Here is a 136,810-nt window from a genome sequence, read left to right on the forward strand (position 1 = left end):
GGGGTCTCAGAAAGCCCACCTCTGTCCTAGAAAAAAGTGAAATCCATCCAGGGTCTGTTCCCAGGGCTGAGGCAGTGTGCAGAGCAGGCTTAAGCTTAGATTCTTGTTTATGGTTTTCATGCTGATGCCCTCAAACTTCAGAAAAAGCAAGAAGAGGTGTGGGCTGTGTACTGAGTCAGCTTCAAAATCAGGATTGGAGGGTGGCAGAGTGAGGCTCCAGTTAAGAGGCTGGACTAGACAGGGGCCTTAGACTTAAGCTGTGAAACAAGGAAGTCTCCACCTTTTGTGCTCCTGAGGCTCCAGGCCACCTGCTTCTACACAAATCCTTACCACTCAATTCTGTGGCTGGGGCAAACTGCATTCCCACCGTGTCTTGTAAAGCAGAACCTGTTTACAGGTGCAATGCCTTGCACGTCACGATCAGACGAGCTGGTTTTCTTCGTGAACGGGAGGAAGGTAAGTGATGGGTGCTCCTACCATGGTGTGCAGAGGCAGCAGGAAACCACGAGCTGGAGGGCAGCTCTTGTGGCCCATTTGGGCTGAGCCCCTGCAGTCAGGGGCAAGAAGCCAGGGACTAGAAAGCCATCCTAATGTGACCTGTTTCCCACTCAGCCAGAGCTCAGCTCCTGGAAATGTGGGGAGGACTCAGTAAAGCCTTGGTGTCGGATGAATCTGGCTTCGCCACTTACTATATAACGTTGTGCACGCCACTTCCCCTCCCTGAGTCTTGGCGTCCTCATCTTTGAAATCCACTTCTAGGACTATCGTAAAGATGAAAAGAAAGCTGTCCCTTTCCTTGTTTAGGAACCCCCCTTGGAAAGCGCCTGGTGCCAGGCCTGATTCATGGACACACTTTATCTGGTGACACGTCTTGATCCTCAGAATTAGGAGGACAAGAAATGGGACCTTTTTTTTGTTTGTTTATCAGCTTAATTTTTCTGTTGAGTCCTCATCGTACAGAATTGGCTAAAATGTCCTCACAGTTGATTGGAGTCCTCTGCTTTCCCTGGGTTGTAGCTAAGCTCCATTTTGGTGCCTGTATAACAAGGGCAGGGACTCTCCATTGCCAGTTGTCCCAGCATCCTCCCTCCAGTCCTCACCATCCACCCACGCAGGCCCCTAGTTAACCCTAGTGCCCTCTGCAGGTCCTTCCCTTCCTGAGTCCCTGTCTGTCTCTCAAATGAACCATTCTGCAGCCCCCAAGGCATAGGGATTTTCTGGGGTCTTGTCACTTCTCCCCCAAGGACCCTCAGCCCCAGGACTTGGTCATTGTCTACCCCCAACCCCAGAGCTTAGTTCAAGAAAGGAGCCTTAAAGTTCTTATTGATGTCCTTCTGACCCACACTGCTGTATGCAGACTCCGTAACCAGCAACCGCCATATGTTCTTCCAAAACCATCATTTGAGGGTCTGAGTCCCTACTTGCCTGACCCACTGGCCTAGGTTTTGGAGACTCAAAAGCCAGAGGAGGCTCCTTCCTCTACTTTCCACCCCACATCACCTCTGTGCCATGAGCCCAGAGTGAAGTAGCTGTAGTCAGAGCAGGGAATAAGTCAGGGGTTAGAAGAAATGCAAGGATGGTGTGGTAGGGGTGGGAGTCAGTCACGCAACAGAAATATCCGGCAGGGCGCAGTGGCTCACGCCTGTAATCCCAGCATTTTGGGAGGCTGAGGCGGACAGATCACCTGAGATCAGGAGTTCAAGACCAGTCTGGCCAACACGGTGAAACTCCGTCTCTACTAAAAATACAAAAATCAGCCAGGCGCAGTGGCAGGCACCTGTGATCCCAGCTACTCGGGAGGCTGAGACAGGAGAATGGCTTGAACCCAGGAGACGGAGGCTGCAGTGAGCCGAGATCACGCCATCGCACTCCAGCCTGAGAGACAAGAGCGAGACTTCATCTCAAAAAAAATAAACTAAAAAAATAACTCATCCAACCACACTCTCAATCCATGTGCTTAAAGGATTAGCAGTGGGGGTAGGGGCAGGCAGAGAATGGCCTCTTCTTCCATTGATTCGGATCCCCTGGAGATCCAGAAAGCAGCTGAATTTTAACATCCCAACTTGGATGCATCTTCCTTTTTTTTTTTTTTATTCTTTGAGATCTATAAAAGTTTATGTCTTCCTTCTGGGGAGAAAGGAAGACCCTAACATGGATAGTTCACTGTATCTTCCTTTCCTCCAATGCAACAGAATGACTAGATGTGTTCGCAGGACACCCCTAAAACCCCTTTTCTTTTTTTTTTTTTTTTTGAGACAGAATCTTGCTCTGTCTCCCAGGCAGTGGTGCAATCTCGGCTCACTGCAACCTCCACCTCCTGGGTTCAAGCGATTTTCATGCCTCAGTCTCCCAAGTAGCTGGGATTATAGATATGCACCACCATGCCCGGCCCCCTTTTTTTTTTTTTTTTTTTTTTAGTAAGACAAGATTTTGCCATGTTGGTTAGGCTGGTCTTGAACTCCTGGCCTCAAGTAATCCACCTGCCTCAGCCTCCCAAAGTGCTGGGATTACAGGCGTGAGCCACCACACCAGGCCAAACCTCCACTTTTCAAGGAGTTGGGGATGTTAGTATCCACCAGGGCCACCTGGGTCCTGAGCTGGGACATCAAGTCTCACCACTGGCCCCACTGCTATTGAGGGAGTGACAGGCTCCAGGGCCTCCCCAGGACAGCAGCAATTCTCCGTCTCCTCTTCCTTCCTGCCACTCTTCAGACTCCTGCTGCGGCAAATGCATTCCCAACCAGAGGGATCTCAGAGGGGCCAGAATCTCTGCCTACCCAGCTTGCCTCCCTACAGGACCCTTCATTGCGTACATGCACACACACATGCACACAAACACATAATGCGCACACACGTACACACAGGCACACACATGAATAAACGCACACACATGCACATACACACACACACATGCACGCAATCCAAGTCCCTCCCAGATTTGAAATATTTCAAGACCGAATTGGAAGATTCCACAAAAACAGATAGTGGAGCAAATATGAATAACACCCTCCCAGAGGCATCTTTACACAGCAGTGTTCCCGGCTCACTCATATATCACAGCATTGTTGCCACACTTGCCCTGTGAGTCTTCTGTCCTGTTAACATGTGTGAACGTCATGTGCCCTCAGAGCACCAAAAAAACAGGTGCAGACGAAATCAGGCCTATTATACCCTAATCCCTAAATCAAACAGGTTTTGAAGATGTTCCACGGGGTGACGGATACAAGTCCCATAATCATCTCTCTTCTGTTCCCAACATAGGTGATGGAGAGGAATGTGGACCCAGAAGGGACTCTGCTGACCTTCCTACGAAAGAACTGGACCCTTTTGTCAAAGTCCTGGCTGTGTCTGTGTTTGCCTTAACACTTAAGCCAGCTGAGAATTATGAGGATGAATCAAATCTCTCCATTCAAATAGTCAGCCCCCTTGGCTCTTCCTCTCTATTTGCTTTTGGCCGTGGTTTTAAGGCTATTAGGTTAATCGGGCTGTTTTGGAGAGGATGAAGTTTCCCCGGAGTTTCCTGTATCGATAGTACAGTGAAATAGAAGCTAAGCTCTTTATTTCAGCACTAACAATTCCCTTACAGGCTTTCCGGAGCCCCACCAGGCTTGTTATGTAATAGAGGCTTGTGTTGCATTTGCCCTGCCCTTTTTCGAAACCAAATTCTCCAGATTCAGTGAGAACCTGTATCACAGGGAAAGATTTCCTTTCCCTACATGTGTTTTCTTACCCTAGCTTTTCCCTGCCATTTCGTATTCTGGAATACAGATCCTCTTAATAGCAAACATATTTTAATTGGCAAATTAAAATATGGATCTCTCAGTTCTCTGAGAACAAAAAATAAACAAATGACAGAAATTACTAATTGATGAAATCGGCTTCTGGACAAGTTTTGTTTAAAAGCCCAAGGTTTTTAATTGGTTGTTGATGTTTAGAAACTGGAAAATTTCATATTTTTTAAAATCAAGATTTTTCAGCTTCTCTTGGAAAATGCGGAGATAGCCATCCCTGCATGGCAACATGCTTCTCCCTCTTTGTGAGGAAACAGGCAGGCAGAGGTTAATGAGCCAAGTGTCAAACTAAGACCTGAAGGAGGTGAACGGCTTCTCAGACCTGCACTCACCCCGCCAAAAGACCTTCCTCTGAAGTGACCCCCTAGGGAGCAGCTATACTGAAAGCAAATGTTCTCCTTGGCATCTTTTCCTTGACTGCGCCCCTTCCAGTACGCCTCACAGGAACCAAGCACGCCTGCGGAAGAGGAGGTTGCGGCGCCTGCACCGTGATGGTGTCCAAGCATGACCCCGTGTCCAGGAAGATAAGGTATCCCAGCCCAGAAGCCAGGACAGCACTTTGTTTCTTGCTCATGTTCTTAGCTTACAACTTTAAGAAAGGTTCTTAGATTCTTGCTGTGTACGGATCTTAGACTGCTCTGAATAATCCAATAAAAGTAGTGAGCCGTCTACTCAAATAACACATAAACTAACTACATTTTACACACCATTTCAGGGAGATCCCCCAAGGCCCATCTATGCACCCCAGGTTAAGAAACCCCAATGTAGGTCAGCCATTGATTTTACAGATGAAGAAACTGAGACTCAAAGAGATGAAGTGACTTGTTCAAAGTCATACAACTAGTAATCTATAGAACAAGGACTGGAACTCCACACTTTCTGGCTCTGAAGCTAATGCTTTTTCTTTCCCTTTTTTTTGAGGTGGAGTCTCACTCTGTCGTCCAGGCTGAAGTGCAGTGTTGCTATCTTGGCCCACTCTAACCCCTGCCTCCCAGGGTCAAGTGATCCTCCCACCTCAGCCTCCCAGTAGCTGGGACCACAGGTGCCCGCCACCACGTCCAGCTAATTTTTTGGTATTTTTTGGTAGACATAGGATTTCACCATATTGCCCAGGCTGGTCTCGAACTCCTGATCTCAAGCAATCTGCCTGCTCAGCTTCCCAAAGCATTGGGATTATAGGCATGAGCCACCACCAGCAGCAGCTAATGCCCTTTCTACAGTTGGGCTGGACCAGCCCTACAAAGCAAGGACCTGGGCCAAGATTTCATCTCTTAAGGACCAGATTCTAGAAGTTGGGGTTCTCCCAAGTCCATTGGCCCAACAAATCAAGAGATGGCTTCAGAACACAGGTTATCCTACACCGTTGAATGACCTTATCCAGAGAATTTTAAATTAGGAAACAAAAAATTCCCAAATGTGTCCATATGGATAAAACCTTTTGCTTGTTATGAAGTCAATGCCCCAGTGAATACTATTGAAGTCCAGCCACACTTCTAGTGACACAAGTTCATTCCCTTACTCCCGGGTGGGTCTGTTCTGGGCCTGGAAAGTATTTCTGAAGTTCAGAATGCCCAGATTCACCTTAAGGATCCCTATTCGTACAGACAGCAGAGTCAGCAGAGAGGACTGTAAATTCTTCCTCTCCAGTTCCCCATCCCCTCAGCTCCATGGTGGGCTTTGGAGGTTTTCCACTGTTCTTCCTGGTGCCAGGCTTCCCCATGAGGGAGGCAGGACTGTGTTACTCCCCTTGACTCTCCTTGTGTTTCTTATACAAAGACACTTCTCTGTCACTGCATGCCTGATGCCCATCTGCTCTCTGTATGGAGCTGCTGTCACCACCGTGGAAGGTGTGGGAAGCATCAAAACCAGGCTTCACCCTGTACAGGTAAGAACACATCCTAATTTTCTCACTTCTTAACTTTATCTTTTTGCCAAATGCTGTGTTGGCTGTACTGTCTGAGGCTTCTAGGTTGTGATCAGATAAGCAGAAGCTTTGGATGCCTATTGACCAGGGTAATAACATTTGTTAAGTGATTTAAAAGAAAACTGAAAACTCCATCCACATTTGATTAATCATCTTTTTTTTTTTCACTTTTTCTGCTTGAATGAGAAGCGGAATTATTGAAGTATTGATTAATGGTCTGGAATAGGTACTATACAAAGAATATTACACATAGAATAAAATGTCTCTGAGGCTAACAGAATAAAATTTAGGATTATTCCCTGTGGTGCAGAGACCTTAGGAGTAAAATCAGAATTGGGGTAAGAGGAATCCAAAACTTCACCAGAATATGGCAACAATTGTTTCTCTGAATCTTAACCTGAAGCTGGAACAAAGAGGTTGGATTTAAGAGCAATGTGACATGTGTTGACAGAGAGTACAACAATTCCTCTGACATTGTTACAGAAGCTTGGGAGTCACAGGACCAGATTAACCAACACTGAGTCTTTCTAGACAGGGGGAGCCCAGAGGGCCTCTGGGTTTAACTACATGATCTCCTTGGAGAATGAACTCCAAAGAGATGGGCAAAGACAAATGATCCAGCAGAATGTACCAGAGTCTAGTAGGAGGGCAGAGAGGATGCTCACAGCAAGGCTGATAAACCCAAATCCTAGGATTATGTCACATTCTGCAATCTAGAGCAGGGCTTCCAGATTTAGATACAAACTTTAATGCACCTAAGACTCACCCAGGAGCTTGTTAAAGATGCAAATTCTGAGTAAAGAGATTTGAAGCAGGAGCCTCAGGTTCCTCATTTCCTGTAAGAGCCCAGGTGGAGTCAATACTGCTAGTCCACGGACGACACTTTAAATGGCAGTGACCCAGGACATGGACCAAAATCTCAGACCTTTGAAAGGAGAGCTCCCTTTGTGCCAACACAGAAGAATTTAAGGAAGAAAGCAAAGTGAGTTCAACAGTCTCCAAGTCAATCAGAAAGAGGTAGCCTCATAGAAATAAGTTGTGCAAGATGCAGAGGTAGTCAAGAAAACTATTTTTGAAACTCCCACACACTCAGTTTATACTTATTGATTTCCAGAGGATTCTTTGCGCTCTGATAGTGGAGGATGCGTGCTACTAATTCCCAATTAGAAGGATTTGAGCCCTTGACCTTGGAAAGTGATTATCATAGGACATTGCTTCTGAGCCACTTCCTCCAGGAGCAGCCCAGGGAAAGGAACACGGGCAGAGTCTGATCAAAGGGAAGGGTACCTTTGCCCAGGGAGTGGGTTCTACCATTGCCAGGGAACTGCAGGCTGTGCAGCATGGAAAGAGTTGCTGGCAGCGAGAAGGCACGGCTGAAACCATTCACGTGTCTTTCCAGGAGCGGATCGCCAAGAGCCACGGCACCCAGTGTGGATTCTGCACCCCTGGGATGGTGATGTCCATGTACACACTGCTCAGGAACCACCCGCAGCCCTCGGAGGAGCAGCTCATGGAAGCCTTGGGGGGTAAGTCTAAACAGAGAAAACCCACCCCACCCCCACCGCCCCAACCAGGGGCCAAGAGGGAAGTGTGTTTCTGGATAGATCCAGAAACTGCTCCACACTACCCCCAGTGTCATCCTAACCCCTCTCAGGCCTCTGCTTCAGTTGGTTCTAAAGTAGCTACAGCACCCAGGTGCAGAGAATGCCAAGCTTCTCCCTGCTTATCAGAGCGTGTGCTTGGAACGGCCTGCACAGAACTAGCACAGTGTGCACACTCCACACCACCCACTTAACACCCCATTTTCTATCCAGTGACTTATTTGGCTTCCTTTGTTAAGGGCCTGTATTAGTTTCTCAGGGCTGCCCTAACTCAGTACCACAAACTGCTGGGCTTAAAATAGCAGAAATGGGCCGGGCGCAGTGACTCACGCCAGTAATTCCAGCACTTTGGGAGGCCGAGGAGGGCAGATCACCTGAGATCAGGAGTTCAAGACCAGCCTGGCCAACATGGTGAAACCCCGTCAGTCTGGCCAACACAGGGAAACAAAAATACGCCGGGCATGGTGATACTTGCGTGTAATCCCAGTTACTCAGGAAGCTGAGGCAGGAGGATCGCTCGAACCTGGAAACCTAGAACCTCTCTTTCACTCCCACTCCCTAGGCCTTCATCTTTGGAAACCTGAGGCTCTCAAATGTTATTACATGAAACAGCAATAGAAAGGAAAGTTCATGCAGTAGAATTACCTGCAGACGTCTGGAATGCAGATTCCTGGGCCCACCCCTAAATGGTTGATTCAGGAGAATTGGAGCAGGGTTAGGAATCTGCATTTTTTTAAATGCCCCCAGGAAATTCTGATGTAATTATCTAAAAGCAACCGAGGAGCATCACTGACAAACCATCCAAGTCATGATGGTATATCAGGGCCTTAGAAACTGCCTAGGTTTTCTGTTTGAGGATCCCCGCTATCTTACCTAGTATCTGAAATACAGTTGTCAATAGCTCTACATCGAATTAATAAATGAATAGATGAAGCAAGTGAGCTCGCCAACTAGGCTATCATCTTTAAGACAAAGAATAAAACTGGAACTGAGGTAGTGGGCAGGATAATATTCCAAGTAGAGGAATAAAACATTAAACCACTTGGCAGATGTTAAAATACCCTTTTTAAAAATGTTGGGAACCGTGCTCAGTGCTGCATGCCTGTAGCCCAAGCTACTCAGAAGGCTGAGGTGGGAGGAGACCAGGAGTTTGAATACAGCCTGGACAACATTGTGAGACCCCTTAAAAAAAAAAAAAAAAAAAGCTAGATCTATTTAACTTTCAAAAGAAGCCAGTAAATACAAAGCCTACTAACAACCATGCTTCTTCTCTGATTGATTAGGTAATCTATGCCGCTGCACTGGGTATCGGCCAATACTTGAGAGTGGAAGGACTTTCTGCATGGTGAGTAGGTGACTGTGGGGACGCCTTATGCAGCAAGAATGACAATGACAGCTGATCAAGGCCAGAGACAGAGGAATTAAAAATGTTTAGACCATCTCAACAGACCGTCAGGGAGACTTAGTGAGTTAGCTCCAACCAACTCAAAAAGTTTTCGCTTTTTGTTGAGGACTGGGGGAACGTTGCGACACCTTTGATGTTGTCCAGTCAAAACCACAGAGGGAAGCCAGGTCATCCAACCAGCTGTCCAGACATTTTCTGTAACTAGTTCAGCAAAGCATCTGGACAGGCAAGTCAGAGGGCATCGGCAAACCCAAGGGGACAAAGGATGCAAGGGGGTGGAGTTTGCTTTGGTGAGGCAAGGTCAGTCCCAGAATCCAACCAGTTGACAAGTTGTGAGCAGACAAGAAGCTGAATATGTAGAGTGGAACCCAAAATTCACTCCAAGTACAAGAGCACAGGGAGTTTCCTCTACAAAATGGGGATTCTTCACTGGGATCTCGAGAAAATCACATAAGTCTTGCTTGGCACTTAGTAAGAGTTCCACAAATAGTTACTGCTATCATTGAGGACGTCACTGACATGTGAATAGCGTTTGACAGAGAGACCAGACAGGCACATCTGGCGGTTCTGTGCTGAGGGCAGGATGAATGTGGGAAGTACAGCCCTTAGGCCCAAAAAAGGAGGACCCCATACTTTACAGGGCCCCTCTCTGGTCCTCCTCCAGCAATTTTCGGGAGTTCATGGCACCAAGATGACTTGCCCACCTGAAACCTCACCCCTGTTCTAGATCATTCTCCATGGATGGCCTTGACCCCACTGTTAGACCACACATAAGCCTCTTATCTGAGTCTGTCTAGTCAGCCTGGCAACAGCAGTGTCTGCACGCCCAGGTCAGAGGGTGGCCAAGGAGCAGCTGTCTATAGAGGAAGTGGACTGAGCTTGACTGTTCATGCTGCAGTCTCAGGCCCCTCACAGCACGGAACAGAGCCAGGGTAGAGGAGAAGGCCTGCAGGCACCAGGCTGGGGGCCTTTGTTTGCACTCTTTGCTGAGGCTCCACAAATCGTAGAGGTGGGCCCAGAAGTAGACCAGGAGGTGTGTCCCATGTCCTAGAACCAGGCAGGTCACCTGTGCATGCATTTCCCAGATGTCTACTGCTACGTGAGGGAGCCAAAGGTAACACGCTGAGAAGTCAATGAAATAGCTTGCAAGCCCAGCAAATGGCTGGTACAGAGTGAAAAAGCACTTGTGAAATACAAATGAAAAAAGTTAAAGGAAGCATCTTTGCCTGTGGATACAGATGTAATTATCCACTTTCCAAGCACACGGACTCTGGGGATAAAGGCAAAAATGTGGTCAGCCACCCCACCTGGTAGCCAGCATGTCTCACAGGACTTTAGTGGGTAAAGCAACCCAGTCTCAGAGCGAATACACAAGGCTAATATCAAATGGGCCAAGAGATGACTGGCTTTTTCCATTATTGGTTCACGGTGCACCGTGGAAGCTCTCAGAGCTTTGAGTAAGAGAGGTGCTGCTTGCTTGGCCCAGCTGTTTTTGCTTCTTGGATAAAATTGAAGAGATGGCAGCTCAAGACTTTTAAGTAGAGACAAAGACCTGAAGTGTCTGGAAGAAAGTATCATACTAGGAACTTAGGAGAACTTACTCAAGGAAGAAGATACAAGAGGTTAGTTTGGAAGAAATGGGAAGCAAAAGAGCGGGCAAATGGAAACCTGCTTTAAAACTAATTGTCAACTCATCCCCAGACAGCACCATCCACATCCCAAATGTCTGGGAGATCTGGTTTCTAAAATGGTTTTCTTTTTTCCTCTTATAAATTATGATTGCCCTACAAAGCATCTATCAATTAATTTTCCACTAGGAATTAACCTAAAAATTCATATATGTATACAAAGCTGTATGTGTAATGAACAAAAATGTTCATATTACTATGTACTATACAAATGCACTAATACAATCCCAAATGTGAAAACATTATCAGTGGAATAGGGTAATGACAGTTTATTTCTTTTACATTTCTCTATATTCTATATTATTTTATATTATATATTTTGTATATTACCTATCAAATTATGTATCTTATATACTTTATATGTATTATTCTTTTTTTTTTTTTTTTTGAGGTGGAGTCTCGCTCTGTCGCCCAGGCTGGAGTGCAGTGGTGGATCTCAGCTCACTGCAAGCTCCGTCCCCCAGGTTCACACCATTCTTCTGCCTCAGCCTCCCCAGTAGCTGGGACTACAGGCGCCCGCCACCACGCCTGGCTAATTTCTTGTATTTTTAGTAGAGACGGGGTTTCACCGTGTTAGCCAGGATGGTCTCCATCTCCTGACCTCGTGACCTGCCCGCCTCGGCCTCCCAAAGTGCTGGGATTACAGGCGTGAGCCACCGTACCCGGCCCTTTATATGTATTATTCTTAAAAATAAGCAAAAAAGAAAGACCTTGTGTTTATCGGTGTTCCAACAGAAACCACCCACAGTGGTTTAAAAAGTCTGAAGTCTCATTTAAATTGCCAATCTTTCAGGATACATTCCCATTTACCTACTCGAAAGTTTTTAATCTAAGGCATTTCACCTTCTTAGGAGTCAAATAGCTGTCAACAGAAAGGAACAGGAAAAAGCTGCTTGGATTGGGGAGAAAATGACTCTTCCCCACTTGGCAAGAAAAATGAGGTGAGTCCTTTTGTTTGTTTTGTCCGCTCACTGTGAGTCTTGCTTAATGCCGACCCAGTGTTAAAACTGTGCTTGCTTGTTCTAATGGTCATTCTCTGCTTACAACTGTCCGAAGCGCATGTGCAAATAAAGCTCTTTTTCTCTGGGAGTTGCGGAAAGTGATGATCAAAGCCCACACTCCGATTTTCCCCTTCGTAGTCAGAAAGGCTGGGACAACAGGAAGACAAAAACACTCAGATCAGAAACAAAGCACTTGCCCCGACTCTGGATGGGCCACATTCTCAGGTGGAAGTGAATTCTGTACTTGCCCCTGCAGAGCTGTCTTCTGTCATGTCTCCTGCTTTGTAGACAGAGGGCGCTGCAGCCCCAGAAGGCTGAGGAGCCGTCCACAGTCACACACAAGTCAGTGGCCCCCCAGCCAAGAAGTCCAGCCTTAAAGATTCCAGTCTCTGGCTTTGCTGTCTGAGAGATGCTCGTTTCCAGGAAAAAACGGCACTGCCAAATTCTTAAAGATATTACTTAGAGAACTTGAAATACAGGATAAAATACAGAATCAGCTCCCAGTAAGCAAGGAAATCTGAGAGCATAGAGCTGACCATAGACAAACCCGTGTGTTTCTATCCTTCACACATATCTTTTTCCCATTCTTGGCTCCCACTGTCACCTTCATTGGGTCTGAAGAAAGTGTGCTGTGACACAGCGGAGTGCTGCCCAAGGGAGGGGGCTTCACCCCTCAGAGCCGCTTCACGGAGGATCAGTGCTTTGCTGGGGTCAATACATCCTAAAGTCAATTCTCAGTTTTGTGGTCTCGGGAATTTTATTTGGGCAATGACTGGGCTCTAGGGACTACCTGACACCTGACTCACTTTAATCAAACTCAAAAGACCATGACATTTAAACTGGAATGAACCCCATATTCATTTACGAAGAGAAACACAATTATAAAGTAGATCTTGCCATCACTGAGTCACAGATCCTTTCCCTGTAGGAAAACACACTAGGAAGCCAAATTACAATGAGAAGGCTGCTTGGTGAGCATGGACACAAAGCAATTGCATAGCCTTAATGGGCAGCGTCAGAGAAGACCCTTCTCTTCCACCAGACTGGACCTGCGTGAGGCCAGGTGTCTGCCCGAGCGGCTCCCCCTTCTCTTTAAGCGATGTTAAGATCTTCCACTTGGGTAGCCGTTAAGTCTTGGCCTGGGATCTGTTTAAGAAAACTTTTCATTTCTCAACGTTCATTTATTATTTTTTTATATTTTAATTCCCCGGCACAAACTTATTTCTAGGTGTTAGATATATACCACATTATTGCCCTCAGGCACTGTCTATACTTCTAATGCCAACTAATGCAAAAACAGATCATTCAGATGTGGCCCTGAAATGCCTAACCTATGGCCCTACTAAGAACCTTATCAAGGAACAATTACAAGTGTTTTTATTTTTTTCTGGAGCCTGGGAAAACCTCAGAGAGATAGAAAAAGAGGGGAAGTGTTGGACAAATGTCAGGTCATTTTACCTATTATCACAATTACCCTTCAAAATATGGGTTATTTTCATTTAATCCTTAGAAAGGTTAAGGATCTTTCCATTGGAAAGGTTAGAGTGCTGACCTCCAAGTGAGTGAACCCTGATCTGTCTACCTTTCATGCCTGCATATTCTCTTCTCCAGCACACCCACATCCACCTCTGTGCTCCGCAGTTCTCTCTCTGTTTTCCTTACCTCTTCAAGAATGTTCTTCTGGCAAGAAGTGTTTTCCAAAGCTAAAACAGATCTGATCCAGACAGGATTACAGTTTGGGTAACTTTTCACTGTGCTTTGGTTTCCTACAGGGTAAAATGGAGATAATTTACTTTCTTTTTACAATTATTGTGAAGATTAAATAAATTACATGTAAAAGCATTTGGAATGCAAGCACTTAATAAATGTTAACTATTGTTATTAAAGTCAAACTCTGTGTGTGTGTGTGTGCGCTTATGCATGGACATGTGGGGCACAATGGAGAGGATTTCCCTAATTTATTTAACCTCTCATAGTTTTTCATAGACTGTCTTGGTGTTTTCCAGAATACTCTTTGTAGTATTTCATAGAATACTCTTTTCTTTAGTGTTTCATTAGTGGCAAATCAGTATTTCTCTTAAAATAAGATTTCTATTTTAAATTATTTGATTTGAACTATTTCCCTGTCCAGGGAGACTAGGAGAGTTATCACTACGTTCATGTTGCCTAATTCCTATAAAGAATTACAAGGCTATTTCCAATGGAGCTGGGCTGACAGAGCCATCTGTTTCTTCCTTTTATAAAGATTTGCACGAAGTTATTTGCAAAAGAGGAGTTTCAATCCTTGGACCCAACCCAGGAGCTCATATTTCCCCCAGAACTCTTGGTAAGACAAGCTGGATATTTTATGTACTCATTTAAATATCATTGGTTATAAACTCAGTTTTATAAAACCTCCATTTTCCTTCCCATGAAATTGTCAAATTGTGAAAATGTTCGATAAGATGAAGATGCCTGCTTCCCTCCCCGCCACTCCCTGCCTGACCCCTGGCACATTCCCTGAAGCCTCCGCTGCGGCTGTTTTGTAAATGATTTCTTCATTACTCTCATCATGGAATGTGTCACTAGTGGCTGTCCAGGAGACACAGCACTGCTAAGCTTCTCCTTGGTCTTCTGGCCCATTCCAGCATACTGACCCCAAGGAACACTTCCAGGAGAGACCCCTACCTTTCAGCCTTCCTCCCATCAGCATGTTTCTTTGCAGAAATGCAGCAGTCCTATTCTATCAAACACCGATTTCTGAAGGGGTTCTAATGTGTTTGTTTATTCATTCAACCAGTACTTATCCATCCAGCAACATGCCAGACACTGTTCTAGGTACTGAATATAGAACAGGGAACAAAACTAACAAAACACCTGCCCTCAAGGAGCTTGTAATCTGGTGAGAGAGGCAGACAATAAGCAAAATAGTAGATAAAAGATATAGTGTGGCCGGGTACAGTGGCTCATACCTGTAATCCCAGCATTTTGGGAGGCCAAGGCAGGCAGATGGTTTAAGCCCAAGAGTTAGAGACCAGCCAGACATGGCGAAACCCAGTCTCTACAAAAAATTAGCCAGCTGTGGTGGCACTCACCTGTCGTCCCAGCTACTTGGGAGGCTGAGGTGGGAAGATTGCTTGCGCCTGGGAGGTCAAGGCTGCTGCAGTGAGCCGAGATTGTGCCACTGATCTCCATCCTGGGCAACAGAGTGAGGCCCTGTCCTCCCAAAAAATAATAAATAATTTTTGAAAGGATATAGTCTGTTAGAGATTGAGAAGTATTAAGGAGAAAAAAAAATAAAGCAGAGAAAGATAGGATGCATGGAGTTGCAATTTTAGATATCCTGCCCAAAGAAAACTCTGAGAAGATAACATCTGAAGAAAGTCTGGAAGGAAGTGAGGGGGCCAGCCCTCCCAGCTGAAGAGGGAGACGAGCAATCCAGGCGGTTGGAACAGCAAATGCAAAGGCCCCAAGGGCAGGAGAACACCAGGCCTGATCAGAGGCAGAGCGTGGTCCAGCCTGGCTGGGGCAGAGTGAGCGAGGGGAAGGCCAGGGAGCTGTCAGGGGCAGACCGTGCTGGACTTCATGCTGCTCGGCTTTTACTCTGTGTGGGGTGAGAAACTAACAGACTGGATAGAGGAGGGGCGTGCTCCAGTTGAAGTGGTAACAGGATCATTCTGGCTGCTGTTTTGAGGATGGCCTGCAGAGGGGAAGGGAAGGAGCATGAACCTTGTCAGGGGACTAACACCATCCTGAGAGATGGTGGTGGCTGCGCCAGTCTGCTCCGGTGGAAGGAGTGAGAAGCGAGTAGATTCAGGATGTGTTTTGGAAGAAAAGCCAGTAAGATTTGCTGGTGGATAAGCTGCGAGGGTGGAAGGGAGAGACGCTTGTCAAGGCTGACGCCAGGGTTTTGGACAGCTGGGAGCGTGGAATGGCCATTTACAGAGATGGGGAAGACCGCTGGAGGAACAGGGGTTTTTTCCTTCTGGGGGTTTCTCTTTGGGGGCTTGGAAGGGGATTGGATATGAGGAGCTCAGTTTTTGACATATTAATTTTTTATCTTTATAACTCTAAGCCAGTCCAAGAGACATATTAAATTTGAGATGTCTATTACACATCTAAGAGGTAACGTCAAGTACTCATTCAGATATGAACTTGGATTTCAGAGGAAAAAGCCAGGCTGAAGATATTAATTTAGGAGCACTAGTGTAATTACGATTTTTAAAGCCATAAGACTACATTATGCTAAATTAATCCACACTGAATGCTCAATAACAAGTGCCAGCTTATATTGTTACTTGTCCCCAAAAAGCCGTCCAATTATGAAAATTCAGGCATTAGCCAATGGGTATAGTGAGTATATTTTTGGGCAAATGCACCCCAGAACCCCTGACATCTCTGTAGAGGAACACATCTCCACCTGAGGCCTTGGATAAGCCAGGAGGACAGGCGTGCACATGGGCACACATACTTGTCATTTGCCATTAGAGGATGGCAGAGAATCCAGAAAAACGAACACTGACCTTCTATGGAGAGAGAGTTACCTGGATCTCTCCTGGGACCCTCAAGGATCTCCTGGAGCTGAAAGTGAAACACCCCGAGGCCCCTCTCGTTCTGGGCAACACCTCGCTGGGTAAGTGATTACCCAGTTTTCGTTCCATCCTTAATGCTGGGCTGAACTTTCTGTCCCTTACTCTGTTCTCAGTCTACAGAAACTACTTTTTAGGGATGAAAACTTCATCCTTTATAATAAAGCCAGTGCTCTCCAAAGTTGGATGTGCATATACCCTGGACCCCAGAGGTGTGGGAGGAAAGTTTTAGAGGGTTTTTTGTGGGGGGTTTTTATTTGTTTGTTTTTTGTTTTTTTTTTTTTCTTTTGAGATGGAGTTTCGCTCTTGTCACCCAGGCTGGAGTGCAATAGCGCAACCTTGGCTCACTGCAACCTCCGCCTCCCGAGTTCAAGCAAATCTCCTGCCTCAGCCTCCCAAGTAGCTGGGACTACAGGTGCCTGCCACCACACCCAGCTAATTTTTGTGTTTTTAGTAGAGACGGGGTTTCACCATGTTGGCCAGGATGGTCTCGATCTCTTGACCTCATGATCTGCCCACTTTGGCCTCCCAAAGTGCTGGGATTACAAGTGTGAGCCACCGCACCAGCCTTTTTTGCATTTTTAGTAGAGACGGGGTTTCATCATGTTGGCCAGGCTGGTCGCAAACTTCTGACCTCAGGTGATCCACCAGCCTCAGCCTCCCAAAGTGCTGGGATTGCAAGCGTGAGCCACCACGCCTGGCCTAGAGGGTTTTTTATCATTTACTTTGTCTTATTCTTTTTTGTTTTTGTTAAATATTGAATGAATATAGTAGAATTTTATAAAATATTTATAGGGATATTAACAATACAGTGCACACTCAGTTACCACCCACATCTACTTTAAGAACACAAACTTTACCAAGAACTTTGAAGACCCCTGTGGGCCCTCTCAAGCCACATCCCCTTTCCTTCCCTTCCTCCTTGAAGGCACTCATTAGCCTGAATATTGTGTTGGTCATTCTCTTCCTTATTTTTATAGCTTTACCACATATATTTGAATCCTTAAACAATATGTTGTTTAGCTTTGCATATTTTTGAACTTCACATAAATGGACTGGAGGGAGAGTCCTGACCTCTGGTCGGAAGTCAGGTTACAAGGTCTCCCACTCCCAATAATAAGAAGAATCCCAGGGTATTATTCTTCTGCAATTTGCTTTTTGTTCAACATACTTGACCTGAGATGCATCCATATTGTTGCACGTAGCTGTGCTGTATTCCATCATATGAACATGGAACAATTTGACATCCATTATATTGCTGGAGAACAGCTTATTTTGGCATTACAAATATTCTATATGTCTCCTGGTAACTATGTGCAGGAGTGTTTTTAAAAGCATCTTGGCCAGGTGCGGTGGTTCACGCCTATAATCCCAGCACTTTGGGAGACCAAGACGGGTAGATCACCTGAGGTCAGGAGTTCGAGACCAGCCTGACCAACATGGAGAAACCTCGTCTCTACTAAAAATACAAAATTATCCGGGTGCAGTGGCTCATACCTGTAATCCCAGATACTTGGGAGGCTGAGGCAGGAGAATCGCTTGAGCCTGGGAGGCAGAGGTTGCAGTGAGCTGAGATCACACCATTACACTCCAGCCTGGGTGACAGAGCAAGACTCCGTCTCAGGAAAAAAAAAAAAAAAAAAAAAAAAGGCATCTTATCCTATTTCCTATTTTTATATGGACATAGTGAGTGCATAAACAGATACATACATGCATAAATTTACTTGGCAGGAGTATATAACCACTGCTTTCACATCTGTACACATTTCCTGTCAATCTCTAATGTATCTGAATCTCTTATAAGAAAATTTCAAGGCCTGGAGCAGTGGCTCATGCCTGTAATCCCAACACTTTGGGAGGCCGAGGTGGGCAGATCACCTGAGGTCAGGAGTTTGAGACCAGCCTGGCCAACATGGCAAAACCCCGTCTCCACTTAAAAAAAAAGAAAATGTTAATGCACACAAAAAAAAAGCATTTTCTCTTCCCTAATTGTCTCTAAAATAACTGTCCCTTTCCTAACTGTCTCTACGCTTCAGGACCTGCAATGAAATCTCAAGGACATTTTCATCCAGTTCTCCTCTCTCCTGCAAGGATCTCTGAGCTGAGTATGGTGACAAAAACAAGTGATGGTGAGTTCCTGGTGTTTTTAGTAGGATGTCAATGAGGCGATCCCTGTACTAAACTAACACTTGCCAAATAACTCAGAACCTCCTCATCTGTTTGTCTTCTCCTGCATATTTAAAAAATGAAGAATAACTGGAATGAATTTAAATACATCCCCACCATGAAACTTTACTGTCAAAATCTTTCTGGGGAATAGGAGTATCCAAATAATATCATTTAGGACCTTGCAGTTACCTGCCTATAAAATGCCATGATGCCCCAGACAATAAATTTGCAAAGAGACTTTGATGGGACGATAGCAAGAGAGGGCAGATGCTGTCCATCAGTTGGATGATGGACACTCCCAATTCAGCACTCTTTTGTTTTGTTTTGTTTCTTGTTTTTTGTTTTTGAGACAGAGTCTCACTCTGTTGCCCAGGCTGGGGTGCAGTGGCGCCATCTCGACTCACTGCAACCTCCACCTCCCGGGTTCACGCGACTCTTCTGTCTCAGCCTCCTGAGTAGCTGGGATGACAGGCGCCTGCCACCACGCCCAGCTAATTTTTGTATTTTTAGTAGACACGGGGTTTCACCATGTTGGCCAGGCTGATCTTGGACTCCTGATCTCAGGAGATCCTCCTACCTCAACCTCCCAAAGTGCTGGGATTACAGGCGTGAGCCACCATGCCTGGCCAACACTCTTTTTGCTACTGCCATTACACCCCTCAGGTCCACCAAACAGCCTGTCCAATTAGCTATGTGAGTTGACTGCTCAGTTTGGTCTCTGCAGCCAAAGCAGAGCTAAAACAAACAATGCACCTTCCTTTAGGGCTCTTAAAATTAAAACATGAGTACCCTCTAGTGGCTTGCAGGAAAGTTTCCATGATTCTCGAACTTTTCCTAAGTCCCAGATGAGTGAAGGACACTGGCCAGGGTGGGATGCACTGGAGTCAGATGTGTTCCCCACCAGCACACCCAGGAAATACATTGTTGCACAGCTGTAATTTTAACTTAAACATTTGTTTAAAGTTTGCATTCTCAACCATATCACTTACATGTTTGGCTCAGTATACATTTGATTTCTCAAAATCGTTAGTATCCAGAAAGTCATTGCATGTTTATCCCATAGACCCATGAACCCTGAAAAGCACGGAGTTCCACTGAAATGCCCTTTCTGAGAATCAAAGTTAAAGCTCTTTTCACTTGCATTGGAAGAAAGGTAGATTTTGTGACCAGAGATGGAATAAAATATGAATAGAACCACAGTAAGTAGAATGTTCTCAGTATAGCCTGGCAGAAGGTGTGTTGTGCCTAGCACGAGGTGAAGTGGTGATGTGTGCAATGGAAGTGGAATTATTTGGCTTCAAACTGTGTTTGAACTCTTATGAGAATTCAGGCAACAGAGCAGACAGGGACACTTCAGTCCCCACTGGGGTTGAGCTGCCCTTTTCCATCTATGTCAAATAAGAGGTGGTGATGCTGGTCGATGTGATGCTTCTGACCTTAATAATAATTATGTCTTTTTGTTTCTGGTTTCTCCCCTACTAATGAGGCTCTGGATCTTCTCCTGAGGGAGAAGGAATTGTATGACCAAGAAAAAAAAAGCTTGGTTTTCCTAGCACTCCTGCAAAGATAAGGCAGGCCAGGATGTTCCAGAAGTTAAAGAACAGGCTCCAGTGAAACCTGTGATAAGGAAGCAACAGACCATCACTGATGGGTATGGGATGAAATTAGATCCCCTGTTACAGAGTGCACTTTAGGAGACGCTAAAACAAGAACAGGGTGAGAACTCCAGGCTGAGACATTCCAGCGGGGAGGGATAGTTTAGATTTGTTTAGCATAAGGATAACAAGGAGCAGCTCATGGTTCCTTCATCAACTAAATTAGCTGAGATGACTGAGGCAGCGGGGTGTTGCATGAGTATGCTGGCAAGGTGGGGGAGGTGTCATGCCAAGTACATTCTTAATATTGATAAAATACAGCTATGTAGGAGGGTGAAATATTCTCAAAGATTAGTCAACAAGAGATAAATCACAGCCCAACCTGATAAAAACAGACTAACTGCAGTTAGAACCAGCCCAGCTAGTAATGTCAAATCACTCTACATTAGCGTTTCATTCTGCAAACCCCAGCGTGTGAAGGATTAATTTTTAAAGGCTGCCTAACTCATCTCCTGGGGGTTTGGGTGACTACTTCTCTTTTGAAGACTGATTTGAACCCTTTCATCCTTACTGAAGAAAAACCCTGAAGCTCATGCTAATATCCTGCCAATCCTCACAACTTATGGCTCCAAAGGTTTTTGAAATTTTGAATTATTTCCTTGCCAGTTAGCAAATAACATTACTTCAATCCTGCTAGATGTTCTCCCACTACTTCCCTGGACCCTTCCAGGGAAGTAATAAAGATGAGGGAGCCCCCAGCTTCCTCATGCCCAGTAATGCTCAACATAAATGGCTGGAGCAGCTCCTTGCATGGGCCAATTGACCAGTGCCCCTCACAAAACTGGTTGTTGAAGATTTTGAGTATCGGGTGCAAAACCTGAAATCAAAGCATTATAGATTTTAGACAATGACCTGAGGAATTGAATGACCTTTGCCTTATTTTAATGCCATCCGATTTATCTCCCTTAATCACAAAGCAACTTTACATAGCTTCACCACAATCAGTCAGGAGGAGATCATTGAAGATTCTAGTAAGGTTTGCCACCTGTGAGTTTTTGCTGTCATTCCTTCTCTCTAGCCTCTATTTCCTTGTGTCTATCAAAAGAAGAGTGTGGACCAGCCCAGGGGATCTCACTCTGGCTGTGTAAAAACACCTTGAAGCCTTTTAAAAAGCTGCAGGGATCCAGGCTGGGTGCAGAGGCTCACGCCTGTAATCTCAGCACTTTGGGAGGCCAAGGCAGGAAGATCACTTGAGGTAAGGAGTTCGAGACCAGCCTGGCCAACATGGTGAAACACCGTCTCTGTTAAAAATACAAAAACAGACCAGGCAAGGTGGCTCACACCTGTAATCCCAGCACTTTGGGAGCCAAGGCGGGGGGCTCACCCGAGGTCGGGAGTTCGAGACCAGCCTGACCAATATGGAGAAACCCTGTCTCTACTAAAAATACAAAATTAGCCGGACATGGTGGTACATGCCTGTAATCCCAGCTACTCAGGAGGCTGAGGCAGGAAAATCGCTTGAACCTGGGAGGTAGAGGTTGTGGTCAGCCAAGATCACGCCATTGCACTCCAGCCTGGGCAACAAGAGCAAAACTCTGTCTCAAAAAAAAAAAAAAAATACAAAATTAGCCGGGGCCGTGGCAGGTGCCTGTAATCCCAGCTACTTGGGAGGCTGAGGTATGAGAATCACTTGAACCTGGGAGGTGAAGGTTGCAGTGAGCCAAGATTGCACCACTGCACTCCAGCCTGGGCAATAGAGTGAGACTCTGTCTCAAACAAAAAAAAACAAAAGCAGAGATTCTAATTGAATTAATCTGGGAGTGGGGCATCTGTGCTGTTTTTGAGTTCCCAGCGATTCTCTGTGAGCCAATGTGGACACTCACAGCACTGGCCAAACACTGAGGTCCTGGTGCCATGATTATAATTCGGCTGCTCCTCTTATGTCACTAGTAAAAACGAGTTGCTTTCCAGGACTGACAATAGGCGCTGGCTGCAGCCTGGCCCAGATGCAGGACATCTTGGCTGAGAGGATAGCTGAGCTCCCAGAGGAGAAAACACAGACGTACCGAGCCCTCCTGAAGCACCTGAGGAGTCTGGCAGGCCAGCAGATCCGGAATATGGCAGTATGTTCCCCGGTTTCAATCACTGGGCACACCGCACCTATTTCTGAACCTCACTGAAATGTTGGGATATGCATTGGCAGAATCAGTATGCAAAAAGGTCTCAGCAGATTGAAGCAACAGGCGCAGTAAATGTTTAAAATTAATAAACATATTTAATAAATATATTTAAGAAAAAGCTATAGGCCGGGAGCAGTGGCTCACGCCTCTAATCCCAGCACTTTGGGAGACCAAGGCAGGTAGATCTCTTGAAGTCAGGAGTTTGAGACCAGCCTGGCCAACATGGTGAAACCTGTCTCTACTAAAAATACAAAAAATAGCTGGGCATGGTGGTGCATGAATGTAATTCCAGCTACTCAAGATGCTGAGGTGGGAAGATTGCTTGAACCCAGGAGGTAGAGGTTGCAGTGAGCGGAGATCATGGCACTGCACTCCAATCTGAGCAAAGAGCAAGACTTTATCTAAAAAAAAAAAAAAAAAAAAGAAGAACTATAAGTCAAGCTCAAAAGAGTGGCTAAGCATCCACTAATCACAGGTGAGAAAAGGATGTTATGGTTTTGCTAGTTTCATGATAAGCTTGTCCATGAATTTAGTTTCGTCTTAGGCTGCATTAACAAAAGTAGAGTATCTAAAACAAGGAGGGTAGCCTTCTCTACTCTGGACTGTTCAAACCACAGCTGGAGAAAGATGGTCAGATCTGGGAGGCATACTTGAAGATCTGGTTGATTTTGACCTCAAAAGAAAGGAAAAGAGACACAGTTAGGTTTTCGAAACACATATGCTCCTTCCCCTGCATACCCTCAATTGTATAGCAGAAATCTTTGGGATATGGAAAATCAGGGAGGGCATGATTCCTTTAAAACAGCTCTCAAGTGATTCCAAAATGTTCTCTCCCAAGTCAGGAACTCTGACGAGGTACACTGGTGAGGAGAAGGTGGCGGGAGAATGAGGGGTTGGAAACCACCCTAAAAAGAGGACTAGGAGTGGGAGAACAGGCAAAGGGAACATGAGAGCTGCCTTGGACTATGTCTAGACTCCTGAGGTCCGATGTGTTATTAATGTGAGCAGAGAGTAGAATAATAACCAACAGATGAGGGTCCAGGGAGCCAGATTTCAGCTCAGGAGAAACAAACAAAAAAAAAATGTAAAATGGAGCTGCTCATAAAGGAATGGGGATTTCCTGTCCTCACCTGTGTTCCAGCCCAGACCACTGCAACCGGGAGGTCACCATAGATTCCTTCTCTATGCTGGGAGGAGAATCTTGAATTCAATGGCCAGTCATTTCCCTCCCAAGTTCTGAAATGCTACAGGCTCCATCAGATCTGAGTGAGGGCTCCCAAAAAAGAGTGAAAGGGCAATTCTCTGTCCAACTGTGTGGATGCCTCAGAACACTGACACAGCCCATGTGAAGTCTGGCCATTTCAGAAGCCCACGAGAGATGAGGCTGTGCACCAAGGCAAGATGGCACCTCTGTGGCCAACACCGTGGCCATCTTCACTGTGGCCAGGGCTGAGTGGGGTGGCTCAGAATAGGCCACTGAGCCTCCCTGCTTGAATCTGAATCCCAGGCCTGCTCCTTCCTAGCTGGGCACATTGGTCAAGTTTCATAATTTCTCTGTGCTTCAGTGTCTTCATCTGTAAAATAGGGATAGCGACACCCACCTCACTGGGTTGTGTGTCAGGGGTTAGACAGCGCGTGGAACACACCGGTGTTAGGTAAGTGCTAGGCACCCTTGAGTCCTCTTCCCATCCAAAGAAGCCAGTGGGAGGGGCCCTCCCTGACAAGCTGAACCCACGCCCTCTGCAAAAGAGAGAAAGACTGAACTGACTGAGATTCCTCTTGACCCTTTCATGGCCACTAAGAAGACCATTGGCAGGTGCCTTCCGGGTAGAGAAGCTGAGAGATAGAATGACTGAGCTGTAACTCTCTCCTTAGTCCTTAGGGGGTCATGTGATAAGCCGGCATTGCTGTTCGGACCTGAATCCAGTTCTTGCTGTGAGCAACGCTACTCTCAATCTGATTTCAGCAGGTAAGCTGCCTCCGAACGCTCTGAACAGCACCCGGAGATCTTTTGTCTTTTTTATTTATTCTTTTATGGAATTGCTTTAAGTCAGAGCCCAAGTCTCTGGTTCTCAATTCACCATGGGGTGCCCAGCTCATGAGGGAAGGTGCACTGATCCAAAGGCAGCTGGTGTTTCCTTCTGACACCACACACGCACAACCTGGGACCACACACTCCGGTAGCTCACATGTTCACCCATGTATCTTGCTTGACCAGCAAACACCAGAGGTGACGTGCAGAGGCTAAGCTGAGGGTGAGGTTGCAGTGTGCACCCTTCCTATGGGCCAAGGGACTGCTCCCTGCTACCCCGTCGTCATCATGGGCTCCCTCAGCCCACACACAGTCCGAGGCCCCCACACAGTGCCCTCAACGTTGTCTCCCCGGCCCGCAGTTGCTGTGTAAGAAGCTACAAGGCTGGTGAGGACACACAGTGGACATCCACACAGGTCATGGTGGGCCCCTGGGAAGGGGTAGGCAGTGATGGATTTTAATTACTAGCTGAGAGGAATGTTCCCTTGGGGTGGCTGCCCACTAAACCTCCCTTTCATCTCCCCAAGCGCCCAGCACACTCACACTGCCCCCAACTGCCCCCACCAGATACTAATACCCAGTTGACTGGGTGCAACTACATGCCAGGCTGTGCTGGGGCGCTGGTCGTTCCCATTGGCTGAAGGTCTGCTTTCCCAGCTCAGCTAGAGTCATCTCCACCCGGAGCTCAGCCGCAGCTCCAGCGAAGGCGGTAGATCAGCTCACTGGCCCAGCAGCAGGGAGGGACCAGGCAGAGATCAACCGTGGGAGCCTCCTTCGGGGCACCCTGCCTCCTAACAAGCATACCTCCATTCCAACCAGCACAGTGCTCACTGTGCCAGGGATCAAACGCATGTCACAGTCCCCAGGCCATGGTTTGACCTCCTCACTGCACTCCTGTGGGCCAGAGGGCACAGCTGTGGTCGCCAAGAGGGGGTAACTGGGCTAGAAGGAGGTTTCAGAATTTTTCACTTCGTTTTTAAAGGTGTACGTGTCTGTCTCAAGAGCTGACAACAGAGGAAAAACAAAAGGCAAAGTCAGTGGCTTGAACTGAATTGAATAGTTAAAAGTGAAAACAAACTGTGTGTTGGCTTCAAGTTGTTGGCTTAACAAGGGTTCGTAAGTGACCATAAGCTCTGAACAGGTTCTGTGTAGTTAACCACAGGCCCAGTGAGCCTTTCAGGCAGAAGAGACCCCAGTTCACGTAGCACATATGCTGATGAGAGAATAGTAATGTCACGACAGTGCCACTGCCTGGGACCCCATGATGGGACCCTGTGACTTTGCCATGGACTCAGACCTCAGCCTTGCTCTCTGTAGAGGAAGCCGGCCTTTCCTTCTCCACTGCTGACATTTAAAAGAATAGAAAAATCTTGCTCTCCTTGTTGTGACTGTGCAGAAATATCATTCTCTTCCACAGAAGGTACGCGGCAGATTCCTCTAAATGAACATTTTCTTGCTGGGTTGGCAAGTGCAGACCTTAAGCCGGAGGAAATTTTGGAATCTGTGCATATCCCGCACTCTCAAAAGGTCAGAATTCCGCTGGTTGCTTTTGAGGGTGGTTTTTCCTTTTTCATAACTGAGTCCAGTCATCTTTAGAAATCTAAAAACAGATGGAAAGAAAATAACTCTGCCCTGCAAACCTGTTTCCTGTCCAACTGCGGATTGGGCCAGCACCAAGGCCCTCCGACAGCCAAGAGCAGGCAGCTCCGGGTGTGGATGTGGGGCTGTTGCTGTAGCTGCAGGGTGGAGCCTGCTGAGGGCCTGTGGTCATACCACCACGCCCCTCATGGCCACGAGTTCAAGCTCTCGGGCTGTGGAATGGAGCGTCTCTAACTGACCCACAGCGAGATGGGGGCTAGGGCTCGCTGTCCCACACCCCACTCTAGCCAATAGTTCATGGGCGCAGGAGGGCCTCTAGATGTTTGCTAACTCAGAATCCCTGCGGCTAATGTGGCCACCCAGCCAGTTACAGAGTTGACCTTCTGTCCTCACTGCCTGCTCCCTGTGCCTCTGCCAAAGCTGTACCTGAAACCAAGAGGATAGTCTTCCCAGAGAGAGACAATGCAACACACACCCACACACACCCTAGCTCAGCCCCCGAAGTCCCGGAGAGGAGCAGCCAAGACTCTGGGGCACCAGGATGATGAGGATGGCCCACTCCCCATCTGGGGCCTTCTGCTACAGTAGCAGTAGTGTTCTTCTACAGGAGTATTGGTCGTTACCATTGGCTGAAGGTCTCTGCTTTCCCAGCTCAGCCAGGGCCATCTCCACCTGGAGCACAGCCCGGCTCCAGCCAGGGCAATAGACCAGCTCGCCAGCCCAGCAGCAGGGAGGGACCAGGCAGAGATCAATAGTGGGGGGCTCCTTTGGGGCACCCCTGCCTCCAACAACCATGCCTACATTCCAACCAGCACAGCTCTGACTGTGCCAGGTGTCTTGTTAGATTGTGTCTGTGTGATTAATTAGTAGCTCCAAAAGCTGGGGGGCAGCCTGGTTATGGAGGGAGTCATAAGTTATGCTTTCAGCCATGTGTGATCTGCATTAGTTTTTCCTTTGGAATGGAAACTTCAAAACGTGTTCCCATTTAAATTCATGAAAAGGCAGCAGACGGAAAAATAAGTCCACTCAAACATGTGCACCCTTGGTGGCAGCACAGATGGAAATGCACAAAGGGGCACAGGCCATCTTTGTGGATCCCACCTCAGCTCACCAAAGGTCATGGCGCCAAGGGGTCAGCTGGGGCAGCCATCACCTCTTGACTCTTCCTCCTGACACAAGATTCCCTAGCCACTGTTGGAAAGCTTTGCTCGGCTCCCTTTTGTGCTTTACCAAGTGGAAAAGTGAACATTTCTACAAGCCAAGCAATGTGGTGGGTCTCCTTTGTACTTTTAGCAAATCACCTTCAAAAGCCCCTGCATTTGGAGGGCTCCTCCACCCTCATGGGGAAAAGGCATCTGAAAACTGGAGGGAATGGCCCCTCGCAATGCCAGCACATGGATGGGTGTCCAGGAGTAAGTTCCCACAGCATCCCATGCAAAGGCATCCTGGCCTCTGAGGGAGAGTGCGTGGTGATCCCTGTTCCTTGAGGGTGTCCAAGGCCTTGAGAATGGGACTTGGGGAGGATGCTATTCTCACTTTGAACGAGAAGGCAGCCAAGGTGTCCTCGAATTGTGCCAACTGTCTTTGGTGTCTTGTTAGATTGTGTCTAAGTGATTAATTAGTGGCAACAAGATGCATAAACCACGTTCTTAGTTTTGACATATCAGATAACCCCAAATGGTTTTTGTCTCCACAGCGGGAATTTGTGTCCGCCTTCCGACAGGCTCAGTGCCAGCAGAACGCCGTGCCCCACGTGAATGCCGGCATGCGAGTCCTTCTCAAAGAAGGCACAGACAGCATTGAGGACCTGAGCATCGCCTATGGAGGGGTGGGGGCTGCCACCATCAGTGCACACAGATCCTGCCAGCAGCTCCTCGGGAGGTAAGCCAAGAGCCCGCACCCTGAGGGGGAAGCTTGCTGTTAAATAAAACAAGTGGAGATCTGTCTCTGGCAAGCATCAGTAAAGCCCTGGGAAGATTGAAACTCTTACATGAAAATCACTGCTTGTTCTGTCATTTTACTGAATGAATTAAACCTTATTTGACTTTGATTAATTGGATGCCACTCTTTGGATGAGGTATATAACAAAAATGACCTGGCCTGAATTCAGCCAGCAGGTGATTTTTTCCCATCTGCGCTCATTCTCTTATACAGATCAACAGCCTAGCCGTCCTGGTGCCATGGATCATGCCTATAATCCCAGCAATGTGGGAGGGCAAGGCAGGAGGATTGCTTGAGCTTAGGAGTTCAAAACTAGCCAGGGCAACAAAACGAGACCCCATCTCTACTATATATATGTATTTTTTTTTTAATTAGCTGGGCATGGTGGCATGCACCTGTAGTCCCAACTCCTCAGAAGGCTGAGACAAGAGGATCACTTGAGCCCTGGAGGTTGAGGCTGCAGTGAGTAGCAATCATGCCACTACACTCCAACCTAGGTGACAGAGCAAGACTGTGTTTCAAAAAAAAAAAAAAAAAGTCTAGCAAACCCACACTGGGCAGCGTCCAAGCAGCACCTAAGGCTCCCACCATTACATGCATTCTATTTCTTCCTCAGTGAAGTCAGTCTCCAAGACTAAGTCCTGTTCAGTTCACAATGGAATTGGCCCTAGTGGTCTGTTTTGTTGTTGTTTTTGAGATGAAGTCTCACTCTGGCACCCAGGCTAGAGGGCAGTCGTGCAATCTCAGCTTCACTGCAACCTCCACCTCCTGGATTCAAGTGATTTTCATGCTCAGCCTCCTGAGTAGCTGGAATTACAGGTGTGCGCCACCACACGCAGCTAATTTTTGTGTTTTTAGTAGAGATGGGGTTTCACCATGTTGCCCAGTCTGGTCCCAAACTACTGGGCTCAAACAATCCAGCCGCCTCGGCCTCCCAAAGTGCTGGGATTCCAGGCATGAGCCTTCATGCCCAGCCTGCTCTGCTTATTTAATACTTGGTTCTAGCATGTCTGGCTCTGGAACGTTCTCATGTTCAAGTTGCAATGGAAGAGGTCCCATTTTCACCCTGCCATGACCCTTGGGCCACTCGATGCAGCCTCCCCAGGCCTTGGTTTCCCTAAGCAGCTTGATTAGGTGATTTCTGAGTTTCCAGAGGTAACTCTGGGGTCTCTAAAAGGTCACTATCCCACATCACGCCATGCTAGAAACTGCCCTCTAACCAATTCCTTCCTGCCTCCGACCCTCCCAGGCGCTGGAATGAGTTGATGCTGGATGAGGCTTGCAGGCTGCTTCTGGATGAAGTCTCGCTCCCAGGCTCAGCCCCAGGTGGCCGGGTGGAATTCAAGAGGACCCTAGTCATCAGCTTCCTCTTCAAATTCTACCTAGAGGTTCTGCAGGAACTGAAGAAGCTGGTGAAGCTGTTCTCTGTGGCTGTGGGTGCTCTGGTGTATTCGCTGGCTGGGGCTGCTGAAACAAAGTAGCACAGCCTGTCTGGCCTGAGCAATAGAAACATGTTCCCTCACAGTTCTGGAGGCTGGAAGTCCTCAACCAAGGCGTCAGCAGGCCTGGCTCCCTCTGAGGGCTGTGCAGGGGACTCTGCCCCTGCCTCTCCTCTAGCTCCTCCTGGTTTGCTGGCAATCTTGGGCACTCCTTGGCTTCTAGAAGCATTACCCTGATCTCTGTCTTCACTTGAAGTTCTCCTGTGGGTACCTCTGTGTCCAAATTTCCCCTTCTCACAAGGACATCAGTCATATGGGATTAGGGCCCATCTTAAGTACCTCATTTTAACTTGATTACCTTTCCAGTAAAGGCCTTGCCTTATTTGGATAAGGCCACATTCTGAAGAACTGGGACTGGAGTGCTGGGAATTCAACACAGATATTTAGAACAGACACAGTTTGACCCATAGCATCTGGCTCTTATGTGTTCCTTGCACCCATAAGCTCACAGTTTTCCCATCACTTTGGCAAACTGTCTTGTGCACAGCCTGTGCCGTTACCTGTCACCTGCGCTGAGTCAGGCCTTGTCAGCTCCCAGCCAGCCCTCCTCCTGGGATCCAGCCCTGAGGGTCTACATGAGGCTCATGATACCAGACTGTCTGCAGTCTGCAAATGTTGACTGTGTGCCCTGAACACTGAAACACTGTGATGTCCCTGCTGCCAGTGTGCAGCTTTTTTCTTTTAAAATCAACTTCATTGACGTGTAATTTACACATCATAAAATGCACCTATTTAAATTCAGCGCATGTTGACAAATGTTTATATCTGTGTAGCGACCACTTCAAATTTTCCAATATCCCAAAAAGTATCCTATGTCCCCTTGTGTCACCATCTTGCCCCTGACCCAGGCAACCACTAATCACTTTGCTGGCACTACAGATTCATTTTGCCTCTTCTATAATTTTATTATCAACCTAAAACATCAAATAAAATTTTATTTTTCAAAACAACCAAAACTGCCCAGGCATGGTGGCTCACACCTGTAATCCCAGCACTTTCAGAGGCCAATGCAGGCTTGGGCACAGTAGTTAGAGACCAGTCTGGGCAACCTGGGGAAACCCCATCTTTACAAGAAATGGAAAAATTAGCTGGCCATGGTGGCACATATCTGTAGACTCACCTACTTGGAGGCTGAGTTGGAAGGATCTCTTGAGCCTGGGAGGTCAAGCCTGCAGTGAGCCGTGTTTGTACCACGGCACTCTAGCCTGGGCAACAGAGCAAGAGCCTGTACAAAAAAAAAAAAAAAAAAAAGACCAAAACCTGATGCGTATGCTAATGTTTAAATAGCTTTCCAGATTTTTCTGATTGTAAACTTTTGGAATAGGCTAGGCAAAGCAAAACGTATTATCTCTCTCTCTTTCTTTCTCTCTCTCCTTCTCTCTCTCTCCACCCCTCCCCTGACCATGATTACAACTCTCATCCTACCTTGTACTCCCTGTTCCCCAACCACAGCTCACCCCAATAGCCCACTGTTGTAAGGTATCTGATTTTAACGGACTCAGATGAAGACCCTCATCAATCACACTTACCAGGATAATCCTTGCTGCCATTTAATTTCTGAATCAAGACACCTGACAAATTTCAGTGACACCCAGAGCAGCATCCCCACCTCTACCGCTCTCCCGGGAGAGTTGAGTTCCTGAATCCGGCTTTGAGTCCTTTTGTGTGCAATGGATGCCTGCTTATTCTGGGATGGCTTATCTAGCCATTTTCCTTGCTTCTCCTCCTGCCTCTGCCCCCGCTCTCTGGCAGGCCTCTCCCTCCTCAGGGTGGCTTGAGGATCAGATTCCAAGCAGTCATTCAGGGTCCTCATTATCTGGAGGGAAGAGGGGACAAGAAACATTCATAAAACATGAAGCCGGGGCAGGTAGTATGGATCGTGGTTATGCATGCTATGCTGGATACATTAACCAAGTCAGTTTCACGTAAACCAAAGCCCAGTCTAACCGTAGCTAACCAGCTTATCTTTATTGTTTTGAACCATCGTTCAGGACAGCCGTCATCATTCTGAAGTTTCAGACCAATTCCTAAGTGCTCTCGAAGATTTCCCAGTCACAATACCCCAGGGAGTCCAAACGTACCAGGTCAGTGAGTTTGATTTAACTGAAACCTGCAAACTAGAGCCGTGCTGAGCGAGCAAGCTTTTCAGAGCTCTGGTTTCAGGTCTGACGTTCTAGTCATTGCCAGCGCAATGGCTATTTGCTTAGTCTGCGTCAAGGAGACGCTGGAATCCTGAGGTCAGGCCCAAGCTGCTGCTAGATGAACTCAAGGCTGAACCATCCAGCTAATCTACAGTCTAATCATTATAGTCTCTTCTAAGTGATATTCTTTGGGCATTTGTTTGATATTTTCTCAGAAGAGCAGCCGAGCCAGAAGGTTCAGCCCCTAGCTCTGATTGCAAATGTTTAATCTCCAGTCAACAAACAAGAGCCCTGCAAGTAACTGAACTCACCCTTCCGGCAGGACAGTTTAGACATTATGGATTCTTGCTATAGCACAACCCCTCTCCCACCCCACCTCCACACACATGCGCACACACACACACACACACACACACACACACACACAGAGCTTCCCTGAGAGGAGCTCCAGAATAAACACTATCTACACCTCCCTACAGCCTAGTGATGTTTTTATGCCACCCCAAAGGGCAGCCAGGACACCTTATTCTGGATCTGGGGGGACTCCGTTACCATCCCCCAAACCCTGTGCCAGAGGCCCCAGTTAAGTCCATACTTGGGCTTCTGACTTGGATTGTAGCGTCCCACCTTGGCAACTGTATCACTTTAGGCCCCATCATCATGAAGACAGTAATGCTGGACAGATTGATCACTGGAAGGGTGAGGAGGGAGGACAGCGAGATCCCTGAGAGCACCACCAGGGAAAAGAAGATGCCAGAAGGAGAAGCTGGGGTGCCCCTTCACCTACTTTGCCATTTATTGCCACATAACTGAAATGACAATTCACTGCTCTAGTGGCATCATTGATGTGTCACATTCATCATCTGGCCCACTCCAGTGTTTGTCACCCCAAGGTCACCATCCAATTTCTCAATCCTAGCTCAGGAGTGTTGGTGATAGGCCTGGCCACTTCTGACAAGTAAAGGCTTCTGAGGCAACTCTTGTCTTCCTCTGTAGAATGTGGATCCTCACCAGCCTCTCCAAGACCCAGTTGGACGCCCCATCATGCACCTGTCAGCTCTTAAACATGCCACTGGGGAAGCCATGTTTTGTGATGACATTCCCATGGTAGATAAAGAACTTTTCATGGCTTTGGTGACCAGTAGCAGGGCTCATGCAAAAATCATGTAAGTAAACGAAGAGCTTTCAAGAGTCTTTTAAAAGCACACCTGGGATCCCCTCAGAGGAATGTGCCCATGCTCCTGCCATGTCCTGAACCTAAAAAACCTAAAATGGAAAGAATAAAGAAAAGGTTGCCAGCTCCAGGAGGAAGGGAGAGCATCTAGAAATGAGCACCCTAGAGAGAGAATAAAAATCACTGGCCGGGCTCAGTGGCTCACGCCTGTAATCCCAACACTTTGAGAGGCCAAGGCAGGTAGATCACCCGAGGTCAGGAGTTCAAGACTAGCCTGGCCAACATGGTAAAACCCTGTCTCTACTAAAAACTCAAAAATTAGTTGGGCATGGTAGCACGTACCTGCAATCCCAGCTACTTAAGAGGCTGAGACAGAAGAATCACTTGAGCTCGGGAGGCAGAGGTTGCAGTGAGCCAAGATCAAACTACTGTGTTCCAGCCTGCGTGACAAAGTGAGACTCTGTCTCAAAAAAAAAAAAAAAAAAAAAAAATCACAGTTACAAGCCCTTTGTTTCCCTCCTAATCTCACAAAACCTCAGCTCCCTGCTACAGCCTCAGACATGATTCAAAGGCATAAACCTGATAGAGAGCTGGTATTGAGGTGGTAGTGAAACACCCACTTCATGCCCAAGAATGAATGGCCCCTGTCCCAACCTTCAAGAACGCCCCTTGCCATAGCCACACTATCCCTTCTCCACCTCCAGTCTCCCAGTAGCTAAAGTGTTATCTCCTGGCCCAGTGGGAGTCTCTTGGACCCTACTCCTTGGCAGGTCTGTTCTGATTGGTCAGGAACTAAGCTGGATTTGTTGTCATATATTCCGATTTTCAACCATGCTCTATCCCTCCCTCACATTTGGGGCCCTCAAAGCTTGCTGATTTCTACTTCCTCTTTTTTTAATTTAGAGAGAGTCTGGCTCTGTCATCCAGGTTGGAGGGCAGAGGCACCATCCTAGTTCACAGCAGCCTTGAACTCCTGGGCTCAAGCCACCCTCCCACCTCAGCCTCCTGAGTAGTTGGGACTACTGGCATGTGCCACCGCCACACCTGGCTAATTTTTAAACAATTTTTTGTTGAGACAGAGTCTTGCTGTGTTGCCCAGGCTGGTCTCAAATTCCTGGCATCAAGCAATCTCTCCCTTCTTGGTCACCCAAAGTGCTAGGATTACAGGCATCTGCCACCCTGCCCAGAGTAATGTCTACTTCTTAAATATCTCTTTGTTTAGATCAATTGATGTGTCCAAGGCCCTTGAACTACCGGAAGTGGTTGATGTGATAACAGCTGAAGATATTCCAGGCACCAATGGCGCTGAAGGTGACAAACTGCTGGCTGTAGAGGAGGTACGTCCAGGACATGCTCTCCTAGATGATTCTGTGTAGACAGTCACCAAGGTACCCCCCCTGCCAGCTGTCCAGTTCCCAGCTCTTCCTGCCTTCGGGAGGTGGAAGCCTTCTGGCACCTCTCTAGCCTGCCTTTATTCAGCCCTACTAGTCTGGAAATAACATAGTAAAAGGAAATGTATTACAGAAAAGCAACAAGTCCTAGCTCTGCCACTGTGTGCTCTTGAGTCCATATGAATTTTTAGGGACACAAGTCAGTCCACAACAGGAGCCACATTATACAAAAACTTTGTTTACCTTTAAACTCTAAAATATCATGAAGGCAACACGTGCCAACCAAGCTGGACAGAAGACATGGTAGATTCAAGTTACGGCCAACCTCACATCCACTCTGAGACTCACATTCACTGAGTTACATGGCCAATGGAACTGTCTATATTATTTAAATTATTTTTTCTTTAAAAATATTTTTTAGCCAAGTGTGGTGGCTCACACCTGTAATCCCAGCACTTTGGGAGGCTGAGGAGGATAGATCACTTGAGTCCAGGATTTCGAGACCAGCCTGGCCAACATGATGAAACCCCATCTCTACTAAAAACACAACAATTAGCCGGGAGTGGTGGCACACACCTGTAATCCCAGCTACTCAGGAGGATGAGGCAAGAGAATAGAGAGGCAGAGGCTGCAGTGAGCCAAGATGGCACCACTGCACTCCAGCCTGGGCAACAGAACAAGACTCTGTCTCAAAAAATATATATATTTTTAATTTTTAGCCAAGCAGATGTAGTCAAATGTGACTCCAATGTGGCTACTATTGCTAAGCAGGGACATCTAAGACACTAGTCACTGCTAAGGTTGAGCTAAGCCTATTCCCACCCAGAATTCTGTATCTGCTTCAGGCGTGTACTTTCCACAGGTAATCTGTGTGGGCCAGATCATCTGTGCTGTGGTTGCTGAGACAGATGTACAGGCAAAACGAGCAACTGAAAAGATAGAGATCACCTATGAAGATCTGGAACCTGTAATCTTCACCATCAAGGTAAACAGAGCTGGCCAGTCTCTCCCTAAGGTTATAGAATTAAAAGTACCTTTGTAAAAATCTTAATGAAGGATCTAAATTTTTTTTTCTTGCCACTGGTTTGCTCTGGAAAAATCAACTTTCTTTGGAAAACATTACTTGTACAAGCTGAAATTATCTTTGGTTCCAAGGAATGGAAAAAACAGAAATTTCTCACTTTCAAAAAGTCTAGAAGTGGGCAGCCTAGGGCTTATAAGGCGTTCTGTGTGTTTAGGATCCAGCCTTCTTATATCTAGTCACTCCATCATGCATTGCTTCCTGGAGGGCACATTTGGTCCACAATAGCCACAGAAACTCTAGCCATTATATCCACATTCCAGACAGCTGAGAGAATCAGGTGATGAAGAAGGGTGTGCCCCCTCCCTTTAAGGACACTTCCATTCCTTAAAAGGAGGCATGTACGTGGCACATGCCTTCCTCCATCTCTTTGTTTGGAACCTGGTCGCGTGCCACAATTAACTGTAAGGGGAGCTGGGAAATGTGGATTTTGTTCCAGGTTGCCAGATAACCACTACAGATCGGAGACTCTATGACTTGAGGAGGAAGGTGAGGATGCATACTGGGAACAGTAATGTTTTGAAGGTGGAGCCCAAATGCAGTGGAACTTTCATGGTGGAATTCCACAGAAACTTCACTCTGGTTTCTGAGTCTAGATAATGATATTCAAATGGTATTTCAGGGAAGATAATGGAGTGAAGACAGACAGTTCAGGTGTGGACTGGGGTTTGCAGGTTCTGACTCAGTGAGGGACAGGTTCAGAGTCATTGACTTGAGAAAAGCTTACTTGTTTGTGTGCTTGTGACAGAACATCAAATGTGTCCAGAGGCTTTTGTGAACCATTGGGACATTTTAAGATGTAACTAAACAGTACAAATTGCTCAATATTTAAAGTATTTAAAAAAAAATGTTGGTGACAGAGCGAGACTCCGTCTCAAAAAAAAAAAAAAAAAAAAAAAAAAAGTTTCTTGATCTTCCTAAACCAAATCAACTTTGTTCCAAATTCTCATTTGCCAAGTTTGCAAGAAATCCAGGCCATTTTTCTTGGCTCATTCCTCTTCCTTGGGTTGAATGAGGATCCTAATAAGGGTTTTTAAAATTTCACTTCTAACCCCACTTTCCTCAAGGGGGAAATGGCACCCAGAGGACACACTCATGAACTATTCTAGAATTCAGAATGGGTAGGGATTTAGAGTTCCCTTGGATTAGGACTGTCCAGAGTCAGCAAAAAGAATCCTCCACAAGTCATAAAATTGTCATATGTAATACCAATAGTGCTTCATCCATCTATTCATTTATTTATATGACTTTATAGATCAGAGGCAACATAGGGTCATGGTTACAAACACAGTTCCTGGAACCAAACTGCCAGATTTGAATAGTGGCTGTACCACTTACTAGCTATGTGACCTTAAGCAGGTTATTTAACCTCTCTGTGCCATGGTTTCCTCATCTGTAAAATGGAGGTAGTAATAATACATATCTCATTAGTTTGTCATAAAATTAAATGAGTTAATGGGTGTAAAGCACTTAGAACAGTACCTGGCACATGGTTAGCACTCACCCAATATAGCCTATGTTATAACAAGATTATACTGTCTTGGCTGGGCACAGTGGCTCATGCCTGTAATCCCAGCACCTTGGGAGGCCGAGGCAGGCAGATCACTTGAGGTCAGGAGTTCGAGACCAGCCTGGCCAACATGGTGAAACCCCGTCTCTACTAAAAATACAAAAATTAGCCAGGTGTGGTGATGCATGCCTGTAATCCCAGCTACTTGGGAGGCCGAGGCAGGAGAATCGCTTGAGCCCAGGAGGCAGAGTTGCTGTGAGCCGAGATCACGCCACTGCACTCCAGCCTGGGTGAAAGAGCAAAACTCCATCTCAAAAAAAAAAAATTATACTGTCTTGTGACACATTTACAGTATGGCAATAAACATACTTTCACATGTACCAGGATAGCTTCTGAGATCTTAGTATAACAGAAAATGAAAAAAATCAGCTATACTGTTCATTGTCTGCTGCTTTGAAAAAATCAAGTGTTCATCATTAGATAAAATGTTTCTAAAAACTTAGCCTGGGCTTGAACACTTCCTTTATCACTTATTTACAATATGACTTTGAGAAAGTTCTTTTAACCTCTCTAAGCCCAGTTTCCTCATCTAGGAAACCGAGATCATAACAGAATGAATGTAAGGATACATGTACATATACTGTTATTGCACAGTGCTTAGCACAAAGCAAGCTCTCCATTAATATTAGCTGCTCCCAGGAGGATCATCAGCAAGAAAGGCTATGGCATCTGAGGCCATCAGTCTAGGAAGGCAGGAGACAGGTGTCATTCAGAAGTATGGAAAAATACCTAGGTTCTAAAGGCTAAACAAGGATCCGCTGTCAGTAGGTCATTAAAGAATCAGTCTTTATTTGTAAGTCAGTTCATGTAATTGTCAGGGGAAAAAAAAAACACACACATAGAACAAAGAGCTAGAAAAGCCCTTATGAGATGATGCCAAATACTCAAAGAAAGGAACCAACTTCCTATTAGATTGGTGCAAAAGCAATTGCAAACTTTTATAGCAAAAACTGCAATTACTTTTGCACCAACCTAATACAATGTAGACTGGGCTTTCCTGCCCCAGAGATGTGTAATAACTTGTGTCTTCCCCGTCAAGACAGCCTCAGTATTTTTCAGATTCCTGAGTGAGAGGTTCTTGTATCTGAGCTACCTAAGTAGTCTAACACAAGTGTTTTTCTTCAAGAAAGAGGTAAAAGAAAAAAAAAAAACAGGCAGATTCCTGAAGCTCACCTATCATGCATTTGACTTACCTCATGTTCCCTGAAGAGTCACATTTACATAAGAAATTAGTATTTATCGTCCGGGATCATCACAGTGTCCCCAGCCCTCGGTTCTGAACGTAGCTTCCTTCTGAAGATTTCGCTAATCCTTCTTACTGATTTTCTCTGCAAATCCAGAAGACCTTTCCCCGGACTTCTCATCTCTGCAGTGAGCCTACTGCTCTAATACTCCCTTGCTTGTTTGACACCTTCCATCTGTCCCAGGAGACAGTGATTTTCCAGAGCATACTGGTTTTTAAGAAAAAACTACCAGTGGAAGGAAAAGTCGGAAGGACTGGCTTTTGTGCTTTATTTTTTCTGCCATGTAGGATGCCATAAAACACAATTCATTCCTGTGCCCTGAAAAAAAACTTGAACAAGGAAATGTTGAGGAGGCCTTTGAAAAAGTCGACCAAATTATTGAAGGTAAGCTCCCGGGGATAGTTAATAGACTCTGCCTGATTCTATTCTGAAGCAGGCATCAAAAGCTTATGATTTCCTCTCAGAAAGTCCAGCCTCTAAAGTCTTGGTGCTTTGCCAAATTTCTCTTACACCTCTTCCTTTCAAATTGTGTGTGTGTGTGTGTGCACATGCACGTGCGGTTTTGGGGTTGAGGGGTAGGAAGCATTAGAATAAATAAAAGAAAATCTCTAAGATTTTGGTTTGGGCAGAGTAAGGAACAAACTTGGCACTTTTAATTTGTTATCCAGAACTGTAGTCTCTGAAACACATTGCCACAGGACAAATGCCTGGGTCCTTGTCAGGATAAATCCAGGCCAGCCAGGCAGGACACGGTGGCTCACACCTGCAATCCCAGCACTTTGGGAGGCCGAGGCAGGTGGATCACCTGAGGTCAGGAGTGCAAGACCAACTTGGCCAACGTGGTGAAACCCCATCTTTACTAAAAATACAAAAATTAACCAGGCGTGGTGGCAGGCACCTGTAATCCCAGCTACTTAGGAGGCTGAGGCAGGAGAATCGCTTGAGCCTGGGAGGCAGAAGTTGCAGTGGGCCGAGATCGCACCACCGCACTCCAGCTTGGGCAACAGAGCGAGACTCCATCTCAAAAAAAAAAAAAAAAAAAATCCAGGTCAGCCAGTCCACATCTTACTGGCTTTTGAATTCTCCAAGACGGTGGCTTCCCACCAGCACACACCTCAGGAGTTGTTCTGTGCTTATGCTTAACAGGAGAGGTCCATGTTGGAGGACAGGAACATTTTTACATGGAAACGCAAAGAGTGCTTGTTATTCCAAAGACAGAGGACAAAGAACTGGACATTTATGTGTCCACACAGGACCCAGCCCACGTGCAGGTGAGGTCCAGGATAATGCCCACATCTCCACCTTCCTAATTCTATGATGGCAGTTGATTCTAGAGCCTCACAGTTGCTGACCATTTTACCTGCAAAAACCTGGAATCCAAGCATTAGACATCAGACATCACTAATGCAGCCAAGACCTCAGAACCTTTTGTTTTTGTTTTTGGTCTTTTCAAGTAAATAAAAAAATAGTCACAGTAACGTTAGGTTTCAAGAGTACGTTCATTTGCATCATGCTTAGATGAACTCTGTGATGAGATGACACCACTAAATTACTTCTGTACTTGATTTTTCTCTAAAATAATAATCACAGATAACCTTTGGAGTCAACACATCACTTTATAGTACATTTTCATTTCCCCAGTCACAAAGTGCTCTAGGTTTAGCTGCAAACACATCATCTCCTTGGTAGGTTGTCAGGAGTTCACCGGCTTTCACCTCCTTGGGACTTTAGGTCTAAGCATTTGACTAGGAACCCAGCTTCTCACAGGAATCCAGGGCTCTGACAGTTTTCCTTCTGGAAAATACCATTTCTCTGCTAGAAGGGCTGCTCTGTGCAGACCAACAGTGTTTACAAACTAAACAGAGCCCCACCAGACAGGTTCAGATTATCTCCATTTTTTTTAATCAATGGTAGACATGAATGAATTCTGCTGTGATGTTGTTTTAAGACACACAAAGCTTCTTTGCCATTTCACTCATAAACTTTCTTGTTATCTCACTTTTACAGAAAACAGTGTCTTCTACTTTAAACATCCCCATCAACAGGATCACCTGTCATGTAAAACGAGTGGGTGGAGGTTTTGGAGGGAAGGTAGGAAAACCAGCTGTATTCGGGGCGATTGCAGCTGTGGGTGCCATCAAGTAAGTATGGTTGGGGATGCCATTTGATACAGAATGGCATCAAATGCACAAAGCTGAGGGCAAATCAGTGGCTGACAGTCATCTGGGCCGCCGTCATAACCATGTGTGTGTCCTTGGGCAATTCAGCCTCCTGCCTGTTTCTTTAAAAAATGTAAATAATCATACGTACCCTCCAACGCTTTTAGAGTTATTGCAAAAGTCAAATGTACAGAGGACTTTGAATAACTAACATGCTATTGAAAGGAGCAGTGGGACTATTAGCTGAACACCTCCTGAGCTTCAGGGAAAGTGAGCCGTTGAGGGATGGGGCAAGTCACCCTGTCCAAGTGGAGTGTGCTAGGGGAGGCTGCTCCCTGACTCTTCTTTCCTGCTCTCAGACCGAGAACAGGGGGAGGTAAGGAAAGAAAGACTCTTCATCCTCTGCCTCCCTGCACCTGGGAAGGGCTATGTCCTCAGAGTCTGCTCAATGGACAGACGACTCATCCTCAAAGACAGCTCCCAGGCTGACCTCAGTGGAAGGCTCACTCCTTTGCTGTTCTCAGATTTGTGTTTAGTTGGTGCTGCTTTTTCTGTTAATGGTTCATTTTCTGTGGCTAACTATTGTGTCAGAGCCCCAAAGGGCATGCAAAGTTCACAGGCCCTGCTTCATTTGACAACTCCTGTAGTTCAGAGCTAGGTCCTGAAACATTCAGACGTACGTCTCAGTCCTCAATGAGAAGCGGGATAAAGCAGGATCTGAATCCCATCTCCAGTTCTTTCCATAATTAACTCCTCTCCATTCACACCCACTGAGGACTCAGCACAAGATAATCAGTTCACTGAATTCCCCCCAGGCGTTGTGCCTTTAAGACTTCTCAAACACGACTGCAAGTTAGAATCATCTGGGCAGCATTTAAATCCCAGTGCCTAGGCTGCCCCATACCAACCCAGGCATCAGTATATTTTAAAACTTCCCCAGTGGTTCCACTGTGCAGCCAAGTGTGGCAACCAGTGCCTTAAGATTCAACTCTACCTTGGTACACAAGGGTCATGCATTAAATGATCCTCAGAGTAATGTTCCCAAACCTAATAGTAAGTAAGAGTTGCCTGATGTCATAGAAATTCCTGCCTTAGCTGGGCATGGTGGCTCATACCTATAATCCCAGCACTTTGGGAGGCTGAGACAGGAAAATCACTTGAGCCCAGAAGTTCAAGACAAGCCTGGGAAACATAGTGAAATCCCTGTCTCTACAAAGATTTAAAATAAAATAAAATAAAATAAAAATAGCTGAGCACAGTAGCACGTGCCTGTGGTCCCAGCTACTCTGGGGGCTAAGGCAGGAGGATTGCTTGAGCCCAGGAGGTCAGGCTGCAGTGAGCTGTGTTCATACCCCTGCACTCCAGCCTGAGTGGCAGAGCAAGACCCTGTCTCAAAAAAGAAAGTTCTGCCTCCCCATCCCAGCACCACTGAATCAGAATTAGCAGGGGATGGACCTGGAAACTGCATTTCTCTGATGTTCCAGATTGTCCTCACAATTAGGGAAGACCAGGAAACCCTGCACTAGAATAGTGATTTTCAACATTTGCCTGAAGACACCTGAATCAACATCACTGAGAAAAATGCATTCTAAAGCCCCTCCCTGACCCACTGAATCCAAATCCTAGTACAAAGGCCCAGGAATATGCATTTTCACCAGCGTGCCAGAGGATTCTTCAGCACTCCAAAGTCTAGAAGCCTCTGCTCTGGAGATGGAGAAAAGATGAGGCTCCTCCCTGCATGAGAGCCCAACTTGGCCAGCATAGCCTTCACGGATGAGAATGCAGACGCTAACCCAGACATCCTAGGATGAGTGTTTGGCCTTGTTGTCCCAGACATTTGCATTTATCTGTTCACATTCTTTCTCTTTGGTAATAGTACACTATCTCTAGTACACTATCTACTAGAGATAGTACGTTATCTCTAGTGGTGGAGATAATGCAAATGTCTGGATGTGGGTGAAGGTCAAACTTGAAGCTATAGAATTCAACTTAACTGCATGTGACATTAATACTTTTAATGAGATCTCCAACCACTGAGTTATAGAGACAATGATGATTTAGTCATATATTAATTCACATTAGTGTCTAGCATGTTGTATGATATTAATACATTTATATGGGATAAATGAAGGGATAGATGGTTGAATAAAGAGTCGGAGAATGGATGGTGGATGGATGGATAATAGGCAGATACATTGATGGGTGGGTAGATAGTTAAATAAGGAGATGGATAAATATGGGTAGATAGGTGAATGAGAGGATGAATGGACGGACGGACGGATGGATGGATGGATGGATGGATGGATGGACGGATGGATGAATGGGAGGGATGGAGAACCTAAGATTTATTTTCTTTAGAACAGGTCATGCCATTCGTCTTGTCCTTGATCGTGAAGACGATATGTTAATAACTGGAGGAAGGCACCCATTATTTGGAAAATATAAAGTGAGTATTAAAGATGAATTATTAAAATATCTCATTTTGCCCAGGCACTGTGGTTCACACCTGTAATCCTACCACTTTGGGAGGCCAAGGCAGGCAAATCACTTGAGCCCAGGAGTTCCAAAACCAGCCTGGGCAACATGGGGAGACTCTATCTCTTAAAAATTACAAAAATGAGCTGGATATGGTGCCACATTCCTGTACTCCCAGCTACTTGGGAGGCTGAGGTTGGGTGGATCCCTTGAGCCCAGGAGGTGGAGGCTACAGTGAGCTAAGATTGCACCACTGCACTCCAGCCTGGGCGACAGAGTGAGACCCTGCCTCAGACATAAATAAACAAATAAATAAATAAATATCTGATTTTATCTGAATGGCTTTGTTCTTTTCTATCATTTTGATTCTGCTAAATTCTAAAAACAAACAGCATCTAAAATATTAAATAAGGATGCTGTGTATTTGAATATTCATAACATTTTATGAGGAACTTTTAATAATTCTAGTAAATAATTGTGAAGAAGTTTAATGATAAAAATACAATTTCAAATGATGACCAAAACACTACTTGAAGAAATAAGGATTCACATTAGTGGCTCCTCAAAACAAACAAACAAACATTGATAGAAGGTACAAACATTGCTATGCCAAACCTTGACTATACAAATATTTTTCGGTGGAAATGTTTGGAAACAATTTGACCATTTTAACTGCAAAATCATTTTTTACAAGTGTTTTTACAAAGTGGCTATGATACTGTCACAAAAGCTTTTTGCATGTAAGAAAAAATAATACAGTAAGTGGTGAATTTAAAATTGTTTCAAACTGCATTTACTGCATTTTTATGTAACTATAATATAAACATCTTAAAAATACTTGCTGGCCACGAGCTTACAATACTACTTTTTCAAATTTGTGATTGAGCTGTTACGATCATTCTAATGTAATCTAAGTTGTATTGAACATACTTTACCTGGGAATTGCTTGTAGCATATTCATAGTTAGATTTCCTATCTGGTTTTGTCATTGCCTTCGATTATCTTCCTTGTATTACAAAAACCACAGTTTTCTATAGCACAGAACAATTGTATTTCTTCCATTGGCATTAATAATTTTTATAATTGGAGAGGAAGACCCTCTCTAATAGTTGGCCAATTAAACTTTTCATTTGCCTTCAAATGCACAGATATTAAGTCACAGCTATTATTGTCCTATAGAACTGAGAGAAATGTAGAGACACATTGCTAAGATTGGAGCAGTTGTGGTTGTGGTGATGGTTGTGCTCTTATCAAAGTTATGAGATTGTTTTAGTACTAACACTTATTAAGAAGATTCTAGACTGTTAATATTTTGGTAATTATAGTAATATAAAGTATAAAAGAGGGAAATAGATTTTTTGAAAAATCCAAGTTTTATTTTATATTTTGGCTTGGTGTGGTGGCTCACACCTGTAATCCCAGCACTTTGGGAAACTGAGGCGGGTGGATCACCTAAAGTCAGGAGTTCGAGACTAGCCTGGCCAACATAGTGAAACCCTGTCTCTATTAAAAATGCAAAAAATTAACTGGGTGTGGTGGCACGCACTTGTAGTCTCAGCTACTTGGGAGGCTGAGGCAGGAGAATGGCTTGAACCCAGGAGGCGGAGGTTGCAGTGAGCCGAGATTGCACCACTGCATTATATAGCCTGGGCAAGAGAGAGCAAGATTCCGTCTCAAAAAAAAAAAGAAAAGTCCAACTTTTATTTTATTTTATTTTATTTTTTTTTTTTTTGAGACGGAGTCTCGCTCTGTCGCCCAGGCTGGAGTGCAGTGGCTGGATCTCAGCTCACTGCAAGCTCCGCCTCCCGGGTTTATGCCATTCTCCTGCCTCAGCCTCCCGAGTAGCTGGGACTACAGGCGCCTGCCACCTCGCCCAGCTAGTTTTTTGTATTTCTTAGTAGAGACGGGGTTTCACCATATTAGCCAGGATGGTCTCGATCTCCTGACCTCGTGATCCACCCGTCTCGGCCTCCCAAAATGCTGGGATTACAGGCTTGAGCCACCGCGCCCGGCCTTTATTTTATTTTTTAAGAAACAATTTCAATTCCAATATAATATATATAAACAATTTCATGTCTCATATATATATATAATCCTTCAGACACAGCTAACAAAGTTTTGCTAGGTTATTCAGAACTACTTGTAAATTAGGATAACATGTGTTTATGTGTAAATAGGTTCTTCCAAATTTTTGAAAAGTTTATATGAAATAGTTTAAGGATTCTGCTACCTTATTTATAGTACTATTTTGCTTAGCAGTCCTTTCTTCATGAAAGTCAAAGGTAAACTTCAAAGTCTAATGTTGACCCTGTAGTTATATGGTCGTGTGGATCCTTCTGTTGTATTTATCCTGCTTTCAGAAAGGCAAAGGGACCTGGGTCAATCCTCATTTGGTAGAACTACAGTAGGGAGTGGGGATTTTTCTTTTCTTTTTAATGTGGACTGTATAGACAAAATGGTCTGGGTGGGTGGAGGGGAGTCGCAACATTAAAAGAATGCAAGCTGCCTTAAGCTCTTCCCAAACAGTAACAACAGCACGAGCTCAGGTTTGTTAGGTCGGGTAAGCATGTATAAAGCACCTTCACCACCTAGCGAAAAGAGAGCAGTCCCAATGCATCCATTCAAGGACCTCAGCTTCAGAGGCTTTCCCATAACAAGATACACTGTGATTCATTCCAACACATTCTGGAATTCCAGAGACTTTTTCACCAGGGAGGAAACCACAGACTAAATTAGAAAGAAAAATGAAGGGGAATCTTCCAAGAATAAGGACAAAGAGGGTGGCAATTATAGTCCAGGAGACAAGCAAAGTCTTTAGAATTCCATGCTGACTGTGAAGCCAGAAAATCACATGTTGGAAGGAAAGAGCTCAGCAAAATTCAGCTCAGAAGAAGTCTCTATCAGTCAAGCAAGGCATGGTACACCGTAGAGCAAACAGGGAGCTGAGTCTGGCCTCTGTCCTGCCCTATGGGGGAACTGGGCTATGTCTCACAATTGGCATGCGAATTTTGAACATTTCAGTAAATAACCATCATTTGGTGACAGGTAGGATTCATGAACAACGGGCGGATCAAAGCTCTGGACATTAAGTGCTACATTAACGGAGGATGCACGCTGGATGACTCTGAGCTGGTACGTACACCAGAAAGCAGCATCATGTTTGACCATGAGTAGAATGCCAAATTTCTAGATGACTCTTTACGAAGTTTATTTCCTAACGTAGTTAAATTCCACAAGCAGTTTGACTCTGTACTTGACTTTCAGAGAAAAGAAAAAAAAAGTGATGATATGTGAATATCCCTTTTTAGGTAACAGAATTTCTAATACTAAAGCTGGAAAATGCATATAAAATTCACAACCTCAGGTTCCAGGGCCGTGCATGCATGACAAATTTACCATCCAATACAGCCTTTCGTGGATTTGGCTTCCCACAAGGAGCCCTAGTAACAGAATCTTGCATCACAGCTGTGGCAGCCAAATGTGGCCTTCCGCCAGAAAAGGTAAGGTTGTAACCAAGGCCATAACCAAAGTTGCTGATGAATGGGACCAGTGGGAAACCCAGCTTCTTTGACCCAAGGAAACACACTAGAAGAACCACATGAATTAGCCCTGACTCAGAATTCACCTCACCCTATCTTACTCCTTCCTTACTTATGCAAACATCTCTTTTTTTTAAATTCGTACCAAAATAATTACTCTATTTAAAATTCAGACCACACCAAAGTTATCAAAAAAAGGGAATGCCCCTTTTTCCACTCCCATCCCTCTTGGTCAAGGGTAATCATTGTTAACAATTCCGTGTTTATTGTTCTACCCCTTTTTCAATCTTTGGCCACCCATTTGTATTCATACACACATACCTAAACATTGACATATAACATATATGTGCACATGTATGGTTATTTACCAGAATGGGACCATAGCATACATATTACTCTGCCTCTGCCCCTTCCTTCTCCTACAGGACAGTATGCCATGGCCATCTTTCCACGTCAGTAGAATGGTCTGCTTCGTTCTTTTTCATGACTGAATAGTACTATGTAATATTCACGTACCATAACTTATTTAGCCACTCCACTATTAATGCTATTAATATACATTCTGGTTGTTACCATTTTTCACCATTAAAATGTTGCTGCAATAAACGTCTTGGTACATATGTACCCAGGTATATGTTTGCCTTATTGTAAATCTCTAGGATAAATTTACAGAAGTGGAATTACTGGTGCACTTGAAAACTTTTGAGAAATACTGCCAGAAGAACACCCTCTGAAAAATACTGTTTTTCACAATAGACCAGAAGGTGCACAGGATGTACAGTATGCTGGACTAGAGAGAGGCAGCTTCTGGAACTGAGATCATGGTCAATAACTTGCTTCCACTCCCCAAACATTCCAGTCAGAGCCCACCCTACCTTTTCCATTTCTGTGCCCTGTTTCCTCAATATAGACCCTGCTCCAGCAAGAATTCTCCTATGTATTGTCCCTAGAACTGCTTTGTCCCTAAATTCAACAGGAATTCCAGGTTTGTAATTGTCGGGGTACTTCCTACAAACAAGAGAACACCTAATATTTTGTACAAGGAAGGCAATAGTTATCCTAAGAGAAGTCACGTACAGTGTTCCATGGGTACCAAAGAAGGAAGGCATCACATTGGCATGGGGAAGAGGGGAACCAGGAAGAACTTTCTGGAGAAGATGGCAGTTGAGATAGGCCTTGAAGAATAATAGGCACTGAGGTTGGAAAGGTGTTCTAGGCAAGTAGAACAGCATGAGCAAGAGCGTCAATCTCTGTGTGATTCAGTTTCCTTATCTATAAATGACTCACCTCACAGAGTTCCTGCAAGAATCAAATAATTTAACATTCATTACAATATTTGTTTTATAAACTGGATAGTATTATTCCAATATTGTTGCCAATAATAATAATTCTTTTATTGTGATAGAATAAATGGAGATGATTAAAAAAAAAAAAGACTTCTAGGCATATCTCAGCAGGCTCTCCTTTGTCAAGTGTTGCAAGTTTCCAGGACATATCACATAAAACACCGCTTATTCAAATAAACCATTTTTCTTTCTTTTTTTTCTTTCTCTCTTTCTTTGAGAGATGAGGTCTCACAATGTTGCCCAGGCTGCTCTTGAACTCCTGAGCTTAAGTGATCCTCCTGCCTCGGTCTCCCAAAGTGCTAGGATTACAGGTGTAAGCCACCACACCAGGCCCAAAGACACTGTTTAAAAGATTTACCCATACATTCCAAAGGTACTTAGAAGACTTAGAGGGGATCCACTATTATTTGCAATGCTATTCCTCCCTGGCAGAACAAATTTTCAGTTATGACAATGAATCCTTGCTTCAGGGTACTGCCTACCAGCTCTTCTCCATCCTCTGAACCTTGTAGAATAAAAAGAAAAGAAAAGGGGCCTTCCTAGGCCCCTCTATCCCACTGCCTTTTGTGGACTAGTCACCTGCTACCCTCCACTTCTAGTGGGGAGTGACCCTAACTGGTACATTGATGAAGAGGTAAAAAACAACCTCTACTATTTTTGCAAAAGCATGTGCCATTCAAAGAAAAAACAGACCCTGTCTTCCCTTCTTTACAGCTTGTGCTTTAGTGGAGATGCTTTTCAAGTCTCTATTTGGCCATCAGTTTCTGTCTTACCATAACTATTGACTGAATTTCCCACCTGTTTCAGATTAGAGAGAAAAATATGTACAAAACAGTTGACAAAACCATCTACAAACAAGCATTCAACCCTGAGACCCTGATAAGATGTTGGAATGAATGTCTGGACAAGTCTTCCTTTCACAGCAGAAGAATGCAAGTCGAAGAGTTCAATAAGAAGAATTATTGGAAGAAGAAAGGCATTGCTATTATTCCCATGAAGTTTTCAGTTGGCTTTGCTGCAACAAGGTATCATCAGGTAAGACTTGTATATAGGATAAATAACACTCATGCTAGACACGCTCCTGGCCCAATCAGCTTCTGTGGACTTTGAAAAATATTTCATTTCTTAGAGCACTGAGCCAGCTTAAGTTGGTTGGCAAGGTTGGCCAATCAACCCTGCCAACACCTAAGAGAAATGTACAGAAGTGTCCAGAGCAGCACCCCCATCTGCAAACATTTTTAATACAGTGCAATATTTGTTTCTTTCTTGGGAAACAAATCCCTGATCAACTGAAGTCAGGAAGACCTGAGAAATCCTCGGCTCTGTTTTCACTAGGCGTGCGACATTAAGTTATTCAACATCTCTGAGCCTCAGCTTTCCCAGTTATAACAACAACAACAACAACAATAATAATAACAATAACTCTGTCTTAAGATTGATGAGGACTCAGTGAGCTAGTGAGTGTAGAGCAGCACTTGGCTGGGTTCCTGGAACACTGTGGATGTCATCCACAGCATCCCTGAGCCCCTCCCAGGAGAGCTCAGACACTCCTCTCAGGGCATCTCCTCCTCTGGTGGGTAGGATGAGACCCCCTGAACCTCTGGGTCACATTTCTGTTCAGGCCCAGCATGCCCCTTCTATAAGCAGGCACAAGAAGGTTAACTGTCATGTCTGCAAGCTAGATGGAATCAAAGGCTGCAGCGTCAGACAAACTTGAGAGCTGCATGTGTGGTTTCCTCTCTGACGCCAAATATTGTCTTTTTCAAACCAACTGCAACACCAAGTGAGTGTCCAACCATTCTGTTCTCACACTAACTACCAGAGTTAGTGCAGACTCCACAGATCAAGGGCTGAGTCCCACAAGACCGCCCCTATTTCAGACACCATCTTCAAATGGAGGGCTCCGGCTACTCACACTCCTGCCTGGCCAACTACTAATTTGGAGGTTTTCACTACCCCCATTCAGGTTTGAGAATTTGCTAGAATGACTCATGGAACTCAGGAAAGCACTGTACTTATGACCATTACCAGTTTACTCTGAAGGATACAACTCAGGAACAGCCAGATGGAAGAGCTGCCTAGGACAAGGGATGGGAAGGGGGCAGAGCTTCCCTGACCTCTCCAGGCAGACACCCTCCCAGCACCTCCACATGTTCACCAACCCAGGAGCCCCCAGACTGCATCATTTGGGGTTTTTATGGAGGTTCCACTATACAGGCATGATTGATTACAGCATTGGCCATTAGTGATTGAACTCAATCTCTAGCCCCCATCCCAAGAAGATGGGGATGAGGACTGAAAGATCAATGCACACCACCTCCAAGCCCCCATCCTAAAGCTACCTAAGCCCTTCTCATGAGTCATCTCATTAGCAGAAAAAAATTCCAAGGCTTTATGAACTCTGAACTAAGAACCAGGGGCAAAGATCAAATATTTACTTTTATTTTAACACACCTCCCTTCACCTGTATGGCTACACCGCATCTAAACCACAGCCTACACTCTGCCATCATTCATGGGAACCAACATCTCATCTCATCACAAAGAAAACCTTCAAATCAAGCAATGACTTTTATGTTTCCATTGGAATATCCTCCAGCTGCCCCACAGAGTTCTAAATTGAGGCACCCTAGAATCACCTGGCTAGGAATAGAAGGGTGTTATTCCAGGTCAGCTGATGACTCACAAAGCTGGGAACACCTACCGTCTAAATTGGCAGTGAGAGCTCTGTCCTCAGTGGGAGTCAAAAGGCCCACGGTGAGTAAATCCTATTATTAACAGCTACAAGCTCGATGCTCCCGAGTCCCTCTGAGCCAACCCTGGACCTCCAGGCATCTGGAGACACAAATGGGCTGAAGCCTTCGTTCCTCCTCCACCTGGAAGGAAAAAAATACCACCTTTCCCTTTGTCCAATTTATCAAACATTGATGTAGTGTCCCTGTGATTCAGACCCACTCAGAGATTTTTTTTTTTTTTTTTTTTTTTTTTAAGACAGAGTTTTGCTCTTGTCACCCAGGCTGGAGTACAATGGCACAATTTCTGTTCACTGTAACCTCCGCCTCCCAGGTTCAAGCGATTCTTCTGCCTCAGGATCCCAAGTAGCAGGGATTACAGGTGCCTGCCACCACAACTGGCTAATTTTTGTATTTTTAGTAGAGACGGGGTTTCAACATGTTCGTCACGCTGGTCGCAAACTCCTGACCTCAGGTGATCCACCTGCCTTGGCCTCCCAAAGTGCTGGGATTACAGGCATGAGCCACCACGCAAGGCTGGGACCTGCTCAGAGGTATTTACAGGACACAAAGATGAGTTAAGACCAGGTGCCCCTCCGTGGCGAGACTCTCAGAGAAGAGCCTCTTACCTCCAGGATTCCTTACCTGTGGCTGCTCTAACAAAGTACCACAAACTGGGTGACTCAATAATGACAAACTATTCTCTCACAATTCTGGAGGCCCGAAGTTCAAACTCCAGGGGTCAGCAGGGCCATGCTGCCTCTGAAGGCTTCAGGGAAGAATCTTCCCTTGCTCTTCCAGCTTCTGGTGGCTCCTGGTATTACCTGGCTTGTGGCAACATAACTCCAGTCGCGGCTGCCTCCATCTTCCATGGCCCTCTTACAAGGACACCAGTCATTGAATTCAGGGCCCCCACAATCCAGTATGATTTTATCTTAAGTAGTTGCATCTGCAAAGACTACATAAAGTTGTGTATCGAGGTTTCAGACAGACATGAATTTTAGGGGGCAGGGGAGGGACACTCTTCAACCCAGTATTCCTGTAAGGAGAAGTACAAAGAAGGAAGTGATCGATCCTTCCCAGATGGGGATAAGACACATGTGAGGAAGTTTTTGGGTTGTTTTGTTTTGTTTTCTTTTGTTTTTTTGAGACGGAGTCTTGCTCTGTCACCCAGGCTGGAGTGCAGTGGCGTGATCTCGGCTCACTTCAACCTCCGCCTCCTGGGTCCAAGCAGTTCTCTGCTCAGCCTCCCAAGTAGCTGGGATCACAGGCACCCACCACTATGCCTGGATAATTTTTGTATTTTTAGTAGAGATGGGGGTTTCACCATCTTGGCCAGGCTGGTCTTGAACTCCTGACCTCTTGATCCACCCACCTCAGCCTCCCAAAGTGCTAGGATGAGTACAGGCGTGAGCCACAATGTCCGGCCAAGTGAGGAAGTTTTAACAGAACATAGACTGTGGGATGTGGCCCTGCAGGCTGGGCAGACAGGTAAGGAAGAGGAGGAGAAGCCGGCCAGAACAAGAGATCGGACAGAAGCAAGGAGCACAGGTCAGAAAGGAGACTGCAGTGGGGCCAGTCTCGGAGGCAAGGCAGGGGGCCACAAGGACTGTACAAGAGACCAAATCCCACAAGGCCTCCTAGTGGAATAAGGAGCCGAGCTTTCCCTTCCAGGCTGTGGGGGGTTTGCCCACCTTGCCCATGGCAAAGCCTTCTTCAGTCTGTGATTCTCTTCCGTTGTCACTTGTCACCCCTGAGCAGCACAGGAGTTGGACCTGTCCTCCCAGATCTCCCAGGGCACCATATGCCACTCTCATTATCTCACTGGTCATCCTACACTACAGTGACTTGCTCTCCAGCCTGTCTTTCCACCACACTGTGAGCAGCTTGAGGAAGAGCCATGTCTTGTTCATCCTTATGTATCTAGAGCTGAGCACAGTTGGTACACACTATGTGCAAGTAACTAAAACATTTAAATAACTAGCTTAATGGTCAGCCAGTGATTTTAAGCATGAGAGTGACTTTCAAACAACTGGAACCGATACTACCAACTCCTGGGGTATCCAAAGGGGCTCCTATGAAAATCAGGAGGAATGTTCTTTACAGGCGACTTTTTGCACAAAACAGAACTAAACTTCAGCATCCTACCAGGAAAGTTTGCTTCTCTGACCCCCTCCACTCCCTGAGACTGGTGTTTCACTACCTTATGCTTTATATTGAACCTCACCAAATGCTAGCTTGCACTGAGCTATGCCTTCCGATTCTTTTACTAGGCAGCTGCACTGGTTCATATCTACACAGATGGGTCTGTGTTGGTCACACATGGAGGCAATGAACTGGGACAAGGTATTCACACCAAAATGCTGCAGGTAAAATAAATAAAATTAAAGCATTACTCTCTATATGCATTGTTGAAAGTTGGGATTCATCTCTTAGGGTAAATGCTGACTCCCTGTATTCAAACACTGAGATCTTGACTATTTAGTTGGAAGGTTTCTTACATATCAAATAGAAAGGCTGAGGTGGCAGAAATCCCACGTGTATGCAGACAGTCCTGGAGCTTGGCCAGGGTTCATGGATGGGGGTGATCATTAGTGAAAACGCCACTAAGAAACCCATGGAGCCCTGTGGTGGGAGCTCCAAGCAGGCAACCAGGAGCAGGAGTTTCTCAGCTTTTGTAGTTTTAATGTTTACATTTTAGACAACAATATTAGATTGCTAATGTTTTATTTTGACAAGTAAGGATGAGTATTTCATCAACAGCCATCATCCTACAAGTTTTATAAGATATTTAACACACATACATACACACCAATTAGTAAGAATATAATCTCAAGAGAAAACAAGAATAATTCTTTAAATAACCCTGTGACAAATGTATTAGATTGTTATAGCGTGCATCTGTAGCTTTTGACCATCCAGCCCCTTAGGTCATTTGGAGTGCTGTACCTCTCACATGCCATAGATTTCTGAAAGACTCCTCAATTCGGGTACCTTTCAGCTCCATCCCCACCCTTACTCCCATGCCTGCCGCACATCTAGGCACAAGACCCACTTCTGGTCAGTCAGGGTTCCAGAATCCCACTGACTCTGGGAAAGGACACATGATTCAAGCAAGGCCACTCAGAGCCTTTCCTGGGATTGATGTGTAGATGCTGGGAGAAAGGAGCCATCTTTCCCCTGTGGCTGTTTAAGTGCTATACTATAGGGCAGGGGCTGCCACAGGCAGTTCTGTGCCATGGATGGAACCTGTCTACTGATGTCAATGGTGTGGCCGTCGTAGAAAGAAAAGCAAATGTGAGAGGCTGAGAGGAGACCCTGATGAGACCACAAAGCCCCTAGATCCACATGTACTTCACACTAGCTCCATCTATCCTGCTCAATTATATGAACCAATAAATTCCCTTTGGATTTTCACCACCAAGAAGCAACAAAGTCATCTCTTTTTTTCATTTTGCATCTTTCTGGAGAAACTTCATATTGAATGACACTAGTCCGAAGATCAGCATTTGGGAACAGGATATCTGGAGAAGGTGTTTTTTGCAAAAACAAAAAGACAAGAGAAGCCAAAATAAGTTTTTTCCTTGTCCTTTCTTCTCTTTCATTTCTTTCCTTTTCATTTCTTGATTAAATATCTTCATCTCCACATGTGTTTGCTAGAGAAACTGGAAGGAAAAGAACAGAAAAGAAGCCAGGTGCAGTGCATGCACCTGTAGTCCCAGCTACTCAGGAGGCTGAAGCAGGAGGGTCACTTGAGTCCAGGAGTTCAAGATCAGCCTGGGCAACACAGTGAGACTCCATCTCTAAAATAATAATAATAATCTTTTAAAAAATATTTTTAAAAAACAGAAAAAATGAACAGCAAATACTGGAGGAATATAAGCAACGGAGAACAAATAGAAAAAAAGTGGGGAGGATAAGAGCAAGAAAAAGGTCCTCAGGGTCATTCCAAGTTCATCTGATACTGATATCGAAAGATTTCAGACCAAATTCTGTGTCAATCTCATCTCAGTCTTCCCTCTCTCTCTCTTTCTCTCTCTCTCTCCCTCCATCCCTCTTTTTCTTCCTGCCACTGAACCAAATAAGTGCCTGAAAATCTCAATTTGGCCTACTTCCTACACATTTAAAACTTAGAAAAAAGGAAATTCTTAACATTCTAAATGGACTAAATTTGAAAAGAACCACTGTGGAATATTACCAAGAAAACACTGTAAAAATCAGCATGAGGCCTTACAAAAAAAAGTAGTTTCAATGCTTATAAAGTAAATTATTTTAGTCTTAAAAGGGTATTATGGATGTAATAACAAATAATTTTTATTAAGAAAAATAATGATTCAAATATTAATAGAAGTCCTTGCTGGACTTGAAAATATTTGTTTATCATAGGTGGCCAGCCGTGAGTTAAAAATACCCATGTCCTGTATCCACATCTCTGAAACGAGCACAGCAACAGTACCTAATACAATTGCTACAGCAGCGTCTATCGGTGCAGATGTCAATGGCAGAGCTGTGCAGGTGAGTCTTCCTGTCTCTCCTTGGTGTGCCTCTCCCACATCTCTGGTTTTTATGGCTGGATACAGGTACAATAGTTGACTTCAGAGAAGTCATCTGGGTCACTAAACATAGTCTGGGATAATTAAAATATTGGGAAAGTGTATTTGGAGTAGGCTAAATTGAGATGACAGACGCAAAATGTAAAGGCTCAAACACAGTAAAAGTCCCTGTCTTGTACACATATTAGTCCCGAGCATTGTTTGGTCATTTGAGCATCCAAATTGATGGAGGCTCCACCATCTTCAACATGTGGCGTGCCAAGTCGCCCTGGGTGTCATCATTCTAGTGAGCATGGAGGAGCCGGTGTGGAAGACTCTGAGCCAGATCTGGAAGTGATGCAACCTCCACTCACAGTCCATTAGCAGAACCAGTTTCAGGCTATGTCTAACTGCAACGGAGGTTGGGAAATGTAGAGTAGTGGGAAACCGTATGTCCGGCTGATACGGAAGAAGGGGAGAATGGATTTTGGTGAACAGGCAGTCTCTGTTCCTAGGAGACACAGCAAGAAGAAATTTGACTGCCAAGTAATGCAGAGCTGTGCAAGTTTCTTCCAGCATAACCAGGTTATTGCAGGCAGCCAGGCAGGCAGACCCCAGCCAAAGAGACAGGGTGCAATGGAAGCATTGTCTTCAGTGGTATTTTACCGAGTACTTAGAGCTTTTCTTTGTACTGATTTTTTTTAACTGATATTTTTTAAAAAGTGCTAAATTTTCACTGTCTCAGAATAGAATCATGACTTCATATTCCTTAATTCAAATATCTGATTGCATGTACTTTTGAAATATATCTATTCGTCATGTTTCTGTTGCAAATTGTTCACTTTTCCACTGGGATATTGTGATGAGTCATATTTTCCCAAAATGCTACAATGATACCACCAGTAGGAACCCCTTTCAAATCAGTCCAATTTTGTGGTGATATCACTTAAGGAATGAGAAAGCAAAGACTCTTTTTTGCTTGGAACAAATGTGTGAGAAACCTCAAATGCATGAGATCTAATTTGGAGTAGGGTCAAACACAAGAGAGGAACAGCTCAGAGTGTATGGGAGTTGTCAGCCCAAAATAAGTGTCAATCCATCTTCTAGAGTATTAAGTTTTAGATTTCTTTTAAAGATCAGAAACTTTGTGGATCTAGGTCATTATAAAGTAAATTTAATTGTTTTCTCATTTCATACCCAAAGCCAAGGCCTTTATTGTATTGGTTTGATGGTGGTTGAATGAACAGATAGAGGGTGAGATCAGACACAGGGGGATTCTGGCATGTCATTGTTACAGACTGGAAAGCACAAATTTGAATGAAAATAGGATGCCATGGCTCACACCTGTAATCCCAGCATTTTGGGAGGCCAAGGCGGGCAGATCACGAGGTCAGGAGATCGAGACCATCCTGCCCAACATGGTGAAACCTCGTCTCTACTAAAATACAAAAAATTAGCCAGACGTGGTGGCACACGCCTGTAGTCCCAGCTACTTGGGAGGCTGAGGCAGGGGAATCGCTTGAACCCAGGAGGCAGAGGTTGCAGTGAGCCGAGATCATGCTGCTGCACTCCAGCCTGGTGACAGAGCAAGACTCCATCTCAAAAAAAAAAAAAAAAAGAGAGAGAGAGAAATATACAAAAATACAGAAGATGTAGAAAAAAAATGCTAAGGGCCAGGCACAGTGGCTCATGCCTGTAATCCCAGCACTTTGGGAGGCTGAAGTAGGCAGATGGCTCGAGCTCAGGAGTTCAAGACCAGCCTGGGCAACATGGTGAAACCCCATCTCCACAAAGAAGACAAAAATCAGCCAGGCTTGGTGGTGAGTGCCTGGAGTCCCAGTTAGGAGACTGAAGTGGGAGGATTGCTTGAGCCCAGATGTCGAGGTTGCAGTGAGCCAAGATGGTGCCACTGCACTCCAGCCTGGTTGACAGAGTGAGACCCTGTCTCAAAAAAAACAAACCAAAAAAAGAGAGAGAGAGAGAGAGAGAAGTTAAGAACCTGAATATTCTAAGAAAGAAGATCTGAAAGTAGAAATTCAGCTGAACCCATATTTTCACAGGAAGTGAGACAGAAAGGGGAAAAAAACCCTCCAGTAACCAATACTGTTGTCAAGGGCAGGAGTTGTGTTGCCGAGTTTTCAGGATCACACACTCCATACCACTTGCTGACCTAATCAGTGAACATTTGTTCACACAAATCGTAACCACCAGAACCACTGGGCTCTTCTCTAATGTGGATTCCATTCTTTACTACTTCAAGAATGCTTGTCAGATCCTTCTGAAACGCCTTGAGCCCATCATTAAGAAACATCCGGAAGGTACATGGGAAAACTGGGTAAGTGTTCCACTCCCTTTGTTACTACAAATGAGAAAACAATCTAAACCAGTACTGAGACAGCACCACAGCAGTGCACAGCCATCACACACAGAGACAGTTCCTCTAAGTGTCACAGTGATGGAGCATGCCCCCTGCCCCTTCCCCAGTTGAGTGGATTTCTGCAAACAGGCAGGATCTCTAAAGGTTGAGGAGGCTACTCCAGGATGTGTACCAGGTGTGTATGGAGAAAGCACACAGGAAACAGCAATCACTGGAAGGAGAAATAGAAGTGTATGAAGAATACACTCTGCTTAAGTAAGAAATAAGAGCAAAAGAATGAGCCTTCCTAAGCCACACACACACACACACACACACACACACACACACGTGCGCATGATGTTCTGGGTAGGTTAAGAAGAAAACTAAAAGGCCTATTTACTGTTGAATGGCTCAAAGGAGACGACTAACTTAATCCAACTTTGCAATATCCTATGACTTTTTTCATTAGAACAATTATTTCACATTTACACACATGCTTACTATAAAGTTCTAACATTTAGAAATGAAGTACAAATACCTTGTGCACTGAGCCCCTATCTCAGGGATGTGCAGCAAGATTCTGTTTTATGTTTGTTCAACCCAGACTTCTAAAGTCAATCAGAAGGAAATTGTTAGTGTGCCAGTTATGGAAAAATAATGTGATTATGAGTTCTATTATTGGTAGCAAAGTACCAGCAACAATTATGAGATGTCAGTTTTAGATTGGACATTTCTGTCTTCACCTAGCAGATGGTATATTTGTTTTGCTTTAACTAAATATGCCCATTTTGCAGATAGAAGCTGCATTTGAACAAAGAATCAGTCTCTCAGCCACTGGATACTTCAGGTAAACATCACAATAATATCTTGATGTAGCTGAGAAAATACTACGTAACTCAATCACCGTTGATGGCTGTTGTGATACTTTGGTTCTTGTCTTCTTAGTTTAAAAGAATTTAAACAACAGACACAGCAAACAAAAAGAGACACACAGGAAAAGATGTGCAGCATTGAGTAATTTATTGCAAAAAAAAAAAAGAGTATTTTGAAAATGAGGTGCAGAGTAGACAGTACACCCTGAGAGAGAATTTTGGGCAGGCTGTCCGTAAGGATGAGACAGCAAAGACTAGCATTGCAGATGCTCCCTTTATGGGGGTCTTATATGATTATTCATGAGGAAGTGGGAAGAGGTGTTACTAGTAAGCACGTTCTGGGTGGTCTTCTGGGTGCACATGTGCAGCTGTACATGCTTGTTCATACATTACATGTCTCATTAGTATCTTCAGTCTCCACCCGGAGGTGTGTTTTTTACTATTAAAATAAGCAAAGGGTCAGTTTGAGGACAGGTAAAGTCAAAGTGTCCATGCTCTCTACATGGGAAATTCCCTACTGAAGATAGCTTTGCTTGAATGAGTGCGATTACAATGGAAATGCTGAGGCTTTCGCGTTGATTGTGCTGTCACCACAGTGCTGCTGCTGCGTCCAGAGAACATGGTCACTTTCTTGACTACCAAACTGCCTCAACTCTGGGCCGCAGGTCCCTCATTTGTAAAATACATTTTTATTATGCGACTGCTGAGGTCCCTTCTAGGCCCAAAATTCTATGATTTCACATAGGCCTTTCAGTTATGTCAAAAAAAAATTAAACAACAAAACACCCTTATTGGGGAAAAAAAAGATTAGATGCTTGACTTACAAATCTAATCATTATAATCATTATTTACTATTTATTTAATCATTATTTACATATTTACATTATTTATTTAATCATCTAATCATTTACTATTCTTTCTTGTGAGTAGTAAAAATATATTATCATTAGAAATGACTTCCATCTCAATTTTACAAATCCCCCTTCATTTACCATAAAACCTGTCTATTTCGAAGCTCCTTACTAGACAACGGAGAATGAGTAGGATGATAATCACCAGTCATTGTCAAATTCAAGAAGCATGTGACATTAGTTTTACAGTCTGATCAGACAAACCACCAAACAATAGACACACACACAAAAAAAACAGTAAAGCAAATCCTCATGAAGAATGAGGAAATAAGGAGATAACAGCCCAGCCCAGAGCCTTGTACATAATGAGTTCTAAATTCCTAAGTTCAGTTACCCAAGAAGAGAGTAAACCAGCCCTCTATCTGAATACATCTTCTATTATAGATTAATGCATTGAATCACCAGTCCTTTTTTACCAACCCTGAATTACCACCAGCTCCCTGTGAGTTTGCTTAGCACTATCCATGGGCTCCCTCTGGGAACAGTGGTTCCAGAGGGACCACTGATAAAATTCAACTGAGGTTCTCAGTGGGCAGGCAGGCTAACGCTTAAATCCTTTGTGGTCAAGATACAGGCACACTGTGAGGTCTGGTCCCAAACAATCTGTTGGCTTCTCCCTCTTTTTGACATCCTAACTGTGCCACAAGGAATATCCTCTTTGATGAGTTTAAAAGGCAATTAAAATGAACATAAATCAAATGAAATGCTATAGTTACCTGGCAGGGGAGATATCATGATCCCGAAGGTGGTTTTCCTTGAGTGAGGCTTATCTTACCTATTTTACTGCAGAAATGCTGACCCCTGTGGTTTCCCCAAATGTAGGAAACTCAACTGCATAATTTGTGGTAGTAGGAGACTGTATTTGTGCCCTCTCTGGGAAAAAAAATGAAATTCTCCCAAAAAACTTTGGTAACTTTTAAAATAAATCAACATGGGATCTCCCCCACTCAAGCTAAAAGGCTTTATTTCTTCCCTCAGGGGCTACAAGGCCTTCATGGACTGGGAGAAGGGGGTGGGGGACCCATTTCCTTACTATGTCTATGGAGCTGCCTGTTCTGAGGTTGAAATTGACTGCCTGACAGGTGCTCACAAGGTAAGTCAAGTCTAACTTTCCTCTTGGCAAGTCAAAACAACAACAAAAGTGTGTTGTATAGTGAATAGCCCAATTCCATTATGTCATTCTCTTATAACAAGATTCTTTCAATTCCATGGGAGGGTCCAGAGATCTAGCCTAATCCTGAATTTCCATGTAAAAAGACAATATAGTAGTCAAAAAGGAATTGCTGATGATAGTCTAAAATGTATTAAATTTTTTATTTCATTTAGACAACAAAATCACTTTCAAAGTTTTCTTCCCAAAAAAAGCTTCTATTTATAAAGAAAACACACATTTTCTAATCTGAAGGAATAACTAACTTAGTAAATAGTCTTGAGCAAACATTTTGAAAGCACATAGCAATGTGCTGTTTCTCCAAAGTCAATTATCCAAAAAGTGTTACTGAAACACATTTTGGAGGAAGAGAGGTATGAAAATAATTTTTATATTTTCTATTTAATTGAACAGCCAAGAAACCACCCATTGGAGACAGGGAATCATGCTTAACCCAAAATTAACAACTTGCATTATAAAGGATGCAATTTTACCCAAGGGCCTTGGTATAAATCCCTAAAGAAATGAAACTTATGGGGATCTTCCAGAATTTATGACGCTACAAAAGTCAAAATTTGGTCTTTTCTGTGTCTTTTAGTTTACATTTAGAGTTTAAGGTTCAATAATTTCAGTATTACTTTGATCCCTTTAAATAGTTTACTTCTTAAAGAGGCAAAACTTCTTTTAACTAAAGAGAAATCAGAGAAATTCAATGACAGGTCTATTGCGGCTGGCCATTTGTGGTTGGTGAACTAAATCATCCATCAACTCAGTGTTAGTGCACAGCCATCTCTTTCCACTGTCCAGCACTTACAGTGCAAAACACACCAGGTTTCAATGTAGAAGTAAACTGAAGGCCCACTCTGAGATGTGTCCAATCTCCCTCCCTATCCAGGTTGAGGATAGATGAAGGCTGGTCCCAATGGCCAGAGTAGGTTGTCCAAGAGGCCAAGGTTTGAGTCAAAAGAGAATTGCCAAGTCCAAAGGGCTAGATAGAAAGTAGGAGCCGAGGTATTGAGCCCAAACAGAGAATGATGATCTTATCAGAACAAGCACCGGAAAATGGGGGCAGAAGGGAAGCCCTGAGATACTCCGGAGATAGGCCACAGGCACTTAGAGGCTTTTAGTGGCTCCTTAACAACCTGCAGGCCCATGCCCAGTGCCAATACCAGGGCCAGATTCATGTGGTGCTTCTCAGAGAAGGAAGTAGATTAGCAAATCAAAGGTGGTCTTGACATTTGCTCTGAATACCTTCCGAGATCTTGCAAATCCACAAACTCATACATGCCAGTATGGCTCTAGGATTTTCAGTAAAATGGCAATAGTACCACCTGCCACAGATTATCATGAGGACTACATGAGCTCATAAATTATATTCCAACAACAAATTCAGGTTGAGAATCAGATGAACAACCAGGCACAACAATTATTTACCAAGTGACTCACTCAGACACACTAGCATGTCATGGACTTTGGAGTCACTTAAGAGGAATCAAAACCATGAATGCACGAGATCTTCCAGGGTCATGGACAGTCCTGGCACTCAATTTGAAGACTTCAGCAGGCATCTTAACAGCTCTAATGTTGACAGGGTTCAATGCAGTGTTAATTAGCCAGCAGGAGTTCTGGAAAAACTGAAGATCATTTGGGTATACCTGAAAACGATACTTTTAATTCAAGATTTTTGGTAAGGTAATTTTTATTTTGGGCAGAAAATCAGAACGGACATCATCATGGATGCATGTTGCAGCCTAAATCCGGCCATTGATATTGGGCAGGTAGGTGCTGGCCCACCTGGGAGGATGCCCCTTCCTGGGAGTCATCTCAGGGTAGGTAAAGGCCTTCTAAAAATGACACAATGTCACAAAGCTTGAAATTGTCCCCCTCCAGATTGAAGGTTCGTTTATTCAGGGAATGGGGCTTTATACCACTGAAGAACTGAAATACTCCCCAGAAGGCGTCCTGTACTCTCGGAGCCCAGATGAGTACAAAATTCCAACCGTCACTGATGTCCCAGAGGAGTTCAATGTGTCCTTGCTGCCATCATCACAAACCCCACTAACCATCTATTCATCTAAGGTAAGCACCCAAACCTACCACTGCACGGTGTCATGGATCGGGTAGCACATGGCAAATGAAAGCAGGCAGACAAAATAGTAAGTCAGTGTTAACTGTTATCAGGAACAAATCACTACAGACTGCTAGAATCTGGAGATGAATCACCCATGGCAATCTTGGGCCAAGGATTTTAATAATTTCCTCTTTCACTGAAAACTGTAAAACTTGCCAAAAAGCTTTGACTTCTTAACAGAATAACACTTTTACTTAAGACCCTGAAGACGACAATATTAAACAGGATTGGAGGTGCAATGCGACTGAAATACTAGCAGTGGCAGCATGGACAGAACCCTGGACTAAGGTCGCAGAAGACCTGGGTTCCTGCCAAGCCCTATCCCCTCCCCGTGGTCTCAGACAAATTACTCACCTCAGAGGAGCTCAGGGTCCTTACCATACCCAGCAATGCATCTAGAACAGTGGGTCTCAATTTGGGGTAGGGGGAGTGGGGGAGGTGATTTTGTACAAGGCAGCCCCCGCCCCCACTACAAAGAATTATCTGGCACAAAATGTTAATAGCATCAGAAAGCAAAGACATCAACCCTTAGTAATTGCTAAAGTAATTAAACTGCAAATTAAAATAAACATCATTATTTGTTTGCCTTGCTCTATGCAGATGACGTGAAAACCACCCTCAGAGTAAAAACTTCATCTAGGTTTGAGATGTATTGTTAAAGTTTCTTGACTCCTCTTAAGACTTTAAAATCTTTCCCGGCCATGGTGGTGCACACCTGTAGGTTCAGCTACTCAGGAGGCTAAAGCAGGGGATTGCTTGAGCCCAGGAATTCAAGACCAGTCTGAGTAATAAATAAATAAGATCTTTTGGGAGACTTCTTGGTAGTACCCATCCTCCACAAAAAAAAAAAAAAGTATCCAACTACATCTGTAGAAATTTCATCATGTCCAAACTGGATCCCACTGTCAGCCCAGGAACGCCAGGAACTTCCTCTAGACCTATAGTGATGAGGTCAGGGCAAACCTGAAAGGAAGGACAATCAATGGGACCTTTGGATTCTGATTGGACTGGAAATCACTCTAAGGGGCAAAGGTAAAAGGGAGCTAAGAGCCCACAGAGAGCAGCTTTTAAGCCACCAAGAGTAACACAGGGCAGACAGGACCCTTGAGTCCTTGTAGTTGCAGACAGTCACTTACAAGCAGACCCTCAGGAAAATCAGGGGTTTGCAGGTCCCACATGGAGGGTACCATGTAAAAACAACAGAGAGCTACCAGGTACCAGGAGCTGTGCGAGGTGCTTTTGTGTTTCCTGATCCTTGCAACACCCTATAAAGTAGGCATCACTGCCCACACTTCACTGACAAAGGAACAGAGAAGATTATCTCACTTACCCAGAGAAACACGGGGAGTCAGGGTCAGGATTCAAACTCAGTCTCACTAACTCAAAGGTCGCAAATTGGTGGTCTACTGGCTAAATCTAGCCTGAAGATTTACTTTTCTTTGGCCTACACAGTATTTTTACAAGTTGGGGAATTTTACATTAAAATACAGATACCTAAATTCTCTTAAGAAAATGGATGATCTGGTAATTTGGCTGCATCCTTGGAAAGGCAACGACTAACTACAACCAAAGAACAGCTGCCTCTTGTAGACAGGACATGGGGGTGCTCTTCTTCACCTTACTTTCCACTGCTCCTAATTGTCCTTCACCTGCCTGCATCACTCATTGACAATACCTGCCTGCTCCTTGCAGATGATGGGTTTACAATCTTTCATCTGGTATCAAAGTCTGTACTTTTTCTTCTAGAGTACCATGCCTATCCTGACCCTGGAGTTTAAAAAGGCATTTTTCTCTGTGCTGATAAAGCTGGCTAGTTGAATCCATTGAATGTGTTTTATTAAGTAGGGTACTTTCCCATTATCACACAAAGACACTCATACACACACACACCTTACCTACGGAACAAAATTTAACCCAGACAGGATTCAAGATTTCAAGATCTGGGAAACTCAGATTACGCTGGGAAATTTTTTTTTTTTTTTTTTTTTTTTTTGAGATGTAGTCTCACTCTGTCACCCAGCTAGAGTGCAATGGCGTGATCTCGACTCACTGCAACCTCCGACTACTGGATTCAAGCAATTCTTCTGCCTCAGCCTGCCAAATAGCTAGGACTACAGGCGCACGCCACCACGCCCAGCTAATTTTTGTATATTTAGTAGAGACGGGGTTTCACCATGTTGGGCAGGATGGTCTTGATCTCTTGACCTCGTGATCTGCCCGCCTCCGCCTCCCAAAGTGCTAGGATTACAGGCGTGAGACCCTGTGCCCAGTCTATGCTGAGATTTTTAAGAATACTCAAGCTTCTGATTCAGTCAGTAAGTCAGCCAACAAACATTTATTGAGAAGATTTTGTGTACAAAACACTGTGCAGGGGTTGGGGATACAATGGTGAACAAGGCCTGGTCCCTACCCTCTAGAAACTTGTAGTGTAGTATAGAAGTTTCTTAAACCAATGTGCCTTCTTACAGGGCCTCGGGGAGTCTGGGATGTTCCTGGGGTCATCTGTGTTCTTTGCCATTGCTGACGCTGTGGCCACAGTGCGAAGAGAAAGAGACATAGCTGAGGACTTCATGGTGCAGAGCCCAGCAACGCCAGAACGGGTTCGAATGGCCTGTGCAGATCGATTCACCAAAATGGTAGGGAATTGTTTATTTTCCTAAAAGATGATTTGTCTATTTCCTGCTTCTTAGACCTCTTGGGTAAATGTATAACCTAATCTGTGTCTAGCTAATCAAATCATGAAATGAAAAAAGCAAGTCACACAAATATACTTTGTATACCTGCAGTAATTTTTGACTTTTAAAAAAGTGTTTCCCAAGTGTTGATTTGATCATCTCAGCAACCTGAAGTAGGATAATTTATTAATATCATGCTGCAGCTGGGAGCCGTGTCTCACACAAGTAATCCCAGCACTTCGGGAGGCCGAGGCAGGCAGATCATGAGGTCAGGAGATCGAGACCATCTGGCTCACTCGATGAAACCCCGTCTCTACTAAAAACACAAAAAAATTAGCCAGGCGTGATGGCACGCACCTGTAGTCCCAGCTATTCAGGAGGCTGAGGCAGGAGAATCGCTTGAACCCAGGAGGCAGAGGTTGCAGTGAGCCAAGATCACGCCACTGCACTCCAGCCTGGCGACAGAGTGAGACTCCGTCTCAAAAAAATAAAAAATAAAAATAAAAAGTATATATATATACACACACGCATACATACATACACACACACACACACATATATATACACCTTGTATACATGTAGTAATTTTTGATGTATTTTATGTATATATATATATAAAATGCTGCAAAAACTAATAGCTAAATGGAAAGCAACTGATCGATTTCTCCAAACAGTGGTTAAGTATTCCCTCCCTCTATCCTACCAACTCCATCCAGCTCTTCAACAAAAACAAACACACACACACACACACACACACACACACACACACAGAAATCCACGTGTCATATAGCCATATTTGATAATGTCACTTTCTGTGTTCCCTATACAGAGAGTATACACAGACTGCCTGTCATTTAGAAGTAGGGTGATCCCATTGTGAGCTATTGCCTTTCTCCTTCATTCTTTTTTTTTATTTTTGGAGACAGAGTCCCACTCTGTCACCCAGGCTGGAGTGCAGTGGCGCAATCTTGGCTCACTGCAACCTCTGCCTCCCGGGTTCACACCATTCTCCTGCCCGACTACAGGCATCTGCCACCACACCCGGCTTATTTTTTGTATTTTTTTAGTAGAGACGGGGTTTCACCGTGTTAGTCAGGATGGTTTTGATCTCACCGTGTTAGCCAGGATGGTCTCGATCTCCTGATCTCGTGATCCGCCCACCTTGGCCTCCCAAAGTGCTGGGATTACAGGCGTGAGCCACCGTGCCCCGCCCTTTCTCCTTCATTCTGTTTCATACCAATGCCTCCCAGCCCGGGAGGGAGAGGCCTAGGGAGTTATCCATGTGGATACACACATGGCAAATCCCACCTGCTGAAGGTTACAGCAGGTAACTTTCCAGAGGTCATGGAGCCTAGCCTTTGCCAATTTCCTAAGCATCCTAATTTAAGTAATACCAGGTAGTATTGACTGAGCACCACACTAAACATTTTACGCATATTAGTCATTACGGCAACTCTATCAGGTAACTACTGGTATTTTCTTCATTTTACTATTGAGGAAACAGGTGCAATAACTTTCCCAAGATCACACACCTAGCATTTGGGGGCTAAGATTCAAACCCAGGCTGCCTGGCTTCACTGTAATAGATGGCCTCTCAGAGAGAAAAGAGTTGATTCCCTGCTTCTTAAAAGGAAATTTCTAATTTTCAAATCTATATTAAAAGAAGCCCAAATACTTAACTGACCTCTTCAAAATAGCCAACCATAGAGTGAAAAGATCTTATAAAAATATTGCTTAAAAGGAAGTCTCATAATTATTAATTTCCTTCCCCTACATAACCTATTCCTATTTCCATCTTCAAATCTAATTCAACAATATTTCTTTTTTTTTTAATTTTTTTATTTTTTTATTTTTTTTATTTTTTATTTATTTTTTTTAAAATTTATTTATTATTATTAAACTTTAAGTTGTAGGGTACATGTGCACAACGTGCAGGTTTGCTACATATGTATACTTGTGCCATGTTGGTGTGCTGCACCCATCAACTCGTCATTTACATCAGGTATAACTCCCAATGCAATCCCTCCCCCCTCCCCCCTCCCCATGATAGGCCCCGGTGTGTGATGTTCCCCTTCCCGAGTCCAAGTGATCTCATTGTTCAGTTCCCGCCTATGAGTGAGAACATACGGTGTTTGGTTTTCTGTTCTTGTGATAGTTTGCTAAGAATGATGGTTTCCAGCTGCATCCATGTCCCTACAAAGGACACAAACTCATCCTTTTTTATGTCTCCATAGTATTCCATGGTGTATATGTGCCACATTTTCTTAATCCAATCTGTCACTGATGGACATTTGGGTTGATTCCAAGTCTTTGCTATTGTGAATAGTGCTGCAATAAACATACGTGTGCATGTGTCTTTATAGCAGCATAATTTATAATCCTTTGGGTATATACCCAGTAATGGGATGGCTGGGTCATATGGTACATCTAGTTCTAGATCCTTGAGGAATCGCCATACTGTTTTCCATAATGGTTGAACTAGTTTACAATCCCCACCCTGTAATTTCCCTCCAAGTCTTCTCCCAGTCTAGGGATCTGATCCTTATCTGATTCCATTGTCTACAGCAATGATTACAATCACCTGCCTCTGGCCCGGCCCTCCTCAGATGGGCAGGGCCAGGAAACCAGCACCCTCCACCCACTCCAGGAACTCCTCCGTGTGGATCTTGGCCTACAGGCCAGTCATCTGCCGGTTCCTGACTCAGATGGTGACATGGTCACTGTGGAATGGTGTCATCTCATACCCCAAAAGCATAAGCACTTCTGACTTTTAAAAATGTTCTCATTCACATTTTGCAATAATAAATACCCTTTTCTGGAATGGGGCAGATTAAGAAAACTAAAAAACACAGCAAACAAAAAGATATTTCTAATCTTCCTTTCTTGCCTGAGGTTAATGTTTTCAGTCTTCCAATGGTCTGGCTCCTAAAAAATGAATTCCTTCACATCTAAGATTTCAGGCTATTTTGAATAGTCTGGTTGTCCGACAAAGTAGCTCTGTCACATACGATGGTAAGAAGTGAAACACTTTGATTTCATTTACCATTTGGGACTTAGCTTCTTAGCTACCTGGTCCATATGATGAAACTGTATTTCCTCTCAAGTCTGATGGTTTCTTGATAAGACTAACATATCTTTGCAGATATAAATCATCTACTAATTTGTGCCCATCAATCAAATGCTCAATGTTAGAATAACCTAGCATTTTCTAAAATACTTGCAGATACATGGTTTATAAATATCACTTCATGTTATAACCTATGTTTGCTATTTTAGACCTCCTTTTAATAACATACATTGCATTTTGTCTTTGTAAAAGTAACACATGTCCATTATGGAAAAATTAGAAAATGCTGAAAAGAATAAGGTGAAGTTAAAATCAGCCATAATCCCACCAACCAGAACTAACTATAACCATGTTCTGGAGTGTGAGTGTGCATGTGTGTGTGTGTGTGTACACTTTTAACCATCCTTTAATTTATATATGTTTATATGTATGTGCAATATATCTTATTTGTAAACTCATTTAATAAAATCCGGATATCCCTGACATAAGTCTTTGAAAAGATTTATACAGTATAATTGGGAATGACGGCCGGGCGCGGTGGCTCACGCCTGTAATCCCAGCACTTTGGGAGGCTGAGGCAGGCGGATCACGAGGTCAGGAGATCGAGATCAGCCTGGCTAACACAGTGAAATCCCATCTCTACTAAAAATACAAAAAATTAGCCGAGCACAGTGGCGGGTGCCTGTAGTCCCAGCTACTCAGGAGGCTGAGGCAGGAGAATGGCATGAACCCGGGAGGCGGAGTTTGCAGTGAGCCGAGATCACACCACTGCACTCCAGACTGGGTGATAGAGCAAGACTCTGTCTCAGAAAATAAATAAATAAATAAATTGGGAATGACTCTACTGAGCCTCAGTCGCGGAAAAATCTGGATTGTGAATTTCATGGGAAAAGTATCCCATGAAACATCACTCAAAAAACAGTTGCTTAAACACAAAAAGAAAATACCTGGCCAAACTCGTTTCTCCTATAAACTCTTAATCTTTATCTATAGCTACTGGAATAAATTTGAGGGGCGAGGGCAGGACAGAATGTTTAACTTTTCAATAATAAGCCCCTTGTTATTAAGGCTACTTAGGCCATATGGAGAATGATCATTTATCCTTTTTTTTTTTTTTTTTCTTTTGAAGACAGGGTCTTGCTGTGTTGCCCAGGCTGGAGTGCAGTGTTGCAATCTTAGCTCACTGCACCCTCTACCTCCCAGGTTCAACAGAGTCTCCTGCCTCAGCCTCCCAAGTAGCTAGGATTACAGGTGTGTACCACCATGCCCAGCTAATTTTGGTATTTTTAGTAGAGATGGGGTTTCACCATGTTGGCCAGGCTGGTCTCGAACTCCTGGCCTCAGATGATCCTCCCACCTCAGCCTTCCACAGTGCTAGGATTACAGGCGTGAGCCACTGTGCCTGGCCATAATCATTTATCCTTCATACTTATCGCGACCTACAATATTCCTAGCCATTGCACTGAACTCACATATATTTGAAACAATGAGAAGAAAGCCCCCTCCAAATACTTGAGAAGGCTTCGGTTAGTTTGTTCAAGCCTCCAGAGCCCGTCTCCTCAACTGTTCACCAACATAGAGAGGAGGCTAGTTAGAGGCCAGCCTTGATTGGGACCTCCCAAGGAGTGCAGAGAGGAGGAAGAACTGAGTCTTAGTTTAACAGAGGCCAAGAAGCACACAAAATTTAGATTATTCTACTATTACCTGTTGCAGAAAACGGCAATACTTCTCTATCCATATAGAAACATAAGCAAGAATCCCAGGAGCCATCCTGGCATTTATCTCCCTCATACTCAGTAGTTAGTCCTTCATCATGTCCTGTTCATTTTTACCCCCAACAATTTCTTGACCCAATCCATTTTCTCCATCCTTAACCACTATATTATTCATTCATCCCACAAACAGGTGTTGAGCATCTAATGTGTGCCAGCCATTGTTCTACAGAACAATTCTGGGGCTACAGTAGGGAATGAAACAGAGACCCCTGCCTTGGTGGCGTTTAGTTTCTGGTGACCCTGAAGCTACCTACCATCTCTCCATCCTGGATCAAAGTTGCCTGCTGGCTGGTCTCCCTACACCCCCTGCAGCCAGAGGCTTGTAGTGTGGCAAAGCAGACCATGCCACACCAGCACACACATTGGCGAAAAGCTTCCCTTTGCTCACAGGAGACAGAAAACTTCTTAACTTGCCTTCCTGAGCCTACAAACCTTCAGAGTCCAGCATGGCCAACCCCACTACCTCTCCAGCCACACATGACCCCACCCAGCCACACTTGCCTTCTTCTATCATTCCTCATGTCAAGGACAGAGACGCTCACTCCTGCTTCAGGGCTTCTGCCGTGCTCTTCCTTCTCCTTGGAACCATCTTCTTCTGTTCAGCTTGTTAACTCCTACTCGGGTATTCAACAAATTCATTTGATCCCTTCCTTTCTGCATAGTTGGAGGTCCCAGGAATATAGTGGTGAACCAGACTCACAGGTCCCTGCTCTCAAGGCATTTATAGTCTAGCAGGGAAGGAAGACAGTGACTGTGAATTATAAGTGCTTGGCTGACCCTGGGTTATACTAACACAGCCCACAGAACAAAGCCCTTCTGACTTAGCCTTGCTCTTTTCTTGAAGTCAGAGGGGTCATAGATGGGATCCCACTTCAGTTACTCTTCATGTAATTGTTCATTCATCTAACATATTTATTGAGCACCTTCCATGTGCCAGGCACTGCTGGGGAACTAAAAAAATAGTGGTGAGCAAGGCAATCTCTGCCGGCATAGAGCTTACATTCTGTGCGGGAAGCCAGACAGTAAACAAGTAAACAAACACACAATATGATTGCAAGCGGTGTTGAATACTGTGAAGGAAAATTGAAGAGAAAGGAGGTAGAATGTGATGGTGAGACTATTTGATTACAGTTTCTTGGGGAAGTTCCCTCTGAGAGTGTTCACAATTGAGCCAAAGTCTGAATGAAGCAGGGGACCAAGTATAAAGCTGGCAATGATACAGTCCAGGCCGAGAACAGCTCATGCAAAGGCCCTGCGGCAGCTTCAGAAGAATCAAAGTCTCTTGGGACTAAGCAGCCCTCAGAAGTGGCCCTTTTGTGTCTGATTTGCCTCTCTGGTAGAAAAATCTTACAATTGTTGTTCTCCAGGCTGAGAGATAAAATAGAATTTGTGATCACATCATTTATTTTCACATCAGTGAGTGAAACCTGGATAGTCCTTCCAATCAGCAATTTTCCTAGTCTTTATCATACACTTTATCACACTTCAGATCTACTTCTTTAGACCTTTAGTGAATATAATTCATTCATCCCCTTAGAAGCCATAGCAGGCCTCCTGAAGTTCTTATAGCCTGGCTGCTCACACAGACCAATTTCTAAAGCATCTTGGAACAAATCTGACTCCATATCAGAATTTACTTTTTTTTTTTTTTTTTTTTGAGATGGAGTCTCTCTCTGTCGCCCAAGCTGGAATGCAGTGGTGCAATCTCGGCTCACTGCAACCTCCACCTCCAGGGTTCAAGCGATTCTCCTGCGTCAGCCTCCTGAGTAACTGGGATTAAGGCGCCTGCCACCATGCCCAGATAATCTTTGTATTTTTAGTAGAGACAGAGTTTCATCATGTTGGTCAGGTCTCAAACTCCTGACCTCGTGATCCACCCACCTCAGCCTCCCAAAGTGCTGGGATTACAGGCATGAACCACCACGCCGACCAGAATTTACATTTTTAATACATTTGATCAAACTACAACATGGTTTCTAATTGAAATATGTAATGATTCACACTGGTACACAATGCTGTACTATGCAAATGTATATATAGAAAGAGAGAAATAACAAGAAACATAGATATTAATCTTTGTATTGGACCTTTGAATACTCTTGTCAAAACACAATTTGTTCTAATGAATAAGATGGTCAGGGAGTCAGAATGTCTGTGTACTAGAGCATGAGTATTGAAAAGTTCAAGATCTCCTCTTTTAATAACCTCCTTATAGCCATAAGGTAAATAACAGCCTGACTAGATCTATTTCTTAAACAGAAATGATGATAAAACGCTCAGTACTTTTCCCTTGGAATTAAATAAAATAATGCACGTAAAACTACTGTGTAAATATGAGTCACTCTGTAAATATTAGCGTTAAAGTCATCACCAAAAACCCATAAACTGTTAATGAACTTCTTCAAAATATGCCTCTCCCAAAAGGCTTGAAAAGTGTTTCCACATTAAATCAAGTTGACCTGTGAGGCCAGAATAAACAACAACTCTTCTAACTAGCAGCCTCATTTCCATGGGTAAATTAGCTTCAAAAAAGGCAGGCATTGGCAAGAAGCCTAAGGCATGTTTGTTACCAAAAATAATCATACTGTATGAATGAGCATTTACTATGTCAAAAGGTTTTTTTTTTAAAAAAACATGTTTGGGTTTGTTTAACCTTAATCACAGCATTGCTGGCTGCCATTTTTGCATGGGCTCTTTCTCAGGTGGTTAATTTCTGGTGAGGACAGTGTTGCTGGTGGTGGTTTCTCCTCTGAGCCCAGCAGGGCGGCCTGGCTCAACTATGTGTGGCCAGAAACATCATCTCTATGTAATTTCCTTTTCGGTGACGGGACAAAGAAAAATATATATTTCTTGGAAAACGTGTTTTGTACAGTCATCTTAAATTCCACAAGGGGGAAAAAAGTAAACTTCCCTTAAAGATATACATATTTAACACTTTCAAATTAAGACTTCTCCTTAGAAACAGTAATTTCATTAAAAAAAAAAAAAAAAAACTTTAGGATTCAGAGACATGAAGGGTTCCACACCCTCAAAAATTAGAAAAATACTGACTTGGAGAATGTAGAATAGGTCAGACTTTTTTAAAAATCATGTTATCTTAATATCACCAGCAGCAAAACGTATTTGTTGAGTAATCACTAAACGTGGTCTATGTGGGCTGCCATAGTGGGAGGCCATATAGAGCCAATTAACAGCTTCAGTTTCCATCTCCTAGAAGTTAAAATCAGACACCTCAGCTTGGAAACAGGTTTATAAGCAGGTTTCAGCTTACCCCACTTCTGAAGGGGCAGCCTGGAACACGCTGACTCACAAGAAATCCTTGCAATCATAACAAATGGCTCATGTCCTACGTTAGGCTGACGCATGATCTTATCGTACCCTAGTGGGGAAAAGTCCTTCATTCTTAGATCAGTCCTCAATTCCAAATGGCCATGCCTGTCCTTCACAGAATCTGCATTTCTATGAGATTGACCAATGGCTAGTTTCTAACGCCCTTCACCTTCTTCCTACGCTGCAAACCCTAATGCGGTCGCCCTCCACAGACTCCCCTCCCTTTACAGCACCGCGTCTCTCACATCCCCACGTCCCATTTTCCCTCCCTGCTTCTTTTGCATTTCTAGATGCCCAGATTCAGTGAGAATTGGCAGCATTAAAAGCGCCACCTGTTTAATTCAGTATCTGGAGCCCTTCCTCCCTGATGAAGGAAGAGAGGCACATGAACATTTTGCATGCTGCCGACAGCCTGGTTTACCCGCTCTCAGGCAGTTCACTCCCAAACGCTAGCCATTCAAGATGTAGCCTGCTCAGCCCCATACTCTATACACAGCCCTGGATTTCTCTGAGCTGGGGAGACGTCTACCAGCCCTACAAGACTGCATTCTATTTCTTGGGGCTCATATACCACAACATGTGAAAACATGAAATCTCCAGCCTGTTCAGCTAAAATCTCAGCTACAGATAGTTGGCAGGGCCTTAGACCAGCACAGACATGCTTCGGTCACCTGGATTCCTTGAGATGAACACAGAGCAGACTGCACGGCTCAGGACAGACTGAGAGTAGAGTCTCCCATGGTGTCTTCCTCAGAATCCTCAACCTATTGTCCTGTTCCCATGAGACACACACACATACAAGCATGCATGTACGCACACAGACTCACATGCACGCACACACACAGACAGGCATGTACTCATTCTTAACCACATTCTTCTAACCTCTCATGCTGTCTGGGAAGAGGTTTAATTGGCTGTGAAACTGGTTCCACATTGAATACGTTTGTCCCAGGATGCAGGAACTGAATCATTTCCCTGCAACGCTTGGTGACATTTCACAGAGTAGCCATTCTTACTCCTGAAGGGAGATTCTCTGATACTGTTATTGAATGTTGAACGTATATTTTTGTATCTAAAAACTCTCCTATGTGATCTCTTCCTCTTTAGGTTTGTAGGAGCAGAGGAAAGGGAGAGATAGGGAGAATACCTAAAAGGGAAGAGGCAAAAGCTGGAGGCATTCCTCAGTTTAAGGGAGGAAATAAGAGATGCAGACTATAAAACAGGAGAAAAGACAACCATCTCGCCCTGCCAGGGAGAAGAGTTACAATGAACTGTTTTAGCTTAGTGCTTGAGACAGGCCCTGAGTTACAGTGAATCTGGGTTTCAATTGCAGCTCTACTATTTTTTTTTTTTTTTTTTTTTTTTTTTGAGATGGAGTCTTGCTCTGTCGCCCAGGCTGGAGTGCAGTGGCGCGATCTCAGCTCACTGCAACCACCACCTCACGGGTTGAAGTGATCCTCCCACCTCAGCCTCCTGAGTAGCTGGGACTACAGGTGCACACCACCATACCCAGCAAGTTTTTGTATTTTTGGTAGAGACAAGGTTTCACCATGTTGCCCAGGCTGGTGTCAAACTCCTAAGCTCAAGCAATCTGCCCACCTCAGCCTCCCAAAGTGCTGGGATTACAGGCATGAGGCACAGCACCCAGCCCCAGCTCTACCTTTAATGCTTTATTTAAGTTCCCTGATCACTCAGTTTTCTTATCTATAAAATGAGGGAGAGGTGGGGTAGTGGAGATAATAACTCTAGTTACTTTATAGGATTGTTGTGAGAATTGAGTAAGATAATATATAAAGCAGTTGGCAGTTGTCACACATAGTAAATGGTCAATACATATTGATGATGATGATGGTGAAGATGATTGAGTCAGGGATCCCTAAGAACACCCTTAGGTTTAAACATTCACTAGACGTGGCCAGGCACAGTGGCTCTTGCCTGTAATCCCAGCACTTTGGAAGGCTGAGGCAGGAGGATCACTTGAGATCAGGAGTTCAAGATCAGCCTGGGCAACATAACGTGACAGATAATTATCAGGGCCTTAGACCAGTACAGACATGTTTCGGTCACCTGGATTCCTTGAGATGAACACAGAGCAGACTGCACGGCTCAGGACAGACTGAGAGTAGAGTCTCCTATGGTGTCTTCCTCAGAATCCTCAACCTATTGTCCTGTTCCCATGAGACACACACACATACAAGCATGCATGTACGCACACAGACTCACATGCACGCACACACTCAGGCATGTACTCATTCTTAACCACATTCTTCTAACCTCTCATGCTGTCTTGGAAGAGGTTTTATTGGCTTTGAAACTGGTTCCACATTGAATACGTTTGTCCCAGGATGCAGGAACTGAATTATTTCCCTGCAACGCTTGGTGATGTTTCACAGAGTAGCCATTCTTACTCCTGAAGGGAGATTCTCTGATACTGTTATTGAATGTATATTTGTGTCTCTACTAAAAACCAAAAAAAATTAGCCAGGCGTGGTGGCATGTGCCTATAGTCCCAGCTACTCAGGAGGCTAGGTTGGGAGAATTGCCTGAGCCCAGGAGTTTGAGGCTGCAGTGAGCTTGATTGTGCCACTGCACTCTAGCCTGGATGACAGAGCAGGACCCTGTCTTAAAAAAAAAAAAAAAAAAAAAGAGAGAGAGAGAGAGAGACTAAAAATTCCATAACTTAAGCAGAAGAGTAGACCCAAATCTGCCACAGCTAAATTGAGGAGTTTTGCCCTGTGTCCAGCCCAGACCTTGCAGAACAGGCTCATTCTCAAGAAGAGAGCCAAGCAGCTCCCACAGGAACAGCTAAGAAGAAGAAGAAAAAACAAACAAAAAAAAAAGGCAAGAGAATAGGGAAGGCCCTTTGGGAAGGCAAACCTAGCCCTTCATTTACATTTCAATACAGAGGGCAAAAACTAAGAACAGAATTTAGGAAAATGTCCTAAATGATAGAAGTTGGGTGAATTATTTGGCTTCTTTTTGTATATTTGTGAAATAAATACATATTAGGAGCAGGGGGAAAGCTTTTTGGAACCTTCATAGCTTTCCATCATCAGGGAAAAGTTTGCTTTGCTTTTTAACACATTTGTAACTAAAAGTCAACCCTTCAAACAAAAACGTAACAGGGAGAGGAGGGATGTGTGTTCTGCTTTGGGCTTGAACCTAAGGGGGAGAATTCCCCAAAGAGGAGACAGGCATTAAGAACCACGAGAAAGGATGAACAATTCTTTGAGCTTGTAGCCCAAGAGAGTGAAATGAGGCTGGGGTTTGACCAGCAAGAACACAATATCACACAAACCATTTGACTAAAGGTGCACACAGGGCTATTATCATATCACTGTGAAGACATCCAGGTGTGTGGGCTCCAGAGTACACACCTCCCAGACTAGCCACATCCCTACTCCCAAATGAATTCACGGGATGTGTAATTCTCTTTGGGATTCATACCTGGGAAGCAAAGAAGATAGGTAACTCACTGAAGTGCCCTCTTTCTAAGCCAGGCACAGTGGCTCATGCCTGTAATCCCAGCACTTTGGGAGGCCAAGGCAGGTGGATCACCTGAGGCCAGGAGTTCCAGGCCAACCTGGCCAACATGGTGAAACCCTGTATCTACTAAATACAAAAATGAGCCAGGCATGGTGGCACAAACCTGTAATCCCAGCTATTCAGGAGACTGAGGTACGAGAATCACTTGAACCTGGGAAGAGGAGGTTGCAGTGAACTGAGATTGCACCAGTGCATTCCAGGCTGGGTGACAGAGCAAGACTCTGTCTCCAAAACAAAATTCTGAAGTGCCCTCTTGTTTAGCAACATTAGGTATAGCAGAAAGGACAACACTAACCCACCTTCTTTTCACAGTTGTCAGCTGAAGGGAATGACACAGTCCCATGCCCCAGGAACCAGGAACACTCAGCCTCCTCTCATCCCAAAATTTTTTAAACCCAAAGATTTGATGTAATGCTCCCATTGAAATAAATGGTGTTATAGTATATTAAGTGTTTAATTTGCTTTCTTTCTTAGATCCCAAGAGATGACCCTGAGACATTTAAACCTTGGTCTATCCCTATAGCATAACACTGCTATCATTCCCTAAAAGGTAAGATCGATAAGCTAAAAGATAATTATTCAAAGTGGGAAAAAAATCAGCCAATCCAGGCTTTCAAACTTTGTTCTATAGAAATCAAGAATTACACAAGTGCTTAAACCATGCTTCATTTTAAAGTCAGCATATCTTATCCAATATTTAAGTCCTTTAACACTAACTATGCATGGTTCTGGGAACTGACAAAGGAAGGCCAGGGTGTTTCAACCAACATGGTAGCTTTTTTAATTTTAAAATAAAATATGAAAATACACTGGATTAAAATATTTAAAGAGCCTACTCCCTGATTCTTTTAAGAATCACAACTGGAATGCAAAAAAGCAAATTCAAATCTACTGATTACTCCATTTATAGTTAACTAGCACTATCTGGAAGAGTTATCTCTTTGTATTCACTGAGTTCAACTGCTACAATTTTGTGCTGCTGCTTAACACTACACACAGAGCACAGAAGGCTTTGCAGAGTGGCCACAAAAACTCCTTAGGAAATACATGCTGATAAGAAGAAACATGTTTTTTTGTTACAAAATTAAACTTCTACTTTCTGCACACTTACTGGGCAATAACTGAAAACATTGTGGAAGAGAGCGAACTATGACATAAACTCAGATAAAAATAAAATAAAATTTTTTCATTAAAATCTAATTTTCCAATGTAATTGTCTAAAAACACCCACAAGTATTAGCACATATAATATACATTTCATTCCATTGTGCTTTGTCATATGAGAACAACTTGTGTTGATATTTTTACTAAATCAGACTAAATAACCAATGAGAATTTGCTTCTCCTTTACAACAACAAAAATCAAAATAGGCAACACTTAAAATTACATCTTACATTATTGTAAAATAGTCATTTTAAAACATACACCAACAAGCCAGGTATGGTGGCTCATGCCTATAATCCCAGCACTTTGGGAGGCCAAGGCAGGTGGATGGCTTGAGTTCAGGAGTTCAAGACCAGCTTGGGCAACACGGTGAAACCCCGTCTGTACACCACCTGGCATGGTGGCACATGCCTGTAGTCCCAGCTACTTGGAGGATGAGGTAGGAGGATTGCTTGAGTCCAGGAGATGGAGGTTGCAGTGAGTCAAAATTGTGCCACTGGACTCCAGCCTAGGCAACGGAGTGAAACCCTATCTCAGAAACACACACACAAATGCAGAGCAAATTATCTAAGCTCTTTAATTATTCTCTCTTTCTATCCTTCTTTCTCTTTCCAAGTATTAAAGTTAAATGTGAATATGATGGCAAATCTACTCTAATTCTTATGTACAACAAGGCATATAAAGTACATGGCATCATGCCTAACACATAGTACTCAACATAGTTACACACACACACACATGTATGCACACACACTCAGATAAAATGCCAAATTTAGACATCACCAGGGAATGAATGGGGTTGTCAAGTTTTTGTACAGACTTTTTTTTGGGTGGGGGGAGGGATATGGTCTCACTGTGTCACCTAGGCTAGAGTGTAGTGGTCCAATCTCGGCTCATTGCAACCTCCGCCTCCCAGGTTCAAGCGATTCTCGTGTCTCAGCCTCCCGAGTAGCTGGGACTACAGGCACACGCCACCACGCACAGCTGATTTTTTTGTAGAGACAGGGTTTTGCCATGTTTGGCCAGCCTGGTATCGAACTCCTGGCCTCAAGTAATTCGACTGCCTCGGCCTCCCAAAGTGCTGGGATTACAGGCGTGAGTCACTGTGCCCAGTCTGTACAGATGTTAAAATAAAGACCATCCTCTTCTATGCATGGTGGCTCATGCCTGTAATCCCAGCACTTCAGGAGGCCAGAATGGGAGGATCACTTGAGTCCAGGAGTTCAAGACCAGCCTGGGGGACATAGCAAGACCCTGTCTCTAATTTTTAAAAAATTAAAATTAAAAATTAAAGAATTTTTTAAAAGACCATCCTCAAATTGCAAGACAAATTTAAAAAACAAAAAAAAACCTCTTGTCACTTTACCATTGATAATTACTTCTGTGTCTCAGAATGTTACCCATGCCATGCAATCAACACAAGATGCAGATATCAATTGCATTCTGTATCTGTAACTGTCATCCTTTACCTGCAATTTCAAATTTTTACATTCTTCAAAGTAACATAATTAGCTCTTGTATATTTGCTTTATAAGGAAGTGTTCAACATTGATCTTATAAATCAAATTTATACCACACTAAAAACATATACATGTGAGTGTGTTCCCCATAACATTTTAAACCTCTGCTAAAAATATTCAAAAACTTCTGATGTCATCAGCTTCTTATTTTATAAAGGAAGACACGGAGGCCACAGGAGAATAGTAACTACCCAAATGTACTTATTCATAGCTGTAAATCTTATCAACCCAATTGTCAATCATTTATTGTTCTTCTCCCTATATATAAAGTTGAGAGATTTGCACACTTTATTTCATAATTATTGTCTTTTCTTTTTTTTTTCAGGTGTTTCAGTTTTTCACAAGTAAAAAGATGGCTTGTTAATCCTAACTGGGATCCAAACTGATATTCTTATACTGTTGTAGAAAAAAATAGACACAAAATTTAGAAACGTTATCCAACTTTGATTATATTAACCCAATGAATCATTATTTGCAAAGCATTTCACTTAGACTTTCCAGCCTAGAGGCCACCAGAAAAGCACTGCTGTATCCACAGTAAGCAAGTTTAGTGCTGATTTGTTTCTGAAAAGATCACGTAAATGTTGCTGTAAAAGTAAACTTTTCCTTTCTGTGTCCATCCAATCTAAATGGACTGGTAATATAGGTTATGATTATAGAATGAAAGATACTTCTTGGTAGATAAATATATGATGACTTTTCCCAGTGGTGTATTTGATTCGGTAGCCACAAGAGAGTTCTGCAAGTTTTGTTTTGTCATAGATTGACCATAGGTCTATGTACATGCATTTGACAGCAAAGGAGTGGTATTTCCCTCATGCACATCTGCTATTCAACTGATTAACATTTTTTGGATTTGGAGGAGGGGAAAAAGCAATATAAAAACATTTTCAACATCTTGCCCCCAACCCCTCTGTGCTGCTGTTGTTGAAAAACATCCAATCTGGTATCAGAGTTTAAGAAATATTGCATATTTCAGTTTCCCATAGGTTGAAGTGAGAACATAGAGCAAAAGAATTATAAAGTGTAATTACCCCCTACATTGTGGTTTAAAATATACAGGATCCTCTCTACCAATAACTTTGAGAAGGAAAAACAAAAGAAAAAAAGAAATAAGATATATGGGATCCACCAAATTACATTCATCTGAGTTTAGAGGTCTTCAGAGCGAGGAACCAGCGTATAAATTAGGCCCTATTTGACCAGAAAGTCAGGGGTAAGCTGATTTTCTACTAGCCAGATTTCACATGATCAGGCTCACCAAGCCATGGTCTGCAGTGACCCCTGCAGTGGCTGAAGGAGGGGAGGCAGAGCTGAGAACGCTGGGCGATGGGTGAGAGAAGGTAGGCAATAAGGCATAAATACAGCCTGGAGGAGGCTGAAGGTCCTTAAAGCCATGAGCACGTTGTTGTGAGACGCTGGGGCATAGCTGTCCACAGGCCCATCTGTGGACATTGGAGGCGTCCCTACACTACAGGAGCCCAAGGGATAAAGCAGGACAGGATCACAAAGAGGAAGGAGGCAGGAGCAGAAGGGTTATGGGCAGGACAAAAATTACATAAGACACAGGAACATTAAGAGCTGAGAACCTTAGTGGGAGTGGCTGGGGTGAAATAAGTTGAAAGCATTTTTTTATTTTTTTAGCTCTTTTGAAAATAAAATCCTTAATCTAATAAGAATGTGAGAAGTTTGTCTTATCATGTGTATCATTTTAAATGATGGTAAATATAATTCTATTTTTTTTTTAGAATCTTCTCAGTTAGAGCTAAGGATGGTTACTGGGCATTTATTTTCCATTTGTCATGGTTCAAAACTATAAAGCACTAAAAATAGAGGAGCTTGAATAAAAATTATTTCTGTGAGTTGATGCACTAAAATCTGGGTGGCATGGATGTTAATAAAATATTTCTTTAAAAAGATACAGTTGAAGCCATATATTTGAAACCAGTTCTTTGGGCTCAATAAACATTATTAAAATATGAAACAGACTAAAATGTTTAAATAAGTAAAACATTAACATGGCTTGAATGTTTATAAAAAAGGTAAAGCAAAGACTTACTCTCATACTGCTCTGGCCTGAATGTTTATGTCACCCCAGAGTTCATACATTCAAACCTAACCCCCAAGGTGGTGATGTTAAGAGGTGTGGCCATTGGGAAGTGATTAGGTCATGAGGACTCCACTTTCATGAATGGGGTTAGTGCCCTTATAAAAAAAAAAGACCCCCAAGAGTGAGTTAACCTCCTCCACTACGTGAGAACACTGCAAGAAGGCACCATCTATGAACCAGAGAGGGGGCCCTTATCAAATACTGAATCTGCTAGCACCTGGATCTTGGACTTCTCAGCCTCCAGAACTGGGTTCTGAGCAAAATGTTTCTGTTTATGAGCAAGACATTTCTGTTTATAAGCCAGTTTATGGTATTTGTGTTATAGTAGCCCAAACCAACTAAGACACATACCACCCCCATCCATTCAATTCTCACACATGCACAGAGAATAACTTCTGCTTTCCCAGAAGGCCCAGCATGTAACCTGTCCCAGAATGCCCAGCCACTCTTAGCAAAATCAGAGCTACTCAGCTGGCCCTACAAATGGACAGGACACAACTGCCAAATGTCAGAATGTTTGAGGAAGGCTAGAGCAACAGGACAAGTACCTGGTTCCTGCCCCTGTTTTCACACCTGCTGTGCCCCTTCTCTCTGTCTAGACAATTCCATTCTACCAGCTTCCCAACATCAGCGGCAGCCTGATGCCTGTAAGTGTGAGGAAGCATAACCCTTAATGCTCATCGTGGGCTTCATGGAACCTCCTACTTCTTACTCCCTGGGCCTTAGAGCACAGGAGACATTTGTACTATTGCCTTCTGAGCCTGGGTTCTCTGAGTAGGTTTTCTCTTTTGGAAAGAAAAACAGCCTGCTCCCAGTTCCATCCCAGAACAGTCAAAATTAATACTCTATCTGTCTCATAGAATCGAGTGGACAAACAGCATAAAGATAGGCTTTCTAATTTGTAAGATGTCCAAAGGAAGTCAAAAACTTAGGCAGAAATAGTTGGAGACAGAAAATAATGGAATTTTCTAAGTCCGCCCACACAACCCTGAAAGTTGATGTTAAGATGTCACTGAGTACAAAGCAATAGTGTTCCTTCTTTTGCCAAGTCACAGCAGGACAGGCTCCCCTGTGCTCCTGTAACTTCACATTTAGATGATCTTACTGGCTAGCTATTGCTCTTGTTCCAAACCATGCTGCACGTAACAGCCAAGATAATCTTTCTCAACATCTGTAACCACCCACTGTCACTGGGTAAAAGAGTTGCATTCAACAGGACAGTTTCTTCTTCCAAAAGGGACTTCACTGTCATCTGTGAAGTGGTCACCTATTGTTTTTATCTGACTGCTGTCTCTTCTTTGGGAAATTATCCATCCTCCACTCCATGTGTTCCAAACAAGCTGCCGCGAAAGGTATGAGATAAGCTGGGTTAGAGTCTATCCTGAGAGACAGGCGCTTGCACAAGGTACACAAGCTAAAGGGCCACTGTAGCAGATCGCCTGGATGGCCACGGTGAGTCCACAAGCTCCTACTGCTGAGCTCCTCAGAAGTGCCCTCATTCCTGCGCCTCGTTCTTCAGCTCTGCCCTCAATTCTGTGACCTACCCAGCACCTTTCCAGTGGTCAGTTTCCTAGGGTTGCTGCAACACATATCACAAGCTGGGTGGCTTCAGTATGTATTCTCTCACAGCTCTGGAGGCTAAAAGTCCGAAGTCAAGGTGCTGGCAGGACCACGGGTTCTCAGGAAGAATCCTTCCTCGCCTCTTTGGGCAGCTCCTGCTGTTCCTTATGGCTGCATCACCCCAACCTCTGCCTCCATCATCTCATTGCCTTCTTCCCAGTGTGTCTGTATCCAAATCCTCTTCTTTCTCATAAAAACACCAGTCATTGGGCCGGACGTGGTGGCTCACACCTGTAATCCCAGCACTTTGGGAGGCCGAGGTGGGCAGATCACGAGGTCAGGAGTTTGAGACCAGCCTAGCCAACATGGCGAAACCCCTTCTCTACTAAAAATACAAAAATTAGCCAGGCATGGTGGCAGGCACCTGTAGTCCCAGGTACTCAGGAGGCTGAGGCAGGAGAATTGCTTGAACCTGGGAGGCTGAGGTTGCAGTGAGCCGAGATCGCGCCATTGCACTCCAGCCTGGGCAACAGAACGAGGCCCATCTCAAATAAATAAATAAATAAATAAATAAATAAATAAAACAAAACAAAACACCAGTCGTTGGATTTAGGGCCCACCTTAATCCAGTAAGACCTTTTCTTAGTTTAATTAATTACACTTGCAAAGACTTCATTTCCAAATAAGGCCACTTCTGAGGTTCCAGGTAGACACGAATCTGGGGGGACACTATTCAACCCTCTCTACCAATAAACCTTGCTGAGGCTAATGGATAGTTTTGGGGTAGAAGTGACCCTCTCTCCTTTATGCCCCTATTGTGTCTGGTTCTTATATAACACACAATCTGTCTGTCTGCATGTGTATCCTTTCTTTCTAGACGAGCCACTGTCTGATGACAGGGATTGTGTCTTACTCATCTCTTACCACAGGGTCTATCTCAAACTGATACGTACACATGTATGATTAAGGAACAGCCAAAGAATGTGCTCTAGGAAAACAAAAGTACAGATGAAACCTGTACTGTGTAACTCAGATACCCATGAGCCAGGAGATCTAAGGAAGGTAAAAAGAAAGAACCTACAGTTATTTGACAAACAAACCAGGCTTCACTGTTTTATTGGATATAAATGTGCTGGAGCCACTATTTATTTTACTTGCATGTATTAAGCAAAATTTTCCAAAACTTGGAAACAATGCAGAAAGAAACAAAAATACTGTGAGACGTTTCTTTTCTTTTAGAAACAGGGTCTCACTCTGTCACCCAGGCTGAAGTGCCCTAGTACAATCATGGCTCACTGCAGCCTCAAACTTCTGGGCTCAAGCAATCCTCCCATCTTGGCTTCCAGAGTAGCTAGGACTACAGGAGTGTGCCACCAGGCCTGGCTAATTTTTTAATGTTTTGTAGAGATGGGATCTCCCAATATTGCCCAGGCTGGTTTCAAACTCCTGGCCTCAAGTAAACCTCCCCACTCAGATAACTTGTCAATGTTATCCTCCAGCACTGTCTAATAAACCCATTACAGAGTAATCTGATGCTCTAGGGCTGCCCTATCTATATGGTAGCCACCAGTCACATGTGGCTATGTACATTTAATTTTTAATTATTTAAATAAAAAACTCAGTTCCCTAGTTTTCTTAGCTACATTTCAAATACTGTATTCAGTAACCACATGCAGCTACCGGGTACCCTATTAAACAGCACAGAAAAGACCAGTATCCATCACTTCAGAAAGTTATATAGATGGGTTTGCTCTAGGGAAATGTAACTTTATATATCTACTATTTATTAGGTCCCGGACCACATTAGATCATGTGGTATGTAGAATGACAGCACGCCAAAGACATCCATGTCCTAGACCCTGTGACTATGTTAGGTTACATGGCAAAGGGAAATGAATGCTGCAGATGGAATTAGGTTTGCTAATCAGGTATCCTTAGAATAAAGAGATTATTCTGGCTTATTGGAATGGGCCCTATGTAATCACAAGAATCCTTACATGTGGCTGGGCTCGGTGGCTCATGCCTGTAATCCCAACACTTTGGGAGGCTGAGGTGGGGTGGATCACGAGGTCAGGAGATTGAGACTATCCTGGCTAATATGGTCTCTACTAAAAATATAAAAAATTAGCCAGGCATGGGGGCGGGCACCTGTAGTCCCAGGTACTCGGGAGGCTGAGGCAAGAGAATGGCATGAACCTGGGAGGCGGAGCTTGCAGTGAGCTGAGATGGTGCCACTGCACTCCAGCCTGGGCAACAGAGCGAGACTCCGTCCCCCAAAACAAAAGAATCCTTAAATGTGGAAAAGGGAGGCAGGAGAGTTGGTATTAGAGTAGCTGGTTTTGAAGACGGCTTTGAAGATGTCAGGGGCCACAAGCCAAGGAACGCAGGCAGTCTCTGGAAGCTAGCGAAGGTGATGAAACACATTCTCACCTAGAGTCTCTGGGCAGAATGCAGCCCTGCTAACACCTTGATTTTAGCCCACTGAGACCCATTTTGGAATTCTGACCTTCAGAACTATAAGATAATAAATTTGTGTTGTTTTATGCCACCAAGTTTGGGATAATTTGTTATAGTTGTAATAGGAAATAATACAGATGTTAACTTGCAAAACATTGATAAATCACAAAGAATTGCTGTATAGTTGAAAAGAAAACCCCCGAGGTTTCAGTTTTATTGCCCTTCGGACATTAACCAGTTTTGTTTTGTTGTTTATTTGGGTTTTTCCCCCCTAATCTGCAATCTTATTCTGATGTTCTTTTTTCCATATTGGTTTTTCACATCTTCCTTTCAACTTGCTTTATTACACTCACTCCTTCATTGACTATATCTTTGACATCTGCTCACTACATATTGTATAGGAGTCACTATATATTGTATAGCTTTAAGGTCACAAGTGGTTTTTGGTTCCATGGATGAATCGTATAGTGGTGAAGTCTGGGACTTTAGTGTACCCATCACTCAAACAGCGTACATTGTACCTAATAGGTAGTTTTTCATCCCTCACCCTTCTCCCACCCTCCCTCCTTGGTTTATATGCTTAAAGTTAGAGGCTGACATGCAGCCAGCAAAGGAAAAATAAACAAACACAGGACTCTGAGGTTCTTCCGTATGTAAGAAGAGCCTACATAATTTATACAGCGATTAACCTGATGAATATAGTTTATTTACAATTTAAATGAATAAATTTAATATTCTATAACAAATATAATCTATTGACTAAATGTAACTAATGATGAACCTCCATACAGACAACCCCATTAAAAAGTGGGCAAAGGACGTAAACAGACACTTTTCAAAAGACATACAAGTGGCCAAAAAGCATATGAAAAACAGCTCAATATCACTGATTAGAGAAATGCATATTGAAACCACAATGAGATGCCATCTCATACCAGTCAGAATGGCTATTACTAAAAACTCAAAAAATAACAGATGCTAGCAAGGTTGCAGAAAAAAGGGAACGCTTACGCACTCTTAGTGGGAGTGTAAATTAGTTCAACCATTGTGGAAAGTAGTGTGGCGATTCCTCAAAGAGCTAAAAACAGAACTACCATTTGACCCAGCAATCCCATTACTGGGTATACACCCAAGGGAATATCAATCATTCTACCATAAAGACACATGCACACAAATGTTCACTGCAGCACTATTCACAATAGCAAAGACATGGAATCAACCTAATACCCGATATGGTCTGACTTTGTGTCCCCACCCAGATCTCATCTCAAATTGTAATCCCCACGTGTTGGAAGAGGGGCCTGGAGGGAAGTGATTGGATCATGGGGCAGATTTCCCTCTTGCCGTTCTGTTGATAGTGAATTCTCATGAGGTCTGGTTGTTTGAAAGTGTTTAACACCTCCCCCTTTGTGCTAGCTCTCTCCTGCTGCCATGTAAGATGTGCCTTGCTTCCCCTTTGCCTTCTGCCATGATTGTAAGTTTCCTGTGGCCTCCTAGCCATGCTTCCTACACAGCCTACAGCACTGCGAGTCAATTAAACCTCTTTTCTTCATAAATTACCCAATCTCAGGTAGTTCTTTACAGTAGTGTGAGAACAGACTAATACAATGCCCATCAATGAGAGACTGCATAAAGAAACTGTGGTACGTATACACCATGGAATACTATGCAGCAATAAAAAAAGAACAAGATCATGTCTTTTGCAGGAACATGAGGGAGCTGGAGGCCATTATCCTTAGCAAACTAATGCAGGAAGAGAAAACCAAATACTGCATGTTCTCACTTATAAGTGGGAGCTAAATGAGATGAGAACTCATGGACACAAATAGGGGAACAATAGACACTGGGGCCTACTCGAGGGTGGAGGGTGGGAAGAGGGAGAGAATCAGAAAAAATAACTATTGGGTACTAGGCATAGCACCTGAATGACAAAACAACCTGTACAACAAAGCCCTATGATATGAGTTTACCTATATAACAAACCTGCACATGGACGCTTCAACCTAAAATAAAAGTTTAAAAGCATACAAACAACAAAGACCACAAAATAAAAAGTGTTGGCCAGGACATGGAGAAATTGAAACCCTTGTGTACTGCTGATGGGAATGTAAAATGGTACAGCTGCAGTGGAAAACAGTATGGTAGTTCCTCAAAAAATTAAAAATTGGATGGCCCAATGATTCAGCAACTCCATTTCTTTTTCCTTTTTTTTTTTTTTTTTTTTTTTTTGCCCCAAGATGAAGCCTTGTTCTGTGGCCCAGGCTGGAGTGCAATGGTGCGATCTTGGCTCACTGCAACCTCTGCCTCCCAGGTTCAAGCAGTTCTCCTACCTCAGCCTCCCAAGTAGCTGGGATTACAGGCATGTGCCACCACACCTGGCTAATTTTTGTATTTTTAGTAAAAACAGGATTTCACCATGTCAGCCAGCCTGGTCTCGAACTCCTAACCTCATGATCTGCTTGCCTCAGCCCCCTAAAATGCTGGGATTACAGGCATGAGCCACCGTGCCCGGCCGGCAATTCCATTTCTTTTATTTTTTATTTATTTATTATTATTATTATTTTTTGAGACAGTCTCGCTCTTTTTGCCCAGGCTGGAGTACAATGGCGCGATCTCGGCTCACCGCAACCTCTGCCTCCCGGGTTCAAGCGATTCTCCTGCCTCAGCCTCTCGAGTAGCTGGGATTACAGGCATGCGCCACCATACCTGGCTAATTTTTGTATTTTTAGTAGAGACGGGGTTTCTCCATGTTGGTCAGGCTGGTCTTGAACTCCCGACCTCAGGTGATCCACCCACCTCAGCCTCCCAAAGTGCTGGGATTACAGGCGTGAGCCACCGCGCCCGGCTCATTTTTTTTATGTTTGTAGCAAAAGAATGGAAAGCAAGGTCTCAATAAGATATTTATATACCCATGTTCACAGCAGCATGTTTCACAATAGCTAAAACGTGGAAGCAAACCAAGTGTCCATCAATGAAGGAATGGATAAGGAAAATGTGGTATATATTATACAAATAATAGCCTTCCAAAGGAAGGAAATTTTCACACAAGCTTACAACATAGACAAACCTTGAGGAACCTTGATGAACCTTGCTAAATGAAATAAGCCAGTCACAAAAAGGCAAATACTGTATGATTCCATTTATACGAAAACCTTAAAGTAGTAAAATCAGAGAGACGGAAAATGGAACAGTGGTTGCCAAGCATGTGGGGAGGGAGAATCAGAGTTATTGTTTAACAGGTATAAGGTTTGATTTGCAAGATAAAAAGAGCTACAGAGATGGATGGTGATGACAGTTGTACATTATAAATATATTTAATAACACTGAACTGTACATTTTAAAATGGTTAAAATGGTAAAGTTTAGATTATGTATGTTTACCACAATTTAAAAAATTGAAAAAAAAAAAGAAGGATAAACTTCTTTCTTTTCTTTTTTTTCCTTTAGTGAATATAACAAGAACAGAGCCTGCAACGATTTAGTCAAGACTTTTTTCCATTTCTTTGGTTTCTTTGTTCCTTGTGCTCAAGAATTTGTTGAAATGTAAATGTCCTCCAAGTTTATCCAGATAAGTATCATGAAAATATACTCCTCCCAAAGCCTCTCAAACACCATTGCTACCAATAGTTAATTTATATTTTTATCCAAAAAGTAAATAAATCAAAGTTTGAGAGCACATTTTTCAATCTCCACAAGTTGCTAATAATCCACAAAAATTAAGGAAATACCACACACACACACACACAATCCAATCCTCTTCTCCTTAGCCCTAATGTTCTTCTTCCCACTCCTAAATTATCTATCCCTGGAAGAAGCAAGAGTAGATCTATCAGAACCACTTAAGGAGCTTTTTCAAAATTCCCACATCCTGCTGCCCACCCCTACCTCTCCTGCTATACCACCCAAAGGGGCAATGCCAGAATCTGGGTACTTTTTGTTTTGGGGGGTTTTTTGGAACAGGGTCTTACTCTGTCAACCAGGCTGGAGTACACTGGCACCATCATAGCTCACTGCAGCCTCAAACTCCTGGGGTCAAGCAACCCTTCTGCCTCAGCCTCCTGTGTAACTAGGATTACAGGTGCACACCACCATGCCCAGCTGATTTTTTTATGTTTAGTAGAGATGGAGTCTCACCATGTTGCCCATGCTGGTCTTGAACTCTTGACCTCAAGTGATCCTCCTGCCTTGGCCTCCCAAAGCTCTGGGATTACAGGTGTGAGCCACTGCACCTGGCCTAATCTGGGTAGTTTAAGAATCCATAGAGGGAAGAGAAAGAAAAGCAAGTATACGAAAAGCAAGTTGTCGGAGGGTTACATTGACTTAGTTGAAATGGAATCCAACAGGGTCTTATCCTCCAGCTCACCAACGCTCCCCTTCCCCAGAGTAATTTTTCTATAATATTGACAGTCTGCTGGTATCATATAGATAATCTCTAGTGGTCTCCACTACTGACCAGATTGTCACACAGTGATCTAAGGCAGTCAGACAATTGACCAACACAGCAATTGGCAGGTTCTCTTCATAAATATCCACAGCCCCCACTAAAAGTTAGAGGTAGGTCAAACATCTCACATGACAGATTCACTCTGAGAGGACACAACAGCCTGACAGCAGAATCATCTCCCCTTCTATAATAGTTGGGCCAGTGACAGCACCCTCTGGGAGGAGAGTACTCAGAACCAGTAGCAATCCACACCTGGAGGCTGCTGCCAGCATTGCTTGCTAGAGTCCTCCACTTTCCTCGGATGAGGTTCATAAAGCAAGTATAACCTTTCTAGCCAACCACGTATCTTATTTCTAACCTCCACTATACCAATGAATAAAACCTTAAAATGGACTCTTGGAAAATTACTTGAAATGTGTAGGTAACCAATTTTGAAGTGTGGATTCATGATTTGGATTCATGAAATGCTAATTAACTACACCTAGAGTGCAAGTTGACGCTACCTACAGTATAGGAAAAAAGTTAACTTATGTTTAAATACATCATATAGTTTACACTGAATTTCTTAAGCATTTTAAAGTAAATTACCACATAGAAAGCAGAACATAGATGAAGACCAAACTCCTTAGGATGGGATCTTAGCCCTTCTAAAGCTAACCCCCCTTCATCTTTGCCATTCCTGCTCCAACATACACATACACAGATACACATACACCCTACACCACACACAGCAAGCTGCTCCCTCTTCTAGAATGTGACAGTTACATTTCAGGCTGCTCCACATGCTGCTCCTACCTCCCTCTTCCCCATCTGACCAACTTCTTCTCTTCTGCCAAGAAGATGCTTCCTATTCAATCCTTTGGAAACTCCTTTCTTCTCAACCCTGTGGAGTTGGTCACTCCCTTTTCCATATTCTAATAGCATCTTGTATAATACATTCGTGATGGTATTTGCCTTCTCCCTCGCTGGACAGTGCAGGACACAAGCATCATGACCGTCTTTGGGCCTCCGTTACAGCACACCAGGCACATAAGGAAAGGCAGAGTCCTTCCTAAAGAGTTCTCACCAAAAGCATTTCTCAAAGGCAATTAAATCTGTTGCTTGTACATTGTTCTTCCTAGGCAAAAAATTCTTAAAATTTCTGAAGTCATGAAACCCCAATGTTCTTAATGTTATTTTATAGACCTTTATACCTGGTAATATGGTTTGGATGTTTCTCCCCTCCCAAATCTCATGTTGAATGTATTTCCCAATGTTGGAGGTAGGGTCTGGTGGGAGGGGATTGGATCATGGAGGTGGATCCCTCATGAGTGGTTTAGCACCATCCCTTTGGTAGTAAGTTCTCACTCTGAAATCCGAGAGATCTGGTTGTTTAAAAGTGCGTGGCACCTCCCACCTCACTCTCACTTGCTCCCACTCTCACCATGTGATGTCCCTCCTCCCACTTCACTTTCTGCCATGAATGTAAATTTCCCAAAGCCCTGACCCAGAAGCAAATGCTGGTGCCACACTGGTGCAGCCTGCAGAACCATAAGTCAATTAAACCTCTTTTCTTTATAAATTACCCAGCCTCAGGTATTTCTTCTTCTTCTTTTTTTTTTTTTTTTTTTTTTTTTCTGAAACAGAGTCTGCTGTGTCACCAGGCTGGAGTGCAGTGGCGTGATCTCGGCTCACTGCAACCTCCGCCTCCTGGATTCAAGCGATTCTCCTGCCTCAGCCTCCTGAGTAGCTGGAACTACAGGCGCATGCCACCACGCCTGGCTAATTTTTTGTATTTTCAATAGAGACGGGGTTTCACCGTGTTAGCCAGGATGGTCTCGATCTCCTGACCTCATGATCCGCCTGCCTTCGCTTCCCAAAGTGCTGGGATTACAGGCGTGAGCCACTGCGCCGGTCTCAGGTATTTCTTTATAGAAATGCAAGAACGGCCTAACACGCTTAGGTTCTGAAAATTCTTCATGGAATTTAGGTATTGAAAAATGTGAGTTGAATTCAAAGCACAGGTATAGAGAACTACCAGATAATTTCATTTTAGTGCTTACTATAGTCACCTAGTGCTAAGAATCTCTGTGCTGGGCAAGCCTTATTGTATAATGTTCCCTGATGCTAAAGCCTTCTATATTGGTTAAGTTCTGGAAAATGAAACTGCTTTTTTAAAGAAAACTAATTTTATCCCAGAAAGATCTGGGAAATCCTCCAAGACTGCTTTTTAAGAGTAGGACCTGAAATGGATCATTAGAAAAAAGGTTCCACTTTTTCTTATCACATAAATTGACATTAAGTTTACTTAATGGTAGTCCATGGCCTTCTTCTGGAAGACTAATGATCATCAATTCTATCTATAGTTAGCTTGCTCTGAAAGCAAGGCAGCCTTACTTTCTCACAAAGTGTCTGTGAAGAATTATAAAATGCACGTGAAAATATTTTGTAAACGGTAACATCCTCTATAAATTTAAGGTCTACTGTGACCACTCTATTACTACAAATAGTAGTACATACCAAGTAATAGCAGTAGTACTACTACTAATAGCAATAAGGCAGCAATTAAGTTCTATTTAGTTTAATTGCTTTTTCACTTAGATAAAAACTTTCCATCGGCTGGGCGTGGCGGCTCACACCTGTAATCCCAGCACTTTGGGAGGCCAAGGTGGGCGGATCACTTGAGGTCAGGAGTTCAAGACCAGCCTGGCCAACACGGTGAAACCCCCGTCTCTACTAAAAATACAAAAATTAGATGCGTATGGTGGCACGCACCTGTAATCATAGCTACTCGGGAGGCTGAGACAGGAGAATCACTTGCACCCGGGAGGCGAGGTTGCAGTGAGCCGAGATCCCACCACTGCACACCAGCCTGGGCAACAAAGAAACTCCATCTAAAAAAAAAAAAAAAAATTCCATCACACTGAGGCTCCCAAAAAATGAAATGTAGGTTTAAAAAAAGACATCAAAGAAAGATGGTCATCTAAATATGCCAAGGAAATAGCTATGCGTTGGAGATAATTTTCAACACACAGATATTTGGATCTGGTGTCCTCAGTAACATTTCTTAATCTTCAGTTCTGCAGTAATATTCTATGAGATATGAACTATTAATAAGCAATAAACAGTTTTTCTAAACAATCCTATAGCTAATATACCACATGCCATCACACTGTTCTCTTGTTGGTTTTTATTTTGCTTTGTTTTAATGAATGTCTTGAATGCTATATAACTTAGAATGCACATATTTAAATCAACCCAAATATCACTTATTTGGCAACTCACCTCAAACTATATTCTGAATAAGCACTTTACAGGAGCAAAGAGTTTTCACTTTAACCTGTCATTATTCTGATGTTGAGAGGGGAGATAAACAGAAAATGCATGTATGCCAAATGTCTTGAATCCCTAAGCCTCCCGATTATTTTGGCCTATTCAAAAACCGAGGCCAGGTGTGGTGGCTCACGCCTATAATCCCAACATTTTGAGAGGCAAAGGTGGGAGGAATGCTTAAGCCCATGAGTTGGAGGTCAGTGTGGGCAACATAACCAGATCCTGTCTCTACTAAAAAAAAAAAAAAAAAAAAAACTAAAATCTACATAATAGAGTGTATTTGCTAAAAGACGGTATTTATTTATCAAATATTACCAAAATGTTAATGTAACTAAGCAGTGCTTATTTTTACTTTCATCTTGATTATGTCAAGTATTATTAATAATTATAACTCTTAAAATCATTCTATGCAGCAAGTAAAATAAATGGTATATATGAGATTTGTAGCAAGTGAATGATATTTAACACTTTTTAAAATCTAAAATGACATTATTTAAAAGCTCATTGTACCTCAAAGCTTTTTCATTGTAAAAATTTTGTGGCGCCTATGAAAATACTTCCAGCCACACATACATACATAAATATATGCATACATATATAGGTATGTGTATCTAGAACTATTTCATATAAATATGCTACAATATTTAAGCCAGGTTCATAGGATGTTCTGCAAGCTTCTACAAGACTCAAAGCATAGGAATAAATACTTTCCCCAGCTCATTTTTCAAGGGTAACAATGTGCTTTTCAAAACAGGCCCTTGACATTCTTCTAGTTGTTAGGAATAAAAACCTATTGTTGCTTGCTTTTGAAAAAGAAACACTTAGGTATCCATTTCCATCAATGAAATTAAAAGCAGTATCACATTCACATGTTGCACTTAGCATCTTTCTTTTTAAGTAGTTCAAAATTTTAAAACCCAAAAGTACTAAGGGGAATTCACAGCAATGGCAGAGTGAAGAGATCAGCATATCCTTTTCCCAAAACCACCATAAAACTGGGCAAGCCTAGGCATGGTGATTCATACCTACAATCTCAGCACTTTGGGAGGCTGAGGCGGGAGGCTCACGTAAGGCCAGGAGTTTGAGACCAGCCTGGGCAACAAAGCAAAACCCTATCATCACCATCATCACCAAAAAAAAAAAAAAAATTAGCAGACACAGTTGCTCATCCCTGCAGTCCCAATTACAAAGAAGGAATGTGTTCACATCCATGACTAAGAAAGGCTTAAGGGAATAAAGCAGTAGTTGAGATGAGGCTTGAAACAATAAGTAGGATTTTGACAGTGGAAAATGAGGGAAGGACATCTCAAGAGAGGTCAAGACATGTCCTGTCTGACCAAAGTATGAAGTTCAATTGTTTGGAAACTTTTTCTACCATAATACAATTTACAAACAACATTTCCCCTGCTAGCTGCACGGTACCTATTCCCATGGGTGCACCCAAAAGCAGAGAAAAGGTAAGTGGCAGGGCGTGGTCTGTAACCGCAACACTTTAGGGGGCCAAGGTGGGAGGATTATTTGAGGCCAGGAGTTCAGGAAAACCTTTAATACACTTTACAAGTTAAAGAAAATAATCTGCTTACTTTAATAACCATTTTTAGTCAAAAATCATTTGCTACATACCCCACAATGGATGGTAATAACAGGTTAAGAACCAAAAATGTGATGGGAAGTAAAGGCAAAAAACATTGGTCAGAGCTATCCCTGGGTATAAACAGAGGCATTTAAACAGTGAAGAGAAATGATTCAGGTTGCAGTTGAGAAGATTGTTCTGGAAATGTTGAGAAAGGGGATGGTACAGTTAGGAAGTTATTGCAAAAGTCCCATTTAGTTAGGGGTAATAGATGCCTAAATCAAGGTGGTACTGGGGAAAGATGATGCAATTTTAAAACGTGGCAAAAACAGAAGATAAGCTTTGTGAGGCCATAGGCCTGACGTGTCACTATCTCTACTGGTCTCTAGCTGAATAAATATTTGCTGAACGAATAAATAAGATCTTGGTGGTGAGGCAGTGCATTATAATGGTGAAGCTAGACTGCCTGGCTTCAACTGGAGCTCTTCCATTTACTAGCTCTATGATCTTAGACAAGTTACTTGACCTCGATGCCTCGGTTTTTTCCATCTGTAAAATGGGACTAATAATAGTGTCTAGATTATAGGGTAGTTTTCAGGATCAAACGGGGTTACTATATAAAGTGCTTAGAAGAGTGCCTGATACATACAGGTGCATAGTAGTTATCATTTTTATTTGTGAAACGTTGTCCTTTAACAGAACTTCAGATGTGAAAAATACAGTTCTCGGGGAAGAGCAATCGACAGCACTGATAGTGTTAAACCAGCCATGAAGTGAAGATGCCAGATAGTGTGGACTGGAGCCTTGGGAGAAAGGATGGGGCTAGACACTTAAGAGATCCGACTCCGGCCACTTCCCTCTGCTCCCCACTGCCCTCCCAGTCACACCAGCTTCTTGAGGTTCCTCCAACAGATCAGTTTGTTTCCTGCCTCCTTCCCACTGCTGTTGCCTCAACTTGGAAGGGCATAGAGCCTGGATTTAACAAATATTTGCTTAATGATTCAGTAGATGATCTTGGAACTCTTTTAAGTGGAGTAAATGTTAAATCCTTGAGAATGTGTAAGACTGCCACGGAAGAAAGTATGCAGAGAGAAAAGGTGTCAGTAGAGAAAAGATCAGTAAATACCGTGCGAAGCCACATTCAGAGCGTAACCAGGATAGCTGGAGCCAGGATTCGAGGAGAGACGTTAACACTCAATGCTCAGAGGAGGCAAAGAGGGTGAAGAATGAAAGAATCACTGGGTTTGGCAATAATTTCAGGAAAGAACGCTGAGAAAGTAATTTTCCATGAAGTTGTGGGGGGTGGGAGGGGGTAGAGGTCATATAGTTAATTAAGGAAAAGAAGTAAACTATTTTATCAACAAGTTTAGGGAAGAGAAGCCACTCTCCTCCTACCAGTGAGGAAGCAACTGGAGAGAAGTAAACTACCGTACAGTGAATAAAAACATGGGGCTACATCCTGGAGGCGCTGTGCATCTCTATCTGTACACGTCCACAGTGTTTTTCACATGCACTATCTTATCTGATCGTACCCCAGCTCCCTGATGATATAGCCTGTTCTGAGGGGTTCTCAAGGTGTGGACCAGCAGCAGCATCACAGAGAACTTGTTGGAAATGCACATTCATGGGTTCCACACCAGGCCCACAGAATGAGAAACCACGGGAGGGGCCCAGCAGTCTAACAAGCCCTCCAAGGGATTCTGATGCTCTCCAAGTCCCCATAGCCACCACACTCGGGACACAACCGCTGCAGGGCGCGGGGACCGCGGTTGGAGGACAGAATTTCCCCTTCTGAATCCTCGGCCTGTGTCCTCTTCGCTCCTAAGGGAGGCCGTGAACAACGAGACAGCCCCTCAAAGCAAAGTCGCCCTGCAGGCAACTCAGCTGGTGCGAGCTCCGCCCATCCCGGTCAGGGCGGAGGCGAGGTGTGACTTCCTTCCCCAAGCCACGCCCCCATGCCAGCCACCGGCCTCCCCCCCCCGCACAACCCGAGCGCCCCCGCCCTCGGGCTTCGACTTCCGGCGCTGGAGGAGGGGGGCCGGCGGGGAGTGACTCCAGGAGGACGCGTCCAACCTCGAGACCGGTGGGGGCCGGCTCCGCTCTTCCAACCCCTCCGCGTGTTAGGAGGGCGGACGACGCAGCGGCGGAAGAAAAATAAGCTAGTCTAGGACACCTGTCCAGGAGACGTGGAACCCAGTAAGGGAATAAAGAATCCTTGAAACGTCTCTCCCCTCCCCTCTCCCGGTCCCTCACCCTAATCCGCGCGGAATGGAAAAGACGGAAGCGACAGGCCACGATCAGGGCGGGGCGGGGGGGGGGGGCAAGGGGAAGAAATCTCGCGATAGGAGAGCGGTCCGGGCGGGGGTGGCACCTCTCCCTCCTCCTCCTGGCGTTAGTTCCGGTCGCAGAGGAGACACCGCCGCAGTTGCCGCTACATCGGGGATTTCTGGCTCTTTCCTCTTCGCCTTAAATTCGGTGAGACGCGGCGCCCCGCTCACCCCGGGCGGACGCTGCGGGCCGTGGAGGCTGGGCAGAGGGCGAGGGAGGCGGCGGGCTGAATGCGGCCCGGCTTGGATGGGCCCGAACGGAGGCCGCCACTTGAGGCCGGGCCGGATCCAGGGCCTGAAAGGCCGCCGCTTTGGCGGGGAGGCCGAGGGGCGGCGGCGGCCCGGTTCGGGAAGTGGGGTGCGGGTGCGCGCCGCGGCGCTGGTGGCGAAGGCAGTGGCCGAGCCGGGCTCCTTCCGGGCCGTGCCCGGCCTGGCTAACAAAGCCACCGTGGCCTCTGTTGGGTGATGTACGCGTGGGGGCTTCCGGCGGGCGGGGCGGAGGGGCTGCCACCACCACTGCGGCCGCCGCCTCCGCCGCTGCTTTCGCTGGAGGGCGGGCGGATGTACGGGGCGGCTGGGGCCCCGGCGCAAAGCGCCTCAGTACCTGTGGTCCACTCGTTGCGGCGGCGGCCACCGCAGGCGGCAGGGTCAGTGGAGAAGGAGCCGCGGGACCCTACGGCGCCCCGCTGTGGCCAGTGGGGTCCTGGGCGGGAGGCATGGGAAGGGTGCGGATTGGGAGACACGTGCCCAGGGAGGAGGCTGGGACTGTGGGATATGGGCGAAGGAGGCTGGGCTGGCTGTTAATTTTGCAGGCCTGAGTGGTGCAAAGCGGCCGCTGTTGCGGTCACAGGCATGACCTAGGGCAGGGTGGTGCTGCCTATAACCAGGCCCATCAGAATAAGGGGTTCACGTTTTGACAGTGTTTTAGAATTGGCATACACATTTTGGATGCCTCCTGACTATGGTGGTAATCTCCCTTTGCGTTCTGCGATGCTTAGTGGTCGTGGAAGATGTAAGTGAATGTAAAGAGGAATGTGGAGGAAACTGAACAATTAGGTTTATGATGGGCGATCACTGTAGCATTACAATGTCGCCTAAAAGTGTAGTTCGCAATACTAATTTGAAGGGTTTCTTGTAGAGAGAAATGCAGATTTTGGCGTACATTTGATTCAAGTGAGGGTAATTCTTTGTGCCTTCACCAAGCTGAGAGTGCGTGTTCCATTTGATTCATATGTGATTATACTAAGGTTTGATGCTTTATTTTAAAAATTAGTATTATGGCACTGAAATTAAGGCTTTATTTCTCCTTTCCTAGGGTGTCTTTTATGAATAATCAAAAGCAGCAAAAGCCAACGCTATCAGGCCAGCGTTTTAAAACTAGAAAAAGAGGTAAATATTTATGTTTCGATGTCTCTTCAAACCTCCAGAATATCTTGTGTATCTTGCCTCCTCTGACAGGCACTTGCATAGTACTAAAGCCTCAAGAGAAGATACCAGAAAGAAACTTGAATTTCTCGTTGGCTGCCATTCACATACACCTTTAGTATTTCTACTGCTTTACTGCTCAAGCCTTAATTTTTAGTATCAGTGTATCTCTAAGCCGGTTAATGAATCTTCTTTTTAGTGTGAAGGTAAAATACTTTTTAAAACAAAAATAAGGGCTCTGTTTTCACTAGCAAGCAGTCTTATTTAAGCAAACTAAAATGAGCAAAGATGTTAATTTATAAAAGAACTCCTCATGTAGTCACCCAGATTTTGTGAAGATTTGTGAGAGAAAACTCAGACTTCACCCATGGAAGTTAATTGTGGAACAGGATTCACATTGTAATGTCTTTTGAAATACAGAGTTAGAAAAGTATTAGAATTATATTACTATTTTTTTTGCATTCGTGTGTACTTAGGTGAATGTTGAATTCTGTAGCAAAGTGCTGTGCTAGTGATATAAAGCTAAATAAGATGTAGTCTCATATATTTTTTATGTTTTTGGTCAAAAGCATATTAACCTTATTTTACAGGTGGTTTTGAGGAAATGAAGAACTGGGTCAGCTACTGGTTATAAGTTGTGTTAAGTAGCAGACATTTTGAGATCTGTATTGTAGAATTTTAAAATCGCTAATCATAGGTTGTCTGTCCCCTTGTAGTAGTGGTGGGGAGACCAAAGTGTGATTTGATTCTAGTCTTTGCAGATTCATTTAGATTTAGCTGGTAAATTTTCTTTCTTTTTTGAGACAGAGTCTACCTCTGTCGCCCAGGCTAGAGTGCTAGAGTGCTGGAGTGCAGGGGCGGGATCTCGGCTCATGGCAAGCTTCGCCTCCTGGGTTCACACCACTCCTCCCTCAGCCTCGCGAATAGCTGGTACTGCAGGCCGCCCGCCACTACATCCGGCTAGTTTTTTTATATATTTTTTTTTAGTAGGGACGGGGTTTCACTGTGTTAGCCAGGATGGTCTCGGTTTCCTGACCTTATGATCCACCCACCTCGGGCTCCTAGAGTGCTGGGATTACAGGTGTGAGCCACCTCGCCCGACCTTAGTTGGTAAATTTTCTTAAGGAGCAGTTGTAAACTAGAACAGTTTGACAGTAAAATGGGAAAGTGTATCTCTTGAATATGTGGATTACTGATGTTGCCTTGATATAAATAGTAGCAAGTAGCTTTATCATTATTATTATTATTATTAGCATTAGGGGGAGATGTCGCCTCCCCAGCTCCAGATAGAGATCATTCGTGGCCTGGCTGTTGATGGTTAGGGTACTGGGTAGGGTATACAGCAATCCCTCTCTGGGACTGAGGGAGTTTCCAGACACAAGACTTTCAGTGCTAAAACCAGGAAAGTGCTGGACACACAGAGGTATTTGTCACCCTAGTACTGTGTGAAAATTAAGATGCCATCTAGCCTAGATTGGGAAAGCAAAACCCTATTATGGAGTGTGTGAAAGCAACTCAGTAAGGTCAGGTATGTGCACAAGGCTGTGGTCTGGGAGCTTTCTGTTTTATTAATGTCATGTAGTATTCACAACAGCTTTATGGGATAGGTACTATTCTTATCCCCATTTTACAGTAGGGGGATTCTGGCATGGCGAATGAGACTATTTGCTGGAATTCAAGTGGTTAAATGGTGAATCAGGATTTGGATCAGGCAGTTTAACTCTAGAGCCCATGCTCTGAACTACTACACAACACAGTATCATCTCTCGAGTACCTAATTTCTCTCTCAGTTTTCCTTCTGAATAATAGGAAAAATCTGCCTCACAAAGTTGTTAACAGGATTAAAGCAAATGCTTAATATAGTTTCTGTCATATTGGGTGCTCATTAAATGTACTTTGTAAAGCTTACCTTCATAAATGCCAAAGGAGTGGTTCAGTTTTTTTGTTGTTTAATGTTATGAACATTTAAAGAAAAGGATCAAGAGCTCCAGTGTCCAGGCAAAACTGAAAGTAATAAAATTTATCTGTTAGAGGATGGCCTAAATTTTAGAAAAGCCAAGAGGCAGTAGGAGGGCATTCCCAGTAGAAATTGCCTCATGGCAGTAGGAGCACAAGACACTAGCACATTTAGCTCACTTGTGAAATTGTTTGAAAAGTTGCACAGTTCTTGTGAGTGGGCCATCTTGTCTTGCACTTGCAGAGGGGAAACATGTAAAGGATGTGAATTTAACTTGTTTAACAATTACATCTTCATAAGGTGATAGTTTGTGACATTTTGGTAAATCTTTTAAAACTAAATGTTTTGGGTCCCCTGTCTCCCCAGATGAAAAAGAGAGGTTTGACCCTACTCAGTTTCAAGACTGTATTATTCAAGGCTTAACTGAAACCGGTACTGATTTGGAAGCAGTAGCTAAGTTTCTTGATGCTTCTGGAGCAAAACTTGATTACCGTCGATATGCAGAAACACTCTTTGACATTCTGGTGGCTGGTGGAATGCTGGGTAAGTGTCTGGGGTTTGTGGGCTTAATAATTTAGAAAGGTATAGTGTATGGAGATTATGGAGACTCTAGAATATGAACTATTTGGCAAACTTGTTAAAATGGAGTGATTTTTTTCCTTGTGTTGTATTTTGGTTTTATCCAACTTTAGCCCCAGGTGGTACACTGGCAGATGACATGATGCGTACAGATGTCTGCGTGTTTGCAGCCCAAGAAGACCTAGAAACCATGCAAGCATTTGCTCAGGTAAATGAAACTTAACATAATTGTTTTCAGTTAGCTACTATCCATGTGGTATATTTGAGGAATATTCTACTTTTAAGAGTTGTGGTTAGAAAGTTGAAGGAATTTGATTTTAAATTTTAGGGAGACTGTTCTTGGTGCAACGGGATGAATTAGAAACTTCAGCTGTGTTAAGGTGAATAAAATAGGGAAAAATGAAATTAACTCTCCTGTTCCTATTTGTCCTGAAATTACTCAATTTTTAAGAAAAATGTCAAGCTAAAGTCATTTTCATATTGTGATTTCTCTAGTTTATCTGCATATATTTATTTTTAAAGTTAAATAAGTTGTCAGCTGATTAGCTTGTTAATCAAGATCTCATTGGAAAGTTTCATATGTAGTTATGTTTGTATTATTTTAAGCAAAGAATTAAAAGTACATCTAACCTGGACATTCTCATGTGTCACTAGAAATTCTTCTCAAGCTGGTATAAACAGCTCATAAACTTATATCCAGTGAAAGGTTTACTACTTTGCTATTCTAGAAATATATGAAGTTACTGAATTCATTTCATGTTCTTCATAGGTTTTTAACAAGTTAATCAGGCGCTACAAATACCTGGAGAAAGGTTTTGAAGATGAAGTAAAAAAGGTATGAGGAATAAGGTACTTTGTGGAAAAGAAAAAAATAGGGTTAGAAGGAGGGAATGTTAAATCCTAATTCTCCCACAGATTTGGGGTAATTTTGTTTGGTTGGTTGGTTTTTTGGAATGTCACTCTGTTTCCCAGGCTGGGAGTGCAGTGGCTCAGTCTCTGCTCACTGCAACCTTTGCCTCCCGGGTTCAAGCAATTCTCGTTCCTTAGCCTCCTGAGTAGCTGGGATTACAGGCATGTACCACCATGCCTGGCTAATTTTCTATTTTTAGTAGAGACAGGATTTCACCATGTTGGCTAGGCTGGCCTTGAACTTCTGGCCTCAAGTTATCTGCCCTCGGCCTCCCAAAGTGCTGGAATTATCGGCATGAGCCAACACGCCTGGCCCAATATTGCATATAGATGCCCAGAAAACCTGATGCGTTTATCAGTGACCAGGCACTGTTCGATACTAATTCACTTAATGTTTATAAAAACCCTGTGAGCAAGTTTTATTATCCACATTTTACATGTGAAGTGCAGAGGTTGAGTAACTTGCCCAAGATCATTCAGCTAATGAGTATTGTAGCTTGGATGTAAACTTGGACAGTTAGATCCTAGAGCCCACGTGTTGAACCAGTAGCCAGTATAACATGCTTTACTGTTTCTCTTAATGTAATGTAATTGCTGTTTTAACCCTTAACTGTTTTTACTTTTTACAGCTGCTGCTGTTCTTAAAGGGTTTTTCAGAGTCGGAGAGGAACAAGCTGGCTATGTTGACTGGTGTTCTTCTGGCTAATGGAACACTTAATGCGTCCATTCTTAATAGCCTTTATAATGAGAATTTGGTTAAAGAAGGTAATCAACCTTAAAGGATGGTCTTTAGTTGACTCAGAGTGGGGTGGATAAGAGCATGGTTTACTGTTCATAGATGTGACTTCTGTGAAAGTCTTCATTTATTAACCAGTCTTAAATTTAATAAGTTCAGTCTAATTCACTAGACATTTAATGAATACCTTTGGCATCCAGGTTTAATGGCTTTTTTTAGGCATACAATAGATAACCAGATTTAGACAAAATGTTGTTATATGTAATGCAAATACAATGAGAAATGCTGTGGGAACCCCAGAAGAGATTAATACCAATAGGGAGACTTGGAGAAGATGATGTTGGGGAAAATGTCAAGCTGGAAGGGAAAATCAACTCCCTGTTTGGCTCCAATTGTCAGATTATTCTGTACAGTAATTTTTTTTTTAAGCTTTTTTTAAAAAACTGCTTACAGTAGTATTTAAGTTGCCTTAGTGTAATTCTCACAACAGCCTTGTCAAGTGTAGAGACTATTGCCCTCAATTTATACTTTAGAAAACACTTTAAGTAACTTGACCAAGAATATACAATTCACAAATGGTGTAGACTGGGGAAATTGGAGAAGTGATAAACTCTGGCCCAGGAAAGTTCAGGGTTAAGTTTGTGAGGAAAGTCCGTAATCCCATGTGATTGAACTATGAAGGGAAGGATATAGAGGGGGATACAGTGATTGAAACCAGGAAGGTACTTCTGTTAAGTAAGCTATTTTCTTTTACAGGAGTTTCAGCAGCTTTTGCTGTAAAGCTCTTTAAATCATGGATAAACGAAAAAGATATCAATGCAGTAGCTGCAAGTCTTCGGAAAGTCAGCATGGATAACAGACTGATGGTTTGTAACTTTTCTTCCCATTCTTGCCAACAGGTGTAAATGAGAGAAATTTCTCATTTTAAGACTGAAAAGAAAGTGTTAAATCTGATTTAAAGAAAGTTTAACCAGATAAATTCTTCTTTTAGGAACTCTTTCCTGCCAATAAGCAAAGTGTTGAACACTTTACAAAGTATTTTACTGAGGCAGGCTTGAAAGAGCTTTCAGAATATGTTCGGAATCAGCAAACCATTGGAGCTCGTAAGGAGCTCCAGAAAGAACTTCAAGAACAGATGTCCCGTGGTGATCCATTTAAGGATGTAAGTTTTTGTTTAAACTGTCTTTTTATGGCTAAGCTTCTAGCATAGAGATTTTCACTGATTTGAGGAACTTATTTCATTAGGATGAGATTGAGTTAATAGTAACAGGATGTTATACTGGAACTTTGCCTCGGTCTTTTGCATATGCTTCTTTAGTGCCTGAGGCCCAGAAATGTAAGGGACTGGAGCTCAGGGCATCTTTCAGTTCTAAAGGTCTCTTTCTATGTGGTACACATGTGGTTGCCAGTTGCATGGAAAAGGAGTTGTTACATTTTTCTTAAAGGTCTAAACTTGATGTGTGAAGTATGTACATAATCAAAACTGACTTCTGTTACTAAATTTGGATTATTTTGCAGATAATTTTATATGTCAAGGAGGAGATGAAAAAAAACAACATCCCAGAACCAGTTGTCATCGGAATAGTCTGGTCAAGTGTAATGAGCACTGTGGAATGGAACAAAAAAGAGGAGCTTGTAGCAGAGCAAGCCATCAAGCACTTGAAGGTATTAGAACCATGCCTTGACAAAACAAACTATTCTGCTTTTACATGGGGATCAGTGAACTGTGACCATACTTTTTAAAGAGGATTTATTGCACCCTGTGGTTCCTGGGGATGGCCCACCGGTAAATAGACAAATAGTAACATTAACTATTGAGGATAATCCTCTGAATTGGTCTGTGGTTCACAGGTTAAAAACAAGAATATGGCCTGGCCAGGCATAATGGCTCACACCTGTAAAACCAGCACTTTGGGAAGCCAGCGCGGGAGGATTGCTTGAGCTCAGTTTAATACCTGCCTGGCAACATAGTGAGACCTCATCTCTACTAAAAATCACAAAAAGCCAGTCATAGTGGCACATGCCTGTAGTTCCAGCTACTCAGGAGGCTGAGGCAGAGGATCGCTTGAGCCCTTAAGATCAGGACTGCAGTGAGCTTACGATGGTTTTGTCAGACAGAGCCTGGGTGACAGGGCGAGATCCTGCCTCAAAAAAAAAGAACATGATGAAAAGGAACTTAAGCCTGTAATTAGACGTTTGCTTTTGAAGCAGGTATTGGAAAATACTAATACTGTTTGACATTTACTTGGACTACTTGGTATAGTATTGTTTATTTTACTTAGCTACTTAAGTCAATTTTCTGGGTTTTTTGGGGTTTTTTTTGGTTTTTTGTTTTTTTTTTTTTTTTGACAGTCTCACTCTGTCACCCAGGCTGGAGTGCAGTGATGTGATCTCAGCTCACTGCAGTCTCCATCTCCTGGGTTCAAGCGGTTCTGCCTCCTCGGCCTCCCAAGTAGTGCCTGGCTAATTTTTGTATTTTTAGTAGAGACAAGGTTTTACCATGTTGGCCAGGCTGCTGTCAAACTCCTGACCTTAAGTGATCCACCTCCTTGGCCTCCCAAAGTATTGGGATTACAGACGTAAGCCACTGCGGCTCACGTCTTTTTAAAATTTCTGGTAAATGAGCTATAGTTTGCAGTGATTATAAAAGATGAGTTAAGTTCTGTATTGTCTGTATTGTAGGAGTTTTGTAATGGATGGTTATTTGTAATTAATGACTGAATCTTCTCTCCCTTCCTTTAACAGCAATACAGCCCTCTACTTGCTGCCTTTACTACTCAAGGTCAGTCTGAGCTGACTCTGTTACTGAAGATTCAGGAGTATTGCTATGACAACATTCATTTCATGAAAGCCTTCCAGAAAATAGTGGTGCTTTTTTATAAAGGTAATTTAGATTTTGAATTTTGTAAATAACATTTAATAAAAATCCTTGTAAATACAAAATGATCCAAATGATGAGTTATCTGGACATCAGCTGCTTGAAATATTTTACTTCTAGTTATGAGTCGCCCCTGATTAAATTGGGTGCTTTTTAGTGCACTGGTATTTGTTTAAAACATCTAAAACCCTATTTACAAGTTAAAGTATAAAATCCAAAGCCATCATGCGTCCTCAAACTTTGCCTCATACTCTAACCAGCTGTATGTTCCCCAAAGTTCAGCTAGATTCGATGGCTCACACTTGTGATCCTAACACTTTGGGAGCCTGAGGCAGGAGTTCAAGACCGGCCTGGACTACATAAGGAGACCTCGTCTCTATTAAAAAATTAGCCAGGCAATGGTGGCGCAAGCCTGTGGTCCCAGCAACTCAGAAGGCTGAGGTAGGAGGATCGCTTGAGCCTAGGAGGTCAAGGCTGCAGTGAACCAAGATTGTGCCACTGCACTCCAGCAGCCTGGGGAACAAGTGAGACCTTGTTTCCAAAAAAAAACAAAAACCGGGTCCTGTAGTCTTAGCTCTATATAGTCATAGCTGTGGAGTTTTCAGCCTGTGTGAATCCTGCTTTGTTCATCTTACTCTCCCACCCAGTGCTGACTTTCAGTAGTCCTTCAAGACCAGTTCAGAGTGCTTCTATAGCAACCCCAATTTCAGTTATCGTTCCCTTTTCTCTTGATCCCAATTTTAGAAACCTGGTCTAGTGGTTAGTAAAGATGAGACCTCTGTTGGGAGAAAATCCATTGCAGTTGGTCATAACACTTTGAAATTCTGCACTAATCAGACCAGCCTTAATCCTGTTGAGTGTAGTTGGTGTGCACACATGCATTATTCTATCCTCCAGTCCTCATGGATGTTTTTAACTTTTCAGCAGTTTGTTTGCTAAGCAGGCATTTGCACATTAGGTGATTGTTCTAACTCTGTCTGAGTAGAGTATATTAAAACTCCCCTAATGCGGTGAGTTTTCTTTCCAGCTGAAGTCCTGAGTGAAGAGCCCATTTTGAAGTGGTATAAAGATGCACATGTTGCGAAGGGGAAGAGTGTTTTCCTTGAGCAAATGAAAAAGTTTGTAGAATGGCTCAAAAATGCAGAAGAAGGTAAGGATTTTCCTTTGTTTGATAATGCTAATTTTAATGTGGCCATAATATATCTTCACACGTGCTTCCTTTTTTCTAATGCCACTTTGTACCTGGAGTAGAGATTTTTGTTAATTTATAAGGCAGGTGGCAAAAGCTAGAGTTTAATTATTATAGTATATTTGTGGCTCAGCCATAATAGTAAATGTTTTTGGTGAAATGGAAATTTTTGAGAATATTTAATGGTTATAAATTTGTGGATTTCTTTTTTTTTACTTTTCTGTAATTAAAAATATAGAGACAGGGTCTCACTATGTTGCCGAGGCTGGTCTTAAACTCGTGGGCTCAAGCAGCCCTCCTGCCTCAGCCTCACAAAGTGCAGGGATCACAGATGTTACTGCACCCAGCCAGATTTTGGGATTTCCAAGTTAATGCTTTTGAATATCTTCCTCACCTAAATAGGGTATTAATAAAATTCCTTAACAGTTTCGAAGTTATATGGAGGCTGGGTGTGGTGTCTCACACCTGTAATCCTAGCATTTTGGGAGGCTGAGGCGTTCAGGTCACTTGAAGGCAGGAGTTTGAGGCCAGCCTGGTCAACATGGGAAACCCTGTCTCAACTAAAAATTTAAAAATTAGCCAGTTTTGGTGGTGGGCGCCTATAGTCCCAGCTACTCGAGAAGCTGAAGTGGGAGGATCACTTGAACCCTGGAGGCAGAGGTTGCAGTGAGCCAAGAGGGTACCACTGCACTGTGACCTGTGGGACAGAGGGAGATTCTATCTTAGAAAAGCTTTGAAGTTATAAATGGGTACTTTTGCTTTCTGATATATAATGTTTGCTTTTTTCCCCTTTTCTAGAATCTGAATCTGAAACTGAAGAAGGTGACTGAATTTTGAAACTACACCCTCAGTAAAGCAAACAGGAGTTGTAGATAAAATGTCATGTCTCATGTGTCCTGGTTCTTACATCTTCCTACCTCCCTGTATCAAGCATGATATAAGGGCTTTCATGGCAAATTTTATTTTAACTGTTTCTATGGTTGCTGGAAATGTTGGGTTTAGTTTCTAAAACCATGTTTTAAGTAGCAACAGGAGCTATAGATTTGAATCTAATGTTGCATTAGTCTTTTCAGTTATCTTCTACCTCCTGTATTTTCTACTGTAATAATGTAATTTAAGGACTTCCACAATGAACAGTTCACTTTATTCCCTGGGTTTTCTATAAACAGTTTTCAAGATATGATTTGGTTAAAAAATAATTTGTTATAAAAATTCTGTTTGCAAATTAAACTGGAAAAGTATCCAAAGTCTCAAAAGGCAATGATTTGTGTGATAATATGGCATGCCCGGAGCCCTACTCATCAATGAAAAACCCATATGTAATAATCGAATTCATCTAACATGAATCTTGAGTATGTGGGCCATTGCTTGCATGTTAACTTTTTTTTTTTTTTTTTTTTTTTTTTTTTTGCATTTTTAACTCCAGATGTCCTAAAGCTCAATTGTTTGCTCTCTGGTTTTCATCCTTAGAGAAGCCATGGAGAACAGACTTGAGAAGTTTAGGAAATCATAATGGGAAGAAGAAAGTTGAGCTTTTTCCCCTTGAGAAACTTATGCATTTAGTTTGTATCTTTCCAGGCAAAACAAATGGGTATTCTTTTCATACAGCCATTTTCAAATGAACCTTAGAAAAGTCTTAACATTTAAGGTATTTTATGCACAGAATACACTTAGATTGATGGGATAGAACTCATAACGGAGTTTGAGTGAAGAAAATGACTGATGTACTAAACCCAGTAGAAATTGTTGAAAATGTTAAAGGTCCGCATGTTCTAATTGGGAATCTAGATATAGCTTAGATTTCCTATTGTCTTAGAGTATTTGCTATAACAAATGAAGTGCAATGACAATTATATATTCCTACTCGGTCATACTGGACTGGCTTCGTTCTCTTAACATACTCAGTAATGACTCAAGCCTCTGGCTATTAACATACCCTAGTTGCCATTTTTTAATTGCCATGAGCCAGATACTTCTTGGTATACAATTGATCCATTTATTTTAATGGCTGCCTTTTCATTTTCATCTTTTCTTGCTGCTACCCATCTATGTATGTAGTCATTAGGGGGGAAAATGTAGCCACATTTTTTATGGGAAGACTTTGTGTTAAAAGTGAACATTTTAAAGGTTTTTAACTGGTGAAACTAGCCTGGAATAATGCCACCAGAGACTGAGTGGAAATCGCCCCTTTTGAAGGTGCCATTCTTATGAGCCAAAAGTTTGTCATTTAAAAGTTCATTTTGAGGGAATAACATGTAATATAATTTGAAATAAAGGTATAGAACCTTAAAAAGAATATTATAACTGATTGTTGTGAATGGGGTGAATTTGTTAAATGAATAACTTTGATAAAGTTTTTCATGCACAGACAAAATGTATTCACTAGATTTCTACGTAGTGATCTGCTTTTACTTTGTAATTTGTAGTTCTCAAAAGACTTTTTTTTTAAAAAATAAAGTCCATACTTACACTTAGGCTTTATACATCAGTCTTTTTTTTTTTTTTTTTTTGTAAATTCCATGTTATTACCTAGTAGTATTGTATGTTGTGTGTTCAGATGTCTTTACTGTATCTGTATACCATTAAGTAATAATTAGACTCCCAAACTGTAAACCACCTACACAGAATTCTGATGTAGCTAAAACTACATTAATATTTCTACAGCCAATTCATTGCATGTTTCTGCCATATAAAGTGCCATTTTATACTGTGTATAGTGAAAAAGTGTCATCTTCCAGAACTACATTATAATCTTTGATCGTTTGTTTCTTCATAATGACAGAGTAGTGTTTCTTAGTACAATATGGTAAGTGGGTATCACTGTGACAGTGATAGTGTAAAGAAAGGGAATGCTTTATAAAAACACTGCAGATTCCATTCCATATAAAAAGATTCCATTCTGAATCTTAAGTGGTAATTTTAGAATTCAGGTGCCAGTGCCAGCCTATGGCCTCAAATACATAATTCTTAATATAGATGTTAAATTGTACTTTTAATTATGATTGGATAAATGTTGATTTTTCTAACTGTCAGTTTCTAAGGATGTCTCCTCTTGGAAACTAAATGAGTTTTTAGAGCTGGTCATAAGTTTCTTAGCCTTACTCTGAGTTATAGATGTTATTTCATTATATATATAGATGTTTATTCATTCTTATTTAACAAAAAAAAAGCTTCCTTCCATATACCAAAAATGCTACAGGATATTTTGAAATAGCATAATGATTTTAGTTAGGGGAAATGCATGGGACCAAGAGGTTGGACTTCTAATTGTTTTTCGAAAGCTTTTTTCCATTATACCCCCAGCCTTTGTAGACTTTTTTTCTAATAGAGTCCCCCGTAAATTTTAATACCATAGATATGCTGCATATGTACCGTATCTCTGCTTTATACATGCAAAGAGTAAATTTTGTGGTTTGTTTTTTTTTTTTGAGACATGGTCTCTGTTGCCCAGGCTGGAGTGCAGTGGCATGACGTCAGTTCACTGCAATCTCTGCCTCCCAGGTTTGAGCAATTTTCCTGCTTCAGCTTCCTGAGTAGCTGGGATTACAGGCGGCTACCACCACCCTTGGCTAATTTTTGTATTTTTAGTAGAGACGGGGTTTCACCATGTTCGTCAGGCTGGTCTCAAACTCCTGACGTCACAATCTGCCCGCCTTGGCCTCCCAAAGTGCTGGGATTACAGGCGTGAGCCACTACGCCCAACCAAAATTTTTTTTTTAAGCCTTCTTGGTAGTGATTGACCCCCATTGAGAATGCATGCCCTAGTCTTTTTTAAAAGGGAAGAAGACCTAGTGATAGGTTTTGCATTGGCAAGCATGTCTTTATACTGTGAAGTAGTAGTTTTTCTGTCAGGGTCAATAGAAAATAGATGAAATTCATTGTCAGCCAATCTTTCACCGGTTGTGCTTTGTACCTTAACCCACCACAGGCAACAGGCAAAGCATTTCCCACTGTCTTTCAAGGTCTTAACAGATTCTTACCTGATTGTAAATATATCACTAAGTAGAATCATTTGGGTTCCTTTTATAAAAATCAGTGAAAATCCTCTAGATGAATGAATTAAAGTTGTAGGCATAACACTGATAAACGGTATTGAAATTTCACTGAGAAACCTCTGCTCTCATACTCAAGTAGGCTGCTTGCAGAAACAACTATTGGTTGGCTTTAAATGTAATGTAGATGCCAAAGTTTTAGTGTACAGTGTTCAACTACCAAATTACCTTTGTACAAATATTCCTCAGATACTGTCTACAGGTGCCATGTAAAATAGGTTAATAGGTATTTGCAAATTCTGGTAAATTGCCTTGCTATGATTTTTCATGTTCAGTATTAGTCCCCTAGTATCAATATGAAGTTTTTCTATTCCCCAGCCTACTAAGGCCTAAAGGTTAAAATGCCAGGAATAAAAAGGTTTTCAATGGGCTTCATTTGATTTAAGTGGAATCTAGATGATGTGATAAGTACTTTTGTCTTCAGAGTAATGAGTTTATAATTGGCTTTTGTCCAGGAACTTTAAGTGGATTAATACCTTAACAATCTTTGACATAATTATATGAAACTGGATCAGAAAGGCTTCCTGACTCCTTTGTCTTCACTTTTTTTCTCCCAACTTAACTATAGGCAATTAACAGTCATTTTAAATCTAGTTATTTTTATTTTCCAGTGTATTTATTATCCTTTTATCTTTATGCTAGGAGTGTAGTCTCACTTCTTAATGAGTTGATGGGATGAAGATACTTTTAAATGTACTCAATCACTGTCATTTTAATAACCCTGAATCAGAACCTCAGTTGTTAAAGGCTTAACTGCTTGTGGCAACTACTGTAGTGCCCTAGGGAGGACAGTGGTTAAAATCTGCAGAATCCCTCGCTTTGTCATCTTCATCCAGAAGGACTGATACCTTGTTAAACTGTGATATGATTAGAATGTTTGTGGTTGTGTTGTGCATTTGGGGTGCTACAGCGTTAATCAAATATAATTGAGCTGTTGTGTTTCCAGTCAGTGTAACCATTTAAAAATACCTTGGCAAAACAAGCTAGGAGCTAGTTCATGCTAATATTCTTAAGGACAACAGTTTACAGCCTTTTTTTTTTTTTTTTTTTTTTTTTTTAAATCTGAAATCCTGAAGGCTGTGCTTAAAAGTTAACTTAGAGATAAACCTGTTGGAAATAAGTGATTCATTTATAGACTGAAGCCTCTCTGACTTCAAAAAGATACTCTGCAGTCTGTGGCATTTGAAGGACAAAATATTTTCTCTGTAAATACACCTCATTTCCATTCTAGTTAGGAGTAATGGCGCCCAGCACAGCACACACAATGGAGAAAACTGGATAGCTGGTAACTCATTTAGCTCTTGGCACTCTGAACAACCTCAAATACGGCCATCCAAGCCAGTAATTCTATTGCTGCATTATTTCTGTGTTTAACTGTGAAACTTGCTGCTTGTCTGTACCCTTGAAATTGAATAAAATTTCATGAGACTCCTTGTTAATGTAGAGAAAAGCAATGACTGTTGAGTTGGTTGTACACTAAGGCCTCAGTCCTTGACCTTCCCCATTTTGCTCAGTGTTTTAAATACGACGTAAAGGCCTGTTTCCAGATATTTTTCCTCCAGACTCAAATTTTTACATTTGTAAGACTCACATGTACTTCAAACTGTTTGTACATGTTCCAAAAATGCCAGTGTTTAATTCAAAAGAGATGAATGCAATCTACTCCAGAATGCTTCGAGTCCTGTCCACTGTAACTCCAAAATAATCTCAAATGTCACCGCAATTCAGGCCACCAGCATCTCACCCAGTTACTAAGTGATTTTTGCATCCACTTTTGTGCATCTCATCTTTTAACAGCAAGAGTTGTCTTTGGATGTAGTTTACCAGTTTAAAATCTTTGTCTTTGCCTAGGTGGTCTTTCATGAACTATTCAGCTTCATCTGCCTTTTCCTCTTCATCAGTATGTGCTGTGTAGTTGGCAGAGCTTATCCCATCCAAACCTGCAGGTAATTGAACAAGCTGATTACTAACTGGATTAGTATCCAGGGAATAGTGAAGATAGGAAAAAGGAGATTATAAAGCCCATCAGTTAATACCATTTGTGTTTTGTGTTTTGAGCTGGCCTTGCCCTGTCGCCCGGGCTGACATGATCACAGCCGAATGCAGCCTCAAACTCCTGGGCTCAAGCAATCCTCGCATCTCAGTGGCTGGGACTGCAGGTGTCACGCCTAATACTGGTAAAAAGACAACTAGGAGGGACGTTTGCTTGTAGAATGAAAACTTAGTGAATTCCAAGTATTAGGAAGCAACTTTTCTTGGCAAGATTAGATGCAAGCTGTTTGTGTCCTGTGGTTAGTATTGCTATGACTGATGTGACCAAGACAGAATGAGAAGCTGGCAGTCCACAAATGTGAAACATATACTGTCAGGCCCTCTGCTGAGCTTTAAGACTATGGTAATGAACAGCACTGGACCCCAAGATTCAAGCCTATAGGAGGAGATAGGAAATGAAGAGCAGACTGAATGCAAAACAAAAGGATGTGGGAGGGACTGGCAAATTGGCGAGTCCAATCTCAAGGATATAATCTGTAAATTATTAGGATACCATGAAAGACAAATTGCACTTGCTGATAAAATATGGTTTGCAAGCCCCTAATACCTGAACAAAACAGTGCATAGCTACAGTCTAATGGAGAAAGATCTGTCTCCATCTATTAGCTGTGTGACTGGGCAAATAATTTAGCCTCTGAATCTTGTTTCATAAACCTGTAAAATGAGAACAGCAATCCAATTTTGATTAAATGATATCATTGCTGGGCACAGTGGCACACACCTGTAATTTCAGCTACTGGGGAGGCTGAGATAAAGGATTGCTTGAGTCCAGGAGTTTGAGGATATAGTGAGCTATGATCATATATGATAATAGCCACTGCCCTCCAGCCTGGGCAACATAGCAAAAAAAAAAATCGTATCATTTTACCCAGTGATAAAATGACAGTCTCAACTACATGGGGCAGTTGAGAAGTTCTACTTAAAGGTGCTTAGCCTGGCACATATTCGCTCAGTGAATGGTGACTGTTTTTATGTTCACCAAGGATGGGTGCATGGAAAAGCCAAGAGCTGTGGGCAGTGTGCCAAAGTCCTAAATACAGGGGTTTTTGTTGTTTTGTTTTGAGACTGAGTTTCACTCGTTGCCCAGGCTGGAGAGCAATAGCACGATCTCGGCTTACTGCAACCTCCACCTCCCGGGTTCAAGCGATTCTCCTGCCTCAACCTCCCTAGTAGCTGGGATTACAGGCATGTGCCACCATGCCCGGCTAATTTTGTTTGTATTTTTAGTAGAGATGGGGTTTCTCCATGTTGGTCAGGCTGGTCTCGAACTCCCAACCTCAGGTGATCCACCTGCCTCGGCCTCCCAAAGTGCTGGGATATAGGTGTGAGCCACCGTGCCCGGCCCTAAATACAAGTTTTTATGTTTGATAGGAACTGGTGGAAGGTAATTTAAGTTCCAGCAGCCATCGTTATGATGCCTGCTTTAGCAGCTATAAAAACGGAGAAGCAAGATAGTAGCTGAAATCCTCATAGCCCAGTAGTGAATGATAATCATGCTTGGTATGACTGGTCAAGTATTCAGTCAATCTCACAAAATCCTTTGTAATAACAGTATAAATATTATCAACTTCTAAGAACAAGAGAGAAGAGTTAATGGCAGGTGAAAAATATCCAACTAATGGAAGAAGGCAAGCAGATATGACCAACAGCCCAGCTTGGTTTTGCTCTCTCTGTTCTGCCAAGTCCCTGTGGTGCCGCAGGTTGCTAACAACAACCCAAGAAGTTGATTGGAACTGCAAAACTCAGCAAGGTCTTGGGAGTCCGGGATGCTAGTTTCTTCTGAGAATGGGAGTGAGTAGAGTGGAGCTGAAAACAAGTTTATTAAATGTCTTAGGCCATCCTTTCCCCTTATGCTGGCAGGTGAGTGCCCCTACACAAATTCAGCAGAAAACAGAAGCTTCACCATCTGCAAAAGTTGGGAAAAGATGAGGAGAGGGTGATAACGTACTGGGGATACCAGACAGATAAGAGTACAAAAGCACTGTATTAAAAATAAAAATAATGGCCAGACGCGGTGGCTCACACCGGTAATCCCAGCACTTTGGGAGGCCAAGGCAGGCAGATCACCTGAGGTCGGGAGTTTGAGACCAGCCTGACCAACATGGAGAAACCCCGTCTCTACTAAAAACACAAAATTACCCGGTCGTGGGGGCGCATGCCTGTAATCCCAGCTACTCAGGAGGCTGAGGCAGGAGAATCGCTTGAACCCAGGAGGCGGAGGTTGTGGTGAGCCGAGATCGTGCCATTGCACTCCAGCCTTGGCAACAAAAGCGAAACTCTGTCTCAAAGAATAAATAAATAATAAAAATTAAAATAAAGTCAGCACTTTGGGAGGCCAAGGCAAGAGTTGCCTGAAGCCAGGAGTTCAAGACCAGCTTGGGCAACAGACCCCCATCTCTATAAAAAAGTAATAAAGCCAAGTGAGCTACTTGGAGGCTGAGGAGGGAGGATTGCTTGAGCCCAGGAATTCAAGGCTGCAGTGAACTATGATCACACTACTGAACTCCAACCTGAGTGACAGAGTAAGACCTTGTCTCTTAAAAAAAGGCTGGGGATGGTGGTTCATGCCCAGCACTTTGGAAGGCCGAGGCAGGTGGATCACCTGAGGTCAGGAGTTCGAGACCAACCTGGCCAACATGGCGAAACTAAAAGTACAAAAATTAGCTGGGCATGGTGGCACACACCTGCAATCCCAGCTACTCGGGAGGCTGAGGCAGGAGAATCTCTTGAACCCGGGAGGCAGAGGTTGCAATGAGCCGAGATTGCGCCATTGCACTCCAGCCTGGGTGACAGAGTAAAACTCTGTCTCAAAAAAAAAAGGAAAAAAGACTGGGACGGGCCACTTCTAGTGCCCTTAAAAGGAGAGGTCATGTAGGCCGGGCATGGTGGCTCACGCCTATAATCTCAGCACTTTGGGAGGCCAAGGCTGGCGGATTAGGAGGTCAGGAGATAGCAACCATCCTGGCCAACATGGTGAAACCCTGTCTCTACTAAAAATACAAAAATTAGTTCAGCATGGTGGCACGTGCCTGTAATCTCAGCTACTCGAAAGACTGAGAGAGGAGAATCGCTTGAACCAGGGAGTTGGAGGTTGCAGTGAGCCGAGATTGTGCCACTGCGCTCCAGCCTTGAGACAGAGCGAGACTCTGTCTCAAAAAAGACAAAAAGTCTATTCCCAGCTCTGTGAGGTTTATTCTGAGTTCAAGGCTCCAGTATCAGCCAAGAAAGGGCCCCTCCCTAAGTTAAATTCCACATCTTTGGACTCTCTCCAAGCTTAAAATTTGAATAATCCTAACGCTTTCCCTTTTTCACCACCAGCCATAGAGATGATTGCTGCATCTTGCAGTTAGTACCTCTGTAATATGTCAGTATCCCCTCTGGGCCTTTCCAGTTCTCCAGTAGGTGTTTTTAAATACTTTCTATTAGATCTCCTTGTTATAATTAGGTTTCGCCTCTTTCCTGACTGGGAAGAATTGGTACCAGGACTGGTCCTATAAAAAAGACTCTCAAAGAGGGTATTTGGGGTTTGGTTTGAACTTAAATGCACTGCTGAGATTTTTGCCAGTGGGAAGTGGCATGCTAGGAATTCATGGTGTGGAATACCACATAATTAATCAAATTATCAATGACACAATGAATTAAGTGCTTTGGGGGATCAAGTGGCTGCTGCATTTGGCCATTATTGCAGTAATGATGACTACAAGGACCTGGAATGGTTGCATCCAAGTACACAAGAGCACCTATGGAAAGAAGATAACAAGCTCAGGTCTCTAAATTTTCAACTCAAGACGTGCTTATAAGACCAGAGAGCTTCTCTGATTGCCCTAAAAGAATCTTATTTTGTGTAGCCTCAGGACCAGCTGATAGATACAAAATTTAACCATGCCCAGCCAGACAAATTTGAAATCAGCTATTCCAAATATGTTCCAATAACTAAAAGAAACAGTCTAAAGAACTGAAAGAAAGATAATGATGTTTCACCAAACAGAATAAGCATTAAAGAGAGAGAAATTGCAAAAAGAACCAAATAGAAATTTCCTGGTTGAGGCCGGGTGTGGTGGCTCATGCCTGTAATCCCAGCACTTTGGGAGGCCAAGGCGGGCAGATCACCTGAGGTCAGGAGTTCGAGACCAGCCTGGCCAACATGGTGAAACCCCATCTCTACTAAAAATACAAAAATTAGCCAGGCATGGTGGCAGATGCCTATAATCCCAGTTACTCAGGAGGCTGAGGCAGGAGAATCGAACTTGGGAGGCGGAGGTTGCAGTAAGCCAAGATCATGCCAGTGCCCTCCAACCTGGGTGACAAGAGCAAGACTCCATCTCAAAAAAAAAAAAAAAAAAATTTCCAGGTTGAAAATTGCAATAACTAAAATAATTCACTAGAGAGGCTCAATATCAGATTTTAAGCTGGCAGAAGAGAGAAGGTGAATGAGAGAAGCTATATCAATTGAGATTATCCAGTCTGATAAATAGAAAGATAAAAGAACGAAGAAAGATGAGAGTCTCAGAGACCTGTGGAACACCATTAAGGATACAAACATGCACATTTGAAGTCTCGGAAGGAGAGAGAGAAATGGGCAGAAAGAATACTAAAAGGAATAGTAGTTAAAACTTTCTAAATTTGATGAAAAACGTTAACGTGCACACCTAAGAAGATAAGCCAACTCAAGCAGGATAAACTCAAAGAGGTCCACACCTATATTCCATTATAATCAAAAAGTCAAAAACCAAACACAAAGGGATAATCAAAAAGTCAAAAACCAAACACAAAGGGAAACTCATGAAAGCAGCAATAGAGAAGTGACTCATCATGTACAAGGGATCCTCAATAATATTTAAAGCTGGTTTCTCATCAGAAACGATGGAGGCCAGAAAGCAATGAATGGGATGACATATTCAAAATGCTGAAAGAAACAGAATGCCAAACAAGAATTCTATGTCCTGCAAGGCCGGGCGCAGTGGCTCAGCCTGTAATCCCAGCACTTTGGGAGGCCGAGGCGGGTGGATCACGAGGTCAGGAGATTGAGACCATCCCGGCTAACATGGTGAAACCCTGTCTCTACTAAAAAAAAAAAAAAAAAAAAAAAAAAAAATTAGCCGGGCGTGGTGGTGGGCACCTGTAGTCCCAGGCACTCAGGAGGCTGAGGCAGCAGAATGGCATGAACCCGGGAGGCAGAGCTTGCAGTGAGCCCAGATCGCGCTGCTGCTCTCCAGCCTGGGCAACAGAGCAAGACTCTATCTCAAAAAAAAAAAAAAAGGAATTCTATATCCTGCAAACCTGTATTTCAAACATGAAAATAATTAAGACATTCCTACTCAAACAAAAACTGTAAATTTGTCACTAATATATACTTAGTCCATTCCTGCTGCTATAACAAAATGCCTTAGACTTAGTAACTTTATACACAATCAAGTCCACAATCAAGATGTCAGCCAGCAGATCCAGTCTCTGCTGAGCCCGTTGTCATGGACGGTACCTCCTATATGTTCTCACATAGTGGAAGTGGCAAAAATGCTAACTTACGACTCTTATAAGGTAAGGGCATTAATCCCATTCATGAAGGTGAAATCCTCATGACTTAATCACTTCCCAAAAGGCCCCACAATTTAGTGATGGGCAGTTAAGATTTCAACATATGACTTTGGGGAAACCATCATTTGAAATGTTCTGCCCTCAAGGCCCTGGCATTCTGGGCTTGTGATGGGCAGGGTAGCCCCTGAAGACCACTGAAATGTCTAGGATCAATCTTCCACTGTTTTGATGAATGGCACCTGGCTTCCTCTAAGCCATACTAATTTTCTTATCACATGGTTGCTTTGGCCATGTCCTTGATGTTGTCTCCTAAACATACTTTTTCATCTTTATAACTTGGCCAGGCTGAGAATTTCCCAAATATTTAACTTCTGCTTCCTTTTTGATTACAAATTCCATCTTTAGGACAAATGGTACACTCTTGTAATCCCGGGTACTTGAGAAGCTAGGGTGGGAAGATTGCTTGAGTTCAGGAGTTCAAGACCATCCTGGACAACATAGCAAGACCCCATTTCTTAAAAAAATAGCCAGGCATGGTGGTATGCACCTGTAGTCCCAACTACTCAGGAGGACAAGGCTGTAAGACTGCTTGATCCCAGGAGTTTGAAGCTGCAGTCAGTTATGACCCCACCACTGTACTCCAGCCTGGGTAACAGCAAGACTCTGACTCAAAAAAAAAAAGGGGGGGGGGCTGGGCGCAGTGGCTCATGCCTGTAATCTCAGCACTTTGGGAGGCCAAGGAAGGTGGATCACAAGGTCAAAAGATCAAGACCATCCTGGCTAACACGGTGAAACCCCGTCTCTACTAAAAAATACAAAAAATTAGCCTGGGTGTGGTGGTGGGCACCTGTAGTCCCAGCTACTCGGGAGGCTGAGGCAGGAGAATGGTGTGAACTCAGGAGGCGGAGCTTGCAGTGAGCTGAGATAGTGCCACTGCACTCCAGCCTGGGCGACAGAGTGAGACTGTCTCAAAAAAAAAAAAAAAAAAAAAAGAGGAAAATTATATAACTTTAAAAATCTTTGTTTCTCTCTTCTCACATTTTACTATAAGCAGTCAAGAGAGCCATACTGCACCCTCAACACTTGGGTTACATATTTTGCCTGCCAAGTATTCTATTTAATTACTTATAAATTCTGTCTTCTGGGTCAGGTGCAATGGCACATACATGTAATCCCAGCACTTTGAGAGGCTGAGACAGGTGGATCTCTTCAGCCCAGGAGTTTGAGACCAGCCTGGGCAAGATGGTGAAACTTCATCTCTACAAAAAATACAAAAATTAGCTGAGCATGCCATGCACTCCAGCCTGGATGACAGAGTGAGACTATCTCAAAAAAAAAAAAAAAAAAAAAAAAAAAAAAAGTTATATTTTCCACAAAACACTAGGACATAAACACAATTCAGCCAAGCCCTTTACCACTTTATAAAAAGGATAGGCTTTCCTCCAGTTTCCAAAAGGATGTTCATCATTTCTGTATGACATCTCATCAGAATAGCCTTTATTGTCCATGTTTGTACCACTTAGGTAATCTCTAGAAAGATTGAGGATTTCCTCATGGCCCTCTTCTTCTGAGCCCTCACTAGAATTGTCCTTAGCAATCCATTCCCAGCAAGGTAGCCTTTTTCTATCACACACTTTAAAACTCTTCCAACCTCTACCCATTGCCCAATCCTAAAGCCATTTCCACATTTTTATTTGTTTGTTTTTTTGTTTTGTTTTGTTTTGTTTTGTTTTTGAAATGGAGTCTCACTTTGTTGCCCAGGCTGGAGTGCAGTGGGGTAATCTCGGCTCACTGCAACCTTCACCTCCTGGGTTCAAGCGATTCTCCTGCCTCAGCCTCCCTAGTAGCTGGGACTACAGGAACCCTCCACCAAGCCCAGCTCATTTTTGTATTTTTAGTAGAGATGGGGTTTCACCATGTTGGTCAGGCTGGTCTTGAACTCCTGACCTCAAACAATCCACCTGCCTCAGCCTCCCAAAGTGCTGGGATTACAGGCATGAGCCAGCACACTTGGGCCACATTTTTAGATATTTGTTATAGAAACACCCCACTTCTGGTACCAATTTTTGTCTTTGTGCATTCATGATGTTATAACAAAGTATCTTAGACCAATAAATGTATAAACAACAGAAATGTATTGCTCACAGTTCTGGAGGTTGGAAAGTCCAAGATCAAGGCACCAGCAGATTTGACATCTAGTGAGAGACTATTCCTCATGGAAGTCACCTTCTATGTGTCCTCAAATGGCAGAACAAGTAAACACATTCTTTCAGCCTCTTTTATAAGACACTAATCCCAAATATGAGGGTGGAATCTTCACGACTTAGTCAATTCACAAAAGGTCCCAATTCTTTTTTTTTTTTTTTTCTTTTTTTCCTGAGATGGAGTCTCACTCTGTAACCCAGGCTGGAGTGCAGTGGCGTGGTCTTGGCACACTGCAAACTCCACTTCCCGGGTTCACACCATTCTCCTGCCTCAACCTCCTGAGTAGCTGGGACTACAGGCACCTGCCACCACGCCTGGCTAATTTTTGTATTTTTTGTGGAGATGGGGTTTCACCGTGTTAACCAGGATGGTCTTGATCTCCTGACCTCATGATCTGCCCGCCTCGGCCTCCCAAAGTGCTGGGATTACAGGTGTGAGCCACCACGCCCAGCCGGTCCCAGTTCTTAATACCATCACCCCAGTAGTCAAGATTACAACATATGAACTTGGGGGGAACACATTCAGACTATAGCAAATACAAAAGAGAGTCTTTCAGGCTGAAACAAAAGGATACAACTCAAATCCAGTAGACAGTAACTCAAATTTACATGAGGAATTATTTTTTGTTCGTAATTCTTTCTTTTATCTGATTAAAAAGATAATACATAAGCCAATTAAATTAGAAAACAGTTTTGATGGGCTTATAATTTGTAAAGATGTAATTTGTGTGACAATAATAGCACAAAGAAGCAGGGAGGGAGCAGAGCTATATAAGAAGAAGTTTTTGCATACTATTGAGATTAGGCTAGCATTATTTCATATATACTAGATTGTTATAAATTAAGATGCTAAAGGTAATACTATGACAACTGCTAAGAAAATCATTCATCATTCAAAAAATTACAGAACTAAAATGGCACCCTAAAAAATATCTAACGTAAAAGAAGACATAATGAAACAAGAAATATGTATAAAAAACAAATAGCAAAAATGTATTAAACAGAGGAAGGAGACAGAGTAAGACAGCCAAATAGAAGGCTCCACTGATCATCCTCCCTGCAGGAACACCAAATTTGACAACTATCTACACAAAAAAGCACCTTCCTAAGAACCAAGAATCAGGTGAGTGATCATAGTATCCGGTTTTGACTTCAAATTATTGCTGGAAGAGGCAATGAAGAGAATAGGAAAGACAGTCTTGAATTGCTGACACCACCCCACCCCCATCCCCCAACAGTGGCCACATGCCACTGGCCCAGGGTGTGGAGAGGTAATCTGTGAACTTGGGGGAAAGAGGGTACAGAGTTTGTGGGACTTTATATTGGAACTCAGTGATGCCAACACCGGGCAAAACAGCCAATGTCCATAGAGAAAGCATTTAGAACAGCCCTAGTCAGCCAGGCATGGTGGCTCACACCTATAATCCCAGCACTTTGGGAGGACGGGGCAGATGGATTGCCTGAGGTCAGTAGTTCAAGACCAGCCTGGCCAACATGGTGAAACCCTGTTTCTACTAAAAATACAAAAATTAGCTGGGTGTGGTGGTGGACACCTGTAGTCCCAGCTACTCAGGAGGCTGAGGCAGGAGAATCGCTTGAACCCAGGAGGTGGAGGTTGCAGTGAACTGTGATCACATCATTGCACTCCAGCGTGGGTGACAGAGCGAGACTCCGCCTCTAAAAAAAAAAGAAAAGAACAGCCCTAGCCAGAGGGGAATTGCCCATCCCAACAGTCAGAACTTGAACTTGAGTTTCAGTCAGCCTCACCACCATGGGCTACAGTACTCTGGGGTCCAAAATAAACTGGAAAGCCTATCTTGGCCACAAGGACTGCAACTCCTAGGCAAGTTCTAGTGCTGTGCTGGGTTCAGGGCCAATGGACTTGGGGGGCAAGCAACCCAGTGGGATACCAGCCAGGGCAGCCAAAAGAGTGCTTGCCTCATCCCTCCCCTAACACCCGGTAGTGCAGCTCACAGCTCCAGAAGAGACTCCTTCCTTCCACTTGAGGAGAGGAAAGGGAAAAGTAAAGAGCACTTTGTTTTGCAGCTTGGATACCAGCTCAGCCACAGTAAGGTAGGGCACCAGGCAGAGCCATGAAGTCCCCATACCAGGCCCTAGCTCCTGGATGACATTACTACACCCTGAGCCTGAAGGAAACCTATTGCCTTGAAGGCAAGAACCCAGTTCTCACAGGAATTATCACCTGCTGACTAAAGAGCCCTTAGACCCTAAATAATCAGCAGTGGTAGTCAGGTAATACCTGCCGTGAGCCTTGGGTGAGACGCTGAGACAGACTTCAGGTGTGACCCAGCATATTCACAGCTGTGGTGACTGTGAGGAGACGCTTGCTTGAGCAATACAGAGGGAAAAATCAAGGGAACTTTGTGTTGCAAATTAGGTACCAGCTTGGGCACAGTGGGGAAGAGTAGCAAGTGAGTTATTGGGGTTCCCAGTTCCAGGCCTTAGCTCTTGGATGGCATTTCTAGACCTACCCTGAGACAGAGGGAAGCCCACTACCCTGAAGGATGAGTCCCAAGCCTGGTAACATTCACCAAAAGCTGACTGAAGAGCCCTTGGGCCTTAAGTAAACATTGGTGGTACACTGGCAGTGCTCCCCGTGGGCCTTTGTGTAGGGAAAAGAGAGATCAGACTCTTACTGTGTCTATGTGGAAAAGGAAGACATAAGAAACTCCATTTTGGCCGGGCGCGGTGGCTCAAGCCTGTAATCCCAGCACTTTGGGAGGCCGAGACGGGCGGATCACGAGGTCAGGAGATCGAGACCATCCTGGCTAATATGGTGAAACCCCGTCTCTACTAAAAAATACAAAAAACTAGCAGGGCGAGGTGGCGGGCGCCTGTAGTCCCAGCTACTCGGGAGGCTGAGGCAGGAGAATGGCGTAAACCTGGGAGGCGGAGCTTGCAGTGAGCTGAGATCCGGCCACTGCACTCCAGCCTGGGCGACAAAGCGAGACTCCGTCTCAAAAAAAAAAAAAAAAGGAAACTCCATTTTGATCTGCACTAAGAAAAATTGTTTTGCCTTGAGAAGCTGTTAATCTGTAACTTTAGCTCCAACCCTGTGCTCACAGAAACATGTGCTGTATGGAATCAAGGTTTAAGGGATCTAGGGCTGTGCAGGATGTGCCTTGTTAACAATATGTTTACAGGCAGTATGCTTGCTAACAGTCATCGCCATTCTCCATTCTCGATTAACCAGGGGCACAATGCACTGTGGAAAGCCGCAGGGACCTCTGCCCAAGAAAGCCGGGTATTGTCCAAGGTTTCTCCCCTCTGAGACAGCCTGAGATATGGCCTCATGGGAAGGGAAAGACCTGACTGCCCCCTAGCCCAACACCCGTAAAGGGTCTGTGCTGAGGAGGATTAATAAAAGAGGAAGGCCTCTTGCGGTTGAGACAAGAGGAAGGCCTCCGTCTCCTGCATGTCCCTGGGAACAAATGTCTCAGTGTAAAACCTGATCGTACATTTGTTCTATTCTGAGATAGGAGAAAACCGCCCTGTGGCTGGAGGCAAGATATGCTGGCGGCAACGCTGCTCTGTTACTCTTTGCTACACTGAGATGTTTGGGTGGAGAGAAGCATAAATCTGGCCTACGTGCACATCCCGGCATAGTACCTTTCCTTGAACTTATTTGTGACACAGATTCCTTTGCTCCCATGTTTTCCTGCTGATCTTCTCCCCACTATCACCCTGTTCTCCTGCTGCATTCCCCTTGCCAAGACAGTGAAAGTAGTAACCAATAAATATTGAGGGAACTCAGAGACCGGGGCTGGTGCAGGTCCTCCGTATGCTGAGCGCCAGTCCCCTGGGCCCACTGTTCTTTCTCTATACTTCGATTCTGTGTCTTATTTCTTTTCTCAGTCTCTCTTCCCACCTGACAAGAAATACCCACAGGTGTGGAGGGGCCGGCCCCCTTCACCTTTGGTGGTAGTGGTGGACATGGGAAGAGACTCCTCTGCCCGGGGAAAGGGGAAGGAAGAGAGGGAAGGACTTTGTCTTGCGGTTTCGGTGCCAGCTTAGCCACAGTAGAATAGAGCACCAGGTAGATTTCTAAGGTTTCTGACTCCAGACCCTGGCTTCTGGACAGCATCTCTGGACCTGCCTGGGGCCCAAGGGAGCTTGCCTCCCTAAAGGGAAGGACGGACCGGCTTTATCATCTGCTGATTGTAGAGCTCTAAGGTCTTGACTGAACATAGGTGATAGCCAGGTAGTGGGTACAGCTGGCCTTGGCTGAGACCCAGCGCAATGCTGGTTTCAGGTCTGACCCAGCACAGTCCCAATAGTGATAGTGGCCACAGGGGTGCTTGTGTCACCCCTCCCCCAGCTCCAGGCAACTCAGCACAGACAGAGAGACTCCATTTGTCTGGGAGAAAGTAAGGGAAAAGAACGGGAGTCTCTGCCTGGTAATCCTGAGAATTCTTCCAGATCTTATCCAAGGCCACCAAGGCAGTACGTCTACAAGTCTGCAAGTGTTATTGGGCTTGGGTTACCAAGATGCAGATATAGTTACAGTGACCAAAAACTTAGAGCATAACACCCAAGTCACTTCAAATACCTGGAGAGCCTTCCCAGGAAGGACAGATACAAATAAGTCCAGACTGCAATATACACCTAACTCTTTTTTTCTTATCTCTTCTCTTTTTTTTTTTTTTTTTTTTTTTTTGAGACAGGGTCTCACTCTGTTACCGAGGTTGGAGTGCTGGAGTGCTGTGGCACAGTCACGGCTCACCGCAGCCTCAGTCTCCCAGGCTCAGGTGATCCACCTCAACCTCCTGAGCAGCTGGGGCTACAGGAGCACACCACCATGCCTGGCTAGTTTTCTGTATTTTTACTAGAGATGGGGTTTCACCACATTGCCCAGGCGGGTCTCAAACTCTTGGGCTTAGCGATACACCACCTTGGCCTCCCAAAGTGCTGGGATTACAGGCATGAGCCACTACACCCAATCAATACCTAACTATTAACAAAAAATAAAAAATAATTTAAAAAATGCATAACTCTTCAATGCCCAGACACCAACAACCACCTATAAGCATCAAGATCATCCAGGAATGCATGACCTCACCAAATGAACTAAATAAGGCACCAGGGATCGATGCTAGAGGGACAGAGATATGTGATCTTTCAGGCAAATAATTCAATATAGCTGTTTTGAGGAAACTCAAAGAAATTCAAGATAACACAGAGAAGGATTTCAGAATCCCTCAGAGAAATTTTAAAAAGGCATTGAAATAATAACTTTTTAAAAATTTGTTTTGTTTTGTTTTGTTTTTGAGACAGAGTTTCGCTCTTATTGCCCAGGCTGGAGTGCAATGGTGCAATCTCGGCTCACGGCAACCTCCATCTCCCAGGTTCAAGCGATGCTCCTGCCTCAGCCTCCTGAGTAGCTGGGATTACAGGCATGCACCACCACGCCCTGCTAATTTTGTATTTTTAGTGGAGACAGGGTTTCTCCATGTTGGTCAGGCTGGTCTCAAAATCCCAACCTCAGGTGATCCACCCGCCTTGGCCTCCCAAAGTGCTGGGATTATAGGCGTGAGCCACCGCGCCTGGCCCTTTTATTTTTATTTTTATTTTTTTGAAACGGAGTCCCGCTCTGTCGCCCAGGCTGGAGTGCAGTGGCGCGATCTCGGCTCACTGCAAGCTCCGCCTCCCGGGTTCACGCCATTCTCCTGCCTCAGCCTCCCGAGTAGCTGGGACTACAGGCGCCTGCCACCATGCCCAGCTAATTTTTGTATTTTTAGTAGAGAAGGGGTTTCACCACGTTAACCAAGATGGTCTCGATTTCCTGACCCTGTGATCTGTCTGCCTTGGCCTCCCAAAGTGCTGGGATTACAGGCGTGAGTCACTGCGCCTGGCCCAATAACTATTATTTTTTTGAGACAGGGTCTCACTTTGTCACTCAGGCTGGAATGCGGTGGCACGATCTTGGCTCACTGCAGCCTCAATGTCCTGGGCTGAAGCGATGCTCCCAGCTCAGGCCCCTGAGTAGCTGGGACTGCAGGCACGTGCTACCATGCCCAGCTGTTTATTTGATATTTTTTGTAGAGATGAGATTTCTCCAGGTTGTCCAGGCCGTTGTTGAACTCCTGAGCTCAAGGAATCTGCCCACCTCAGCTTCCCAGGTGCCAGGATTACAGGCATGAGCCACTGCACCTATCCAAGATTGAAATAATTAAAAATAATCAAGCAGAAATTCTAGACTTAAAAAATGTAACAGACAAACTGAAGAAGGTATCAGAGTCTTTTAATAGCAAAACTGATGAACAGAAGAAAGAATTGGTGAGCTTGAAGACAGGTTATTTGAAGTCACACAGGGAAGACATAAGAAAAATGAAACAGAATGAAGCATACCTGTGAGAGCTAGTAGTCCCAGCTACTCAGGAGGCTAAAGCAGGAGAATCGCTTCAACCCAGGAGGCAGAGGTTGCAGTGGGCTGAGATTGTGCCATTACACTCCAGCCTGGGTGATAGCGAGACTCCATCTCAAAAAAAAAAAAGGAAAGAATAGAATCTCAAAAGGGTAAATCTGGCTGGGTGTGGTGGCTCACACCTATAATCCCAACACTTTGGGAGGCTGAGGCAGGTGGATCACCTGAGGTCAGGAGTTCAAGACCAGCCTGGCCAACATGGTGAAACCCTGTCTCTACCAAAAATAGAAAAATTAACCAGGCATGGTGGCACACACCTGTAGTCCCAGCTACTTGGGACTGAGGCAGAAGAATCGCTTGAACCTGGGAGGTGGAGGTTGTAGTGAGCCAAGATTGTGCCATGCACTCCAGCCTGGATGACAGAGCAAGACTCCATCTCAAAAAAAAAAAAAAAAAAAAAAAAAAAAAAAAAAAAAGGGCAAATCTAAGTTACTGGCCTTAAAGAGGAGGTTAGAGACAGAGGTAGAACGTTTATTCAAAGGGATAATAAGAGAGAACTTCCCAAACCTAGAAAAAGATATAAATATTCAAGCACAAGAAAGTTCTAGAACACCAAGCAGATTTAACCCAAAGACTACTTCAAGGCATTTTTTTGTTTTGTTTTGTTTTGTTTTTGAAAGAGTCTCACTTTGTCATCCAGGCTGGAGTGCAGTGGTGCAATCTCGGCTCACTGCAAGTTCCATCTCCCGGGTTCACGCCATTCTCCTGCCTCAGCCTCCCAAGTAGCTGGGACTACAGGCACCCGCCGCCACGCCTGTCTAATTTTTTGTATTATTTTTAGTAGAGACGAGGTTTCACCATGTTAGCCAGGATGGTCTCGATCTCCTGACCTTGTGATCTGCCCGCCTCAGCCTCCCAAAGTGCTGGGATTACAGGCATGAGCCACCGCGCCCGGTCACTACTTCAAGGCATTTAATAGTCAATTTCCAAAGACCAAGGATAAAGAAAGGATCCTAAAAGCAGCAAGAGAAAAGAAACAAATAACATAGAATGGAGCTCCAATACATTTGGCGGCAAACTTTTCAGTGGAAACCTTACAGGGCAAGAGAGACTGACTTAACATATCTAAAGTGCAGAAGGGGAAAACAACGTCTGTAATATTAGCATAGTGTGTCTGGTGAAAATATCCTTCAAACATGAAGGAGAAATAAAGACTTTCCCGAACAAAAGCTGAGGGATTTCATCAACACCAGACCTGTCCTACAAGAAATGCTAAAGAGAGTTCTTCAGTTTCAAAGAAAAGAACATTAATGAACAATACGAAATCATCTGAAGGTACAAAACTCTCTGATAATAGTAAGTACAAAGAAAGAGACAGAAACACAGAATATTATAACACAGTGATTATGATGTATAAGCTACTCATATCTTAAGTAGAAAGATAGAAAGGTAAACTAATCAAAAATAATAACTACAACTTTTAAAGACACAGACAGTACAATAATACATAAATAAAAACAAAAAGTTTAAAAGTGGGTAGACAAAGTTAGAGTTTATATTAACTTTCTTTTTGCTTGTTTTTTAGTTTATGCAAACAGTGTTGTCATTAGTTTAAAATAAAGTGTTATAAGATATTATTTGCAACTCACATGGTAACCTCAAATCTAAAAGCATACAACAGATACACAAAAAATAAAAAGCAAAAAATTAATACATACCACCAGAGAAAAATTACCTTCACTGAAAGGAAAACAGGAAGGGAGAGAAGACCACAAAACAACCAGAAAACAAATAAAGAATGGCAGGAGTAAGTCCATATTATTAATAATAATATTGAATGTAAATAGACTAAACTCTCCAATCAAAAGACATAGAGTAGCCAAATGGATTAGAAATAAGACCCAGTGGCCGGGCGCGGTGGCTCACGCCTGTAATCCCAGCACTTTGGGAGGCCGAGGCGGGTGGATCACAAGGTCAGGAGATCGAGACCACGGTGAAACCCCGTCTCTACTAAAAATACAAAAAATTAGCCGGGCGCAGTGGCGGGCGTCTGTAGTCCCAGCTACTCGGGAGGCTGAGGCAGGAGAATGGCGTGAACCCGGGAGGCGGAGCTTGCAGTGAGCCAAGATCGCGCCACTGCACTCCAGCCTGGGGGACGCAGCGAGACTCCGTCTCAAAAAAAAAAAAAAAAAAAGAAATAAGACCCAGTGATCTATTACTACAAGAGACACACTTCACCTATAAAGACACTTATAGACAGGAAATAAAGAGATGGAAAAAGATATTGTATGCAAATAGAAATCAAAAAAGAGCAAGAGTAGCTATACTTATACCAGACAACATAGAGGTTTTTTTTTTAGACAGAGTCTCACTCTGTCATCCAGGCTGGAGTGCAGTGGCATGATCTTGGCTCACTGCAACCTCTGCCTCCCGAGTTCAAATGATTCTCCCACCTCAGCTTCCTCAGCAGCTGGGACTACAGGTGTCCGCCACCACGCCTGGCTAACTCTTGTATTTTCAGTAGAGATGCGGTTTCGCCATGTTGGCCAGGCTGGTCTCCAACTCCTGATCTCAAGTGATCTGCCCACCTCAGCCTCCCAAAGTGCTGGGATTATAGAGATGAGCCACTTCACCCGGCCAGACAGCATAGGTTCTTTTTTTTGAGACAGTTTTGCTCTGTCACCCAGGTTGGAGGGCAGTGGTGCAATCTCAGCTCACTGAAACCTCCGCCTCCCAGGTTCAAGTGATTCTCATGCTTCAGCCTCCTGAGTAGCTGCGATTATAGGCACGCACCACCACACCCAGCTAAATTTTGTATTTTTAGTAGAGACAGGGTTTCACCATGTTAGCCTGGCTGGTCTCAAACTCCTGACCTCAAATGATCCGCCCACCTCAGCCTCCCAAAGTGCTGGGATTACAGGCATGAACCATCATGCCTGGCCAAAAAACATAGATTTTAAGACAAAAACTATAAAAAGAGACAAAGAAGGTGATTACATAGTGATAAAGGGATCAATTCAACAAGAGTGTTTAACAATGGTAAATATATATGTACCCAACTGGGGCACCCAGACATATAAAGCCAATATTATTAGAGTTGAAGAGAGAAATAAACCCCAATACAATAATAGCTAGAGGCTTTAACACCTCACTTTCAGCATTGGACAGATCATCCAGACAAAAAATTAACAAAGAAATGTCAGACTTAATCTGTACTTATAAACCGAATAGACCTAATAGATATTCACAGAACATTTTATCCAACAGCTGCAGAATACACATTCTTCTACTCGACACATGGATCATTCTCAAAAATAGACCATGTGTTAGGTAACAAAACAAATTTTAGGCTGGGCGCAGTGGCTCACGCCTCTAATCCCAACACTTTGGGAGGCTGAGGCGGGTGGATCATGAGGTCAGGAGATTGAGACCATCCTGGCTAACATGGTGAAACCCCGTCTCTACTAAAAATACAAAAAATTAGCCAGGCGTGGTGGTGGGCACCTGTAGTCCCAGCTACTCAGGAGGCTGAAGCAGAAGAATGGAGTGAACCCGGGAGGTGGAGCTTGCAGTGAGCCAAGATTGCACCACTGCACTCCAGCCTGGGCGACAGAGCAAGACTCTATCTCAAATTAAAAAAAAAAAAAAAAAAAAAAAACAAGTCTTAAAACATTCAAAAATTGCTATATACATGAGTGGAAAAAAGTAAATAGATACAGAATAGAGCACAAGCAGGATCTTAAAAAATGGTTTAAAAAGCCAGTTGCAGTGACTCACACCTGTAATCCCAGCACTTTGGGAGGCTGAGGAGGGTAGATCAACTAAGGTCAGGAGTTTAAGACCAGCCTGACCAATATGGTGAAACTCCACCTCTACTAAAAATACAAAAATTAGCCGGGCGTGCTGGCACACGCCTGTAATCCCAGCGACTCAGGGAGGCTGAGGCAGGAGAATCGCTTGAACCAGGGAGTAAGAGGTTGCAGTGAGCCAAGATCAGGCCAGGGCTGGACCAGCTGGAGAATTTGCTGAAGGTGAGCGACATTGCCGGTGAGATGCAGGGCCAGCCTGAGGGTGGCCCAGGATGAGCTGCTGACCTTCAGTGAGGAGCTGGCCCACCTCTACCATCATGTGTGCATGTGAAACAACTGAAGGCCCAGCTCTGTCACGGGGGACTACTACCTGAGGGCCAGGGCGGGGCAGCCCCGCGGGCAACTCCTCCATCCTCCTACCCAAGGGGCTGCTGGCTGCAGAGGCAGGCCAAGCACACAGCAGGACCAGGGACATCAGCCCCTCACGTAGCTCCTCGCTGCTATCGCCCTTGGGTGACCCATGCTGGGAGCCCATGGATATCTACCGCCTGATTGGTATCATCTGCCACCAGATCATGCACCTGCAGGCAGCTGTGAACCACATAATGGAGCTATTGTGGCGGCACATCCCCTCGCAAGAGCTGGGCCCAACCATGGACAAGTTCAAGAAGGCTGTCATGGAAGAGATCCTCAGGTTGAAGTCTCTGCTCAGCACCAAGCGGGAGCAGCTCACCAGGCTGCGCACTGTGCTGCAGGCCAGCAGGCAGGCAGCCAAGGTGGCCCTCACCAAGCTGAAGGGCAAGAATGCGAAGGAGAAGACCATGGTTACCAAGACCAGGAGGAAGCTGTGCAATGAGCTCCAGGTGCTCGCCTCTGAGGAGGACGTGGCCACCTTCTCCTCACTGTGTGCCACGTTTGCCACATGAAACGAGTACATCACAGCTGGATGAGACGCAGCAGCAGCTGTCAGCTGCAGAGGATGAGAAGGCGCTGAACTCGCTGCTGCACATGGTCATCCTGCAGAAGCTGGCACTGACCCAGTGGCTGGAGCTGCTCAAGCTGGATCACACAGACCTGATGTGACCCCACCAAAGCTGCCCCCAAGGCCAAGCTAGCCACCCCAAGCTTAAGTTATGCCTGCCCCTGCGCCCGTGACAGGGCCAAGAGCACTGGGCTGGCCAACCAGGTGTTCCACATTACAGGTGTAGGCAACCGTGCCTGGCCCAGTCCCTGAGTTTTTAATGGGAGGGAAGAAAAGCTTTAATGTTGGCCAGAGTGATGGCTCATGCCTGTAATCCCAACACTTTGTGAGGCCAAGGCAGGAGGATAGCTTGAACTCAGGAGTTGGAGACCAACCTGGGCAATACAGCGAGACTGAGACCATGTCTCTACAAAAAAGTAGTGGGGCATGGTGGCATGAACGCGTGGTCCCAGCTTCTTGGGAGGCTCAGGTGGGAGGATCACTTGAGCCCTGCAAATCAAGACTGCAGTGAGTCACCATCACGCCGCTGCACTCAGCCTGGGCAATAGAGTAAAAAAAAAAAAAAAAAAAAACGCTTTAAAATGTTGAGGATGTCGAGAGCTGCTGCGTGGAAAGGCCTCTGTACAGACTGAAGAACCTTCCCTGGCTGCCAGGCTTGCCAAGAGCCCTCTAGAAATGCCCACCACGGGGCTATTTGTTACAATGTTCTTTTTAAAATCTGATCAGCCTGTGCACTTTTGATATTTTGATACTATATTTGCTTCCTTAATTCCTCATGCACTGATAGCCTCAGATGCCGTGGTCTGTACCCATGGGCCTCTCGCTGCCTGCCCCAGCTCCCTCTGTGTTGGTCTGGTGTCAGCACGAGGAAGAGCTGTGTGCTCTGTAGCATGTAGCTCTAGACTGTGGAGATTAGGGCTTTGACCAGAGAATTCACCAGAGAAGGCATCTAGGCCTGAGTTTCTCTTTGTGCAAAATTTTTGTATTATAAATTCAATTTCTTGTTATAGGTCTATTCAGAGTTTCTATTTATTTTTTTATTTTTATTTTACTTATTATTATTATTATTTTTTGAGGTGGCATCTCACTCTGTTGCCCAAGATGGAGTGCAATGGCGCAGCCTTGGCTCACTGCTGCCTCCCAGCTTCAAGCAATTCTCCTGCCTCAGCCTCCCAAGTAGCTGGGATTACAGGCATGCGCAATGACACCATTCTAGTTTTTGTATTTTTAGTAGAGACTGGCTGGTCTTGAACTCTTGACCTCAGGTGATCCACCCGTCTTGGCCTTCCAAAGTGCTGGGACTACAGGCGTAAGCCACCACATCCAGCCTTTTTTTTTTTTTTTTTTTGAGACGAAGTCTCACTCTGTCACCCAGGCTGGAGTGCAGTAGTGCAGTCTCCGCTCACTGCAACCTACACCTCCTGGGTTCAAGCAATTCTTGTGCCTCAGCCTCCCGAGTAGCTGGGATTACAGGTGTGTGCCACTATGCCTGTCTAATTTGTTGTATTTTTAGCAGAGACAGAGTTTCGCCATGTTGGCCAGGCTGGTCTCAAATTCCTGACCTCAGGTGATCAGCCCACCTCAGCCTCCCAAAGCTGGGATTACAAACATGAGCCACCATGCCTAGCCAGATTTCTTATTTATTTTTGAATCGATGATTGATGAGAAGCAATTGGCATTGGGTCAGAATTTTAAATGAAAAAAAATTTTTTTGTTTCTTAGAGACAGAGTCTCGCTCTGTTGCCCAGGCTGGAGCACAGTGGGACAATCTCAGCTCACTGCAGCTTCCGCCTCCTGGGTTCAAGCTATTCTCATGCCTCAGCCTCCCAAGTAGCTGGGACTACAGGCGTCCGCCACCACGCCCAGCTAATAGGGTTTCACCATGTTGCCCAGGCTCAAGCATTCTACCCGCCTCAGCCTCCCAAAGTGCTAGGATTATAGGTGTGAGCCACCATGCCTGACCAAAATGAACATATTTTTTGATTCAGCAGTTCCAATCCCAAGAACTTATTTCAGTTATATGTTGCCATATGCTAAAGTTCAGTGGCATAAAACAATAACCATGTTATTATGCTCACAGATTCTGTGGTTCAATAATTCAGGTAGGGAACAGTGGAGATAGATTGCCTCCATCCCACATGTCTGGGCCCTAATCTGAGAAAATCCAAACACTTGGGAAGGGAAGCAACTCAAATGACAGCGGCTTGGAGTCATTAGCATCTGACTTAAGATGACTTGAAGACCAGGGCTTTCCAAAGGTTACTTACATGTAGTCTTTCTATGTGACAGGCTTCTCATGGCGTGGTGACTGGATTCCAAAAGGTAGCCCTCCAAGAGGGAGCTGCCAGAGAGCAGGTGTTCTGTGAAGACCAGATGGAAGTTGCATGACCTTTTATGATCTAGAATGATGTCTCCCACAGTCCATTATTTGAAGCAGTTACTAGTTCCAAAGAGCATGTGAAGTGGGAGATATTGTTGTGGACATTTCTGGGAAATACAGTCTGTCAGACTTTTTACACAAATACTTGTATTTGTTAAGTGTAAAAAGGGAGGCAGAACAATAACTACAGCAGTCTCATTCACAAAGTTTTACAATGTGTACATATGGGCAGGTGCAAATGCATAGAGAGAGAACCAGAAAGTAATGGGATTTTCTTTTTTTTTTTTTTTTTTTTTTTTTTTTTTTGAGACGGAGTCTCGCTCTTTCGCCCAGGCTGGAGTGCAGTGGCTGGATCTCAGCTCACTACAAGCTCCGCCTCCCAGATTCATGCCATTCTCCTGCCTCAGCCTCCCGAGTAGCTGGGACTACAGGCGCCCGCCACCTCGCCCGGCTAGTTTTTTGTATTTTTAGTAGATACGGGGTTTCACCGTGTTAGCCAGGATAGTCTCGATATCCTGACCTCGTGATCCGCCCGTCTCGGCCTCCCAAAGTGCTGGGATTACAGGCTTGAGCCACCGCGCCCGGCCGGGATTTTCTTTTCTTTTTTTTTTTTTTTGAGACCCAGTTTCGCTCCTGTTGCCCAGGTTGGAGTGCAATAGCGTGATCTAGGCTCACTGCAACCTCTGCCTCGCGGGTTCAAGCAATTCTGTCTCAGCCTCTTGAGAAGCTTGGATTACAGACACATGCCACTATGCCTGGCTAATTTTTGTATTTTTAGTAGAAACAGGGTTTCATCATATTGGTCAGGCTGGTCTCAAACTCCTGACCTCAGGTGATCTGCCTGCCTCAGCCTCCCAAAGTGCTGGAATTACAGGTGTGAGCCATCGTGCCCGGCCGGGATTTTCATACTGATTATCTCTGTAACGGGGAATAGGGAGATAGGTAAAGTGGGACTTTCACATTTTAATCTACATTCTTTTGTATTATATGAAAATTATTTTTTATTTGAGTAATAAAATATCAATGTTGAATCCATAGTCATCAATAAAAAGGAACCAAGTACTGATGCATGCAACAATATGGATAAATCTCCAAAGCATATATGCCAAGTGAAAGAAACTGGGCCAGGCTCAGTGACTTATGCCTGTAATCCCAGCACTTTGGGAGGCCAAGGCAAGAGAATCGCTTGGGCCAAGGAGTTCAAGACCAGCCTGGGCAACATAGTGGGACCCCGTCTCTACAAAAAAAAAAAAAAAAAAAAAATGTTTTTAATTAGCTAGGCATGGTAGCGCACACCTGTGGTCCCAACTACTCGGGAGGCTGAGATGGGAGCCGGAGAAGTCAAGTCTGAGTAAGCCATGATTGCACCACTACACTCCAGCCTGGTAAAAAGAGTGAGAGCCTATCTCAAAGAAAGAAAAGGAAGGAAGGGAAGGAAGGAAGGAAGGAAGGAAGGAAGGAAGGAAGGAAGGAAGGAAGGAAGGAAGGAAGGAAGGAAGGAAGGAAGGAGAAGAGAAGAGAAGAGAAGAGGAGGGGAGGGGAGGGGAGGGGAGGGGAGGGGAGGGGAAGGGAGGGGAAGGGAGTGGAGGGGAAGGGTAGGGAAGGGAAGGGAAGAGAAGGGAAGAAAGAAAGAGGGAGAGAGGGAAGATGGGAGAGAAGGAAGGAAGGAAGGAAGGGAGGGAGGGAGGGAGGGAGGAAGGAGAAGGAAGGAAGGAGAAGGGAAGGGAAGAAAGAAAGAGGGACAGAGAGGGAGGGAGGGAAGGAAGGAAGGAAAGAAGGAAGGGAAAAAAGAAAAGAAAAGAAAGAAAGGGAGAGAGAGGAAGGAAGGAAGGAAGGAAGGAAGGAAGGAAGGAAGGAAGGAAGGAAGGAAGGAAACCAGACTCCAAAGTTTCCATATTGTATGATTCCATTTATATGACATTCTGGAAAAGACAAAACTGTTAAGGTGCCAGCTGCTGAAGGTGGGATAGAGATTGCCAGAAAAGCAGTATGAGGAAATGTATGGGCATTGTGGAGATGTTCTTTCTTTTCTTCTTTTTAATCAGCCATATGCTAAGAAAATATTGTAACTGAATATTATTGGGGATGGTGGCTACGTGTACATCTGTCAAAATATTGTACCATGTGCTTAAGATGGGTAAACTTATTGTATGTAAATCACACCTAAAGAAGGCTGATTTTAAAATTATCAAAATATCAATGTTGAAAACATCAGTTCTCAAGAAATAATATAAGCTACGGATGCCTTCAAATTCCCAAGCAAAAGAAAAATTTAAGGCAACATGCATGAATTTACACAATGCCAATAATTAAGGTCCAGGGATTAGAAACACAGGGGTTTGACCCAGGGAGGTGGTGTACCAAGAAACACAGGGGTTTTCAGAGAGAGATGTGAGACACACAAGGAGAAATCTTCTAGAACCTACAATCCAAAGTGCTTTGTGGCCGGGGATGAGCTTGAAAAAAAAAAAAGTGCTCTAGGAAGGCAATGTAGTGGGAGTTATTCGATGGTTGGCATTTGCTAAATTTATAAACCTAGCAAGTACAGTGAATTTCACAAGGTGCAAGAAAACAAAGCTTATGGTGAGATGTAGATTGACAAATGTCTTAGTAGCCAATTGACATACAAAATGAAAAACCAGGGTCTTGCTATGAGGATAAAACGCCAAGTTTTTGTTTTTAGAGACAGGGTCCCACTATGTTGCCTAAGCTGGACTCCAATACTTGGGCTCAAGCGATCCTCCTGAGTAGCTGGGACTATAGGTGCAAGTCACTGTACCTGGCAAGAGTGAGTCAGGGGTCAAAAGCTTACAGCACCCGGTAAGAATCCCACCCAAGTACTAACCAGGCCTGAGCTTGCTTAGCTTCTGAGTGCTGAGTGCATTCAGGGTGGTAGGGCTATAGACTGTTTGGTTTTGATTTGGTTGGTCTTTGTTAACAAAGCCCAGGGGACTCTTTTTATGCTCACTTTTCTTCCTTCAGTATTGCATGCCTGGGAGTTCTGCTTCTAGCTATGGCAGGATCACTTATTCCAACAAACCCTCTCACTAAAAATAACTAGAAAACCTGGACAAAATGTAAA

General features: G+C 43.7%; 2 protein-coding genes, 1 long non-coding RNA gene and 1 other non-coding gene across 7 annotated transcripts; 3 read left to right on the forward strand and 1 right to left on the reverse strand.

Moving 5' to 3' along the window:
- Positions 1–402: 402 nt before the first annotated feature.
- LOC103217619 (aldehyde oxidase 2) lies at positions 403–79,659 on the forward strand. The gene is made up of 36 exons (XM_038001780.2): positions 403–456; positions 3,262–3,346; positions 4,224–4,320; positions 5,568–5,676; positions 7,115–7,241; positions 8,600–8,661; positions 11,261–11,350; positions 13,656–13,736; positions 15,878–16,022; positions 18,015–18,107; positions 21,714–21,865; positions 23,798–23,891; positions 25,372–25,481; positions 27,250–27,434; positions 28,744–28,927; positions 30,985–31,077; positions 32,131–32,300; positions 33,531–33,645; positions 34,562–34,684; positions 37,882–37,978; positions 38,741–38,865; positions 39,602–39,735; positions 42,112–42,199; positions 45,274–45,360; positions 45,537–45,728; positions 47,921–48,148; positions 52,118–52,213; positions 54,231–54,359; positions 56,637–56,711; positions 57,527–57,579; positions 59,494–59,608; positions 61,378–61,443; positions 61,556–61,744; positions 64,265–64,432; positions 76,664–76,739; positions 79,200–79,659. Exons 1-35 carry the CDS (start codon positions 403–405, stop codon positions 76,715–76,717), a joined length of 4,065 nt encoding a protein of 1,354 aa, XP_037857708.2. The 3' UTR covers positions 76,718–76,739; positions 79,200–79,659.
- Positions 27,336–50,432, reverse strand: LOC140712592 (uncharacterized). Of its 2 annotated transcripts, none has more exons than XR_012094264.1 (3): positions 49,817–50,432; positions 30,523–30,809; positions 27,336–30,218 (listed from the first exon to the last, which is right to left on the reverse strand). It is a non-coding gene; the product is annotated as an uncharacterized lncRNA (long non-coding RNA). The 2 variants fall into 2 exon arrangements; XR_012094265.1 differs by lacking the exon at positions 49,817–50,432 and adding an exon at positions 31,075–31,170.
- Positions 59,224–59,392, forward strand: LOC119625575 (U1 spliceosomal RNA). The gene has a single exon (XR_005241759.2). It is a non-coding gene; the product is annotated as a U1 spliceosomal RNA (small nuclear RNA).
- Positions 79,660–96,386: 16,727 nt separating the features above from the next.
- Positions 96,387–108,803, forward strand: BZW1 (basic leucine zipper and W2 domains 1). 3 transcript variants are annotated; one of them, XM_007965797.3, is made up of 12 exons: positions 96,387–96,525; positions 97,972–98,045; positions 100,405–100,581; positions 100,731–100,825; positions 101,387–101,452; positions 102,156–102,291; positions 103,019–103,128; positions 103,254–103,424; positions 103,781–103,927; positions 105,008–105,146; positions 106,168–106,290; positions 107,128–108,803. In XM_007965797.3, the coding sequence occupies exons 2-12, from the start codon at positions 97,982–97,984 to the stop codon at positions 107,157–107,159; spliced, it is 1,260 nt and encodes a 419-aa protein (XP_007963988.1). In that variant the 5' UTR covers positions 96,387–96,525; positions 97,972–97,981; the 3' UTR covers positions 107,160–108,803. The 3 variants fall into 3 exon arrangements, with proteins under 3 accessions (XP_007963988.1, XP_007963987.1, XP_072876006.1); XM_007965796.3 differs by lacking the exon at positions 96,387–96,525 and adding an exon at positions 96,693–96,804; XM_073019905.1 differs by lacking the exon at positions 96,387–96,525 and adding an exon at positions 97,182–97,303.
- The last annotated feature ends 28,007 nt before the right edge of the window (positions 108,804–136,810 follow it).

This window comes from Chlorocebus sabaeus, chromosome 10 (genome assembly GCF_047675955.1).
Source record: "Chlorocebus sabaeus isolate Y175 chromosome 10, mChlSab1.0.hap1, whole genome shotgun sequence".
Classification (NCBI taxonomy): domain Eukaryota; kingdom Metazoa; phylum Chordata; class Mammalia; order Primates; family Cercopithecidae; genus Chlorocebus; species Chlorocebus sabaeus.

Coding starts and splice junctions, on each gene's coding strand:
- LOC103217619 (XM_038001780.2), top strand. CDS start 403: ATGCCTTGCACGTCACGATCAGACGAGCTGGTTTTCTTCGTGAACGGG. Junction 457..3,261: donor TCTTCGTGAACGGGAGGAAG/GTAAGTGATGGG, acceptor TTCCCAACATAG/GTGATGGAGAGGAATGTGGA. Junction 8,662..11,260: donor GTGGAAGGACTTTCTGCATG/GTGAGTAGGTGA, acceptor TCACCTTCTTAG/GAGTCAAATAGCTGTCAACA.
- BZW1 (XM_073019905.1), top strand. CDS start 97,218: ATGTACGGGGCGGCTGGGGCCCCGGCGCAAAGCGCCTCAGTACCTGTG. Junction 100,582..100,730: donor GGTGGCTGGTGGAATGCTGG/GTAAGTGTCTGG, acceptor ATCCAACTTTAG/CCCCAGGTGGTACACTGGCA. Junction 103,928..105,007: donor AAGCCATCAAGCACTTGAAG/GTATTAGAACCA, acceptor TTCCTTTAACAG/CAATACAGCCCTCTACTTGC.